At 41.6% G+C, this 121,896-nt stretch overlaps 2 protein-coding genes across 2 annotated transcripts in view; one reads left to right on the plus strand and one right to left on the minus strand.

Annotated features, from left to right (window-relative positions):
- pch2 (pachytene checkpoint 2 protein) overlaps window positions 1–44,870 on the plus strand; it is a 61,820-nt gene extending 16,950 nt beyond the window's left edge. Inside the window, exons 4-9 of the mRNA XM_067101463.1 lie at window positions 13,204–13,309; window positions 33,380–33,501; window positions 36,621–36,814; window positions 40,369–40,522; window positions 43,442–43,554; window positions 44,619–44,870. Coding sequence (XP_066957564.1) covers window positions 13,204–13,309; window positions 33,380–33,501; window positions 36,621–36,814; window positions 40,369–40,522; window positions 43,442–43,554; window positions 44,619–44,778 — 849 coding nt within the window. The 3' untranslated portion in view covers window positions 44,779–44,870. The remainder of the gene's footprint in view (window positions 1–13,203; window positions 13,310–33,379; window positions 33,502–36,620; window positions 36,815–40,368; window positions 40,523–43,441; window positions 43,555–44,618) is intronic.
- Window positions 44,871–48,626: 3,756 nt separating this feature from the next.
- On the minus strand, window positions 48,627–121,192 carry Pex16 (peroxin 16). Its single transcript, XM_067101464.1, has 7 exons — window positions 120,868–121,192; window positions 103,951–104,081; window positions 88,313–88,422; window positions 83,687–83,823; window positions 78,061–78,218; window positions 67,847–67,950; window positions 48,627–49,014 (listed from the first exon to the last, which is right to left on the minus strand). Exons 1-7 carry the CDS (start codon window positions 120,992–120,994, stop codon window positions 48,774–48,776), a joined length of 1,008 nt encoding a protein of 335 aa, XP_066957565.1. The 5' UTR covers window positions 120,995–121,192; the 3' UTR covers window positions 48,627–48,773.
- Between the last annotated feature and the right edge of the window lie 704 nt (window positions 121,193–121,896).

A 121,896-nucleotide genomic window follows, 5' to 3' on the forward strand; every position in this document is an offset into this window, starting at 1 on the left:
CCCGCTACCAGCACAGCCCAGCAAGAGAAAGTGAATAGAGAGCATGCAGGCACTACTCACCCCCCTCCTGCTCTCCGAAGAGAGAAGTGCAGGGGTCCCAGGACGGTGATGCTGACCTACTGGCCCGCTCACTTGGGCAAAGCAATAGGAGGTCTCCCACCCAGTCTTCTTCCCTATTAGAGGCTTTGGCTTCTAAGAAGAGAGGAGCACATTTATGGGACAGCCCCTGTTCACATTTGCGTGATTGGGCCGTTCCTCCCAACCCATGCAGGTATGGTCACCATGGGTTAATGACCACTCACAGTTTTACTCATTTGCCGGGACTTCGGCCTCTGGCCGGCTGAGCAAGGGTACTCAGGATCTCTCACCTGTCCCCTCCACCTCCTCAGTGTTTTCCAGGAGCTGGGAGCCAGACAGGCTTAGGGTTCAGGACTGGGAACGTTCACATTCCCATCCCAGCCCTCCCACAGAAGCATACGTTCCAGGATTGGTCCTTGGTCCGGACCGGTCATATGCTCAAGGGGTTGAGCATACGATCTCAAGGAAGAGACCTTAGCTTTTCCTATGGACCATTCTTCAGCCATTAAGTCTTTTTGGGGGACCCCAGAAAGAACCCAGGGTCTTGATGGGCTTGCCTTGGTCTAGGCTTCCCAAGGGGTTTTGGACCAGGTGAATTCTGACTGGTCGAGCAAGACACTTCCCCAGTCTCTCACTCGCCAGAGGAAATACTATGTTCCCTCGGAGAGGCCTTTGCCTACCAAACATGTTGACCTGGACCCTATTCGTCTGTGGCCTGGTCTGTTGCTGGATCTCCTTTTTGTGAAAGGAATCGCTTTCTCACAGTCAGAGGCAGCAGCGATGGAATTGACTGCCGTGGCAGCGTCAAACAGTCTTCCTGATTGGTCTTTGGTCTCTAGCTGTGGCCAAGATCGTGCCCTCCTCTCTGGGTTATGGTACACCCGAAGAAGGCACTACATTTAGGAAACTGATGTTGTCTGGAAATAAAGCTATCATCTACCTAGCCCACCAGGCAGCTAACCCGTTCCTCAAGAGGTGAGATGTTATACTGTCTCAGGTCTCCAGATTCATCAGTTTGGAGTCAGCATTGGCACATAGGAATGGACCAGTACTGGGTTCCACTTCCCGCTTCCCTAGAGAAGAGGTGGAGGCCCTGGTGGATAGACTTCATGTTGAGAACAATGACATGCTAGTCCACCAGGTAGTGGCAGAGACCTCTGGGTCTTTGCGTGGCACTTCAGCCCTTCCTCTTCAAGCCCAAGGAAGTCCCAGGCTCCCTCGGCCCCTCATATTGTTACCCATTCTTCTTCTGCCCCAGTAGTGAAAGGAGCTCAGTTGCACCCCTTTCAGCCCCCTGCCCATCACAGGAAGGGGGCAAGGGTAAGAAGGGCAGAAGATGCTAGGGGCAGCATTCCTCCTTGCTTGCTGCCAAAGGGGGTGGGAGATTGCCTGGCAGACCATTGGGCAACATGGCAGTAACACTGAGTGGAACCTGGGTAGTGGATGTCCTTTGGGTAGAATATCTAGTACCCTTCGAGTCTCTGCCACCCCTCACCAACGATCCGGTCTGCTTCCAGACTTACTTAGAGGAATTTATTTCTGGTGATAGAAATTCATTCCTCGCTATAATGTGGTTCGGATTCCACAATAAGCTGTAGGTCCCATTGCTAAATAACCAATTGGTTCCTAGCCACGTAAAATAAGTCTAATCCTTCGGGCCAACCCTAGGAGAGCTGTTAATCAGCTCAGTGGTCTGGTAAAACTAAGGTATACTTAACTTTTAGCTTCCAGACTTATGTTCCCAGCTTGCAGAAAGACCTCACCCTTTGGGAAGAGGTGAAGGTGATGCTCAAGAAAGGCACTGTGGAAGTCATGAAAGATGGGTCTCTGGGGTTTTACAGCCATCTGTTTCTCGTAGAGAAGGCAACAGGCGGTTTGAGACCAGTCATCGACCTCTCCCCTGAACTGGTTTGTTCGCCAAACCTGGTTCAAGATGGAAATGATACGGTCAGTACTCGACTCTATCAGAGAGGGGAACTTCATGCTTTCAAAAGACTTGAAGGATGCATATTTTCAAATATCCATCCATCAGTCTTCCCCCCAGTACCTCCACTCTACTGTCTGGGAGACGGTGTTGTGGTTCAGGGGCACTTTGTTTCTGGCTCTCTACCACTCTCCAGGTGTTCATTCAATGTTCACCCTTGTCTCATCTTAGGTCCACTTGCATGGGATACATCTTCTGAGGTATCTGGACGATTGGCTGGTTCTGGCGAGCTTTTTTATGAAGTTGCTCCAGGACAGAGATCAACTTCTCGACTTTTGTCATGACTTGGGAGTAGTGATTGATTTCAAAAAGTTTGATCTCACACCCTAGCAGAGGGTAAAGTATCTGAGCATGCTGATGGATACGGCAGCAGCGAGAGTCTTCCCCCTTGGACTCATGTATCAGCAAGTTCAGAGAGGCAGGTCGGATGTTCCTATCTCTGCAGGAACAACCAGCTCAGCAGTGGCAGGTTGTTCTCAGTCATCTGCCATCTTTGGAGAAGCTGGTTCCTCATGGGCAGCTTCACCTTCTCTCCCTTTAGTGGAGAATAAAGCAGGTATGGTCTCCGGCAAGGGATCCTCCGTTCTTTCCAATTCCTCTCTCGGGAAGTGAGGAAAGACTTAGCTTGGTGGCTAGACGACAGGAACCTCTTAATAGCAGTCCCTCTCCCAAGATGCTTCTGTTCTCAGATACATTGACCGAGGGATGGGGCGCACTCCTGGAGAAGTTGCTGCTTTCACGTGTGTGTGGAACCGGAATGACAGACACCACATCAGTGTCCTGAACTCAAGGCAGCCTTTTTGGTCCTTCAAGCGTTTCGCAACTGAGTGGTGGGCACTCCGTGGTGTTGATGAGCGACAACACCATGGTAGTGGCATACGTCAGCAAGGAGGAAGGGTTAGTTTCCTTCCAGTGTCACGTGTTGGTGGTGCAGGTGCATGAGTGGGTAGTAGCACACTTGGTAGAGTTGTCGGCCAGGTACATTCCAGGGACCAGGAATATAGCTCGGTGATAGGGACAGAGTAGTTCCTACACCAAGACAGCGGAAAGATTGTTCAACCTTTGGGGCCTCCCAGTGTTAGATCTGTTCGCAACCCGGTACAACAGAAAGTTGCCAGTGTTTTGCTCGTTTGTGCCGGAATCCATGGGCAGCAATTGAGGACGCTTCCAACACCCATGGGACAATCTGGAGGCATATGCTTTCCCTCCATTTTGTCTGATTCAACATGCGATCAACAGGGTCACGATCACCTCAAATTTCAGGATGACCCTGGTGGAAAGTAGAGCTAGCAGGTCTGAATACCACTTGGTATGTGGTCACCTGGGAAGGTGGCCACGTGCCGAGTGGTGTCTGGACCTACTAGCTCTACTTTCTGACTTATTGATAGAGATTCCCCATGGCACAACCTGCAGTGCCAGCTGCATATAGAGAGGTTTTACCAGGCAGTGGAAGGGCTGACACTTCACACCTAGAGACCATCACTGCAAGCATCTCTTGCAAGCAAGAGGGTTTTGTCACCACACAGAGACAGAGATGTCTGAATACCTTCAGAAGTTCTCAGTGGCTGACTAAAGGGAAAATGGGCCGTCTTCTGTGGCTGGTGTCGTCGACAGGGTTTCTCTCTGGTCGGAGCTACTCTTCAGCAAGTTGCAGACTTTCCCATCTTTCTTCAGCGGGAGAAGCTTCTCTCAGTTTGTCCACGAAGGGCTGTAGAGCTGCCCTTGGCCAAGTCCTTCAGTTGAAGGGGGTAGATCTCTAGTCCTTGTGAGAGATCTCCATGCTTTTGAGAAACTTCAAACAGTCTTGCCCACTTAGCAAACTCGTGCCCCAGAGTGGGATGTGACTGTCGTCTCTAGGAGCCTGACTCATGCACCGTACAAGCTTTTACAAGAGTCATCCGACGGGGATCTGACCTTTAAGACTGTTTTCTTGCTAACCCTGACATTGGCAGAGACTAGGCAAGCTTCATGGCCTTTCCTTCGATGTTAAGCACTCAAGGGGATGGGGATCTGTTACACTCGAGTTTGTCCCAGAATTTGTAGCGAAGACAGAATCCGTCAGTCCCTGATGCCAGATTCGAGCCCTTTTCGATCCTCTTTCTAGAGGACTTTGTAGGTGGTGATCAAGACAAGATGTTACCTTGTCCAGTTAGGGTGCTGCGGCGCTACCTTAAGAGGACTCGGCATCTCAGGCCCGAGTGTTGACAACTCTTCGTTGGTACCAGCTCAACCAAGAAAGAGGTGTCCAAGAACACGATCTCTTTGTGACTTCGTGAAATGATCCAGGTGTACTCTGTCTGAAGAGGTAGAGAGGAGTATGATCCTGGCAAGAGCTCACAAGGTTAGGGGCATCAGCCTGTCCCTCATATTCCGGAAGAACCTGTTGGTTCTACAGGTATTATGAGCAGGGGTGTGGTCCCGCAAGACCACATTCACATTGTTTTACCTTTGGGATGCTGCCCACAGGTCCTTGGACATGATTTCCTTGGGTCCTGTGGTGGCTGCTCAACAAGTTGTGTAGCTCACCCAGCTCCCCTAGAGGGACAGGTAGAATCTCTCTTAAGGCGAATGGTAAGCAAGAGAGAAAGTGTGTGAGAGACTGGTGTCCTCCCTTTTCTCTTTTACCTTTCTCTCCGTTAAGGCAGAGAGGCAGGTAGCAAGCCATCCCATGCTGGATGGGAGTGTCATGCAGTTGAGTCTAGATAACTGAGTACACTGTCTTCCATTTTTTATAGATTGTTAGATGCAAGCCCCCTCCCCACCTCTTTAGCAAGGGGAGAGAGGGGTTGACTATAAAACAAACCAGTTGGTTTTATTAGCACTTTTATTGTGTCCGACACTCTGCGTTCATCCAAGTCTTTTTTGAAGTAATGGCACAAACTCATATATTCATGCCCAGAAGTCTGGCAGATGCAACATCCCATATGTCCAACATGCTAGAGGTGTGGGATTCCTTCCTCAGCTCTTCCAGACCAGGGAGGTATTCTCGGGTGGGTAGAACCAAACCAGTCGGTTCAGAGATTTACTCAGACTCCACCCTCCAATGAGTAAGCCTCCTATGTAAAGACTGAAGGTTTGTATTTGTGTAGGAACAAGTAGCAAATTTTTAAAGTAATTTGTATTTTTCCTAACATACAATCCTGAAGGTCTTTACATTTACAGCCCACTCAGCAACCCCTCATTCTGATACCTGGGCTGAAAGGCAAAGTGGAGTGCAGACAGACGAGTGGGAGGGGCTTCCCACCTACCATCAGTAGTTAACGACCTTGTCTGAAAGTTAAGTGGCCATTCCAGCTCATGTCTGCAAGCTAAACCCTATGTAAAGACTTTTAAGTTCGTATGTTAGGAAAAATACAAATTACTTTGAAAAAATCTTTATTTTATATAAGTAACTTACCAAATAATTACATAGCTATAGTTTCTGCTTTACATGGCATCTCAAAATTCAAAATTCACGGTAGCGCTCTCTTGTTTTGGTGTAGGTAGACTGCCCCACCCACTTTCGGGGAAGAGTAGGTACAACATAGCTAAAGAGCTCAATTCATTTCTGCCAGCTAATGACTTAACACTGGGTATTAGCAGCTCTTGATTCGTTTTCACCGGATGGTCGGATATCTTCATTTGGTGAAGTACTCTTTGCTTTTGGTAGCACTCAGCTATTATTTAGCTTAGCTAGAATTCAGTTATATTTTTTCAATTGTGACTTTCCCGATTGGACTTTTAGACTAATTATTTCAGACAATAGTTTGTCTGGCATTAGGTATTGCAGCAAAGACTCACTTGAGGAAAATATAACTCTCATACTGTCTGTAGTTCTTGTAGGGAGCAAATTTGCTTACCTGATCTTAATTGTGAAGAATGGAAGGACTGGGATAAGGGGCAGTGGGAGACTTTGCAGACCCACTTAGATAAATTACAGCGTGACCGAATGAGGAAGGCTCCAGCTAGGGCTGAAGTTAGGGCTTCCACTAGTTCAGTTAATTCTCTAGGAGTTGATATTGCTGCTTTGACTATCCCTTCAACATCTTTGACAGCCTTTTCTCCCATTTCCAGTCCTCCGACTTTTCCTGTTACTCTGTTACCTGGCTCTCATTCTTCTGAACCCAATGCCATTGCCAGCTTAGAAGCATTTGTGGATTAGAAATTTAATTTGCTTGTTAATACTGTTTCTCAGACAGGGTATTCTGTGAAAGTCCTGATGGACAAATTTAATAGTATTTGTGCTGTGGCGAGTGCAGTGTCAGTGGAGGGAGCAGCTGTTCATCCCACTGGTGTTCCTAGACCAAGGTCCCTGCTAAACTCCCCTTGCTCACCTGGGAGGAAGCAAACTGGCAGTCCAAGGGAGGTTGGTGGGGTTTGCCCACGAGCAGTCGTTGCCTCATCCGAGCCTGTCGTCCAAAAATCCCAGGCTACGGAGGACCGCCATTGGAAAGGCGTCCATATGGATGTTCATGCCCTGCCGTTTAGTGATTCAGATTCTGTCGGACCCAATAAGCGCATTGGTTGTTTTACGAAGGTTTCAAGGCCAGGCGCTTCGTTGGAAATTGATTCGCCCCAGTCTCGTAAGCAAGCTTTAGAGAGGGAATGTAGCCCTCCTGCTTCGTGTAGTTTTTGGGAGTTGCCTGTTAAAGATTATCGAGCCCATTCAGTGTCTAACGTGCGTTCTGACCCCAAAAGAGTGTATGCCAGTCCCGTCCATCGACGTAAAGTGTCCGAGCATCCAGAATCTATAAGTGTTGTGTATGAGCGCCCACTAGAGGATCGTTCAGTGTCTTAGCTCTCAGCTTTTGAGCGTTCCGTGTCCAAGAGCCCATCATATGAGCACACTGTGTCTGAGCGCCCATTGCATCAGCGTTCAGTGTCCGCACTTCCAGTTCGCGGGTGCCCAGTGTCTGATTGTTCTGAATTGGAAGATACTGTGTATGAACATTCAGCGTCTGGATGTCAAATCTCCGAGCTCCCATCATTTGGGCGCCCAGTGTCTGCTAAGTGTGTGGCGGTTTCGAAATGTGCTGTGTCTGCTCCAACAGCGAGTCGGTGCCCAGCATCCAAGCGTTCAGTACCTGTGAGCACTTCCTTTGATGTTCATCCATCTTCCAGCATGTATGCGGTCCCGCAGGTAAAGCTTCCAGTATCTGATACTTTAGGTGAGTTTCCTTCAGTTGTGCAAGACTCATCATTGGCGCCGCTTCAACTCCAACTTGACAAAGTTCTGAGCCTTCTTCAGAAACTAGCTCCTGTAGCTCAAGAACCCACATACCCGCCAATGTCACCTGTTTCCTCCGGCGAGGAACCAGTAGAAGAGAAACAACCACGTTGAACTGTTCGGCACTGCTCAAGTATTTCCTGGTCTGCTACCCTTCATTCTTCTCTTCAGCTGTCCCTTTGTCTCCGGGATCGGCCTTTTAGATGCGACAACCTGCAGGAACTGCCAGGCTACCTCATGTGGTTCTGTCTTCACCTTCGAGGAGAGCTTTTGCCCGTATTGACAACTGGTTATTGGAAAAGAGGGATGTTGGGAAAGCGGTTTTCTGTACGCCTCCCTCTCACTTGATACGGCAGAAGTATCTGTCATGTGCAGCTGGGGAAGCGCCTTCCTTGGGAGTCTCTGCCTCCTCTCAAGGGGACTTTCCCAGTTTCATAGATGCTTCTTGTTGCTCTGCTTTCTCCTTGGCCAAAATTCTCTTTACTGCATCAGAGCTGGACCATCTTGTTAAAGACATTTTTAAAGTCTTCGAGGTCTTCAGTTTTCTTAATTAGATTGTTGGGGCTCTCGCTAAGAAGATAGAAGACTGTACGACTCTTCAGGAAAACTGCGTCAGACTGGTTGGGAGTCCTGGCTTGCGCTGATAGAGCAGTTAGACGGCGCGCAAGAGTTGGTGACCATCTTCACCACAGGAGTTCTGAAGAAACGAGCCTTGTGGTGCTCATTCACCGTGAAGGGAGTCACCCCATCTCAGCATTCTTCTCTTCTTTTTGCCCCCCTAGACAAGAATAGTTTATTCCCGCAGGACGCTCTAGAATGCGTATCAGCAGAACTCCAGAAGAAATCGACACCGGACCTCCTTGCTCAGTCCACCAAGAGGACTAGGTTCCCTGCACGAGCCACTGCAACTGCCACATCTGCTAGGACATCTTCGCCTTTGCAACAACAGTCCTTTCAAAGTAATAGAGGTCGATTCCAGTCCCGACCTAGATGCAACCTCCGAACTTCCAGACCCGTCAAGAAACCTGTCACCAAGTCAGCACCTCGAAAGTGTTATCTGTGCTCCGTGTTCTAGTGGGAGCAAGACTTCATCATTTTTGGACCGAGTGGAAGAACAGGAATGTAGACCCGTGGGTACTAAAGGTCTTACAAGAGGGCTGTGCAATCCCTTTCAGGGAGAAACCTCCTTTAGTAACCTCTCCCATCAGCTTAACGGGGGGGTTTTCGGCCCTGTCTCGGGAAGTGTCAGCTCTACTCAAGAAGAAAGCTGTGGAAGTAGTCGAGGATGTAGACACGGGTTCTACAACCGCCTCTTCATGGTTCCCAAGTCATTAGGAGGATGGAGACCTGTCCTGGACGTCAGTGCCCTGAACTTCTTCATTCAAACAACGAAGTTCAAAATGGAAACGAGCCAGTCGGTCTTGTCAGCCATCCCCAGGGAGACTGGATGGTCACGATCGACATGCAGGGTGCGTACTTCCACGTTCCAGTTCACCCAGATTCCAGGAAGTATCTGAGGTTCATGTTCCAGGACAGAGTCTTTCAGTTTCGGGCACTGTGCTTCAGCCTCTCCATGGCTCCTCAAGTTTCTACTTGAGTACTCGCCCTCCTAGCAAAATGGTTACATCTTATGGGTATAAACATCTCTCTGTACCTCGATGACTTGGTCTTACGTACCCCCTCGAGATCTCAGTGCATGGAGGACCTTCAGAAGACACTTCGACTTGCTCAAGTAGTAGGACTATTAATAAATTTCAAGAAGTCTCAGCTAGTTCCAGCTCAGTCTATTCTATATTTGGGGATAATGATAGACTCTGGGCTTTCAGGCTTTTCCGTCCCATCAAAGGATTCAGAATTGTCTGAGAAAAGTCCAAGACTTCATATCTCACCCTTCCTGCTCAGCCAACGGATGGATGAGTCTTCTGGGAACCCTCTCTTCCATAGTGAAGTTTGTTCCATTGGGCAGGTTGCACACAAGGGTGCTGCAATTTTACCCTAAGGCCAATTGGCAAAGGAAGTCGCTCCTGGATTCATTCGTCTTCAACATCACCCCTGAAATCAAAGAGGACCTTCGGTGGTGGCTGACGAAGGACAGGTTTGCGACAGGAAAGTCTGTCTCCAATGAGCCCCGGCCTAACGTTATACTCAGACACTTCGGGTCTGGGTTTGGGGGGCTCTTCTCAATGGCATGGAAGTTTCAGGAACGTGGTCTCCAACTGAAAGGAACCTCCACATCAAAGTAAAAGAACTAAAGGCAGTTCATCTAGCACTTCAGTATTTTGCAACACAAACTTTTAACAAGACAGTGGCGGTCCATTTGGACAGCATGACCGCCCTGGCTTACATCAAGAACCAAGGAGGGACTCATTCTTTTTCGCTCTACGAAGCGACCAAGGATTTTCTTCTTCTGTGGGCACTAAGCAACGAGACCCGAGTTGTGACCCGCTTCATCCAGGGGAAAATGAACGTCCTGGCGGACGAATTGAGTCGTGACAAGCAGGTTCTACCGACAGAGTGGACACTCAATCCACAGGTGTGCACCAACCTGTGGAAGCTGTGGGAAAAGCTGTCGATAGACCTGTTTGCGATGTCAAGGAACCACCGTCTTCCTCTGTATTGTTCCCCTGCTCCAGATCCTCAGGCATGGGTGACGGGTGTCCTGCTGCAGGATTGGTCGGATCTCAGTGTACTGTATACACCTTCCCTCCCTTCAGCATGGTAAGGGAGGTATTGAAGAAGTTCAGCACACACAGCAACATGTCAGTGACCCTAGTCGCTCCCTTTTGGCCGCACAAGAAGTGGTTTCCAGACCTCCTAAGCCTACTGACAGATTTCCCAAGACTACTCCCTCAGAAGAGAAATCTTCTCAAACAGCCACATTTTCAGAGTCCATCTAGGGTTATCCACTCTTGCTCAGGAGCTTGTCAGAGCAAAAAGGATTTTCAAGGAAGGCTGCAGAGGCTGCTGCTAAGTGTAGGTGACAATCCTCTGCTGCAGTCTGCCAAGCCAAATGGACAGTCCTTCGGAAGTTGTGCCGAGATCAGAATATCTCCTCTTCTCACATCTGTAGCCCAGATCGCAGATTTTCTGTTATATCTTAGAACCTCAAAGGGACTAGCAACATCCACCATCAAGGGTTACAGAGCGATGTTAAGCTCCGTATTCAAACATGGAGGAGTGGACCTGTCTTTGAATCAAGACATCGGTGACTTAATAAAGTTTTTTAGTACTAGTAAGCAAGAAAAACATTCGGAAGTCGCTTGGAACTTGGACGTTGTCCTTAAATGGCTGTCAGAACCACTGTTTAAACCTTGAGAATCATCCTCGCTTAGGAATCTAACAAAGAAGACCCTTTTCCTGATGGCCTTAGCTATGGCTAGGAGAGCTAGTGAGCTACATACTATTGATAAATAAGTAGGCTTTACTCAAGGTAATGCTGTATAGTCGCTGATTTTGGGTTTCTTGGCCAAGAATGAGGACCCGACTAACCCTTGGCCACGTTCCTTTTTAATCAGGAGCCTGTCTGAAGTACTGGGTCCATCTGATCAAGAGAATGTCTTCTGTCCTGTGAGGGCCTTATGAGTGTACCTAGAAAGAACCAAAAGTCTTAGAGGTTCCTCCTCAAATCTTTGGTGTTCCGTGAAAGACCTCAGCCACCCATTGTCCAAGAATGCATTGACATTCTTTTTAAGGTCTGTGATTTCGGAATCACATTTGCGGGTTCAGGAAGATTTACTGCCCTTATGTAAGGTCAAAGTGCATGAAATAAGAGTGGTGGCTACGTCCCTGGCTTTCAGACGTCATCTGTCTCTCTCTTCAATCTTGCAAAAAACACATTGGAGGCTCAAGTCAGTGTTTGCCATGTTCTTCCTATGGGATATTGAAACGATGTATGAAAAAGGCAGTACTTTAGGTCCGTTGTTTGCAGCTGTCATGGTATTGGGGAATAAAGGATAGGAGGAATGCCCTCCTTTCCTCTATCCACTCTCCTTGGATAAGGATAGTTGCACTTCTTGGGAAGTCTAGTGGGCACTGAGTTGTAAGTGTCACCAATCTGTGTTTTTTTGGTTTTGGTTAAAGCTTTGTGGTAGTGTAGGTTATATTTTATCAGGTCATTGTTTCCATTGTGCTGTGCCAAGGGCAAGGGCATATACTGTACACATATTTATTTATGTCCTTTTGGATTGTAATCTTTGGCAACTTATTTCTGTGTCCTTTTGGATGGTAAGCTTTGGCAACCCGCAATAAACTCCTACTTTGCAAAGCACCCACTCAAGTAGAGGTGACCCTTGGCTCTACCGCCATGCCGCTACAGGTCAAGAGGAGCTTCAACCAGAGGCAGTACCCGTCTGCTGTTGCTCCCTCCCCAGCTAAGATTACAACAAGCATTTAAAGATGCTAGCTATTTTTCTGTTCCAAATTCTTCTCCATATCAGAGTTTTTTTTTGGGTAGTATATGTCCATTCATCCCACCTCCATTCAATGTGGGATTCAGCTATGTAATTATTTGGTAAGTTACTTATATAAAAATAACATTTTTATAATAAAATAAAGTTTTATATATACTTACCAAATGATTACATAATCAGAGCCCTCCCTCCTCCTCCCTCATGGGCATAGAGCATAAACGAATTGAGCTCTTTAGCTATGTTGTACCTAATCTTCCCCGAAAGTGGGCGGGGCAGTCTACCTACACCCAAAACAAAAGAGCGCTACAGCGAATTTTGAATTTTGAGCTGCCACGTAAAGTAGAAACTATAGCTATGTAATTATTTGGTAAGTATATATAAAACTTTTATTATAAGAATGTCATTTTTTTCTCATTATAACAAAACATACATATGTAAGATCTTTGAAGGGCTGTATGTGAGCATTGTGTTTTCTCATATATGTAGAACTTACTCCATTATTTATGGGCCAATATCCAACCCTGGAAAGAGGAACAAAACTGCAGTTTTCCCCCAAGAAGATTTAAAAAAACTTGTTTCCATAATTTTCATCAGTTGGTATACCAAATTTGCATACAAAATCTTTGAGGGCCAATATCTCAGCTTTATGTTTTTCAATACCAAATACAGTTGAAAAAATTAGAAAAATTTAATTTAGAATTTTCAACAATATCAGATGTCTCTAAGAATATTTTTTAATTTGTTGTGGTTTTATACTTTAATAAAATGGAAAAGAAGTTCAAAATTTAAGTAAGAAATAAAATTGGTTTTAGGCATTGACTAGTATGTTTATAAGCATTCAACACAAGTATTTTATGCACAGTAATCAGTGAAATCAATTTTTATTGTTAAGAAAAAGTTGCAGTCCCACTGACTTGAGATTTTTTTTATAAATGTCATACAGTGTACCCATATATACCGCATGTAAACAAATGACAATTTAGTGAAATCTTGAAACTGTAATTATGAATTTTTTATCCAACTGGAAAATGCATTTTCTGATATAGCAATGCACAAACTAGTAAGGGAAGCCAGGAAATAACCTGCTGCTCTGACAGAATTATGATACTCAGTTTTCATGGATAGAATTACTCTTGGTAGATGATAGCTTAACTCTTACAGTAAGCTCTTGTCTCTGCAAAGATAGTTTTACTCTTATAGTAAGCTCTGTCTCTGCAAAGAATGGCAGTGATAGCTGTTAACCAATGTTCATTTCTTAAGGTAAAAAACAAAAATGAGTAATAACAGTATACCATGTGTTGCTGCTATATTGCATCAAAACTTCCATTTAGAAAAGTCTTATCCTTGACTATTATTGTATATTTTAGTTTGATCCAGCTTGAGTGGTGATTGTTAAATAGGTAATTATCTGAACAAATAGCTTTATATTGTCCTCATAGGCTCATTCAGGGTACTACTGTATTATTAGTTTAACAGATTTTGGGTTTTTTTCATTTTCAAGATTTTATCTTAATGTAATTTTTCAGTTGTTAAGATTTGTCCGAACATCACTCCTTTTTTCAAAGAAAGGCTTAAAAAGCAGCGTCATAACATGGAATAAAGTTGTCCTTTTGCATGGTCCCCCTGGAACAGGTAAAGTACTGCTTAACATTTAGTTACACAAATACAAACCTTTGGTCTTTAGATAGGATTTACCGTGTGGACACAAGCTGTAACGACCATTAAGCTTTCAGACAAGGTCACCAGCTACTGACGGTAGAGGGAAAGCCCACCCACTCATTGGTCTGCACTCCACTTTGCTTTCAATGGCTGTTGCATGAAGACGTCTCTGCGCTTCTCTGCCAGACTGCTGTTTGCATGTTTTTTTTTTTAAATACAAACCCCTCAATCACTAGCACTTTTGAAGAGGAAACCGCTGGGTTAGGCACTGTCCATGGAAGGGCAAACTGTGTCCCGGTTTCTCTCTACTTTGAGGTTGGTCCTCATTTATTATCATGTCACACTGTGACATGAGTATAATAAAACAATCTAACCCAACTTCTTTTTTCGGGTATTGTGGAGCCCAAGGGTCTTAGAAAGTTATGTGCCTCTCTAGGCCTCATGGGAGACCCAAGTGTCTTTTGAACTTAATGATTACTCTTAGGCTATGAGGGGCCTGCCGGTATCTACTCTGACCATGCCTGGGAGGACTTACTGGACATGGTGTCTGCTAGCTGTAGGACTGCTCCTAGTTCCTTGGTAACCCCTCATGCAGCACCGAGATCATGTTCCCAGGTACTGCCTTATACATCATCTCTGGGTGATGTTCTCCTCTGTATGCTGTTGTCGAAGGTGTGCTTGACAAAATCAAGAAGAGAGGGAAGTTGTCATTGTCGTCTTAGTCACCGAGTGCTGCTGCCCCCTCCCCTACTTCTTCCAAAGCTAGCAAGCAGAGGAAGGGGAAGGTTGCCTTGTTCTCCCTCAGGAAGTCTCATATAGCTTCCAGTGGCTAGCCCTCTCTTTGCAGATTTTTATGTCAACTTAGTATCTTTTCAGAGAAGCGCAAGCTTAATAACACAGTGCCTGTTCCAAAGAGTGGCATATCTGCAGAATGCAGTAACTACAGGCCAATTTCTATTCTCTCTGTGCTCTCCAAAGTTGCTGAAAACCTTATTTTTAATCCATTATATAAGTATGTGGAATCTAAAGGATTAATAGTTGATAGTCAATATGCATATAGGAAGCAGTTAGGTCCCTGCGATGCTGCTTTCAATTTAGTAAATCACAAGGCACTTATTTATAAACTTCAGAATGGATATGTTTTAGGATTACTTCACAATTTCCTTCCAGGTAGGCAGCAGTGAGTTGCTGTTGAAGGGATCTTTAGTGAACCAAGACCTATTGTGTCAGGAGTTCCACAGGGTAGTGTTCTTGGTCCACTGTTGTTTTTAGTATATACAAGTGATATGTTTGGCCTGGAAAACAGGATTGTTCAGTTTGCCAATGATGCAACACTTGTGGGTGTAATTAAGTCTCCACTTAAGAGAAATGAAGCAGCCCTCAGCTGCAATGGGGACGTGGACCGGATCAGTGAATGGTGTAGTCGGTGGGGTGTGAGGCTGAACTCCTGTAAAACAGTCACTATTGGTTAGCAGATCTCATACAAATTTTCCACCTCATCCTCCCCTTCAGGTGGATGGGATTTTGCTGAATTAGTCCGAAGCTTTAACTATTCTAGGTGTAATTTTTGACTCCTCTTACTTTTGAGAAACATCTAATGAAAGTTTTAGCAAATGCCACACAAAAGTTAGGTATTGTTTGTAAGACCTCATATGAGGGCCTCAGAACCAGAAGGTTGTAAACGCCACCCCCACCGATTTGGAGTTAGGCATACCAGTAGATGTGGCAACGTTTCCTCTGTCTATTCGTGGCATTTCTATGCTATTCAGCCGTTTCAGTAAGGTCGAAATCCCTACTGAAACAGTAGGAATTATCGATTTTAGCTACGTGAATGAACGTGATGTCGCGCGGAGCTTACAGCCTCATAAGAGCTCAGTTACAACCAGAAGGTTGCATGTGCAGCAGCTCAGAGCGAGCTAATGAGAGCTTGCGTCACTAAATGGGTATTCAGTTCTAGGCCAATCAGCATTTTCCCGCATAGGGGGCTCGTAAGTGTCGGCCAATCACCGCGCAGTTTACATCTCTGCTATTGTTTATATTCCCAGTCTAGTGATTTTCACGGCGAAATTGAATGTCCATAGTGTTGTGATTTTTTTTTTTTTTTATTATCCCTTATTTAGCGCCATTATGTCTTCCTCTGATAGTGAAAGTGATCACTGTGATGTCGTGCAACAGCAAGAGGAAGAAAAAGGACAAGGAATGAAACGTCAAGGAAAAAAAATAGTGTTTAGTTACTGCACGATGCAGGCCAAGAATGTGTTTCTCGGTGTACAGACAAACTCGTGCCTGCATGTAATGTAGGCCAGCCGTTTTAATGGTTAAACATTATGATGATGGAAGGTTATCATCGTTAACATCATTATTACCAATATTACTGTATTATTATTATTATTATTTTCCATCACACTATATTAACCCTTAAACGCCTATTGGACGTATCATACATCGACTAAAATTGTCTGTTGGGTGCGAGTTATTATTATTATTACGTCGACTACAAAAAATTTCAACCTTCGGTCAACTTTGACTCGACCGAAATGGTCGAAAAACGCAATTGTAAGCTAAAACTCTTACATTCTAGTAATATTCAATCATGTACCTTCATTTTGCAACAAATTGGAAGTCTCTAGCACAATATTTCGATTTATAGTGAATTTTTGAAAAAAACTTTTTTCTTACGCACGGGCGGTAACTCAGCCGAAAATTTCATAAATTCTTTCGTCATTTTTGTCGTAATTTTTGCACTGTTCTATATTAGCCGTTACATAAAGTTTTATATATGAAAATGTGTGCAATTTCATGTACAATACAGCAAAATACAACCCATGGTTGTAGCTTTTATCAGTTTGGAAATATTTTCATATAAACCACGATAACTGCCAAAATTTCAACCTTCGGTCAACTTTGACTCGACCGAAATGGTTAAAAAACGCAATTTTAAACTAAAACTCTTATGATTTAGTAATATTCAATCATTTACCTTATTTTGCAACCAATTGGAAGTCTCTAGCACAATATTTTGATTTATGGTGAATTTTTGAAAAAAACTTTTCTTACGTCCGCGCCAGAAATTCTTTCGTCACGTTGTCGTAATGTTTGCACTGTTTTATATTAGTCGTTACATAAAGTTTTATATATGGAAATGTGTGCAATTTCATGTAGAATACAACAGAAAATAACTCATGGTTGTAGCTTTTATCAGTTTTGAAATATTTTCATATAAATCACGATAACTGCCAAAATTTCAAGCTTCGGTCAACTTTAACTTGACCGAAATGGTAAAAAAATGCAATTATAAGCTAAAACTCTTACATTCTAGTAATATTCAATCATGTACCTTCATTTTGCAACAAACTGGAAGTCTCTAGCACAATATTTCGATTTATGGTGAATTTCTGAAAGAAAAAAAAAATTTTTTTCCTTACGTCTGCACGCTGTAACTCGGCCGAACATCTCAGAAATTCTTTCATCATGTTGTCGTAATGTTTGCATCGTTTTACATTAGTTGTTACATAAACTTTTATATATGAAAATGTGCACAATTTCATGTAGAATACAACAGAAAATAGCTCATGGTTGTAGCTTTTATCAGTTTTGAAATATTTTCACATAAATCACGGTAACTGCCAAAATTTCAACCAAAGGTCAACTTTAACTCGACCGAAATGGTAAAAAACGCAATTGTAAGCTAAAACTCTTACATTCTAGTAATATTCAATCGTTTAACTTCATTTTGCAATAAATTGGAAGTCTCTAGCACATATTTCGATTTATGGTGAATTTTTTAAAAACATTTTCCTTACGTCTTTTGGTAACTCGGTGAACATATCAGAAATTCTTTTGTCTCGTTGTCGTAATATTTGCACCGTTTTATATTAGTCATTACATAAAGTTTTATATATGAAAATGTGTGCAATTTCATGTACAATACAACAAAAAATAACTCATGGTTGTAGCTTTTATCAGTTGTGAAATATTTCCATATAAATCACGATAAATAGAAAAATTCGACTTTCGGTCAACTTTAACTCGACCGAAATGGTCAAAAACTGCAATTGTAAGCTAAAACACTTACAGTCTAGTAATATTCAATCAATTAGCTTCATTTTTCAACAAACGGGAAGTCTCTAGCACAATATTTTGATTTATGGTGAATTTTTGAAAAAACATTTTTTATGTCCACATGTACACGAATTCATGCATCATTTTGTGATAATATTTTCTCTGTGTTGTTTTGATCGTTTTAAAATTTGTTATATACCAAAATCATTGCAATTTAGTGTACAATACAACTAAAAACAATTAACTCATTAGCTTTAACCGTTTTGCTTACAGCGCGATTTGTATACAATTATATACGAGTTTTTTTTCGCTGTCATATATTCCAATATTTATATATGATAACGATATTTTTTTCATTTCTGATGGTTGCATACTAAACTTCAGGCAATGACAAAAAAATGAGCCAAAAATGAACTCTTAATCTTAAAAACTAAACGTGCTGTGATTTTTTGAAAACTTTTTTTAGCATTAACTCACCGAACGCCGCCGGCATACGGGAGACGTTTTTGTAAATAGGGCTTCGGCGTTAAAGGGTTAATTACTCATCAGTATCATTATTATTATTATTATTGTTATATTATTATTATTATCATTATTACATCCATTGTTTTTATACCACGAATATAATAACACTTTATTATCATTTTACACATTTAATTATGGTTTAAGTGCTGGTTATGACCAGAATATACACAAATGTGAAGGGTCAGGCGGACATTTTGAATGCTAGCGCGCAAGCGCACCCTACAATTTTTTTCAAATTTTCAGAAAAAAGTTCTAAAGAGTAGGGCTTTCATATGAAACTTAGTTTAAATCAATATCTTTCTTAGAAGCAGAGTAATGAATGCTAGACTTTGAGGGCAATTTACTCATTTTTTAAAAAGTGGCATTTACAACCTTCTAGTTGTGAGGCCCTCATATATTAATAACATTGATAAAATCAATCCAGCTTGTTTTAGGTCAATTATGCTTCCTTTACTAGGATACAGTTCTCTGGTGTGGATGTCTGCTTCTGCCAGAGAATTATCTCTTGAATAGAGTGGTTCGTGGTTGTTGGTTTGTGTTTCCTAATACAGTATTAGCAGTTATGACTTAGACCATGGATGGATGGTCTCTTGTTTGTTAGTTTTTCATAAGTTGTATTTTAACAGAGAGCTTTCACTATCACAATTGATCCCTGATCCCCTTTTCCTGCCAAGAACAACCAGACTTGGTGAACAGCAGCACCAATATTCAGTAAATGTGCCTCGCTTTCGAACTTCCCAGTTCCAGAGATCCTTTATTCTTCATAGCGTTTGACTGTGGAACAGCCTCCCAGAGATGTCTGGCAATTGGAACTTCAGAAGTTCGAGTGAAGATGCAATGCATTACTTGTAATATTTTACATCCATTTTTATTTATTTATTTATTTGTTAATTTATCTGTTTTTCTAATAACTGATCTCTGTCTGTATTGCCCATTATCTTCTGTCACTTATTTCAAACAAACACTATGTTCTTTGGAAGCTTGAATTTCAAGTCAGTGGCCCCTGTGGGTTTGTTCCATATGATAGGGTTTATCTTTTCAATAATATTAAGAATATAATATTAATCTCTTGCTAGCATGACTACCGCTGCTCCCGTTGCATAGCAAACAGGTGCAACTACTACTCAGGATCCTTTGGAACATCATTGTACCGGTACCGGCCCAGGTAGCCTGCATACCCAGGCCACAGGTACCAGAACCCGGTAGCCTGCTCACCCAGGCTCCCGGTTCCCGGCCTGGTCTCTCTTAGGTGGTACAATGGTACATCTATTCCCGTTGCTGAGCACATGGGTGCAATTGCCACCCAGGGTTCTCCGGATCCCCAGTGTACTGGTACCAGCCCCAGTAAGCTCCTATCCAGGTTTTCGGCACCAGTCCTGGTCTCTCGCTAGCAGTACCATGCTCCCATTGCCAACTGCGTAGGTGCAACTGCTATCTGGGGTTTTTCAGACCCCCAGTGGCCTGCCTGTCTGGACCACCAATGCCAGCCCCAGTAAGCCATCTACTGGGGTCGGCAAGATTCCCTGCCAGCATAAAAAGGTGAACAGAGAGCATGCAAGTCTCTCTCTCTCTCTCTCTCTCTCTCTCTCTCTCTCTCTCTCTCTCTCTCTCTCTCTCTCTCTCTCTCTCTCTCTCTCTCTCTCTCAGATGGTGGCCTGGCACCCAACCCAGTTGCTCAGGCAAGGCAATAGGAGGTTCCCTGCTCAGTCCTCTTCTCTTGTAGAACCCTTGGCTTCTGAGTAGGTTGAAGCTCTCTCGCGGGACAGCCCCTGCTCACGTTTGTCGTCATCTTGGGTTGATGACTGCCCAAGTCCTCACTTACCTGCCAGGACTTCGATCTTCAGCAGGCGGGGCAATGGTGCTTGCGATCTCTCACTTGCTCCTTCCTCCCTGGAATATTTTGCAGGAAATGGGAGCTGGGAACGTTCTTGCTCTTATCCCGGCCCATTACTATGAGACCTACGTTCCTGACCCAGTCCTCGGACGGAACAGGACATACACCAAATGATTAAGAGATTATTAGGGGCTCTGGTGAGTGTTTCTCTCCTAGCAGAGTTGCAGAGGCCTATTGTGGAGATCATTAGAATGTTATATCATTTCAATGATCTCAGGGAAGAGACATATCTTTTCTTGCTCGATGCTTCCCTGGGTAAGAGAATTCTCCCTGGTCCAGCAGCTCAAGCAAGCGCTTCCTCTGCTTATAGCCGATCAGAGGAAGTATCATGTTCTCTGAGAGGGATCATTTCCTCCACTAGAAGAGGTAGGAAGGTCTTTATATTTACAGCCCACCCCTCATTCTGATACCTGGGCCGAAAGGCAAAGTGAAATGCAGACAGTGAGTGGGTGGGGCTTCCCCCCTACCATCAGTAGTTAACAACCTTGTCTGAAAGTTAAATGGCCATTCCAGCTCACACCTGCAAGCTAAATTCTATGTGAAGACCTACAGGTTTGTATGTTAGGAAAAATACAAATTACTTTAAAAATTTGCTAGTATTTGCTCTGTTCACAGTGTTTAATCATTTGGCTTTCATTATTTTATAGTTGTAATTAAGACTGTTAGAGAAATAAAAAAATGTTTAGGCTTATTTCTTTGGACATGGAATTATGTTACCATGTATCTCCATACAGCAAACCAGCCCTTGTGAATTTATACAAGGAAAAATCTGTTATTTTACCTTAGGACAGTGCTTGCTGTCTAATGGATTAATGGAGAGATAAGTTACTGTTTAAGAGAAAAAGCATTTTATGTTAGTTCACATTTTGCTAAGTGTCATTATTTTTTATTCATTAGCTTAACTCTTACATTTATTTACTCTCTATCATCATTTGTGTGGAAATAAAGCCTTTATAACTTTTCTTGTTTTTCAGGCAGCTCAAGATTTGAAAACCAAATGTTTGTTTATTTTAGCACTAAAAATCCATCACTTCATTTGTGTCTGCTCTTACCTGACATGTTCAAAGAAAAAAAAAAAAAGAAGAATCTTGCTTGCCATGTACATATCCATGCTGTGGAGTTCCCTTATTGGCAGAAAATTGTCATATTAGGTGTGTCAGTCTGAACAAACTTGATGACTGCTCACCAGAATACTATCAGTTGTTAGTTTCATTAATAACATTCTTTGTGTTTCAGGCTAAATCTTTCATTATCTTTTTGATGGTTTTTCCAAATAATTATGATTTGTGTTCCTTGGGCTTCATTAAGTGCATTAAGTGCTGTTTATTTGAAATTTTCTGTGAGAGTCTTTCTGTTACTACTGGTGCTCACTCTTTACTTTGAATGGCTATTCTGTTCTCCTAATATTCAGTAGGTGGGAATTGGTCTTTTGTTTCATGTGGAAATTCAACCCAGAGCCCTTTATATAGAAGTATTCCTCAGCTCAAGCTGGAATCATTTGTTGAAACTTTGTAACAAGGTAGTTAACAGTGGTAAGGGTTAAAGGGGGGAACCCCCACTCACCTGCCAAACAAGGTAGTTAACGGTGGTAGGGGTTAAAGGGGGAACCCCCACTCACCTGCCAAACAAGGTAGTTAACGGTGGTAGGGGTTAAAGGGGGTGAACCCCCACTCACCTGCCATCACCAAGCACTTTTTCTGGGGATGCTGAATGAGGATGTCTTGCGGCAGTCCTGGTGACTGCCACATCGAAACTTGTTTTCTGTTTTTGTTTGGTGATTTTTTTGGTGGGATTGATGTGCCCTAGGAGAGTGGCTGGCAAATGTGTAAAGGACGAGAGAATGTGTAGGTGCTTAATGTCCTCCATGTCTGTGGATCCCCAACAATGCTGTTTCTTCTGTAGGTTAGGAACTGCAGTCCTAATCTTGGCTGTGCAGTGTGTGTGAGTCAGTTCCCTTTGCAGTGGAAAAGATTTGGGAACAAGAGGAGGAAGACCTAAAAGAGTTTGTCATTCTCATCAGGAAGGAATACATTACTCCCTCTTTGACATGGCCACATCTTTGGATTCTTCCTCCTCCCCAGACCTCTCCATGTTCTGTCAACATGTACACCTCTGGCTTGGCCTGAGGGTGATACATGTGGGAAGGTGGGTAATCAGCAAGTGTTGTCATCTAATGGTGAGTCAGGTGTGTATTCTGGGCTCTCCATTTCAATTTTTCATCCCATTTGTCTTCTCTGCTTCTGTATTGACAAAGCATTCTAGATTGCTTGTCAAGAGGTTTACTGTGTCCTACCTTTGTACCTCAAAAATTAAATCATTACTACCTCCATGGCCTAAGATACAAGAATACACAAGTATTCTTACTTGGTTGCTCAAGTTTCCTGACTTTCACCACCACTTAACTGTACAATTAGTGAATGATTTCAGTTTCTTGTTTTACTTGACTTTGTTTGCAAAATTAGATTCATTCCTGACTATTGAGACCCCAGTTAGGTAGGTCTCCTCCTGTAATTGCTGGAAAACAATTTGTGTAATACTTATTTTCCCATTTATAACTGCTTTCTTCCTTCTTGTTAGCTGGAACTTTGTATTACCTTTAGCTTTCATTTCATCCATTCCTGTCTCCCCATTTCTACTGGATTTCTTTCCTCTCCAACACCATCTTATTCGCTTCATCAGGTTTTAATTTTTGATCTTTTGGATTAAATGTTGTATTGTCAGATATTTGCACCACTACCCTCTTCTGAACCTTCACCATTGTCCCTATGGCAACTTAAGTTTTCTTCATTTTTTTATCATATCTACTTTTTCATCTTGTCTTGTTTACAGCTACCATCCTCTGTAATCTACTTTCAAGATTCTGCAGTTTCTTGATTACTGACCATTTCCTTTACTGATTTCTTTAGTATTTCTGTTTTCTTTGCCTGTTCATTGAAAAGGTATGCATTTACACATTCTATTGGAAGCACATTTTAATATATATAAGAGATTGGTGTTTCAAACCCAGTTGATGTGAAATGAGATCGATTGTGGAGGCTTACTCAGTTATTGGTAAATTCTTAACCATGTCCACTGATTTAGGTACCCTAGAGGAAGTATATACATAGGCTTTTTTCAAACTTTGCTGCCTAGCTTGACATAGTTCTTCAAGAATTGATGTTTATATTTCACAACATATGAGGTACACGAATAGTTGGAATTTCATTAACATTCTCAGATATATTGATGAGACCTCTTATTATAATGAGTTGATGAGGATAAATATCAGGTATTAATCATGGCTGAATAAACGTCTGATGACATGTTGCAGTTGATGATCAGTTCCCAAAGTCAACATAAAGTATTTTGATTTAAGGGAAGGATGTGTGGCAGGCAGAGGAGTGCTGCTGTTGGATTAAAAAGATCCAAAGCAGGCATTAAACTTTGATTTAGAGACATTCCTTGCTTTAATAAGTAGTTCATACATGGTGTCGTATATGACTAACCTGTAAGAATAATATAAGGGTTCACAAGCCTTGCTGTGTTTCATATGCGAATAGTTTTTAACATAATTAGGCTTCAGGTTGTCTGATGCCTACCAGAATGGCATTCACCTATTTTAAATTAGCTGGGCTTAACTAACATTCATTTTCATTATAGAGACATCAGACAAGCTGTAGTTAACTGATACAGAAAGATCAATAACCTCAACATGCAAGTTCTTAATTAATTTTATTTATAGTATGTATAAATTGGTGAGAGATTTGACAGGTTTTTGCCCTGTATCAAAAATATATGTTTTCAGTAGACTTTGACACTAGTGTTAATCAAGGCATTTACCTATGCCTTGATTAGCACTACAGGTGCACAAAGGTTTGCATTTATGCTTACTGTAGTTATCTGGAGTGATAAAAAATAGCTGTTGTATTTTGCTTGTTATTTTCTACATTTGACATAATATCAATTTTATATAAGTAACTTACCAAGTAATTACATTGCTATAGTTTCTAACTAGTAGGGCAAATAAAATTTGAAATCCACTGTAGCGATTTTTTTTTTTTTTTTTTTTTTTTTTTTTTTTTTTTTTTTTTTTTTTTTTTTTGGTAGAGGTAGTTAACCCCACCCACTTTCAGGGAAGAGTGGAACAACTCAGCAAAGAGCTTCAGTTTGTTTCTGCTATTTTTGGAATTCGTTTGCTTTGCTGTTTGTTGGTTTGAGACAGATTGGTGACGTATTCCTTTTTTCCTTTTGGTAGCCTTTGGCAATAAACAGTGATAGGTTTTCTTAGAAGACCGTAATTTTTTCATGATTTTGACTTTAGTCACTATTGAGACTCATTTTTCAATATTAAGACTTTTTTAATAGCAGACTTGTTCATTAACCCTTAAACGCCGAGCCTCTATTTACAAAAGCATCTCCCGTATGCCGGCGCGGTTTGAGGGTTAGCGCCAAAGCAGAAAGAAAGTTTTTTCAAAAAACAACACGCTTAGTTTTTAAGATTAAGTGTTCATTTTTGCCTCCTTTTTTTGTTATTGCCTGAAGTTTAGTATGCAACCATCAGAAATGAAAAAAATATCATTATCATATATAAATATTGGAATATATGACAGCGCAAAAAAAATTTCGTTTATACTGTAATTGTATACAAATTGCGCTGTGAGCAAAACGGTTAAATAATGAGTTATTTTTTTTTTTTTTTTTTTTTTTTATTTTATACTAAATTGCAATGATTTTGGTATATAACCAATCGTAAAATGATCAAAGCAACACAGAGAAAATATTATCACAAAATGATGTATGAATTCGTAACGTGCGGACGTAAAAAAGTTTTTTTTCAAAATTCACCATGAATTGAAATATTGCGCTAGAGACTTCCAGTTTGTTGCAAAATGAAGGTAAATGATTGAATATTACCAGAATGTAAGAGTTTTAGCTTACAATTGTGTTTTTCGACCATTTCAGTCGAGTCAAAGTTGATCGAAGGTTGAAATTTTGGCACTTATCGTGATTTATATGAAAATATTTCAAAAGTGATAAAAGCTACAACCATGATTTATTTATTGTTGTATTCTACATGAAATTGCGCACATTTTCATATATAACATTTATGTAACGGCTAATATAAAATGGTGCAAACATTACGACAAAGTGACGAAAGAATTTCTGAGATTTTCGGCCAAGTTAGCTTGCGGACGTAAGGAAAGTTTTTTCAAAAATTCACCATAAATCGAAATATTGTGCTAGAGACTTCCAATTTCTTGCAAAATGAAGGTAAATGATTGAATATTACTAGAATGTAAGAGTTTTAGCTTAAAGTTGCATTTTTCGACCATTTTGGTCGAGTCAAAGTTGACCAGAGGTTGAAATTTTGGCACATCGTGATTTATATGAAAATATTTCAAAACTGATAAAAGCCACAACCATGGTTTGTTTATTGTTGTATTCTACATGAAATTGCGCACATTTTCATATATAAAACTTTATGTAACGGCTAATATAAAATGGTGCAAACATTACGACAAAGTGACAAAAGAATTTCTGAGATTTTCGGCCGAGTTAGTGCGCAGACGTAAGGAAAAAGTTTTTTTCAAAAATTCACCATAAATCGAAATATTGTGCTAGAGACTTCCAATTTCTTGCAAAATGAAGGTAAATGATTGAATATTACTAGAATGTAAGAGTTTTAGCTTACAATTGCGTTTTTCGACCATTTCGGTAGAGTCAAAGTTGACCAAAGGTTGAAATTTTGGCACATCATGATATATATGAAAATATTTCAAAACTGATAAAAGCTACAACCATGGTTTGTTTATTGTTGTATTCTACATGAAATTGCACACATTTTCATATATAAAACTTTATGTAACGGCTAATATAAAACGGTGCAAACATTACGACAGTGACGAAAGAATTTCTGAGATTTTCGGCCGAGTTAGCGCGTGGACGTAAAGAAAAAGTTTTTTCAAAAATTCACCATAAATCGAAATATTGTGCTAGAGACTTCCAATTTGTTGCAAAATGAAGGTAAATGATTGAATTTTACTGAAATGTAAGAGTTTTAGCTTACAATTGCATTTTTCGACCATTTCGGTCGAGTCAAAGTTGACCAAAGGTTGAAATTTTGGCACATCGTGATTTATATGAAAATATTTCAAAACTTATAAAAGCTACAACCATAGCTTTTTTTTTTTTATTCTACCTGAAATTGCGCACTTTTTCATATATAAAACTTTATGTAACGGCTAATATAAAATGGTGCAAAAATTATGACAAAGTGACAAAAGAATTTCTGAGATGCGTCGCTGATGCTTTCTAGTGGGAGAAGAAAGAAATTCGCGCATGCGCAGCTGGATCACACTTGTAAACAAAACAACAGCGTGATCCGTGAATTTCCAGCATCCCTCAAGGCGCATGATTTAAAATTTTTCGCAAACTAGGCCTATAAGTATTTTTCCGTGAATATTTAAAAAAACTTTTTGTAGTCGACGTATTTTACGTCCACTTGGCACCTGACAGACAATTTTCATCGACATAAAATATGTCCAGTCGGCGTTAAAGGGTTAACCATGTCTGACACAAGTATGTCTCTTACCCGTTATTGCAGTAAAGGCTGCAATACGAGATTGACTTCAGTTAAGTATGATTCACATACAATTTGCGCGAATTGCATGGGTCAAGTTTGTTTTATTGAATTAACTTGTACTGAATGTGTTGACTGGGATTCAAAACAATGGAAAGTATTAAATTCTCATCTATCCAAGTTAGAGATGGACAGGAAGAGAAAAGTGACAGTTAGGAATGTTAACAAGACTACAGTTAGTCAGAAATCTGCTAGGTCTTCTAGTAGTGTTGATGTGCCTATTGTCTCTGTTCCTTTAGTGTCCTTTATTCCCAGTTCTCCAGCTGTATCACCTGATCCTGCACCTGGCTCCCTCACCTCTGACCCCAGTGCCATTGCCAACCTTGAGTCTAAATTCGATCAGAAGTTCGAGTTAATTGTGAATTCTGTGGCCCAGTTAGGGACTTCGGTCCAAGCCCTAATGGACCAACTGAGTAAAGTGAGTGCTAACAGTGCTAGTGAAGTGTTGGTGGAGGAGCTGGCTGCCCTTCCTGCCAATTCTCCTAGGCAAAGGTCCCTGGCACACTCCCCTGAACCGGGGAGAAGCCATACCAGAGGCCCAAGGGAGGTCGGTGGGGTCTGCCCACGAATAGTCAACCCCTCAGTCACTCCTGTAGTGAAGTCCCAGGGTGCGACAGACAGCCAGTGGAAAGGCGTCTTTTCGGAAGTGTTCTATCTTTCCTTGAGTTTAGAGGTGTCTAGCCCTGAACAGAGGTGCCAGTGGCGTTTCAGTGATGAGTCAAGGCCATTGAAAAGGCCCGCCTTGGATGTCACCCGCACCCCTCAGGTGCCTTGCAAGAAAGTAAGAGATTCGGAGCCTTCCTGCAGTGTTTGGGATAGCCCGAAAAGTTTCTTGCCAGTGCGTTTGGATGTAGAACGTCAAAGCTTGGCACCCAAGCACTCTTCCTTTTGCTGACGCAAGCGCCCGGTAGCGCCTGATAGTGTAGCAGTGTTTGAGCTCCCATTAGCATCCAAGTTTTCAGAAGCGCCAAAGCTCCCAGTGGCTCCCGTGCGCCCAGTAGTGCCTGCTTCCTTCAGTTAACCCCCTTCTCGACTCACAGAAGATATTCTTCTTATGCCACCGGAGAAGCTCCTTTCTTGGGTGCTGCTGCCTCCTCCTAGGGGACTTCTCCGGTCTCGTTGACTCCTCGCAGAGATCAGCCTTTTCGTCAGCCAAAGTTATGTTTTCCTCAGCCGAAATTGACCATTTGCATAGGAACCTGTTCAAAGTATTTGAAGTGATCAGTTTTTTGGATTGATCGTTGGGCACCCTTGCCTGGAAGATACAGGACTGCCCTTCTTTGCCTGCAGACTTTGCCTCGGATTTTCTTGGTGTCCTCTCATGCACTGATAAAGGTGTCAGAGACCCTACTCTGGAGTTGGCCCCTCTCTTCATGATGGGTGTGTTAAAGAAGAGTGAGTTGTGGTGTTCATATACCACTTCTTCTCTCCCCTCTGGTTCGTGACTACTTGTTCCGGCAGTTGACGGTCAGTGAGATTGCATCAACCCTGCAAAAGAAATCTAGTCAGGATCTTTTTTGTCACAGTCTTCAAGGCACCCAAAGGAGCTGCCCTCTTTCAGCACCAAGTCGGCCTCACCTCTACAGCCTTATCCCTTTCATGGAGGTAGACAAAGGTCTTCATCTAGACCTCGGGCAAACATCCGTTTTTCGTCCCGAGCCATTAAAAAGCCTTCACCTAATGCTTCCTCAAGAAAGTGAAAACCATTGTCCTTCGTGCCCCAATAGGTGCCAGGCTCCTTCTGTTTTGGGAGAGGTGGAGCAAGAAAGGAGCGGAGCAGTGGATTGTCAAAATATTAAGGGAGGGCTATTCTATCTGGTTCAGGGAAAACCTCCATTAGTCAAGAAGCCCATTGTCTTGACCGCCTACTCCTTAGGCTCAGAGAGGTTCTCGGCCCTCTTGGAGGAAGTTTACTCCCTCCTCAAGAAGAGGGCAGTAGAAGTAGTCAGGGATGTGAACTTGGAGGGTTTCTACAATTGTTTCTTTGTAGTCCCCAAGGCTTCAAGAGGGTGGAGACTGGTTCTGGATGTCAGCGCTTAGATTGTTTTCGTTCAGAGGACAAAATTCAGAATGGAGACAAATCACTATTCTATCCTCCATTCATCAAACCTTATACCTTACCTTACAGTTCGTTCGGGTTGCCCCAGGTCCCTCAGTGTGAGGCACCTCTGATGTCTAGCAAGGAGAGTGGATGCTCTCAATAGACATGCAGGATGTGTACTTCTACGTCTCCATGCACCCGGACTCAAGAAAGTACCTGAGATTCGTTTTCCAGGACCGGGTCTTCCAGTTTCGAGCCCTATGTTTTGGACTACCGATGGCCCCTCTAGTATTCACTGGTTTTTTGCCCCTCTTGCAAGATGGCTCCACCTCATGGGCATCAACATCTCACTCTACTTGGACAATTGGCTCCTTCGCTCACGGACGAAGGAGCAGTGCACAGGGGACCTTCAGAAGACCCTTCTAGCCCAGGATCTAGGTCTTTTAATCAATCTTCAAATGTCCCAGCTGGTTCCGTCTCAGAAGACAGTATATTTGGGGATAACTCTGAACTCTCAAGTTTTTGGGCTTTTCCATCTCCCAAGAGGGTGAAGTCTGTCTGTGAATGGCAGATGAGTTCCTCTCCCTTCAGACCTGCTCAGCCAACAAATGGATGAGTCTCCTCGGAACTTTGGCCTCCATAGAGCAGTTCGTTTCCTGCGGGAGGTCCATATGAGAGTACTTCAGTTTTTCCTCAGAGCCAGCTGGGACAGGAAAAGTCATCCAGGCAATATTGTTTTCCCTGTGACCTATGAGATTAAGAAGCACCTGCTTTGGTGGAGGTCAGAAGACAAGTTGCTGGAAGGGAAGTCCCTTCTTATTCAGAACCCCAACCTAAACTTTTATGCAGACATGTCAGACCTAGGCTGGGGATTTCTCCTGGGAAACAAGGAAGTCTCCGGGATATGGTCACTGGAGCAGAAAAAGTGGCACATAAACGTAAAGGAGTTAAAGGCCATTAACTTGGGATTACAAGCCTTTGCATCAGAGGTGTTCGGCGAGACATTGGCAGTCCATTCGGACAACACCACAGCCCTGTCTTATATATGCAAGCAAGGCGGAACTCACTCGTTTTCCCTCTGCAAAGCAGTGAGGGTTCGCCTCCTCTGGACAAACCAGAATCAGACAAAAATAGTGACCAGATTCATCCAAGGCAGACTTGAATGTCTTGGCAGACCAGCTGAGCAGACACAATTGTCATTCCCACGGAATGGACTTTAGATCCACTTGTCTGTCTAGACCACCCTTTCTCAACCTTGGGGTCGCCAAGAATTCACAAGTCTCACATCATCAAAAAATATGAATTCCCTATAGTGAGATGTTTTCAGCATATGCTATACTTCCATGTTGCCATTATTATAGAGCATATTACTGCTGATTATGCATAAAAAATATTTCTTGGGTATTATAATTTTAATGCAAATGTCCTAACCACCAATACTGTCTCAAAACATAAGCAACTCTGCTGGCTTCATAAATCTACTCACGTATATATTTATATATAGGAAATTTTAATAACGTATCTTGTGTCCTTCGAACATGAATCATCCACGTCCAGTCTGAGCCAGGCAGCCACACACAGTCGACTTGTCATTTGAGCTGCATGGGCGTAACGAGAAGCAATCTCTAGAAACTTTCTCATCTTATGTTGGTAAACTGATGTATTTTACCCATATACTGAACTGGAATGTGCAGTATACATTTCAAAGTCTTGCTGTCTTTAAGATTCTGAAATATGTAAAAGTGGTGTACAGGCAACAGAAATTGAACACTTCACTTCCCAATGAATGGTGCCATTAGATCACAGTAATACTGAGGCTTCTAAAACCAAAAGATACCATCACCATATTCTTTCCTTGTCCCTCCTCTGTCCTCCCTTTTCTTATATCTTTACTTCCTACTTTTTACTCCTCCCCCATCTTTTTCTTGGCCCTTTTTCCCTTGTTCCTTTCCTAGCTGTCGTCCTCTACTCCTCCCCTTCCTTTTCCTTTGTCCCGACTCCCTTCCCATCTTTCCAAGCCCCCCTTCTCTTTCTCCTCTATAATTCTTCTTCTTCTTTCTTTGTTCACTTCTCCTTTCCTCTTTTTGCTCCTCCCCCTCCTCTCCTTGCCCCCCCTCCCCTTTTTCCTTTGCCCATTTCCTCTTTCCCCTCCTGGTGGTTACTTAAATTGGCATACTGACAGACATATTTTCAGAGTTGAACTTGCTGAATATATCTATACAAGGAAAAGATGAAACTCATCTCTCTGTGTCAGAAAATCTCAAAGCATACAAGTCAAAGCTGAAGTTGTGGAAGGGAAAGATTGAGAGGGGGAAGAATGTGTCCTTTCCACTCTTGAACCTTTTTCTTGAAGACGAAGAAGACGTCTTGCTTCTGGACGTACAAAGTACCATTGTTGAGCACCTTGAAAAGCTGAGTGAAGAGTTTAAGAAGTATATTCCGGATGAAGAGTTGCATGACAAATACAGATTGGTGCGCAGACCCTTAGATGTCAACATTGAAGACCTTTCAGAAGAAGAATCTTCCATTCAAAATCTGCAAGAGGAGCTCATCGAGGTGCAACATGATGAAACTCTCCGCTTCAACTTTCAGCAACAACCACTAGGCGTGTTCTGGACTGCTGAGAAGAAGGAGAAACCAGTCCTTGGAAGGGAGGCTGAGAAAGTGTTGTTGCCGTTCACTACAATGTATTTGTGTGAATCGGGGTTTGCATCCCTAGCTGCCATCAGAACAAAAAGCAGAAATTGGTTGCAGCCTGAACATGATTTAAGAGTAGCACCTTCTACGACTGAGCCATGAATGGACAAACTTATCAGTGAAATCCAGCCCCAAGGCTCCCATTAAAATCAGTTATCAGTTGATAAGAAACCATTTTATCTATAGTGTGCCTTTGTGGAATATAACACAAATTTTTCTGATAAAAATGTTCATATTAAAGTGAATTAAATTTAATCATGTTCATTTTGTCTCTTCTTTTTTCAGCCTTACAGTACCTCATACAAGAAAATTATACTTGTTCTTTGCTTTTACAGCCTACAGTCAGTAATATAGTACATGCAACACATAAATTATATAGTTAACATACACTGCATAAAACCAGCGGAGCCACGGTTATGGCTGGAGGAGCATGATTGGAGTCACCTACTAAAAAGGTTGGGAACCACCGGTCTAGACCTTTGGAAGCTGTGGGGAGGACCTAGTCTGAATCTCTTTGCAACTTCAAGAAACCATGGTCTCCCTCTGTTTTGTTCACCGGTTCCAGATCCCTTAGCATGGACGACAGATGCCTGCTGCAGGACTGGTCGGACAAAGATCTGTATGCCTTCCTTCCTTTTGGCATGATAAGAGATGTCCTGAAAAAGTTCCAATCGCATCAGAATGTGTCAGTGACATTTATTGCCCCATTTTGGCCCCTAAGAGAGTGGTTCCTGGATTTCCTGGGACTCCTAGTAGACTTCCCAAGGCTCCTATGACAAAAGGACAATCTTCTAAGGCAACCCTACTTCAGAAGGACACATCAAGGGTTGTCCACTCTAGCTCTGACAGGTTATAGACTGTCAAGAAACTCCTCAGAGCTAGAGGATTTTCAAAAGCAGCTGCAGAAGCTATTTCTAAGTGTAGACATCAGTCATCCGGTAACATCTACCAGAACAAGTGATCTATCTTCCGCACTCTGTGCAGAAGAAATGACATTTTGTCTTCTCAGATGACTGTAACAGAAATCGCAGATTTTCTTTTATTTCTGAGGACCCCCAGAGGCTTGTCCTCTTCCAGATTAAAGGTTACAGGGCCATGCTCAGCTCTGTTTTTCGGCATAGGGGTCTGGACCTATCCGTGAATCAGGACCTTTCTGATCTTATTAGATCATTCGATACCTGCAAGCAGAGGAATACTAAGCTAATGTCATGGAATTTCGATGTGGTACTTAAATGGTTCTCAGGGCCTCAGTTCGAACCTCTTAACTCCACATCCTTAAGGAATCTGACTAAGAAGACCCTCTTCCTGGTAGCCTTAGCAACTGCTCAGAAGGTCAGTGAAATACAAGCATTGTATCAATTCTGGCAATTTTTTCAGTTCCCAAATTCATTACATGTACCAATGTTTTGGGGTAGAATATGTCCATATATCCCACTTCCTCTCAGTATGGGAATCAGCTCTGTAATTACTTGGTAAGTTACTTATATAAAAATGACATTTTTATAATAAAATAAAATTTTATATATACTTACCAAGTACAGGCAGTCCTCGGTTTACAATGCGTCTGGCTTACGACATTCTGAGGTTACAAAGCTTTTCACATTTATTCATCAGAAATTATTTCCCGGTTTACGACGCATGTTCCAGGGTTACGACGCGTCGTACGCCTATCCAACGGAAGAAATATGGCTCCAAAATGGCAGAATAATCAAAATTTGGAGGTTTTTTGATGAAAAACTCAATAAAAATGCAGTTTGCATCGTTTCCAACACACCCAGAGCATTAAAAGTAAGGTTTTCTTAGGATTTTTGACGATTTTCGACGATTTTTCAGTCGTAAACCAGGGACTGCCTATTACAGAATGGCCCTCACATGGACATAAGGGTACGAACAAATTGAAGCTCTTTGCTGAGTTGTTCCTCTCTTCCCTGAAAGTGGGCTGGGTTAACTACCTACACCAAAACAAAAGATCGCTACCGCGAATTTCAAATTTTAGCTGCCGAACTAGTTAGAAAATATAGCTATGTAATTAGTAAGTAAGTATATATAAAACTTTATTATAAAAATGTCATTTTGTTGAACCAGTCAGTCACTCATCGCTTTATTTGAAAAACTGTATTTCATACATTTATTTGCTCTGTTTTTTTTACAAAAAAATAGTTTTTTACAAAAGAATTATTTTAAAAGTTATTTTTGAAATTTCAGGAAAGACATCACTTTGCAAGGCATTGGCACAGAAGTTAAGCATCAGATTGAACAAGCAGTATAAGTATGCACAAATACTAGAAATCAATTCACACTCACTCTTTTCCAAGTGGTTCTCAGAGGTATGTAATGAAGTAAATTTATTGTAGGTAGTGTGAATTAAACCTTTGAATTAGTTTTTATATATCTACCAAAGACATTTGACATAAAGCTGTTGCTAAAAATATTACCCAATTACCACTCTAATGATGAACATATATTTATGTAATGGAAGCTAGTATTATAATATATGGACATTCCTATGTTGAAGGGAAACTGTCATCGTGATTTTTCAAAGCACAGTCTAGGTAAGCTGACAAGCTAATACCTTTACCTTACTCAAACTATTGAGAACATGAAAAAAGAGGGGGTTGATCCTAAAGGAAGCAAGTCAACCAACTCTTTAACAAATATATATATTATTCGACCTAGAGGAGATTTCAAATTTTGTCAGCAAAAGGAAAGGAACAGTTATTAAACCTTGCAATTTTAAGAGTGCTTATTTCCACAAAGTAAATATGGGAAGTTGTCATCTGTTAGGGGTAATGAGGCCACTAGAGAGGAGTAGGAAACCTTTCATTAGCACAGCTGAACTGTCTAAAAAGTATACAAATAGGTAAACAGAAAGATTGCCTTGAGATATAGGAGCAAGGTGGATGGCCAGATGAATTGCCCCTAATGATGGTATCAAGAGGTTAAACTTCTCTTATCATTTAACAAAATTGCAGAACTGGATGGGGAGATGGCAGAGAAGTAAGTAGTAACAATGTATTGGAGACATTGAATGAACGTTGCTTGGTCTGTATTCAGATATGCTCTTAAGACTGGAGTAGACAGACAAGGGAAGAGCAATTAGTAACAGAGAGGGCAGAAAGGTAAAAGAAGAAATATGGAGCTGAGTTAGTGGAAATGAATAGAAAGGAAAAGACCTGAGAAGGTCATTAATAAGAAATATACTGTTTGCCCCATGTTCTCACAACCAGCTACAATTTTTCCAAGGTACTGCAGCAACTATCCAAGATAGTATGAAAAATTGAAAATAATCAACAAATGATATGGCCCTGAGGAAGTCAAATAAGGAGCTTGTTTCTACAGGAAGAATGAAACTGTGAATTATTTAAAATGATAGCAATTGTTCCTGCTGTTTAACAGGCTTGATGATATTAACCCATTTATGGTTTGACACTTTATGGGATGAAATACAGACTTTGTGTGTGTGGGTTTTGAACATCACACAATCTGCTTTTATATCTGAATTTCTGTACCTTTTAAATGCCTTGTATGGATGGTGATTATTGTTGTGGAGTATCCAGTAACCTTTGTCAATGTGTGGAGGCAGAAACACTTGGTGTCTCCCCTCATGATATACTTTATCACAGTGTAGGGAGGTACTGATGTTAATCCTCTACACCACATAGTAACACCCATATGTCATCTAAGTGTCATCAAGGTATTCTTGTAAAATAAGTAATGAGAAGCAGTAATAAGTATTAGTTTTAAAAGTGGTTAGTTTAAGCAAAAAAAATCATTGGAAAAAATCATTAGTGAATAATAATAAAATAGTGTACATTGATAAAACAAGTATGTATGAAACTGTTTGCATCCTGATACAACATTATATACATATTTATACACTATAGCCAAGTGTAGGTGTTATGCTCTTGCACTGAAATCGTAACAATAAATAAAATGAAACATCAGCACACACAACTGACAGCCTCCCAGGGAATTAATACCCCATACAGGACCTTTTAAATGCTGATTTCTGCTCTGGGGATAACCAAAAAAACTGATTTTGCTGACGAGCATAAGTAAAATTTGAATATACAGTATTGTGTTAATTAACCAGGAACAGGTTAATAGGCATGAATGAAAGTTATTTAATAACTAGATTTGTCTGTTGCTAACCATAAGAAATAGGTGCTTTGGAGAGTTCAAGAAAATAATTGCTGAGTAAGGTGACATATACCTTATGCTGTACGTTCATTTAGAGAAGACAGCTGAATAAAACCAAATCTTCAGAGATGTTAGTGAAACATCTGAACAGTATTGTTTCTATATTCCAAAATGGGTAGTGTTTGATTCTTCCTGTTACATGATTGAATCATTTATAGTAGAAGTGTAGTTGTCTCAAATTTTGCAGGAGTTTTAATTGTGCCAGTCCCTCACGAAAACTGGAATCCACAAATAACTTGTAATTTCCTTTCCCCTCGCTTTCCAATCTTTTCCAACCTTAAATCCCAATTTTGTAGTGCAGTAAACCCCCCGTATTCACGTTCTAACAATTCGCGGACTCAGCTATTCACAGATTTCTACATGGAACATATATACACATTATTTGGGGAAAATTTGCCCATTCACAGTATTTTTCACTGAGAAATATTCACTAATTACTGTATTTTCATATAATTTTCATGAGTAAATACACTTTTTGTGATAAAACTATTGAAATACTCAGGTATAAGCATTTTTAGAGATTTTTTTTTGTCTTTGAACTATCAAAATAGGCAGTTCTGATTGTTTTTAGAGGGGGTTTTAAGTATTCGAGGATTTTAGCTATTCAAGGGGCGGGTGTAGTACACATCCCCTGCAGATATGGGCGCTTTACTGTAATGTTGGTAATACTCTTCACTGGTATTGAACATAGCATAAGTAGTTCATTATTTACAAATTGTATAAAATATAGTACTATACAGTGCACACTTTTTATTATGCAGTAGGCTACTCTGTTAACAATATAAGGTGAGAGAAAAAATAATATATGTACTGTACCTGCACAATGCTACTACAGTATATATACAATAGTTTATCTATTATACTGCAGTTGTTATAAAACAATATCAATTGAAAAGCATCATTGTAATTTTTAAAACACCACTCCTCATGTACATGTAAGAATATAATAAATGTATCCACGTCCACTTAGTCTTTCTTACGATGAATCAGTGATACTTAACAATGATGATGGAACATAACACACTGGTGCAGTTCTTGCCATACAATCATTACACTTACATGTGAAGTCATGCATGCACACAACAGACAAATGTTTGTTAATTGTATGGTATTACTGTGTTCTGTTAAGATGTTTCAGTGATATTTTCACACTGGAGTCTATAATTTATTTTGTTTGGAATTTTTATTTTATTAGACTATTTATTTCTGCTCTATGCATCAAGTAAGTTACATATATCTGTTACAGAGTGGAAAACTAGTCCAGAAGATGTTCACTAGAATTACAGAATTAGTTGAAGATCCTGAAACACTAGTGCTGCTTCTCATCGATGAAGTAGAGAGTTTAACATTAGCAAGACAGTCAGGACAATCCACTGGGGACCCAGGTGATGCTATTCGGGTAGTTAATGCTGTTTTGACACAACTAGACCAAATTAAAAAGTAAGTCCAGCTGTTCCATGCATGTTAAACTTTCTTAAAATCAAAACTCTTAATTGCTTGGTAACTAACTAATGGAAAATCATGCAAGTTAACCTTGGAAATAATTTGATTTAATATGTGTCAAAATGTAACTTATTCCTGTCTTTCAGTGTGGACATGTGTGCTTGTCAAAATCAGTAAACAGGCAAAATACAGGTGTTGTAAAAGTGAAATGCAGAATAAGAATAAGCGTATAAATAAAAAGGGAGATAGGAATATGCAAAAGAGAAATGAAAAATAAAATGGGGTAATCAGGTCTTTTGCAATTATCCACCAGATATTATGTCTGGAGCTCCACAGGGTAGTGTTCTTGATCCACTCTTATTTTTAGTGTATACAAGTGATATGGCTGTTGGCCATATGGGTGTAGTAGTCTCCACTTTTGAGAAATGAAGCTGCCCTCAGCCTTAATCGGGATGTGGACCAGATCAGTGAATGGTGTGGTCGGAGGGGTATGAGGCTGAACTCCAGTAAAACAAAAATACTATTGATTAGCAGATCACATATAGATTTCTCACCCCATCCTCCCGTTAAGACGGACTAATAGGGGGGCCAGGGTGTCCGTCTTAGCCGATAGCCCGGTTTAACTGGCGATATCTGTATATATACCTATAAATACCTATATATATACTTATTTCATTATTTTTATAGAGTATGAATAATAAACCAATGCAGAGACGTTTGAATTAAAGCTCGTGGTAAAAGATGAAAAATGAAGAATAAAACATGGTAAAAATTATAGAATTCAGCTGCACATGTAGATTCCTAGGGCAAGACATGAAGTGGAGTCTCTAAAATGAAAAGTAAGATTTTTTCCTCTTTCATGTTTTTTTTTCAATTTAGTTATTTATTCATTATAGTTTATTATTATCTATATTAATATACTGTTAAATAAATGTGAGTTGATTAAGATCATCAGTAATAAAATAGTGGGACAATTAAGACCATAAGTTCACTAACACATTTTGTTTTCAACAAAAACATTCCGTAAAATGCAAAAGTGTACATGATCAAAATAACTAATTCAACTTGTGAATTTTAATAATAAGTAAGACTATAAAATACATTTCATCATATCAGTCTTGGAGAGGGTTGTTTTTTATTGTTACTGACATCGTCATCAGTTTGCAGGCGTAAATCTGAACTGTCCAGGAATAGGATTCGCAAGTGATGATGCATCACCACTACAGACTGTTGTGGGATTTTTCATACCACTATATTGAAGTTAAAATTATCGTTGAATTCGTTTTCATGAAGAAATAATTATATAAAGCAAATTATTGAGTAATTTTTGCCATTAGCAGTCAAATAATCTCGATCATGGCAACATTCAAACTTAGTGCTGTCATGACGTATGTCTATAAATAGAACAGAAGTAGAGGGCTGTCATTGGCTAGCAGATCTCCATGGCAACCAGCCAGCCAGTCAGGCTTTAGCTGTATTCTGTCTGAGAAAGAACTTTTGCTCAGAGAAGCTGATGATGATATAAGTGCATGCGTTTTGAATACAATACGTAGTTTTTAATAGTGTATGTATTTTACTGATTACATGAAGAATCGAATGAATTCCTTCTTATTACTTTGATTGTTAAAATTGTTGGTTCAGAGATTCATCAGCAACAAAATATATATATATTTTTTGCTTCAGAAGATATTTACTAACGCTGCGTTGACATACCTTTAAAACAAAATTCTTCTCTTTAATCTCTCGAGGATAGAATTATGCTGCATAGAGAGAACTGGCAATTTTCTGCATAGAGAGAACTGGCAATTTTCTCTCTCTCTCTCTCTCTCTCTCTCTCTCTCTCTCTCTCTCTCTCTCTCTCTCTTTGTCATTTGCCACGTAAACACAGATAGAATTACGCTGCATAGAGGGAACTGGCAATTCTCTCTCTCTCTCTCTCTCTCTCTCTCTCTCTCTCTCTTTGTCATTTGCCACGTAAACACAGATAGAATTACGCTGCATAGAGGGAACTGGCAATTCTCTCTCTCTCTCTCTCTCTCTCTCTCTCATTTGCCTAACACAAGTATTGTTCAGTAACTCAGCTTTTGTCTTTGTAAAGTTTACCTTTGTCATATCTTTTCTTTCCTAAAAAACACACAAAGCATCGTACTGTAGCTACCAGTCGGGCAGCAGATAGGTAAAACTGTTAATGCTCAGTGATTGGCTACGATACTTCCTACTGTTCCAGACAATAGTGTTTCTTAACGACGGTACGTACCATGCGCAAGTTAAATTGGTTACAAGTTAAAAGCATTTTAGTTTAGTACAGTATAAATACAGAACAGTATGTATAAAATAAAAATATAAATTTAAAGTTTTCATTTACCTTTGGTAAATAAAAAAGGAAAACGGTACGCGACGAGTGGAGGAAGAGTAACTATCTTAAATCGTGGTTGAACATTACGTATTTTAAATGGGCTGACCCTCTTCGGTGTCCGTCTTATCCGATATCCGGATTAACGGGGTCTGGCTTAATGAGGGTCAGCTGTATTGTTCATAAAATCAGTGCAACCTGTTTTAGTTCATTTGTGCTTCCTTTACTAGAATGCTGTTCTTTGGTGTTGATGTCTGCTCCTGTTAAAGATTTATCTCTTTTAGATAGTGTGGTTCGCAGTGGTAGGTTTATGTTTCCTAATAGCAGCAGTTATGACTTGGACCATTGACAGATGGTTCATAAGTTGTATTTCAACAGAGATCTTTTACATTTACAATTGATCCCTGATCCCCCTTACCTGCCAAGAGCAACCAGATTCTCTGAACAGCATCACCAATATGCAGTAAATGTGTCTCGCTGTTGAACTTCTCAGTTCCAGAGGTCCTTTATTCCTCTTATATATTCCTAGTGAACACCATATTCTTTGGAAGCTTGAATTTCAAGTCATTGGTCCCTTTGGGGTTGTTTCATATGAACAGGTTTTGTCTTTTGCATAATAATAATATTGATGACTCAGTGTTAGCTAACACTGAACTGTACTGGGTTGTAGACATAAACAGAGTGATACAGTACTTGTTTTTATATAACATGAAATGTTTTGTGTTTCAATATCTTAGTCCTGTCGTTTGACCTCCATCTGTAGCTTTGCTTTTAATGAGCAATCTGTATTTGATTAAGACGTTAACAGACCCTTGGTAAAGTACTCTTGTGAGTACTGCTTACAGTAGGGATTTTTTGCCATACTGTAGGCAGTACTAAATATTCTTCAACATCTTTTAACTTCTTTGCCTCAAGTTTTATGCTTTTGGGCCAACCTTATAAGTCATGAAATTAGAGTAAGGGGTTCCTTTAAACTACTGTTTAAAAGCACCTCTATATTAGTAATGGGTGAGTTACCGTGTCATGAATAGGAAAAAATGGGTGGGTTTGTGTGGTGAGATTTTAAGTCTTAAATGACAGGAAAAAATGTTCAGGTTTGTGTGGTGAAATTTCAAGTCTTAAATGACGGCTTGTGCTTTGAAGATAGATGATATATGATATAAGTGAAATGCCTAAGTTTCATTTTTCCTTGTTTCAGGTTCCCTAATGTCCTTATTTTGACCACTTCTAATTTATCAACATCTGTTGACTTGGCTTTTGTTGATAGAGCTGATATTAAACAGTACATTGGGCCACCATCACATGCTGCCATTTATCAGATTTATCACACATGTATTCAGGAACTTGAAAGGGTAAGTTTTGCAGTCATAATTAGTATTCTACCAAATGTATGCATAAACCTAATTGATTAGCCTAAGGTCTTTATATGGTCTCAGTAAGTAATGGATACTACATGTATATCAGTTCAAACAGGGAAAACCTGTCTAAACAGACCTCTTCCAAATACTTGCAAAGGCAAACAACCTTTCAAGAGAAATGAATTAATTATTAGACCCTGAACTCCTCAGTATTTAGATAACCTCCCATTTTATTGGTTACATCATTATATCAGCTATGATTTGCAATGCTTTTGAATGTATGACCATGTAAGAAAAGGTTTTGTAACCAGATCATATTTTTTGTGCTTTGCTTTGTTGACAATTTCACATTTTTTGTTGTTTTTAATTTATTTTTGGAGATGTGGAAGGATTGGTGTAAACTACTTTGAAAAATTGAAGGTTAGCCTATGCTGAAACATTATAAGATTGTGCTAAATTGTTTTAGCTTTATGTGAAGGCATGGCACTTATATTTGCCAAGCACACCAACTTGGTTACAAAACAACAGAGAAAGCTTTTCATACTTCCCATACACACGCAAAGAACATGACTAAATCAACAGATTGGACGTCAACAAAACCACCATAATAAGCGTTTGCATTTTATTTGAATTTTTTAGTGTTTTGAATTTTTTTTTGTTTATTGCACTCTAGTATTAGCGTATCTTAATGTTTGTATAACAAGGTATTTGATGTACAGCAATGAAAAAAGCTGTAGCCTAAGAGAACTACCCCATGCCCCTCATATTGTGGTAATCTTTCCTGATTATTTGTTATATTTTTCTTTATTTGTAATTCATTTTTGTAACTTGTGGTATTTTCTCCTTAAATGTTAATCATAATTGTACAAATTGCACAAATAATACAGTACATCAACCCTAGGCATTGATTCCTATAAGAAATGCTATTCACAAATATAAATTTCAAACATGTAAGGCATACCCCATTACTTAGGCTGTTGTCTTGAGTACATGAAACTGCTCTGCAGCCACTTTACTAGTAGGCATTCAGTCTCCAGTTGAATGAACCTTCAGGTTCTCTTCAAAGACAATGAGTTTTTTACTGGTTGCTCTGTCCCTGGAAATGGGCCATCTGTCTAGTGCTGGGATAGCAAGAAAGTTGCAAACTACTGCCTGACCATTCAGCCTGGAAAATAGATGGTTTTATGCACTCTGGGACAATGTTAAGGTATACATATTTTCCCCCTTTAGGCTATTAAGGGCTAGAATAAGTAAAGAAAAGATTTACAAGTGCCTCTTCATGACCTTAGTAAACCATGTACGAGTAATGGCCACAGCAGGAGTGGTTTTTGGACCATATCTCTAGTCAACAGCCCAAGAACTCCCATGTATAGCATGCTTTTCCAGCAGTCACAATTCTGGAGATTTCATCAGAATTTAGATATACTTGCAGATTGTCCATTGAAACCTTGTTGTGAGATTTTCAACATAAGCAACCTAGGCCATCAAAAGACCTGGCAGTTCTTTGTCAGCATTTTGAGAATGAAGATCTTTAAAATTTCATAATGTAGACATTGCTTTGGTTTTTAAGAATTAACCAAAGCTCCAGGCCTCCTTGGTGGATTTTATCTTGATGATGGCCATCTTCCTAGCCTTCATCTCTTCTTGTAGAATGAGTGAGCTTCACAACCTATCCAGTTAAAGATTCGTTGCCCTTTCCTTTGTTCATGCCTTCATTGCTATAACGCAAACTGCTTGTTCACAGAACCGCTCCATAGCTTTGTTTGCAGTTCCTTCTCTCTCTTCTGTTGTGAGGCCAGGGTAGATCTTTTATGCTTACACAGAATTAATGATTGCAGAAAGAATAAATCAGCGTCTCTTGTCTACTTGTTGAACAAACAGGTCTCCAAGAACACTTATCTCCAATTTTTGCTCAGGCACAGTATCTCGGGTAGACAAGGATACATCAGAGGAATCAGCTGAATTTAAGGTTAAGGCAGATAAGGTCAGGGCATGGGCCACATTTTGGCTAAGACTTGGAATGTAAATCTTTGTAAAGACAAGTGAGCATTTAGAGTAGCTAGGTGACTTCTGTTGCATTTAAAATAAGAGCACTTGTCCACAGATATTTAAATTAATTTTCTTTGGTCCAGTCATAACTGCAGATTATGCTCTCCCTACCTGATTTGGGGGGCCTAGGATCACAGGAATCTCTGTACCTTGGAGCATTTGAAATGTACATCATTATAGATTTACATACAGTAATTTACTTCACCATTACTCTCAGTCCAATCTTTGGAAATGTGATTTTCGGATTACATTTTGTATATAAAAAATTTATTTTGCTGTGCAATCATCATTTTTACTTTTAATATCTTTCCTCCCAACCCACTGTTCTGGCAGCTGTTCAGACTAAAAGTGAATTGATATGCCATATGGAACTTGAGGAACACTGCTTCTTTTTGACTGGTTATTGTTTACGGATTTTTGCAGTTGCACAATCAGTCTTAAAGTGATGGGTTTACATGTATAGAAAAAATAAATTTATTATAGAAAAATTACAAGTTGCAGAATGGGCTACTGCTGCTAATATGTGTAGTGTCAGAGACTGCACTTATTAGTTTTGCCTTTGACTGATTAGATTAACAGGTGGCATGCACTTGCAAAATGCAGCTTCACAGGTGATCAGGTAACCTAATACTTAAATTTACAATCCGAGGACTGGCAGCTAGTAATGAAGTTCTGTGAGCTGTTAATATTATCTTCATTATTTTGTCTGTGTTTAATGTGAGTAATCTGAAATTTCAACTCTTAACAAAATCTGATATTAGCTAACTAAATCTTGATTTTTATTTGCTTATCCTATGATACTTTTTTAAGTTTTAGGTAATTATTAATTTGAAGTGATTAACTATTTTGACCTAATTATTTCAGACTGGTATTATTGTGGACAATGAAAAGATATTCACACTTCAAGAGCTCCAGGTGTCTAATATGATTGAAAATGATGCAACAAAATTATCAATATTTTTATGGAAGATATCTGAGTAAGTCATATTGCACCATAATTACTTGTAGTTTTAGGGTCACAAAAACCATCTTAACAGATTTGACTTTTCAAGTGCAAATAGATTGCATTTATTCAGACATAGATTGGAAAATGGTGTTCAAGTGTTGAGTAGCACATTGATCCTCCTTGCCGTAAATGAGATCACAAATCAATTACTGAGTAGAATTGAAAATAGTTTATAAAATATAGATGACTTTGTCATATTCTACATGGCATCAAACTTACAACATGCTCGGCATATTCTACATGGCATCAAACTTACAACATGCTCAGCATATTCTCAACATTACCTTCACAGAAGCAGACTCCTGAGCCTTGTTTAGTAGGTCTTCAATTTTTGGCACAAAAAAATCAAAATCAGTCATGTTTTATAAAGATATCAGATGGAAAAGTAAGATTGGTATTAAACTAAAAATTAGAAACAGTCTGTTAGCTATTAACCAAACTTATCTGAAAGTAATTATGGTATTAAACTAAAAATTAGAAACAATCTGTTAGCTATTAACCAAACTTAAGTTTTCAGGCTTAAACTTTGATACCGATTGAGAATAGATAATTACTCATTCCATATATAAAATCTTAAAGCAAAAATGCTTTAACCCAGATAAAAGGGGTTTTGCAGGATCATTCAGATGAAGAGAATTGTATTGTCAATCATGTGTGATTATAAAGATATGCAAAGTTTAATGAGTGAATTTAAATAAATACTGTAATTATACAGTTTCTTAAAAAGCTATACAGTAATATGATTTTGCCAAAACCAAGAATTACAGTCAGCTATAAAATTATTCTAGGTTTTCTTGCAGAGTTAGGGTTTCAGTACTGTACTGAATTATGTTCTCGTATAATAGTTAATAGCAATGCATTCCTTGGTTACAGCTAGATCAACTTCCCCTTTAAAAGACTTCCTCAGTTGCATGGATCTTAATAATGAAAATATCATCTTAGAGAAAGGATAAAAGTTTTTGTTATTTTCATCTCAGAGTACAGTAGTGATGAGTTCACATAACTAGTTCAGCTAAAAATAAATTTTTCTTTCAGGATGAGTCAAGGCTTCAGTGGCAGAGTTTTACGAAAAATTCCGTTTTTGGCTCATGCACTTTTTGCAAGTTTGGACCAAATGTCTCATGAACAGTTCCTAATTGCAATGCAGAAGGCAGTTTTAAAGGAAAAGCAAGATAGAAGAGATCTACAAGAATGAGATAGCTTAACATCCATATTACTTATCATTTTATGTTTTAATGAAAGTGACTATATTTTTCTAGTAAAGATAGAGGGTATTTTTTAAATTTTGTACAGAAGTTTTTTTTTCACATTTTTGTGATTATCTATTAGAATACAACAGAGTACTTTACCTTCCTTAGAAATGCACATTTTATTACTGCAGACATTACTGGGATATACATTATTTATTCATTAATAGCAAAATAAGATGTATGAAAGTTACTAACATATATTTACAACATAAAAAACCACTAAGTTTTCCTTTATTTATTATAATATTTCACATATAGAAAATGTGTACTGTATATTGTAGTTACAGTGTTCTATTCATCAAAATCTACTCATAAGCATCCCATCATCATTATTATTATTATTATTATTACTATTATTATTATTATTATTATTATTATTATTATTATTATTATTATTATTTTAGGAGTAAGGAACACCCTTCTTTTGTAGATTTTTGTAAGTAAATTATCATAAAAATTCAGAATTCTATAGCTTTCACAGGCCACTGCTCCCCATCCGGAGGAAATTGAAGTGAAGATTACCCGAGACTAAATATGCTCTCCTTTCACGTCTTCCAAAAAGGCACTATTTTTTTCATATTCTTGTTTATAATGATGCAATATAGAAAAGTAGGAAAATCTTTTACTCACATACACAAAGAAAAAAGATCATCAATATAAGTTTACCATTTCATCAAAGGTTTCCAGTAATGATAAAGAAACTCAGGATGAGAAATATGAATTCAGTTTCTAGTTCATCAAAACTGTCAAAGGGTAATGTACATACAAATAAGACTTTAGATTAAAATGAATAACAAAGCTCAGGAGAATACAGTAAATCAAAAAATATGAGAACTAAAACCTTGTAGAAACAGGCAAGTTTTGATAAACATCTGCTGACTTGAAAAGTTACAATAGCTCATGACTGGAATAGTGCATTGGCAATTTATGGAGACAATCCACAGAAGATATTTTGGTGACTGAAAATTTTCAAACTTAAAAATATTAAGAAACACACCATAACTGGTAATGTATCCTTTATTAACCTAAGAAACACACCATAGCTAGTAATATATCCTTTATTAACCTTTTGAGGGCTTTTGAATGCCTTTTAGTGTCAAAATATTCCCAACCTCAGAGAGCTTTCACTCCATAATGGTGTCACAAGAATACTTTTTTTTTTTTTTTTTTTAAATATACTTTTCAGAATTTCATAATTTACATTCTCAGGAAGAAATTCACACATGACGTCACAAGATGCTCGTGTGGTGGGTAGAGCTTACAGCTCAGGACATGGCCCACATTTCTCAGAAACAAAGACTGTGTTTTACTGTCCAAGCTTGGTGTTACATTACCCACAAGTGCTTCTGTATCTTTGTGTTGTAGCACTGTTGGTGAATCCATAATGAACAGTTTAAATATGGAAAGCAGCAAGAAAGTCCCAGGTTTTCAGGGAAAAAATCTTCCAACTTAGTGAATGTCCAACTACCTCCACACAGTGTTATTTAGCACAGAGTATGTTCTCTCTTTCAGCTTTTGGGAGCTTAAAAAAAAAAGTGTTCTTTGGCTCAGAAAGATAAAAGATAGAAAAAGTTTTTGTGTGCTTTTACAGTGATTTCAAACTACAAAGTGAATAAAGTTCTAATGATTCAGTTCCAGAAATAAATGAAGGTAAAGACAGTAAACCCCATGTCCCCATTGTATCATCCAAGGTGAGGGAATTTAGGTCATGCTGTACACTATTGGGCTCATTACAGTGAAGACCAGGGTTTTGGTGAGTATGCATCCAAAATAGTTATTCATGTACTGTATTTAATTTTTTTATTTGTTCATACAGGCTGTACTTTGTGGTCAGAATCAGAGTATAATTTTACAATTCTTTCATTGTGCTTTGCCATGGAGTGTCTTGCACAAATTGTACCAAATATTATACGAGTGGAAAGGCAGTTCATGTTTAATGCTTTTTAATTTTAAAAAAGGGAACTTAAAATATTTCATTTCAGCTTAAAATATTTTATTCAGCTGATGTTTACGTGCACTTCATTTTTTTCTTTTATTTTGCTTTGTTGCTGAATAGCTGGCATAATTAGCCATGAACTTTGTATCAATGGTAAAGCAATGTGTTCAGTTGCACAGTTCAAGAGTAAGTTATCTTAATTGTCATATTTTTGGTTATTTTTATAAAACAGTAACTAATAACATCATTAGCCTTACTCATGCAATGGATTTTTTATTTATGTCTCTATGACCTTTATTTCTCTTATTTTGGGACAGATAGTAACTTGTATATAAATGGAATTACAATTTATCTTAGTTTGGCACTACACAAAAATAAGTAAAATATCTCCATTTTTGGTGAACTTTTTTTCTGGTAAAAGTATCATAGTAACTCTTACCTCAAATACCAATATTTTGATTTTGTGTTTCATCTTTGTAGAACATACTGTATACCATATTTCATTATCATAAAACGCAAGGTAACTTTCCACTAAGCAATGAAACATCATTCCTTTGTAAAACAGCACCATACCCAGTATCGTAACAAGCAAGGTACCTTTAAAAATAGCAATCAAAGAAATACATTCAATACTTTGATGGACAGACACTGCTTGTGAGAGGTTGACTTCCCATAGGGTTAACGTGGACAAGATCAATAAAGATTACATTATTGAAAAGTGGCCTACTTGGTTGACAAAGAGTTCAATATGGATATTGTTTCTGTGGTTAACCAACATCATTTACCCGGTAATCCCAACCTAAGGGAATACCTCTGTGGTAGTATAAATGTAATTGAAAATGGGTGCCTGGTGAAATCTGCAAGGGCACCATATATGAGCTGTGTCTGAAGAGTAATCTTCACTTACATTTCCTCTGATGAAAGCTATAATATACTTTAAAAACCTACAAAAGAAAGGTCTTTGGCTCTTGTTTTATCAGAATGTGATTGTTCTTAGGATGTTATTACAGTATTATTATTATTATTATTATATTATTAGGGCTGTGTCCCTTTATAAGGGCAAGGTCTATTGCTGTTGTTATTAATGTCGAAATTTCAACAGAGGAAATGAATAGAAAATTAAGTGCATAGATATTCTGTATATATAGTGGGGAGCAGATTTAAAGTTAGGAGGAGTCAAGGTGCGTCAAATTGTCATTTAGCAGTTGCAATTCTTAGCTGTAAAGTTCACATCCTATGGCATATGGATCTGTGGTTGTGTTGATTAGGGAGTTTAGGAGTGTTTGCTGCTTTGTCACCCACAGGTGTAATGACTCATTCCCCAGCTAGCACGTAACACCAAAAATAGAGGGGAAGAAATGAGATGGATAACCAGAACCAGCCATTACGTCAGTCACTGCAGCGAGAGATACAACAGCAGGAAACCCCAAATCTACCCAGACCGTACAACCAAGGAGGTCCCAGTGTCTTAGGTTGCATGCTTCACAGCAAAAACATTCAGCATTAAAACTGACAATGACAATCATCTTACCTGGATTCCTTTTAACCTTAAACTCACTTCCCCACTATATATACAATACACATACGCTTGCACACTTACAGAACATAAGATGGAGGCTTCCCCAAAGCAAACGTGGTTTAATCAATTGTACAACCACCATTTTGCTTGTTTTTTATTTTGGAATATGAACATTGTCTGCCCTCACTGTACAATAAAAATTTCTTTGTTTTTTTTGTATGAGCTTTGATAAACACCATAAATTTTCATGAATGTTGCTTGATGCCTGTATACTGATTTAATATTTTCTCATTATGACAGAATAATTCACTTTCTTTAAAGGTTTTGTGAATAACTCATTTACTTTTCAAATTTATTCCCATTGTTACAATTATAAAAAGTAATTAACATTATTTTTAAAGCTAAAACTGGCACTGGCACAGAACATGAAAAACTAACAATTATAATACTCTTTTAACAACAACTATTCATAATTAACATACTCCCTAACTCCAAGTATATGCATATATCTTTTGCCATTCAGGAATGTATTCAAGGAGTGGCTTACAAATTGTCCTAGCTAGAGGAATTCTGTTGCCAACAGACAACAAAAAATGTTCAATGCGCTTCTGTGTCACAACGTGGAATGCTGGAGAACGTACAAGATAGTACAGCAGGCCAATTCTTCTATGGATAATTTCAGCCTTCTCTACTTTTGTAAGTTTGCTTTCATCATACAACTTCAAGCTGTGGATAAATGCAAAACAAGTGAGTTACATACACAAATTTTCTCACTTTTTTTTTCTTTCAAATTTTTTATGAATCAAAAGATACACACAGTGAATATTCTAAGGATTACAAGAAAGGTGATTTATGAAATTATAAGCACAGCACTGGAACTAAGCTTGAGTTTTGTATAACTAAATGAAAATTTTTATAATAAAGTTCCTTATGGGGATACTTACCTAATGTTAAAGTTTGCTTATATCTTTGCTCCATAGTTGGGATCAGCATTCAAAGAAAAAAAGGGATGGACTGTCTAGTTCATCTGTTCTCCACCAGGTGGGTGTAGAATGTTTCCATTCCAGTTAGAATTCTTGACATCCCACTAAAACGTGGGGAGGCTGGTCATCGCCCAGGAGGAGCAGAACTGTTGAACAGAACCAGTGAAATGGATGCACCTTGCAGGACAGTGTACATGCCAGAAAGAAGTCTCACTCCCACCACAGTAAGGAGGGTGATCGATGAAACAGCTCTCCAGGATGTTCAAACAGAGATGTAGGTGGTCCCACTGCAGACCAGACCAGGTTCAATTGTAGAGATGAGATGGATATTCCAGAGACCCTTCCAGAAGACCTTTGCCCCATCCCAGTTCCTGCCACCCCGAACATCTCAACTCACCCTTCTGCTCCATCCAGGATTTTCAAGACAGAGATTGGAGGCTGGTCGGGGGGCAGAGACCAGTGCACAAAGACAAGCCTCTTCATCCAGCAGAGTGCAGAAGACAGGCTAGCAGAAAACAAGGGTCAGGACAGATGCTCCAAGGTTCAATTAGTGGCTCACATGAGATGGATGACCGCTAGAAGGCCTCTGTTCTCATGGAGTTCGACGACCTGGTGGGAGAACTCCCTGACTTCAGGCAAGGTTGGAGGAACTGTTGCCACCTTCACTTCCATGCCAGGTCGTGTACTACGTTCCAAAGAAGGCCCTGCCATTCCCAGGACCTTGACCAATCCAACTGCAGGTTAGGGGATGATGTGCCAGTTCAAGCAGCAGGATGGAGGCCACCAACACAGAGCTGATTCTGGTGAGGATCATCAGAGTCATCTCCTGGGTTGGGAGGTGCCAGGGGCATGGCTTTAAGAAATGAAGGATGCTGTTATCCCGGAGAGATGGCCAGCCCTAAGGAGGTAACTGGGCCACCTGTGGGCCAAAATGATCATCAAGTGGCAGGGGGCCCTCCTGTCAGTGATGAGGATGAATTTCTCAGGAGAGTTGGCTGGCATTGAGGAACAGCCCTCTGCAGGATTCACCGTACTGCTACCTGCCAAAGTCTAGAAGGCCACAGAGGAAAGGAGGGACACTCTCTTCTCCTAGGTGTCCTTTGCCAACCCAAGCCCTTGATAAGCAGGTCAGTCCCTCTCAGGAGGCAGAACAACAACACTGGGAAACATGCCTCTCCCTGTTCCAGATACCTCCAGCAGAGACCCATTCACTCAGCCTCCAGGAAATACAGGCAGTCCCCGGTTATTGGTGATCTGGTTTTACAGCACTTGTCTAGCGATGGATTTCTGGCAGCTATTTTTGCCAATTTTCCGTTATCGTCATGCCATTGGGAACAGAACCCCTACCAATAACCAGGGACTGCCTGTACCTGCAGTTCGTCACCAAAGGGATGACATTCCAGTTCAGGGCTCTCTGCTTTGGTCAAGCAACACTTCCCCAGGTCTTCACCAGTGTTCCAGGTTGTCTCTTCCAGGGCACATTCCAAGGGCATCCAACTGAGATGTTACCTTGACAACTGGCTAATACTTGCATCCTCATAAGAGAAAGCAGAGGACCAGGGACATGATCCTGAGTTTGTGCCAGAGACTGGGCATAGTTGTTAACCTGCCTAGGTCCAACTTGACCCAAGACCATCAAATGCTTGAGTATTAAGATAGACGTGGAAGAGGTAAGGACTTTCCCCATCACAGGAGAGGGTAACCAACCTGTTGAACATCTCCCACAACTTCATCATTGAGAGATTCCAGCCAGTGAAGAGATGGCAGATCCTCCAGGGCCACTTGGTCTCCTTCAAGAAGCTGGTTAAGAAGGAAAGAGCACACCTCCAGTCCAGTGGGACTCTGAAGGAGATGAAAAACAACTGGCAGCAACCAAAGAAGGACCTGTTGTATCCCAAATAAGTGACCATGGGAGTCAGGGAAGATCTAACAGGTGGAAAGATCCATCTAACCAGATGTTGGTAGTGCCATTCAGTAGACCTCTCCCAGAGATGCCAGCATTCTCTGATACCTGAAAGGGGTGGGGCACACATGTCAATGGAGAGTGCATTTCAGGGATGTTTGGGTCCCAGGGAGGAGGAGGATCACATCAACCTCCTAGAAATGAAAGCAGCACAGCTCTCACTCCAGCACTTTCAACACCTCCTGGCAGGCCACTCAGTTGTGAAAAGCAACAAAGTGACAGTGGTACCCCACGTGAACAAGCGTATGAAGAACAATCTCCCCAGCCCTGTGTGACCTGGCAGTGAGAATGAAAGAGTGGTCAGCCACCCATGACCTGGAACTGACAGCCAGGTACATTCTGGGGAGGAGGAATGTTGTAGCAGACCAACACAGCAGGAAGGACCAGGACAGTGTGGTCTCTTAGTTAGGAGGTAGAAAACAGTCTACTGTAACTGTGGAAGGGCCCCACAATCGACCAGTCCTATTCTGAATGGCCACCAACACCAAGTTGCCCCTGTACTGCTCCCTGGTACCAGACCAAAGAACAGCAATGCAGGAGATCTCCTAACATCTGTAGGACAACATACTCATACAAGTGTACTCCTTCCCACCATTCTGCCAGTTGAGAAGGATCCTGAACAGGCTTTACCAATCCCAGGGACTTTTGAATGATCCTGGTTGCACCCCAGTTGCCTAAGTTGGAGCAGTAAGCAGACCTACTGCCCCTCCTGATAGACATCCTGAGAGGGTTGCCTCAGACACCTGACCTGATGCAGAAGCATAACGGAAGATGCCATCAAAACAGCCACCCTCCCGCTTCACAATTGGAGTCTATCCAGCAACTCCTCAGCAATGTTTTTTCAAAGGATGGTCTACCAGAGAAAGTGGACTGAGTACTGTGGATGGTGCCGGAGTAGGGGCCACATTCCTCTCAAGGTAGCAGACTTCCCAGTCTTCCTCAGACGTGAAATGGCACTCAGTAACATCCATCAAGAGGTAAAGGGCAGCCTTCACACAAGTTCAGCTGAGGGGCATCAACCTGTCAAGATCGTGGGAACTGTCAGCAATTCATCTGGGGATTCCAGAAGTGTGGCATCCCCTACGAGCCCTATGGAAGTGTTCTTTCTGGTACTTGCCTGTGCCAAAAAAGTTGGGGAGCCACATCATCTCCCAACTTGAGGATTGGTCCTTCTTGTCCTTGGAATTTGTCCTGGAGTTTGTGGCCAAAATTCAAAACCACTTGACCCCAGTCCTGAGACCTGATCTTAACAGTTCTCAATCCCCACCCTGGCTGTCAGAGACTGTCAGTACAGGCAAGGCAAAGAAATAGGTGTGTAAGGATACCATCCTGGCTGAGGGAGGTCATAATGAGGCGAGCAGAGGGGAGACCCCAGGATAAGTGAAGGCCCGCCCACAACATTAGGGAGACAGGATCTTCTATGGGATATAGAAGGAGGGCATGTGGAAGGAGCAATCCACTTTCACCTCTTCCTACCTGAGGGACCTGGTGCACAGGTCCCTGGACACCTTCACTCTGGGGCCCCATAGTGGCAGCCCCTGGAGGAGGAGCTCAACCCAAGAAGGTACAAGAGAGCCTACAGGATGAGTACAAGATGGAGGTTCTATCTTCACACTTTATAGATTAGGACTGTGGCTGTAGCAACCTGAGGGTGGAAATATCCGTAGGTTACCCTGACCACACAGGGTAGTAAGGATGGATCCTCCCTCCTGCCTAGGAGTCAGTCTCCATTTATGAAAGCATAGGTTCACATCCTGTCAGAACAAATAAATTTTTATGTAATTTGTATTTTTCCCAAGATACGAACCTTCACTTTCATAAGGGGATTTTCCCACCTCAACAGCACCTCATTTTGCTGATCTTTCCCAAGCATAGGGCAAAGTAGCAGGCATAAGAGGCTGATTCTCACAGCAGACAAGTTAGGCCTCCTTAGGATTTTGTTTTTATTTTCAGTGACTGCAAAAGTGTGCCTTCCGTGGGAAACTCCATTTTAAAACTGTTGGTATCATAGGAAAAATAAATTTGTTCTTACAAGATATACAAACCCTCAGTCCTTTACAATAGGAATTTACTTCAGTGCAGCTGGAACACAGCTGTTTAACTCAAACAAGGTGATGAAGTACATAGTTAACTACTGACTATGGGTGGGAGTCCCGCCCACCCAGTTGGTATATACTAACTTTGCTTTTGGCCACCGGCGAGGAAGGACGTGTGCTTCTCCTCTCTGCCTGCTGTATGGCATTGTTTACATTTTCTTCATTTTGTTGATATTGATATCATATAACATGTTGTAATATATGCAAATACAACTTTTTTTTCTGTTAAGAGTTTACGCTTTCAATATTCTAATATAGTGATTAGATACTTGTAAACCTTACGACTTTTATTAGCCGATGATGTGTTTTTCTCAAGTTTACGCTTTCAGTATTCTAATACAGTATAGTGATTCATACTGATACTAAACCCTACAACGCCAATGATGTGTCAAACTGGACTAAGGCAATGGGCTTAAACTAGGCAACATGTTTAGCTCTTGATGTACCTTCACTTGGTGAGGATTTTATTTACTCACATTAAGAAGGAGTTTATTCTGCTGAAAATTTCTTTGATATTTGCAAATATTGTAGCGCTCAGTCCTGGGAATAAGGGTTCTTTCGCTGGCAATACTTGCAGTATTGTCTTGTATGTTCCCACCTGCTCTTTTTCTGACGCTACAGGCATGAAGCAGCTGTTGCTTGGTTCTCACTGAACCTGTGGTTTGACTTCGGGGAGAGAGAGAGAGAGAGAGAGAGAGAGAGAGAGAGAGCAGAGATCAGAGTGTGTGTGCTCTCATCCCTCTTTCACTTTCCTGCATGGTGATGATGTAAGGGTCCCAGGACAGTGATGGTTTTGCAGAGTCAAGCAGGAATCGATTTGTCTCGTCATCTTCACCTTCTTTCTTGGTGCTCTCCTACGTCTTAGGACTCAGGAACCGTGTCATGGGTTTCCCCAAGACCCTGCAACACAGGAGCACCAGGTGGCCGGATCTCCTCAGACACAAGTTGAAGAGGTAGCCTGTGTCTCCTATACTAGTTCTGGGAAATTTTTCCCAGACTAGTATAACCTCTACCTGTGTTTCTTCGGACACTCAGGTAGAGGGAGCAACCCATGATCGATTCTTTCATGACTCGGGAGCTCCAGGTGTATGAGTCTCAGGCAAGACTCGTACCACCTCAGGTACTCGGGTTTCTCGAGACATCAAGTTACTTTACCAGATTCTGGGAGTTACCTCCATGCACTGGTATACCCTCCTGTTAGAGTTTCTTCGGACACTCGAGTAGAGGAGCAACTGATGATCGATTCACTTGTGACTCGGGAGCTCCAGGTGTGTGATCGCATTATCAGCCCTGCTCGCCCGAGCCGAGTGTTTGGGTTCATTTGCGCTGATACCAGAGTGCTCGGGTCTTGTATCACTGGGTACTCACTTTTTCTCAAAACCCCAAGTTACCCTTACTAGTATATCCTTCTGCTTGAGTTTCCTCAGACACTCAAGTAGCTGCTGCTGCTGTTCCTGCTGCCCCAGCTGCATCTGCCATCCAGGTTGCTGCAGCTGCTCCTGCTGCTCCCTCCTGGACTGGAGACCTGACCACCATCCTGAAAATGTCAAAGAAGGAATCGCAGAAAAGGAGTTGGAAGATGTCTCTTCTTCATCTTCGGCATCATCACCTGCTGCCTCCTCCCCTTCTTCTTCTGAGGCTTGTCAGCCAAAGAAGAAGAAGGCTGCCTCTCATCCCCCTAAGACTTGGGACTTCTAAGGGGCTGCTTCCCCCCACAGGGGGAGTGGGAACTCTCATTGGCTCTTCCCGGCCCTTGGGCTCAGGATCCTGTTTGCGTACCCTGCAGGGGTCTAGCTTCTCGGGAGACTCAGGTGCGCGTGCCCCCCCGGCCTGCGTTCCTGATACTGGTTCAAAGAAGCTTGCTTCTAAGACTGGTACTGTGCCTGTCTCTTCCCCAGTTTCTTCAGACACTCAAGAGGAGACCACTCCTGTTGATCATTCTGTATGAGATTCGGGAGTATCGGGTGCTTGGCCAAGCCAAATCCATTCCCCAGTCTGGTTTAGGCACAGGACAGGAGAAAGCGCTGAAACATGCAGGTGTTTCAACCCTTCCTGCCAGCACCGCTTCGAGTGCTTGGCCAGGTTCCACACCCAGTGTCTCGGACCCAAGGGTCTGAGTGCTCAGAGATGCAGAGAAGAGGTCCCCTGTTCAGACTTCTTTTTGGGAGGTTTCGGCCTCAAAGAAAACTGGAGCACATCAAGTTCACTTCAGATGGTACTTGGGCACTCGGCTCTGACCAGCCCCAATCGTGTGATTGGCCTCGCTCGCTGGAGGAGATAGCTCGGGTGCATTCGCATCAACCTCTCTATTCTCCTTTGGACAGCACCTCGCCGAGGTGTAGGTGCTCTCCTAGACCCATGCCGCCATCACCACCGCAGGTTGGTGACCACCCGTGGCCTACCTCCCCCGCTGGTTCTTCCAGTAGGACAGGTAGGAGTGCTCGATCCTCCCCACTTGTCCCCTCAACCTCCTGGGGTTTCACTGGGAGGCGCAAGTTAGACAGTAGGAACTCTGATGAAATAGTGTCTTACCAGAGTTCGGCTACAAGGGCCCCAGGTTCAGTTCTCGGGCCGACTCGGTCTTACACTCAAGTAGTTGAGCAGGGATCCCATGGGTCTGCTGAGGTTCTCTCTCCTGCGGGGGAGAGTGGATTGAGAGGAATGTACCCTGGAAGGACTCAAGGGTCCTCTTCCTCAGGATTTGGACAGCCCTGAGATACAGAGGACCTTTGCAGAGGTCATCGCACTGATTCGTCGGCACAATGATCTCGGGGAAGGGACCATAGCCTCTTCTGTGGATCATCCTTCGTGCTTTGAATCCTTTTTGGGTCCGAAAAAGGAACCAAAATCTTTGATGGGGCTGCCATGGTCTGCGCTTGCTGAAGGGGTACTCAATCAGGTGAGTAACCTGGTCTCTGGGAAATTCACTTCAATCGGTGGTCTGTGTTTGCTGAGGGGGTACTTGACCAGGTGAATAACCTTGTCTCTGGGCAGGGGAGAGAGGGACTGACAATAAAACAAACTCATTGGTTCTCCTAGTTTTACTGTCTCCGATGCTCTGGGTTCATCCAAGCCTTTTTCAAAGCAATGTTGCTACACCACTTTAATTCGAAAGGTCCAGAAGTCTGACAATTGAACACAGTCATTCACACTTCTCTGTTCAACTCGTCAGAGGCTGGTATCCTTCCTTTGCTCTCACATGACCAGGAAGGAGTCCCAGGTGAGGCGAACTTCAGTCAGCTCAGAGGCTTACTCAGAATCCTCCCTCCAAGAAGTAAGTCTCCTTACTGTAAAAGACTGAGGGTTTGTATATCATGTAGGAACAAATCACAAATCTTGAAAGTATTTTGTATTTTTCTTATCTATACAAACCTGAGGTTCTTTACAATTTATGCCCACCTCGGCCACCCCTCATTCTGCTTCCTGGGCCAAAAGGCAAAGTGAGTATATACTGATTAGGTGGGCGGGACTCCCATCCGTAGTCGGTAGTTAACTATGTACTACATCACCTTGTTTAAGTTAAACGGCCGTGTTCCAGCTGCACTGAAGTACATTCCTATTGTAAAGGACCTCAGGTTTGTATAGTTAGGAAAAATACAAATTACTTTCAAAATTTGTGATAGGACTTGAAAAAATTTTTTATTCAAATTTTCATTATTTGGAATGACTTTGACCTGTTCAAGTTAGCCAATTCCCACATTGAGAGAAGGACGGTGGGGTATTGTAGTTAAAAGAACATGCATTGTCATTGTCATGCAAACTTTAAGTTTCTTATGAGAAACTTTATACATTCTTACTTGTATAGGGATCCTTCCTGGCAAGTACTGCCCCCAGAAGGTGGATCCACAAGAGGGAGTAAGGCATTCATGAATAGAACAGTCAGAAGCCAAATGGAGAAAAGAAGTACTGTCAAAGGACACCCCTGTGCCTTGGTCCAAGAAGCCCAACAAATGACAGTCTAAAACTAAAATAATACCAACAGATACAAAAGGTGCACTTCCATACATGCAATGTATGTTCATGCTTCCCAAAAACTCAAACCCAGGATTTTAAACAGTAAAGACAAGACAGGTACTCTCATTTGGTTTAGGATAACTGTTCCCACTGCGACTAGAGGACTTGGGCCTTTGCAGTTCTCAAAAGAAATTATTTCTCTCAAGGAAAAAATGGAATTACACCTCCATTGTGCTGTGTAAATTCACAAATTTTTAAAGCAATCTGTATTTTTCCTAACTTGACAAACCTGAGGTCCTGTACATTAAGAATTACTTTCAGCTAAGCTGGAAATGGCCGTTAAACATTCAAACAAGGTGATTAGGTGGTTAACCACCGTCCAGTAAGTGGGGGTCCAGCCCACCCAGATGTAAACATTCCACTTTGCCTTTTGGCCCAGGTATTAGTTTGAGGGGCACCACGAGGTGGACATGAAATGCAATGTAAAGGACCTCAGGTTTGTATAATTAGGAAAAATACAAATTACTTGAAAAATTTGTGATTTGTTCCTACAGGATATACAAACCCTCGGTCCTTTACATTAGAAAGACTCACTTGTTGGAGGGAGGAAGCTTTAGTAAGTCTCTGAAATGACTGGAGTTCACCACACCTGGGTTTCTCTTCCTGGTCGAAAGAGCAAGGAAGAGTACCGTGCCTCTGACATACTGATCAGAGTATAGGAACTGCATGATCAATTATCTGACTTTGGGCCTTTTCGAATGAGTGAGGGGAAACATAACCTCATACGAAACTAGGCTAGGATGAATCCAAAAGTCAGTGACAGTAAGACAAATATGAGTACAGTGGGTCCCCGGTAACTGCAAGGGATAGGGACCACAACCGCCCGCTTTAAGTAAAATTCTGCGTTGTTGGTATCTCCCTCTATTTAGATAGTTCAGACACCAAAGAACCACCTCTAAAAATGCTTATAACTGCCTATTTTAATGGTTCAAACACCAAATATACCCTAAATTATCATCATAGAATAAATTTAATATTTCAAAGTCATCTTACATCGTTAGCCTTAAGAATATATAGGTACATACTATGGCCTACAGCTATGTACTTTCACTTTAAGTCTTAGCAGAGAACTGTGTGAGGGTATGTATTGCCAATTATGCATCATGTACTGCTCAATTGTGCATTTTATTGATTTTTTTTTGCATTTTGTAAGATGATTTTAAAATATTACAGTACATGTAAAGTGTTTAGGATGAGTTTAGAGCATGTCTAAAATACGTGGGTAGTTGGCAGAATGATGTAACTACTGTACTGTTAGTACAATTGTACAATACGTACGTACAAACAAAACAGTAGGCTTGCTTACATCACAGTGATCTGCCTATGTATTTTTGTTAGTATTTTCATGAATGAATACATTTATGATAAAAAAACAATTTACTCTACTGATTGCAGTACCATACTGTAATATTAATGTAAACACAGCAAAATACTATACAGTAATTCAGTTTGTACTGTAAAGTGTATTTTTGTCTTTTGAAAAATATTCGTCCCAAGCATAAACAGTGATAAAATATTCTCTTGTGTATGTATATGTCGCAATGATTTACTAATTTTCAAATATTAATGTAAATACATTAATATGTTAATTTCAGTTACAGAATCCATTTATACTGTATTATTATTTTAATCTGTTATCATCATAATACGTCTAAAAAAAAACCACTCCTGCATTTGTAATGTTTATGTTCTGAGAATCAGCTGATTGAGGCTCACTACTACTGAAAGAATTAGGAAAATAATTTTTTAATTGCTAAAAGAAATGAATTTATTAATGGAATTATTTTTTAGTTTGTACATAAAAGTTTATGATACAATGATTCATATTTCATTAAGAGAAAGAGAGGACTGGTGTTTACTACAAATAAAGTCTCAGCACAGCGGCTGGTGACGAGCCTTACTTGACAAGCTGGGGAGGATAATAACAGTAATCTTGCATTGCTTATATATGAAATTCAGATTTTAAATATTTTTATGTTGATTAGAGATGAAATATCAACACTGATAAAATATTCTCTTGTGTATTGTTATAATATGTGTGATAATCAAAGAGTCAACTACTAAACTTGTATTGAAGCACGGTTCAGTAAATCAGAGAAAGAAACAATATGGCAACACTTACCTACAGTAAAAACAATTACAGATGTCAAGACAATCTGTTGTCTTTTTTATACATATTACGATGATAATGATCAATATTATACTTTATTCTGTAAGTGAAATAAAGTTTTACTGAAATTTTGCTGTTTTTGCACAAAAAGATTTGTATGCTGATTTGTTTACTGAGAAGAGAGAGAGAGAGAGAGAGAGAGAACTGGTAAGCTGTTTTGTGATTTTGTGGGATTTTAATTTAGCATTTTATTGATATTTTGCTGTTTACATTAATATTAACATTTGAAAATTAGTAAATCATTTATCGTAAAAAATGTATTTAGTCATGAAAATAAAATGAAAATACAATAATTAGTGAATATTGCTCTATGAAAAAATTTGTGAATTAGTGAATTTTCTGCGATATATTTGGAGATAAGCGCCACAGAAAACCCAGCGATTAACTGAACCAACAATTGCTGATACTTGATGTAGCAGGGACCCACTGTATTGGGTTTGACTTAATGTCAGTCTCTCCTTCCTCCACTTGCTAGAGGAAGGGGTAGGTTTGCTTCTATAAATCTAATGATATAAAAATAGAATGGATGCTCAAAGCATAGACTTACCTGCATCAGCCACCAGTTCCAGCATGTGTCGGCTCGAATCCCAATCTTTGCCTGAAGAAAGAGAAAGAAGGATAAGAAGGAGGAGGAGAGGCCAGTCACTCATGCAAACACACTTCCAACTGAACACCTTAAGCAAGATGCTACCTGTCCCATTAGAGGAGCTGGGTAAGCTACACAACTTTTTGAGCAGCCACCACAGGTCCCAAGGAAAAAGTGTCCAAGGACTTGTGGGCAATGTCCTGAAGTAGAATGACATGAAGGAGGTCTGTCGAGACCACACCCCCTTTCAGTGCCTGAGGAAAAGACAGATTCTTCCAGAATGTGAGGGTTGGACCAATGCCCCTAACTTCGGGAGCTCTCAGGCAGAAGTTGCCGGTATCGTCTTCGCCAGCTGCAGCGTAAGCCCTCCTGATCATCTCACGAAGCCAAAAATAAATCGTGTTCTTGGACACTTCTTTCTTGGATGAGCCAGTACTAACGAAGAGTCATCGACACTCAGGCCAGAGATGTTGAGTCCTCTTTAGATAGTACCGCAGCACTCTAACAGGACAAAGTAGCATCTCGTCTGGATCATTATCAACAAGTCCTCTAGGGAGGGGATCGTGAAGGACTAGATCCTGGCGTCAGGGAGCGACGGGTTCTGAGTTTTCGCAACGAAATCTGGGACGAAGTCAAGCATAACTGATCCCCATCCCCTCGAGTGTTTAACATCGAAGGAAAGTCCATGAAGTTTGCCTACTCTCTCCACCGATGCCAGGCCAGGCAGAAAGATGGTCTTGAGGGTTAGATCCCTGCCTGAAGACTCTTGTAAGGGCTCTTATGGTGCACAAGTCAGGCTCCTCAAAACACGAGTCACATCCCACGCAGGGGGCCTGAGGTCTCTGGGAGGGCAAGACCTTTCGAAGCTTCTCATCAGTAGCAAAATCTCCAAAGAGATGTCCATACCTTTCAGGCGCAAGACTAGGCAAGTGCAGCCCTATAGCCTTTTACAGTTGAGACGAAGAGAAGCTTCTCTCGGCAAAGGAAGACGAGGAAGTCCGCAACTTGCTGAATGGTAGCTCCGACTGGAGAGAGACCCTGTCTACGACACCAACCACAGAAGACAGCCCATTTTCCTTGGTAAACCACTGCAGAGGACTGTCTGAGATATCCAGCCATCTCTGTTGCTGTGTGGCGAGAAAAGCCACTGGTTTGCAAGAGATGCTGGATAATCTCCACCTGTGAAGACACGGGCTACACTGCCTGATGGTACCGCTCCACGTGTGGTTGACACAGAAGGTTGGGCCAGGGAGGAATCTCTCTCAGTGCCTCTGACAGCAGAGCTAGCAGGTCGGGATACCTAACGGCTTGCGGCTATTTGGGAGCCACCAGATTCATCCTGAGATTCGAGGTGATCAACACCCTGCTGATCACCTGGCGAATCATACAAAACATGGGGAAGACGTAAACATCAAGGTTGTCCCACGCATGTTAGAATGCGTCCTCTGCAGCCGCCCATGGGTCCAGCACAATAGAGTGGAAGACTTGAAGCTTTCTGTTGTGCTGGGTGGCAAACAGATCAATGACAGGAAGCCCCCACAGGTCAAACAACCTCTCCATGATTCTGGCAGCTGAGCTTGTCTGCCACTACATTCCTCTTGCCTGGAATGTACCTGGCTGACAGCTCTATCAAGTGAGCAACTGCCCACTTGTGCACCTGCAATGTCAACTGATGCAGCGGGAGGGATACAAGGCTTGTTGACATATGCCACTTCTGTGGCGTTGTCGCTCATCAACATCACCAAGTATCCCATCATTCGACCCTGAAACTCTTGGAGGGCCAAGAAGGCCGCCTTGAGTTCCAGGACGCTGATGTGAAGGCGCTTGTCGTCTCTGTTCCACACCCCAAAAGTCAGCAACTCCTCCAGGTTTACGCCCCATCCCTCAGTTAATGCATCTGTGAACACAAGCATGTCGGGAGGGGGAGTATGCAAGGATACTCCTATTAAGAGGTTCCTGTCATCTGTCCACCGGTCTAAATCCTGTCTCACTTCTTCTGAAAGTGGAATGGGAAAGGATTGAGGGTCTCGAGACTGGGACCAGTACTCCTTCATTCTCCATTGGAGAGAACAAAGGTGAAGCTGCCCACGAGGGATCAGCTTCTCCAACGATGACAGGTGACTGATGACAACTTGCCATTATCGAGCTGGGTGCCCCCGTTGAGACAGGAACAGCTGCGCTGCCTTCCTGAACCTGCTGATACAAGAGTCTGAGGAGAGACTCTTCTTGCTACTGTATCTATCAGCATGTCCAGGTACTTTATCCTCTGCTTGGGGATGACAGCAGACTTCTCGAGATTTACTACGACCCCTAGGCTGGAGCAGAACTCAAGAAGCTGATCCCTGTCCTGTAGCAACTGCGAGCCGGACAGGTTGAGCCAATTGTCAAGATACTCAAAGGACATATCCCGTGCAAATGGACCCAAGCCGACATAAGGGTGAGAACGCTCATGTGAACACCTGGGGAGCGGTCAAGAGCCTGAAACACAGTACCCTGAACTGGAACACTGCTTCCCCAAGGATAAAGCAAAGGTACTTGCAAGAGAACGGATGGATGGGTATTTGGAAATACTCATCCTTCAAGTCCACCATAAGCATGAAGTCGTTCTCCCCGATGGAGGTGAGGACTGAGCATGCTGTTTCCATTGTGAACCGAGTCTGGCAAATGAATCAGTTCAAGGGAGTGAGGTCTATGAGGCTTTCTCTACAAGAAAGATGCAGCTGTAAAAGCTTGGGACTGACCCGACACAACTTCTACAACACCCTTCTTCAGCATTGCTTGCACCTCTTCCTTGAGTGCAAGATCCTTCGGTGAGCCGGGAATGTAGATGAGGAGACGGACCGGGTTGTTGGTGAGAGGTGGTTGAGACTCGAAGGGGAGTAGATATCCCTCCCGAAGGACATCCACTACCAGGTCTCAGCTCCATGTCGCTGCCATGTTGCCCAATGGCTTGACAGACACCTCCACCAATGGCAGCAGCTGGAGGGAAACACTGCCCCTAGTGTCCTCCCTTCTTCTTACTTTGCCCCTGACTGGAAAGAGGGTTGAAAGGGACACAACTGTGCGCCTTTCTTGGCAGGGGAAGAAGAAGGCTGGGTGTTACCTCGAGTGCCTTTCAAAGCCTGGGTCTTCTTAGGGGTCGAGGAAGTTCTGGCCTGACCCGAAGGTTGGGCTGCAGTGGCACGTGAAGACCCGGAGGTCTTGGCCACTTCCTGGTGAACAAGGCCGCCATCCTTGGCATGTCTCTCATCCACCGCAGCATCTACCAACTCTCTAGGGAAGAGCGAGGCAGAGCCCAGCAACAGTCTGTTCTTAAGGGTCAATGCCAACTCAGGACCTAAAGACCCGAAGATCTGATTCAGGACAGCCTCCCTCCTCTTCAGCACCAGGTTTGCCCACAGGTTTGCCATGTAGTGGACTGGGTAGGGGATAGCCCTACCTCCAGACTGGCATGTTCTCCCGAACACAAAGTCCTCTCCAGGAATGATCACACCCGAGGAGGCGGCAACCTTGGAAACCGTGAACGACCACAGATCCAACCAGGAGACTGCCTGGAAAGCTGCCATAGCGGTGGCCTCCAGGTTCACTGCCTCTTGCTGCAAGAGGGAGACCCCTTCCGCAGCAAGATGCTGCAGCGAGAGACCTGGGCCTATGCAAACCAGGTCCAGCTCAACCTGCTTAGTCGGCAAAAACCCCTCAGAGGGGATGTAGAATCACTTCTGTCAAGGCAGAGGAGGGGGAAGGAGCTTGTCCGAGAGGTTTGACCGAAGTAATTTTCCTGCCCAGAGACAAGGTTATTCACCTGATCGAATACCCCCTTGAAAAGCACAGACCACGGCAGCCCCACCAAAGCCTAGGGTTCCTTCTTGGGACCCCAAAAGTATTCGAAGCGCAAAGGACAATCCACAGAAGAGGCAGTGGTCCCCTCCCCGACATCATTGTGCTAAAGAATCAGCGCAATGACCTCTGCAAAGGTCCTCTCTATTTCGGGGGTGTCCGCATCCTGAAGAAGAGGACCGCACCTTCCAGGGTGCGGTCCTCCTGACCTACTCTTCCCGCAGGAGGGAGAAACTCAGCAGACTCCTGGGATCCCTAATCGACTACTTAAGCGTATGACCGAGCCAGTCTGAGAACAGAACCCGTTGCGTAGGCCCTCGGTCAAACTATGAGAAGAAGCAATCTCGTTGGAGTCCCTCCTGTCCGACTCGCGCCTCACGGTAAAACCCCAGGAGGTTGAGGAAACAGGTGAGGGGGATCAAGTACTCCTACTTGTCCTGCCAGAAGAACCAGCAGGAGAGGTAGGCCGTGGGCGGTCACCAAACCATGGTGGTGACAGTGGCACAGGTATAGGAGAGCGCCTACGCCTTGGCGAAGCGCTGCCGAGGAGAACAGAGAGGTTCACTCGAGCACAGCCAAGCACCCCCTCCAGCGACCGAGGCTGATCAGAGTTGAGTGTTCAGGAGCTGCTTGATGTGAACATGTCCTGTCTTCATGACATGCTCCAGTCTTCTTCAAGAAGAATATTGAACAGGGGACCTCCTCTCTACATCTCCAAGTGCTCGGGTCCGAGACACAGGGTTGGGAACCTGGCCAAGCACTTGAAGCAGTGCTGGCAGGAAGTGTCAAAACACCTGCATATTTCAACACTTTCTCCCGCCCAGACCAGGAAGCAGACTCGCCAGTGCTGGTCTGGGGTGCCCAAAATTCCGCGGAATCCCAAGCACTCAGCATGACTCAACTCGGCCGAGCACCCGATACTCCCAAATCTCGTACAGAATGATCAACAAGAGCAGTCTCCTCTTGAGTGTCCGAAGAAACTTGGGAAGAGACAGGCACAGTACCAGTCTTAGAAGCGGACTCCTTCGAAATGGTATTGGGAGCACAGGCCTAGGAGACCCGCATGCCAAGACTCCCGAGACGTGAGGCCGCAGCGGGGTATGCAAACCGGATCCCGAGCCCGAGGGCCAGGAAGAGCCAACAAGAGATCTCACTGCATCCCCTGCAGAGGGAGGCAGCCCCTTCGAAGTCCCGAGGCTGGACTTCTCCTTCGGCCGACAAGCCTCAGAAGAAGAAGAGGCAGCAGACAACGATGACACCTTACAGGACCTCCTCTTCGATTTCTTCCTCAACATCTTCTTCAGGATGGTGGTCAGGTTGCCTATCCAAGAGGGAGCAGCAGAAAACACAGGACAGCCAGGGCAACAGGAGCATCAGAAACAGCAGGAGCGGCAACAGTAGCAACCAGGGCAGCTGGGACAGGAGGCACAGCAGGAGCAGCCTGGGCAACAGGAACAGCAGGAGCCCCCAAGGCAACAGGAGCAACCATGACAGGAGGCATAGCAGGAGCAGTCGGGACCATGGGTACAATCAGAGGCATAGACACTGCATACTGGGGTGCTGTAGCATGAACGGGGACATGAGAGTTGGAAATGCGTTGACACCGAAGTGGGGACCTTTGCAAATGCCATCATGGTTACCGTGGTCGTCGTTGGTGTGACTGCAGCATGGGTGACCACCAGGAAACGTCTCAGGTGCACCAAGATACCCTGCACGGGTGGAGTGCCCGAGAGCCCAAGGAGATCCATGCTTCCTGGAGCAGCCACCAAATCTAGAGAAGCAAGCAAAGTCGGGTGAGTAGAGGGAGACTCCTCTCGTTCCGAGGGAAAAGTGTCCCCACCCCCCTGGAGCGACCTGACGAAGCGAGTGAAGATGACGAGGGAGAGATCACTCCCTGAAGGAGAGACAGCCAGATGGGGAAGAGGGGTCAGCTAATAATGACGTAGTTGGAGGCGTATATCCTTTCAACAACATCTTGGCAGCCTTCTTCCTATACTGTTTCCTCCCAGTGAACTTCGGCCACTGCACAAGGAGATTAAGGATTACAATCATGCCCCCTCCAAGTAGTGCAGAGGACATGAGGGTCAACATCAATAGGAGAACAGAAGCGGGTACAACCCTTGCCACAACGCCAGGGCACAAATGCTGGGTGATGGCCTTCCAAACAGGATTAGATGATTCGTGGGTTTGCATAATCCAGAAATGATATCAAACACAAAAATACACAAAAGAACAATAAAAAACCAGAAAGATCCCACCAGGAAAACAGCGAAACGGCAATCAGGGCAAAGGGCTAGCACACACGACGGCCGAAAGCAAATTGGAATGTTTACATCCGGGCAGGCGGGACTCCCACTTACCAGACAGTAGTTAACTGCCTAACCACCTTCTCTGAAAGTTCAACGGCTGTTTCCAGCTTCGCTGAAAGTAATTCCTAATGTAAAGGACCGAGGGTTTGTATATCATGTAGGAACAACTATATCTTCTGAACTGATTTATGAAACCAAATTAAAACTGTGTAAAGAAAGATGGGGTGGTTGGACATCAAGATAGAAGAAAGGAAGCAGAAATGCAGATAAAATATAAGGCCAAAAACTGCGTGCAGCTGGGAGCCAAAGGGACGTTGTTTTTTACTAATGCCTACAGTGCGCCACATGCTTTTACTACTTCCAGTAAAATGCCATGAAAGTCAACTAACAACAGCAAAAATATTCCAAGAATGGGCGGATGCACCAGCCTTTAATATGGCGAGGAGAATTCTGACTAGAACAGAAATATTCTACACTCACCTGGTGGAGAACACTTGAACTAGATGCAAAGATGTAAGCTAACTTCAATACAGGTAAGATTCATCACAGATAATATATCTTTGGACAATCTTCCTTGTTTGGTTAATATTTTATCAATGGAACAAAAATTATGATGCCAGAAAATAGACATGAGAGTGCTCTTCCTGTTGCCATGAAAATACCTGTGAGAAACTGTGTTATGATACTGGATTCCTCTAGCTTTAAAAGTCTTATCAAAGCAGAGGTCTTGATCTTCAAAAAGGTTCACAAGAATGGACATGCTTAGTTTAGTGGTCATACATGTGGATGACAAAAAACACGAAACTCCAAGTGACAATTCTATACTGTACAATGCTTCATGCTTGATAAAGTTTAAAAAAGGATGTTTGCTGTATTTAAGTACAGAAAAAATTGGAAAATCATTCAACAGATTATGCACCATTACATCTGAGGAACAAATTCACATTAACTATTCTCTTATTAACTTTTCGTCATGACTTCGTCGATTGATACTGATACTATGCACAAAAAACCACATAGTAGAGTGGTCCAGTGCCCAAAATGTTTTCTCTTGTGCTTCTAGGATGCATACTATTTACATTGCTGATGCCTAATGAAGCAGAACAATTGCATTCTCATTTTTGTTGTTCTGTGTTAATGATAATGCACTGCCAGGAAAGGGTGAATCTAGCAACTTGCTAGATTCATATAAATCACTGTTTTTGAAATCTATGGAAATGTAAGTCAAGATTATGAGTTATTACAGTAGTCCAAATGAAAATGATTCTAATTGCTTTCCCCAAAGAGAGCCACTGATTATGCTATAGGTATATTTAAATAATAAAATAGTTATAATTATTATTAAAAAATACTTTGATCTCGGTGACACCTGTGATTATTTATTCCCATACAAGCATGTGAATGCCAATAAATTTCTTAGCAGTATTTATTCAAGTTCAGACACAAAACTCATTTGGTCACTCTGTAACTAGTGTCTTTTGAATAAAGTATAACTTAAGCTAATTAACCATAATATAACAGTAAATTAAGTTAGAGAGATCATGATGCAAAAGCTCGGATTTCTTGTAAAAAAAAAAAAGTCTTAGGATACTTTACTAACCTTACAAAGTCCATTCCAAGAGATAGTACCCATGGTGTCCAAGATTGCTTTCCAAATATATAAAGACTGCTAAGGTGGCTTAATGGTCGTAGTATGTGTATCACCTGAAATCCAAATAAAAATACTTGTCCTGAAAGCTGTTCCTTACTTGCCCTCAAACTGTTCCTTAAGTAAGTAAACATAAGAAATACTACTAAAACTTGATCAGTTTTTTCTTTATGGATACAAGGTATTATTTCAGAAAAACACTTTTAAACCGAAAAAATAAAAACTTTCATGGATGTAAACTATTTTTTATAAATGGGCAAATCAGTGCAAGACTTCCAACTGCCAGTCAGTATCTCGCTGTTGGGTGACCCCTTTCATCTGTTGGCATCATATGTTGTTAATCAAAAAGGCTTAGAGAAAAAACCATTCCACGTACAAAAACCGATTATTTTTACTTAGCCTTTTTGTGCACCTGCATAACTCGATAGCAGCTAGTGCTCAGTCAAAACTCCTTCAGTTCTTCTACGCAAGGCTCAGTTACTGTCCGCTGACTTAGTCCAAGCTTTCAGTTTTTCCCTTGCTCTTGTATTAAATTTGGTATCACAGTTTTTGAAAGTATATCGTATTATTCCCAACTGTACAAACCTGAGGTCCTTTACATTAGGAATTACTTATGGCAAAGCTGGACACGGCCATTAAACTCTTGAACAAGGTGATTAGGCAGTAACTACCATCAGGTAGGCGGGAATACCTGCCTGCCCGGATGTAAACATTCCAGTTTGCCTTTTGGTCCAGGTTCAGATTGAGGGGTGGCATGAGGCGGGCATAAAATGTAATGTAAAGGACCTCAGGTTTGTATAGTTAGGAAAAATACAATTTACTTTCAAAATCTGTGATTTGTTCCAACAAAATATACAAACCATCGGTCCTTTACATTAGGAAGACTCACTGGTTGGAGGGAGGAATCTGAGTGAGTCTCTTGAACTAACTGGAGTTCTGCACACCTGGGCTACTCCTGGTCGAAAGAGGTAGGAGGAGTACTGTGCCTCTGACATACTGATCGGAGTGTAGGAACTGCAAGATCAAATGTCAGATACTGGACCTTTTCACATGAACGAGGAAACGTAACTCATACGAAACAGACTGGAAGAATCTTAGAGCCGGAGGCAGTAAGGAAAACCCGAGATAGGGTTCCCCTTACTGCCAGTCTCTCCTTCCTCCCCTTGCTAGAGGAAGGAGCAGAATTACTTCTATGATTCTAGAAGAAAAATACAACAGGTGCTCGATGTGTAGTCTTACCACATCAGACACCAGATCCAGCAAGTATTGGTTCGAGTCCTATTCTCATCCCGAAGGAGGAAGAAGAGAGGCCAGTCACTCTCAGTATCCTTCTCACTTCCAGAACCAACACCTTAGGTGAGATGCTACTAGTCCACTTGAAGGAGCAGGGTAAGAAAACACAACTTGTGGAGCAGCCACCACAGGGCCAAGGAAAAGAGGTTGCAAGGGCCTGTAGGCAAGACCACAGGAAGACAAGAGTGTGGTCTATGAGATCACATCTTGCTTCCAGACCGACAGAAACTTCCAGAATGCAAGGGATGGACCAAGCAACTGATTTCGTGAGCTCTCTGGTGGAAAGTGCTGGTATTGTCGTCGCCAGCTGCTGAGTACCTCCTCTGATCGCTTCTCGAAGACAGGCCAAAGATGTGTCCTTAGACACTTCTCCCTTGGGAGAGATAGTAATAGCGAAAACGTCGACGACATCTAGGTTAGGAATGTCGAGCCTTTTCAGAAAGTATCACAGCTCCTTAACCCTTAAACGCCTATTGGACGTATCATAAGTCGACTAAAATTGTCTGTTGGGTGCCGAGTGGACGTACCGTACGTCAACTAGAAAAAATTTCAACCTTCGGTCAACTTTGACTCGACTGAAATGGTCGAAAAACGCAATTGTAAGCTAAAACTCTTACATTCTAGTAATATTCAATCATGTACCTACATTTTGCAACAAATTGGAAGTCTCTGGCACAATATTTCGATTTATGGTGAATTTTTTAAAAAACTTTTTTCTTACGCACGGGCGGTAACTCAGCCGAAAATTTCATAAATTCTTTCGTCATTTTGTCGTAATTTTTGCACTGTTCTATATTAGCCGTTACATAAAGTTTTATATATGAAATGTGTGCAATTTCATGTACAATACAGCAAAATACAACCCATGGTTGTAGCTTTTATCAGTTTGGAAATATTTTCATATAAACCACGATAACTGCCAAAATTTCAACCTTCGGTCAACTTTGACTCGACGGAAATGGTAAAAAAACGCAATTTTAAGCTAAAACTCTTCTGATCTAGTAATATTCAATCATTTACCTTCGTTTTGCAACCAATTGGAAGTCTCTAGCACAATATTTCGATTTATGATGAATTTTTGAAAAAAACTTTTTCCTTACGTCCGCGCCAGAAATTCTTTCGTCATGTTGTCGTAACGTTTGCACTGTTTTATATTAGTCGTTACATGAAGTTTTATAAATGGAAATGTGCGCAATTTCATGTAGAATACAACAGAAAATAACTCATGGTTGTAGCTTTTATCAGTTTTGAAATATTTTCATATAAATCACGATAACTGCCAAAATTTCAAGCTTCGGTCAACTTTAACTCAACCGAAATGATAAAAAAACGCAATTATAAGCTAAAACTCTTACATTCTAGTAATATTCAATCATGTACCTTCATTTTGCAACAAACTGGAAGTCTCTAGCACAATATTTCGATTTATGGTGAATTTCTAAAAAAAAAAACTTTTTTCCTTACGTCTGCGGCGCAGTAACTCGGCGAACATCTCAGAAATTCTTTCGTCATGTTGTCGTAATGTTTGCATCGTTTTACATTAGTTGTTACATAAACTTTTATATATGAAAATGTGCGCAATTTCATGTAGAATACAACAGAACATAGCTCATGGTTGTAGCTTTTATCAGTTTTGAAATATTTTCACATAAATCACAATAACTGCCAAAATTTCAACCTTCGGTCAACTTTAACTCGACCGAAATGGTAAAAAAACGCAATTGTAAGCTAAAACTCTTACATTCTAGTAATATTCAATCGTTTAACTTCATTTTGCAATAAATTGGAAGTCTCTAGCACTATTTCGATGTATGGTGAATTTTAAAAAAAACATTTTCCTTACGTCTGTGCGGTCACTCAGCCGAACATCTCAGAAATTCTTTCGTCTCGTTGTAATATTTGCACCGCTTTAAATTAGTCGTTACATAAAGTTTTATATATGAAAATGTGCGCAATTTCATGTACAATACAACAAAAATAACTCATGGTTGTAGCTTTTATCAGTTTTGAAATATTTCCATATAAATCACAATAAATAGAAAAAATTCGACTTTCGGTCAACTTTAACTCGACCGAAATGGTAGAAAATTGCAATTGTAAGCTAAAACACTTACAGTCTAGTAATATTCAATCAATTAGCTTCATTTTTCAACAAACGGGAAGTCTCTAGCACAATATTTCGATTTATGGTGAATTTTTGAAAAAAAAAAACATTTTTTTACGTCCATGACGTTTTAATTCATGCATCATTTTGTGATAATATTTTCTCTGTGTTGCTTTGATTGTTTTAAAATTTGTTATATACCAAAATCATCGCAATTTAGTGTACAATACAACTAAAAAAATTAACTCATTAGCTTTACCCGTTTTGCTTACAGCGCGATTTGTATACAATTATATACGAGTTTTTTTTTTTTCGCTGTCATATATTCCAATATTTATATATGAATGATATTTTTTCATTTCTGATGGTTGCATACTAAACTTCAGGCAATGACAAAAAAAAAAAAAAATGAACCAAAAATGAACTGTGAATTTTTGAAAAAACTTTTTCCGCTTCGGGCGCTAACTCACCGAACGCCACCAGCATACGGGAGACGTTTTTGTAAATAGGGCTTCGGCGTTAAAGGGTTAATAGGACAAAGTAACGACTGGTCTGGATCATCGATACAAAGTCCAAGGAGGTGTGGAACAAGAAGGACTCGAACCCGACAATAGATGCCGATCAATTCGGAGTCCACTTATGACATCTGAGAAAGAGTCGAGATTTCGATCACCTTCACCTGTTCTTCCATCTTTTACGTCAAGGCCAGAGCGAGATGAGAGATGGTCCTAAGAGGGCACATCTCTATCCGACGACTCTTGTAAGGTCGCGTGCAGAGCACAGGACAGGGACCCTAAACGAGAGTCACATGCTACCCAGGGAACAGTTCCCTGGGACAGCAATACCTAAGAAGCTTCTCATCCGTACCTAAATCTTCAGATAGAAGACTAGGTCACAAGGGCCAATGTTCTTCACAAATGAAAGGGAGAGAAGCAACCCTCGGCGGAGAAAACGAGGAAGCCCAGACTTGAAGAGTGACTCTGAACTGAGAAGTTCTGTCAACGACACCCACCAGTGAAGATGGGTCCAGTCCCTGGGACAGTGTTGCAGAGGAGTTCAAGAGATATCCAGCTATATCCATTGCCACTCGGCGGGAAAGCCTATGCTTGCAAGGAAAGCTGGAAGGTCCAGTCCTGAACACACAAGGTTGTACTGCCTGAAGAACTGCTTCTTGTATAGCTGGTTGGTTAAGCAGAACTTTTCTCGATGCCTCGGAAGCAGAGCTATCAGGTTGGGCGAAAGGCGAAGTCTTTCAGCATTTGTCTGTAACTCGGGGTGAGCAATGCTTGTGAACCCCTAATGAAAAAGACAAATATGGAGGGTAAAAGATAGATATCGATTTTTCCCAAAAAGACAGCATGCCTCACGGTAGCAGTCCCTGGGTCTGGTATGAAGGAGTGAGAAAACTACTGACTTTGTTGTGCACGGAGGCAATAGAAAGACGGTAGGGATCTCTCAGTCGAGCAGTCTCTTCGTGAATCTTCGTGAGGAAAAGAGTGAAAAGCACATTCCGTCCCAATCACTCAAACCCGAGGCCAAGCTCGCCTACCAATACATCTCCACCGGGAATGCATCTGGCTAACTGAGCTATCGAGTGCGCTATAGAACACTCGAGTACCTGCAAATGTCAACAGATGAAACAGGAGAAAAAAACGATTCCCTCTTGTTTGTCAATGAATACCACTACTGTGGTTTTGTTGTTCAACAAAACCACTGAGTGTCGCAAAACTCATCCTGAATTCTCAGAAGGCCAAAAGGCTGCCTTGAGTCCAGGATGTTGATAAGAAGGTACTAATCATCTTGGTCACACACCTTCAAGACAAAGTCTGACAGGTGTGCGCCTTTCCTTGATCGGTGAATCCAGTAGACATAGGAGGTTCCTTCAATCAAGCATTAGCCTCATACTTCGAAGAGGAAAGAAGGACAAAGGAATGGAAACAGACCTCCATTCTCCACCATGGGGAAGCCTCTGCAAAATGACAGGATACCTAGACGATTAGCTCTAGCCGGGCTGGCGTTTCCCAAATCGGGAGCACGGGAGAGGAAGCGGGATGGAAGTTTGATGAAAAGAACTGCCGAGACCCAAGGAAAATAGATACTTCTCCTGAAGAAATCCATTTCCAGGTCTCGGCAATGTTGCTGCCAGCTCCAGAGACTCCACAAGTATCATTTCATCCAGGCATCTGCAGTAGGAGAACTTCTTCCCAGTCAACACTTCTTTCTCTCTTCCCTTCTTCCCTCCTCCCTTATGGAAAAGAGGGTGGAAAGAGACAGTTATGCACTTTCCCAGAAGGGAACCTTGATTACCACTGTATCTGGCAAATCTCTGAAAGAGAAAGGCAGAACCAAGTACAAGTTCGTTCCTAAGGGTCGAGCCAACTTGGGACTTACGAAACCGGAGATCGGAATTAGGACAAAGAATTGCCCACAGATTGCTGTCTGGTACAGGAAGACCCACCCCTGGACAGGACCAGTTCCAGAAGGCAGGGTTCTTTCCAGGGATGGTCATATCCAAGGAGAGAAAGCCTAAAAGTGATAGGATTGAGACACCAGGCTGGGAACCAGCAGATGCCCTCCAAGATCGCCGCCTCTCGTTGCAGAGAGAGAACCCAGTCTGGGTAAGGCAGAGTCAGAACAACCTGCAGTCGGCAAGACCCTCTGAGGCAAGAAGAATTTGTACTCTGTCGAGGCAAGGGAGGAGCTTGGTGTCTCAACCTGAATGAACTCCCTGTCCGAAGAAACGTATTCATCTGGTCAAGAACGCTCTCACAAGTAAGGACCGTGGCGGCCCCCCGACACTCCTGGCCCCTCGGGAACTGCAAGGGTTGCAAGTGATGAAGATTATTCATTGGGGGAGCCACGGTCCTGTCCCGGGAATCCTCGCACTGACGAATTGGCGCGAAGTTCTCCAAAAAACGAGGGTGATCGAAACTTGAAGAGGAAGAGCTTCTGAAGCGTGAAACTCCTATACCTCTCTCCTTGGAGGGAGACCTTGACAGATCCCAAGAAACCCTCCTCGGCTACTTGGTTGTACTATGAGACAATTGGGGGACCGACACCCAAAACACGCCAGACAGCCAAACTCCGAAGACAAATTTTTTGGAACTCTCTCTGTCCATCTCACACACCTCAGAACAACCAAGAGGAAAAGAGAACAGGTGAGGAGAAAGAGTACCCCTACCTGTCCTGCCAGTATAAGACCAGCAGGGGAGGCAGACTGTGAGTGATAATCAGCCAAGGAGATATTTGCTACATGGAGGAAGAAGGGCACTTGTGCCGTGGCAAAGCGCTTTCCTGGGAAGAGCAGAAAGTTCACTTGAACAGTGCCGAGAACCTGATTCAGAAAAAACCGAGCGAGGCTGAGCCGAGCCACACCGAACAGAGCCGATCACGCGAATGCGATCCAGGGGTGGTATGCGGTGGACTGGGAGGCAGGAGGGGCAAGCTGAGCCGAGCCAGTCTCACAAACGCAACCAGGGGCTGGGCAGGGCAGGCAAGCCAAGTGAGCCGAGCCAATCACGCGAACACAATCGGAACTGGACAAGGCAGAACTCATCTGCCGTGAACTAGCGCTAGTTTCCCAAACTCTAAACTCCTTCGAGACCAAGGCCCCTCAAGAAGAAGGTTTAAAGGGGAATTCTGTGTCTGCTATCCTGCATGCTCAAACCCTAAGGTTCAGGACACAAGGATGAAACCTGGCCAAGCAACCAAAGAATCTGGCAGGCAGTGTCGAGAAACCTGGGTGTCTCGGCACTTTCTCGTCTTGTGCCTCTCATCAGGAGAGCGCTCGTGATTCATAAAATTCAAGCAACCTACAAGACTCCCAAAAATTGGGAGCGGCTGCTTTTGGTTTCCTAAGAAATCAAAAAGAGCCAGGCACAAAACCAGTCTTAGACACAGACTTCTAAGACTGGCAACGAGGGCACAGCCTCGAGAGGCCATGCTCTCGTGGCCCCCAAAACGTGAGACCCCAGAGGAGAATGCAAATTGGAAGAGCCCACGAGAGAAACTTGTCTCCCAGAAAAAGTCAGTCCCTTAGAAGTCCTGCAAGACTTCCAAAGGGAATTTCTTCCCTGCTTCTCCTGGTGTTCGAACTGATAGGACTGAGACACCAGGCTGGGAACCCGACCGAGCACTGGTAAGCACTCGGGGAGAGCTTGTAGTGCTGGCAGGAAGAGCTGAGACACCTGGGTGCCTCGGCCCTTTCTCTCGCACTGCTCCCGAACTGGGCTGGGAGAGTACTCTCCAGACCAGATCGGGATACAGTAAACCCAGTATTTGCGGGGGATGCGTACTGTACACACACACACACACACACACACACACACACACACACACACACACACACACCGAATAGCTAAAATCTGTGAATACTTACAGCCCCTCTAAAAACACTTAGAACTGCCTATTTTGATAGTTTAAACACAAGAAAAACCCTCTAAAAATGCTTATACCCAAGTATTTTAATAGTTTTATCACAAAAAGTGCACTTAGTCATGAAAAAAATATGAAAATACAGTAATCAGTGAATATTTCTCAATGAAAAATACTGCAAATGGGCGAATTTTCCGTGAATAATAGGTAGATACATTCCACAGAGAAATCAGCGAATACGTGAGTCCGCAAATCGTGAGAACGTGAATACAGGGGGTTTACTGTACTCGAAATTCCATAGAATCTCAGGCACTCGAAGCGGCTCATGAACAAGTGCCTGAAGCAGCCCCCGTCTTAGAGGCGGAACCTCTAGGACTGGGAACAGGAGTGCAAACCGAGGTCTGCGAGCCTGCAGCTCCTGAACACAAAACCCAGGAGTATGCGAATAAGTTCCCTAACCTGAAGGTTGGGAACAGCCAACGAGAGACCCACTGCCTCCTTGGGAGGAGGCAGTCCCTAGAAGTCCAAGGGCATCAAGGGGAAAGAAGCAGCCTTCCTCTCCTTCGGCCATCGGAGGTCTATCCAGTTCCTGGGACCCCCTTGAACCTCGGGAGAGGAAGGGAAGGGGCAGCAGACGACGAAATCAAGATACGTTGAAGAAGACGGCGGCTACTTCCACTGGGCGACTTCCTTCAACTTCACTCCAACATCTACGGGATGGTGGACACAAAACATCGCAACCTCCAGGGCAACTAGGCAAGATCACAATGGAAGCAGCCCAGGACAAGACCACCAGGAGAAGCAGCAGGCATGATCAGGACAGCCGATGCAGGAGCTATGGAAGCAGTTCAGAAGGCAGGAGCTACAGCAATGGCCAGGAACGTCACGTAAAAGTCACCAGCAGTGACAGGAACAATCAGGGCAGCTGCGGCAGGAGACCAAGAAGAGCTGCCCAGAGACTGTCGTTGAGTCAACAGGAGCATAACACAGGAAACAGCTGGAGCAGATGGACCACAGATACGCCAGAGGCAGTGCCACAGCATACATGAAGGCCAGCAATGAGAGCAATCGATCTACATCAGCGGGAACAGAGTTGGAATGATCCCGATGTGGAAATATGCCATTGCAACCAGGCACTGTGGTTGATCCCAAAGCAACACTGAATGAATGTCGGGACACCTTCATGCAAAGATATCCCAACTGAGATATCCAGCCAACTACTGCTGTGCCTGCGATGCTCACTGTCATCCTGAAAGAAATGCAGATGAGTAGTTGAGGGGAACTGCTCTACGGAGCGAGAGGAGGCCCCTTAGAAGAGGTCGCCTGACTGCCTGCCCCTCCCTCGCGGTCTTCATCCAACAAGCGAGTGAAGAGGGTGAAGGAGAGAGATCTCTACCAAAGGAGAGATAAGGAAGAACCTATAGGGAAAGAGAAGGAAGGAGGGGAGGCCACCAAGGGCACCATGGAAGCAAAACTTACCGACGATGGCCACAACCTCTCCCCCCTGCAACTCTCTATAGCGCAGGTAGCGAAAACAACACTCAGCACAAGTAGAAAGGAAGTAGTCATGCCCTAGTACACAGAGGGCAGGAGCCCATTATGGGGGAGCAATCTCTTATGTCACGATCAATGTAGGGGAACAAAGATATTACGTCCCAATCTAATATTTCCAAATGTACAAGGGAACGCCTTCAGTATCTAAATAAAGGGCTACTGGAAGAGAAGCATTACCACTTGGTTACGCCCCTATAAATACGCCCTTGGCTGTCAAACCCAAGACCCAGATGCAGGGGAACAACGGCTCACACAAGGCTATCAAAAATCATGGGTTTGTATTAATAAATATCAAACATGCAATTCTTCTTCTTCTTTTAACGTGCTTATTTCCCAAACGATGCCTTCTTTTGAAGGACTTTTGATTTGGCTTTGGGGTAGACCTGTAGTCTCGATTGGCTGCCCTGCCTGACATCGCTTAGACCCGTAGCGTATGTTTCATGTATCAACCCGACCCAACGCCTTTCTTCCCAGCAGCGAAGTTGTTGCGCTGGTAGGGCAAGAGTTCGAGACCTGTGAGATGTTTGTTATGTTTTTAGAAGGTGTTGTAGTGGCTTTTGTTTTGTGTGTGTATTTAGTCTGTAACACCCATTTGCTTTTCAAGCAAACCTATCCGTTGATTACATATATAATCCCGGGATGTCTACATATACATAAATACAGAAAGATCCCACTGGGATAATAAAGGCTTAACGACAGTCAGGCAAAGACATCCGAAAACACATCTGGAATACTTACAGCAAACGGCTGCCAATATAAACAGTATTCAAGTTGCTACTCTTATGACAGCTTTATCAAATTATAAACTAAATTAAATTAGAGTACAGTATAACCATTTTACCTCGGCAGTTAGATGCTTGTGAGAAACTACTAGGGCTGATGAAGGTTCATTGTCATTATTGTTAGGTGGTTTTGGAGGTGTAAATGTTCGTTGGTGACTAGGTGGAGCTCCAGCTAAGGTCCTCATAATGCGTCCAGACTGAGGTAATCTAATTACTCCTGTGATGAAAAATATAAAAAAAAATTTTTAATTTGGTGGCAGAATACCTTAGTTTTTCTCTTCTAAAAAATATGTAACTAAAAAATAGTCAGTCTTATTATTTCTTTTCTCTAAAGTTCATGTAAAATGCGGCATCACAGAACAGGCATTCTAACAAGGTCAGGTCTAGCAACTCAGTGAATTGAGACAATGTTCTGATTATTGTTTACTCCCAGTGTAATTTTACCTTTTCATTTTCTATAATGGCTTATTTGATAAAAAGTCATGAGAAATAACACTGGTTTTCAAAAGAAACTGCTCAAACCCTCTAGGCTTCCAGGCATTTCCTCCGAACACCAACCATAGAGTTAAATAATGTCAAAGACTCTTATAGTTTCACACCATTATGAAGAATCAGTTCTTTGCATTCCTGACTTCCTCTTCACCAAACTAAGGAAATGTTCGTGCCAGAGATGGATGACTCCATCTTGCTGTCCTAGCAGTTCAAAACAGGCAGCCATCAACTCCTCCAGGTGCTGGCAGACAGCATCAAGAAGTCTCACTAGATTTAAAAATAATGCACAGAGTCATTACATATTGTCTTTTCAATAGTCCCTATGGCTGTTCTAGTTGGGCAATAAGAGACAGAGATTTCAGGTCCTCAAAGATATACACACTTGTAGTAACAAGGGGAACATGCATCTTTGCACCCCTATTGGCATAAAAATATATAGGTCAATCAGCACTTTCTGGCTAATTATTGTGCAAAGGTAAAAACCAGGCCATCTCCAAACTATCAACAAATGCATTAATACAATCAACGAGTCCATGCTCGTTGCTTCAAAACGTCACTGAAAGTAACTGCCATGGAAACTGCAGTTCACTTACATCACAAAATTTAGAGGAAAGACCTTTTCCAAACAGATTCCTAGTAAGAAAAACAAATGCCAAATCATGTGGATTGCCCTAAGACATTCCTCTATAAAACAATGACCAGTTGTGGAAAAAGAGAGCAATACTGTACTCTTGAAGGTGGGAAATAAAGCTAATACTAATAAGGTCACTGTCAATTTTTTATGAGGTATGAAAATGGAACAATGTTGCCCAGGTAGCAGAACTACAGCAAATTCAAGTTGTAAGAGGGGAGGGAAGGCAAGTATAGGATTAACGAAGCAAAAAAAAAAATTTTTTTAGTAAAATTTAAGTTTTATTAAAAGACAAATTTGTAAGTACTGAGAAGGGAAAGCATGGTGAAAACCCAGTTTAATCAATTTTGTTGTGTAGATGTGAAATATTAACCAATAAAAAATTCTGGAAAAGACTGAGAATAGCAGGAATGTGGATGTAATGTATAGTTTTGCATGTGTCTTAGAGAAGCAAATTAGAGAATTTTATTAAGGATGAACATAAGGAAAAATTTTGAAAACCATCACATGTATAAGAAAACTTAAATTTTGGGGGTATGTGGTAAGGAGGGATTGTTTAGGATAGTTTATGCCTGGTAAGAAAAACTGTGGAAAGGAGGAAGAAATTAATGAATGGAATAGGGAGAAAAGACTGGAAGTCCATGACAGCCAACATCTTGGGAGACACAGTACTCTTGAGGAAAAGTTCTTACTCAGAACGATTAACTATTACTAAAGCTCTATGTATGGAACCATTACGACTGTTGTCAGACCTCAGTTGGTTGTCAGACCACATTAATTTTTATCATACATGGTAATATGGGCCAAAACACTCAAAGTAACTAATAATGTCATTACAATTCTACTTACAAATGTCCATTCCAGCTGTATTTGCTACTCATGGAAAAAATGCATGTAGGCTACAATACCAAAATATTAAATTTTCACCTACAAATTATTTCATACAGATACAATTAAATAAGCATACTATACTGTACTACACATAATAAAGTAAGCTAGTCTACCAGTATTGCTGATGTGAGCAAGATGACTGACCTACATAGCATAAGATACAGTACGTGAAAGTAACAACACAATTCAGAAGGAATGCCTACAGCAATATTGTACTTTACTAAATATACAAAATTTTCAATAATTTTCATGATTCAAAGATACCCACCTCTGACTTTTCCTTATACTAACAGAAAGGCATAAGTTATAATGCTTAAAGTCCATCCCAAGAAGCTCAAAGGGACCATGCAAGTCTCAATCAGCCAATCTGGGATTTTTAATAACTCAACCTTGCCCATCTATACTGTAATTCAGGGTGATCATGTGTGATGGGTTCACTGAGAAAAGAATGTAGTCTTTTGCAACAGTTTTAGATTTCTTACAAAACACCATTCCTTCAAATTAACCCTTAAACGCCTACTGGACGTACCATACGTTGACTAAAATTGTCTGTTGGGTGTCAAGTGGACGTACCATACGTCGACTAAAAATGCTTTTTTTAAATATTTGCGGAAAAATAATTATAGGCCTAGTTTGCGAAAGGTTTTAAATCACGCGCCTTGAGGGATGCTGGGAGTTCACGGATCAAGCTGTTGTTTTGTTTACAAGCGTCACCCAGACGCACATGCGCGAATTTCCTCCTTCCCATGCCAGAAAGCATCAGCGCCGCATCGTCCGAGAGCGATTTTTTGACGCATCCGTGTTTTGCAGAACTTTGGCGAGTGTTTGTGTATTTGTGAGGCAACAGGACGTTTGCAGAGATGTCCCAACGTCGTCAGGACCGTGAAAGGCGCATAATGCCTGTCAGTAGTGAGCGTGTGAGACGAGTTTTAGACTGGGATGCTGGAGAGGGACCAAGCATCCAAGATGACCCAGCTTCTCAACGCCGTGTTGTGCGGCCACATGTGACCGAAGGGGACCAAGGACCACATCCCGTGCCTTTTACAAGCCCTAGGAAGCATCGGGGTGTCCTGAGGGGCATCCGTAAATTTTTTAGAAAAACTTTTTCCTTCTCTGAAAATCCTGGCATTTCTTGAGTCACCTTGTCGTAATTTTTTTGCTGTTTTATATTATTCATTACATAAAGTGTTATACATCAAAATGTGCACAATTTCATGTAGAATACAACAAAAAATAAATCATTCTTTTAGCTTTTAACAGTTTTGAAATATTTTCATTTAAATCACAATAACTGACAAAATTTTAACATTCGGTCAATTTTGACTCGACCGAAATGCTCGAAAAACGCAATCGTAAGCCAAAATTCTTACATTCTAGTAACAATCAATCATTCACCTTTATTCTGCAACAAACGGAAAGTCTCCAGCACAATATTTCGATTTATGGTGAATTTTTTAAAAAAACTTTTTCCTTCGCTCCGCTGAAAATCCTAGCATTTCTTGAGTCACATTGTCGTAATTTTTTCGCCATTTTATATTATTCGTTACATAAAGTGTTATACCTCAAAACGTGCGCAATTTCATGTAGAATACAACAAAAAATAAATCATGCTTTTAGCTTTTACCATTTTTGAAATATTTTCATATAAATAACGATAAATAGAAAAAAATCAACCTTCGGTCAACTTTAACTCAATCGAAATGCTCGAAAAACGCAATCGTAAGCCAAAATTCTTACATTCTAGTAACAATCAATCCTTTAACTTCATTTTGCAACAAGCGGAAAGTCTCTGGCACAATATTTCGATTTATGGTGAATTTTTGAAAAACTTTTCCTTCCATCCGCTCGCGAACTCCGCTAAAAATCCTAGCATTTCTTGAGTCATCTTGTCGTAATTTTTCGCCGTTTTATATTATTCGTTACATAAAGTGTTATACATCAAAATGTGCGCAATTTCATGTAGAATACAACAAAAATAAATCATGCTTTTAGCTTGTACCATTTTTTGAAATATTTTCATATAAATAACGATAAATAGAAAAAATCAACCTTCAGTCAACTTTAACTTGATCTAAATGGTCAAAAAATGCAATTGTAAGCTAAAAAACCTTACAGTCTAGTAATATTCAATCAATTTCCTTCATTTTGAAACAAACGGAAAGTCTCTAGCACAATATTTCGATTTATGGTGAATTTTTGAAAAAACTTTTTTACATCCGCTAGCATTTAATTCATGCATCATTTTGTGATAATATTTTCTCTGTGTTGCTTTAATCGTTTTACAATCTGTTATATACCAAAATCATCGCAATTTAGTGTACAATACAACTAAAAAAAATTAACTCATTAGCTTTAACAGTTTTGCTTACAGCGCGATTTGTATACAATTATATACGAGTTTTTTTTTTCGCTGTCATATATTCCAATATTTATATATGATAATGATATTTTTTTCATTTCTGATGGTTGCATACTAAACTTCAGGCAATGAGAAAAAAGGAGCCAAAAATGAACTCTTAATCTTAAAAACTAAAGCGTGCTGTGATTTTTTGAAAAACTTTTTTCCCTCTTGGCGCTTAACTCCCGAACGCCGCCGGCATACGGGAGACATTTTTGTAAATAGGGCTTCAGCGTTTAAGGGTTAAAATTCTTGCTATTTGTCAGAACTCACATATCAAAAGGCACTAATATTGACTCTCATGACTGCTTGGGATCTGGAAATCTATTCACACACACATACTGTCAATTTTATTTATGAGGGACTGGGTGTTTGGGACAATTTCAAGTCCACAATATGGGTATATCGTAAGTACAGCCATGAGTTTGCACTTATGAGGTGTTTTTAAAAATGGCTTGTTTTTTATTCATGTGGACTGTTTTCTTTATTGTATAACTTAACCACCATGATTACACGACATGTTACATAAGTATTACAACTATCCAACCATACGGTGGTGTATGAAGTTTTTACAATATAAGTACAGGCAGGCCCCAATTACGGCTGGGGTTCCATTCCAGCGACACGTTATAAGCTATTTCCACTGTAGTCGGTGCTTATTAATTAATAGGCACTGTAAGTGCCAATAACGGCACTGTACCTTGATTTTTCACCTAACTAGATACCTATTCATGTTGTAAATGCCGTTAATCGCACCATAAGCACAGTTATTGGCACTTTTGAAAAAGCACTGAAGATTGGAACACTATGCGTCGGTGCTACCGTAACTTGGGGATGCCCTGTACACATAAAAGAATGAGAAAAAAAGAAATAACTATCACACAAGATCAGAACAACTGCAGAAGATACTGAAATCACTTGAAACCCATTACAATGATAAAGAGAGTACTGTAATGGAAAAGTTTTATAAAGATGCAGTCCCATATAATGTATTCCATAAAGAGAATGGATAAGAATAATTTGCTAAAAGTACACGTACATGCTCTCTAGTAGATCATCTACACTCAGTAACCACTAATATCTAAGCAGTTTACATCAATTTTGAATTGAATACCGTACAGTATTGCTTTCATCTTCAAAAGAAACAAGCACAAACTACTTTCATGTTTTGGTTTATTAGCTTACTTCATCCTTGACTGCAAACAAAAGAAGGAATGTTGTTTTTATGGTCTATATACAAATCAGTTTGTTACAAAAATATACATACTATTACCTGGATTGTTATTTGAAAGACCGTACTGCATTTCTTGTTTATTTTTAATAACTGCTTTTCTATCAATTGGTTTGATAGGTGGAGATGACACTACACCCGATTTGTACTTTAGAACCATTAGAAAACGTCCAATACACCTGAAAATCATCAGACCATAAATGAGGGCATAATTTTAAAATTAAGAAGTACACCTCTGAAAAAGCCTAATTTCTAGGCTTCATCACTGTAGTGCACACAACAAAATGTTTTAGTTATGACTCCTAATATCAACCTTACATGCCTTGGCTTCAGGAGTACTATAGTAAAAGCCAGGGCTCTTTGCAGCTGCAACTCCGCCCCCTGCCTACATCATGATCACGCCTTGATGCCGATTGGTTGGCTATGGTTTCACAAAGTTGGTTAATCTGTGGTTCTTTTCTTCTTCATTAATTTAGCAATGTTTGTTTTACCAAGTTAAAATAATTTTGCTAATTATCAAAAGGAAACGTTACATTATCCCCTGAAATAAAATCATAATACACATCTCTTTAAAAATGGTAAAATAAAAAAAAATAGTTAAACATAAATGGTGTAAGGAGTGTTCCACGATGCTGCCGTTTTTTTTTTTTTTTTTTTTTTTTTTTTTTTTTTTTTTTTGTAAATTAGCTTCACCTGATCACGGAGGTAACTCACGGAATGTCTGCATTCGAATCTGTGCACCTGAATTACAGGGCAATGATAATTACCGTATGTCATGGGCAGATGCAATAATGCTGAAGAAATATATCAAATAAGAAATATCTTTTTTCCAAGAGTGACTGCAGTGAGAGGAAATCCAGCTAGTGTTTGCTCGAAGATGTCATCACCTGTCAGTTACTGTTGTCAACATTTAGTGGCCAATTAGCAATTCAATGAAAGCCCCTTCTTGTGGAAATGACACCATGTGGTCTCTCATGCCATGCTTTTTGAAATGGTGTAGTTATTTGATGAAGACTGCATAAGAAAATTTGTTCTAAAAGCTTCTATGGCGTGATCGAAATGGGGCGGTTTTGGAGGAGCCAATCAGTAAGCAGAATATAAAAAAAATCACCTTATATGAGAACAGCGATTGCCTGTCATCATTAGCTCTGCCCATACAGTGGTGTATAAGCTTCCAGAAGAGACTGCCCAGGGCAGACAAAGACAGACAGAGGCAGAGGGCCGTTAATCAGAGGTCAGACAAAGCAAGGTTCCGATGGGAGTCTCCTCTTCAGATGACAAACATCTATCTACACAAAATCTTGTCCTGCCTGAGACTAAGAGAAGCAGCCAGCCCTCCCTGCTTGTTATGAGTCTCTAAGCCCTTCATGCCCGTGACGAGGTAAAGTAGTGAGCCCTACATACCAGTGACGAAGAGAAGCATCATTTGCTGCCCCATCCTGAAGCCACCCCTTCTGTGACATCTTCAAGCCTGAAGCCATCGTGCCAGCATCATCTCTTCAGCTGAAACTCCAGCCGCCCTCTGTGACATCTTCAAGCTCAAAGCCACTGTGCCAGCATCATCTTTTCAGCTGAAACCCCCAGCCATGAAGGATAATTCACCAACTCTCCATTTAAGTATTATAATTGCTCTACCTTCCAGGTTGTTCCCCTATCTATAACTGTTTTGATTTACTTTGATTTGTGTCATGTTGAATGAAAACGAAAGGGAAGCAACATGTCATTTTCTTTGTAAATAAGGTTGTGAATGAACTTGTTGTAGTGTTGTGAGAGTTTCTTTTTATATTCACTTCTCATATTTCAATTGCTGGTGTTGAATTCTTATTGTTTCGAGTTTGAAAGAACCTGAACCAATTCATGGGATCGTGACCATCTAATATTGTCAAGCGTGTTCACCATTCTAAATTTAAATACAAAGACTATCTCAGAGCTATGCAGACTGGTATTTCATACTGATTTCATGAAATTTTACTATATTTTAATACTGTAGTCATAAAGTCGATTTCATTGCAATCGTTTACATATTCAGTGGGATGACAAGCAGTGACTGCAATCTTCAAAACCAAAATAGGCCTACGTTTAGCGTAAAATTACAGTAAGATAGGCCATACAAGTCATACAGGATATAACTTGCTGAGACTTTTCTAAAGGACATTACCTCCTTTTGAAATACACCTGTAATAGGATCATAAAAAATGACATAGACCTGTAACACCCAATGTCTTTTTATCGTCTATGCAGCTTATGATGTTTGGATTATAGACCTACCTTATATTCAGCATTTTATTGTGGTTCTTGTTGTTGTTGTGGTTATCCTTGTTTTTGCTTTTGCTATTATGGTTCTTGTTGTATCTTTGAAAAAACTACAAAATGAACATAAACATATTCATAAAATACTACTGTAGTGCAAAGTATTATCTGCTTACTATTGTTGATTGAAATTTCCTTTGTTTTACTAAAAAGTAACTGAGATCTTTATGAATACAGTTTGCACTACAGAATATATTCTCCTAATAACAATGAGAGAGAGAGAGAGAGAGAGAGAGAGAGAGAGAGAGAGAGAGAGAGAGAGAGAGAGAGAGAGAGAGAGAGAGAGAGAGAGAGAGAGAGATTTACTGACACTTATCTACCCTTTTGTCTAACAGGGTAATCTACAAGAATGCCCTCAAAATCAAATGAATCATGGGCTACTTGCAGACTGGTTTGGGTCATCTCATAATGTCTTTTTTAGCTTTTATTTATTTCATAATCTCTTTTTTAGCTTTTACTTATTTATTTTATTTTTTTGTTATGTATCTTATGATGCCTTCCTACCATAGCCTTCATTTTCATAGAAATGCTACAGCAGCCTTATATCTAATCATCACAGTATGTAATATAATCTGTTATCCCTTTTGTAAATACATTTGCATACAATTTATTGAAAGCAGTTCGATAGTTGTGTGTTAGGAAGGCTATGAGACAGCCCTATTATAGGTCTGTGTGTGCCACTGGCTACATGTTCACAAGTTTTACTTTTATTCTCTGTGGTATAAGTGACGTTACAATTACTATAGCCATCAATTCATGTACACGTGCATATGCACGTGCTCATCTGTGCACATTCAAATGTATGCAAATACATTGTGTATCTTGGGGTCAAAGCTACTATGTTAACTAAAAACTACTTTATTTCCAACAGATATGGGAAAGAAAACTATTTGCAATAAGAAATTGATGTGTAAGACTTTGACCTGTCATTGCTTGAAAATATAAGAATTTGATGCGCATGTCTAATCTCACAATAACCATGTTTGACATGCAGGATTTGGTGAATTAATTCCCTAATATCAGATCTTGCTGCATAAGTCTATGCTTCATTTCAATTACTGTAATGTGGTCTATGTGGAACCACTTATGTAGGCCAACACCAATTTTAAAAAAAGCAAGATGCATGTATTTAGGGTTGTGCATGATCAAATGAAAGAAAAAAAGATGCATAAACAGAATGATCCAAGACCTTCCTAATGATAATATTATATAATTTGATACATCTTTTATCGGAAACAATTGCATACTTCACAGCTCTGGGAACTCAAATCTGTGGTGTTATCATGTATGGAGCTGAACATTACCGAACGGAGTCAAATCCATACTGGTAATCATATGGACTGTTAAACAGCATGCCATCATTCCCCATTCAAGAGCTAGCCAATAACTGGCATGCAGTGGGTGGGACTTAGCTGCAAGGAGCCCTGGATTTTGCTATCATACTGTATATCCATCCCAAATGACCTTTCTCAACCAAAGTCCAAGTAACTCCTTTTTCTTTGAGCTCTTCCCTCTTGGGTTTCCAACTGCTTTAGCTTTATCTTGTTCAGATTTTCAATTCTTATGTCTGACAAAAGCCAACAGGTAAGCCCTGTACAAGTTGCAAGGTATAACTCAGTAGCATTATTAAATTACTCTTTGAAAAAATCAATGAAAATGCTTTAACCTTGTCACTAGGACATCAAACAATTCACACCATTAAATCTGCTTAAAATCCATTACAAAATCTTATTTTGATGTTGCAATTAATTTTCTTTATACAAATACTTTGACTTTTTACTGATATTACTTGATCCTGTTTGCACTATTCTAATACATGAGGTTTTTTATTTTGTTTCCTTTCTTGACATAACCATATATAATATATATACTGTAGTTCTAATAAGCAACTTGTCCTCACCTCCACTACAGTATACATCAACACACAAAAAGTTAGTTTAGTCATCTAAGAAAATTGCTTAAACCTTTTTAACTGACTGGTTATGATGCAAGTGATAAGTGAATTAAAGAGGACTGTCCACTATACTAATATGAAGGTCTGATGGACAGAGCTGGAAAAACTTGAGACAAATGAATCTGCACAAAATCTTGATTCCTTGACTTTAATCTACAAAACATTTCTAATAACACCAAGGATTATATGGAAAAAAATTAAGACTTTCAACAGTGTTACTGTATGGCCAATCTTTAGATATATGTGGTGGTCAATAAATTTCCCACAAAACTTTTAAAGTTTAAAACAAAAGATTCGAGTGCATCAATCCTTGGGAAAGTATTTACCTGCACAAAATAAAACTCAGCCCTTTATACTAGTATTATGTCAATTCAGTCAAATGAATATTGTAGAAACGATCTTACTTGATTAACTGAATGACAGTAACCACTGCCCAACGGCCTACTTCACCCCAGAACTGGACTGCTGATATTTCTATCAAAACTTCCAAGTATTCTAAGACTGTTAACAGTACCTGAAAATGCAATTACATTATAAAAACAAATACTGTATACAACAATACCAAAAGGATTCAAGAATCAAAAGAAAGGTAAATTTTCTAAACTGAGCCATACATGGAACAGTAGTGAAAAGGCAATTGTAATCTGAGTAAAAATGTAAAAACAAAATTGATTCACGACAAAACCATCAATCATAGTTAGCCTTAACTCCTATTATCAAATTCCAAAGACATGTAACTTCTGATGTACAGCATATGGAAGAAGAATAGCCAGAAGGCCACTTACTGTTTGAGCCTGACCCATCCGTAGTAACTGCTGGCTTCATTCTTTTGCATGTATCCATAAAGACACCATATGCTTTTGTATTCTCCCCAGCTTTGTTTTGCTTTGTTTTGAAAAGAAATTTGCCATCATAGGTCATTATTTTTCATCCAACCCAGCTCTCACCCCGACTCTTTGGTTTGTAAATCCCACATCATTATTAACTCACTGAAATTGCTTACTATTTCCTGGACAGGTAAATAAAAATTCTCATAATAAAATTTATTTTTTGGATACTTACCTACTGTTAAAAATAACAGGCTACATACTGTACAGACGCTCCTCTACTTACGAACTTTTAAGTTACAAACTTTCAGAGATACAAACAACTGTGATCGTAAATTAAAATTTATTCAAAGGTAAGAAAAACTGTACTTTACTGTATTATTATTATTATAATTTGCTAACTGTATTTAGGTTTTAAATATCATTCGTATTAATAAAATACTCGATAAACTACAGTACAGTAATACTGTAGTATTGAGTTTTAGTATGAAAAAACACAAATAATACAGTAAACCCGCCGTACTAGAGTTCTCTAGCGACGAAAATCAGCAATTTTCGGCGCCGAAAATTGCCGATTTTCGTCGCTAGACGAGTGCCATAAAACCGGATCGCCATTAACCGACCCCGCCGTTAACCAGGGACTGCCTGTACTGCACTGGGCACCTGTAATAATAATAAATAATAAAGTTAAATCATACGGGTAGTAACTGATGATGAATGTTGATTACAGTATGCTGTAGATGATGATGAAGATGAATTAGCTGTGCAGTACGATGAATGACGGGAGGCACTGTCATATTAAGGTACTTGACCATGGCAACGAAGGTGGTACAGTTGGGCTGCATGAGTATTTTACCTTGTTCATGCTCAATGCCGGCGACCACAATTAATGTCACGCCGTAATGGACTGCTACTTCTCCGTGACTTTTGCCCTCTCTTAACATAACAATCATGTCTACTTTCTTCTCATCAGTCATTAATTGTAGGCTATTTGCCAGAGGCCTTAGAAGAAGCAGAGCATTCAGGACATCTTAATGCACAATTTCAAAAATATTCTTAGTCCATAGTACTGTACACGCAAAACACACAAATGAGAGATAGCAATGAAACGAGTTATATTGGGTCATTTGCCGATAATTTGCCACTATGGTACTAATGTATTGCGCGTACATATACTAACACTGATATTCTGCGCATACAGTACTGTAAATTTTATTACAGTGAACCCCCCGTATTTTGCGGGGATCGTCCCACAACCCCGCGAATAGGTCAAATCCATGAATGCTTAAAACCCTCTAAAAACACTTAGAACTACCCATTTTGATAGCTTAAACCAAGAAAAACCCTGTAAAAATGCTTATACCTGAGTATTTTAATAGTTTTATCACAAAAAGTGCATTTATTCATGAAAATTATATGAAAATGCAGTAATTAGTGAATATTTTTCAGTGAAAAATACCACGAATATGGCTAGGTATGTTCCACAGAGAAACCCGCGAATGCGTGAGTCCGCGAACCATGAGAACGCGAATACGGGGGGTTTACTGTAAATGTTTGGTTGTAGGATGATTTTTAAATATTACATACAAAAAGTGTTTTATTATGATGCGTAGTACAGTACTACAGGTAGTACGTAGAGCATATCTAAAATATGTAAGACAGCAGGAATAGCAGGGTACATATGTTTACATCTGCGGTACGTGGCATTTTCATGTACGTACTAAGTATATACAGTATTCATTAATACTGTAAGTACATTTTGTACGATGAAAAATGATTTACTAATTTTCAAATGTTACAGTACTGTACTGTAATATATTAATGTAAACAGCAAAATTTCAATAACATATATTTGTTTTTCTTAAAAGTGCTTCACCCAAGCCACCTCTCTGCAAATATAAAGAACTCAAGATGCTGGACACTGTGTACCCAGGACCAATGATACTCGACACACTATTAGCTCAACCTTTTGCTGGGAAGTCAGGAAGCTAGATCCTTGGAAGAAGAATGCCTCTTCAAGGGACGTGACTCGTCGGGAAAACACCACTGGCGCCTACAGTACGGCAAAGAATCTCCCGAACTAGATGAGGGCTGATGCACATCCGAGACACCTTTCCATCGGCTGTCTCTTGAAGCAACCTGGGATGCAACAGGTTGGTCTGAGAGGACGACTGCTCGTGGGCAGACCCCACTGACCTCCCTTGGGCTAATGGTATGCCTCCTCCCTGGTTCAGGGGAGTATGGCAGTGACCAATGCCTAAGCAAATCAGCAGGACAAACAGCCACCTCCTCCACTAACACTTCACCTTTACTTTTCTTAACATATTAATTCTCTGTTCAAATTTATTTTCCATGCTGGCAAAGACATCAGGCTTGGAAGTGTGAAAACCAGAAGCATGAGTAGGTGGTCTCGGAGTATTTACTGATACAGGGGAAACAGGAACAACAGAAGGAGATACAGCAGGAATAACTACATCATTAGATTTAGGAGTCATCTGACTAGCTAATTTCTCACTGACTTTAGTGACTGCCTTCCTCTTGTGATCTCTCTCTAATTATTCAAATGAGAAGTCAAGGTCTTCCATTTGCGTTCGTCCCAATCCGTGCATTCGTCTCATGTCAAATCAATAGTATAAACTTGCCCTCTACGATTTGTGCACATGGTATGAGAGTCATAAGTAATTTTCGTCAACTGGGTATTGCAGCCTTTGCTGCAATACCAGAAACTGGAAGAACTAGCATCTGACATACTAACTAGCTAAAAAGTCACAATCAGTAACAAAAATCCAATCAAGAAAAAACAATGCCAAAAGGCTACCATACAAAGAGTACTTCACCGGATGGGAAGAAAAAACAGTCAAAACCAAGCTGCTTAGTCAACACGATATGTGGATGATACAAGCGGCAGAAGGAATTGATCTATTAGCTTAGTTGTTCTCTCTTACCCCAAAAGTGGGCAGGGTCTTGTCACCTACACAAAACAAAAGAATCGCTACCGCGAATTTCAAAATTTAACCTGCCGTTCAAGTAGAAACTCTTAGCTACGTATTTAATGGGTATAAGTTACTTATATAAAAAAAGTATTTTAATACAATACAAACAATTTCCTTGGCCTCAGAGTGAAGATGCTGGCAGTTGGGAGATGTGTTCCGCTCAGGCTATCCCTTTGGCTATCCATACTGTCCAGTGACACTGGCTGCTTGAGGTGACCACCGTTGTTGTTTTTGATCGAGCTGGCCTTTTAAATGCCCTCGCTGACCACATCAGTAAAACTGAGGTTTGACAGCGGCAGCCAAAATGATTCCATAACTCTTTTGTTTTGATGAAAATAAATTAGGTTTGTATGAAAAATATGTGAAGTCAAATATGTTTTCGATATTAACTTTAAATTAATAAAAATTTATTATTTCGCTTGAGCAGGCTCTAACAAAGCAAAACTTTTAATCATAACAAAGAGACGTTTGACGCTGCACAAATTCCTTACTTGCTCACCCTAGCGATCTTAGAGTGCTTGAAAGACTATAGTTCACCTGTTCTCCACCAGGTGTGTTTTGAATGTTTTATATCTATAATAAGAATTCTTTGTGACTGCCCACTAGGTTGGGCAAGGTCTACTTTAACAGTAGGTATCTCAAAAATAAATTTTATTATGAAAATTTATATTATTTGGGATGCATCTTACCTACTTTTAAAGATAGCTGATTCCCACATTAAGAGCTGGATGGTGGGTAGTGCAGCTAGACAAATTCCACTCAGCCAAGAGAGCTAAAGGTTTCCTACACGAAACCCAAAACATTCCTACCTGATCTGGAATCCTTCCTGGATACTACCATAGCCAGAAGATGGACTCCATTTAGGGAGTAAGGTTTTCATATGTGCTTGGCAAAGAGTAGCCTTGCAAAGAAAACTGCTTCAACTTCAGCCAGAATGAAAAGAAGTGGCATGAAGGGACCCATGTGCCTGGGTCTGAGAGCCCCAAAAATGAAAGTAAACTAAAAATAAATACCTTAATGATATAAAGGTACACTCCTACACAACATACAGTATATACTTTCATGCACCGCATAAAATTAAAGCCAGGGATTTAAAACAAAGAGTCTGACATACTGCTCTTTCTTTGGTTTGGAAAAAGACTTTATCTACTACTACTAGTGGACTAAGGGCTTTCCAGCTTTTGGATATACTTCAGGTAGTAAGCAGAAAAACTGAACTGTAATTTCTACTGTGCTGTCTTAATCACCACTTGAGGCAAATTTGTCATAAAATTAAATAAAGTAGCAACTGCTCTTACACTATGAATGTTTACCTTCAAAAAAGTTAAAAGATCTGCAACTAGTTTCTCATGCACTAGCTTGATCAAATATTCAATAACAGCGGACATTGTGGTCTTCATCAAGGGCATTTTAGGTGTTCTAATACCATAAAACAAAAGGTTAACTTTGCCCCTTACAGGCTTTAACCTACCTAAATAAAATTACTTAATTACCTTAACAGGTCACAGAAGTGCTTCTCCCTTCATTTCCATTCAAGATTGTAAAATTTGCAATTCTTACAGTTCTCAGTAAAAACTTTGCATTAACTTCCCCTTTATTACACCCTCCCCTCAAGAGAAAGCTTGCAATTATTTTACTCTTTTAACTCTGGTAGTGCTACCAAAAAGTGTTTTCACAGCAAAATCTTCAATGGAACTGATTCCAAAGACTTATAAGGATCTGTAAATAAAAATTTTTCAAATTATGTCTAAATTCCAGAATGAGTGATACATCACTTCTTGGGGCATCAATCTCAACACCTCAAGGAAAGAATGGATCTACAGCCTCAAACATTAGACACCGAGAGACTCTTACTGTATCTAAGAAAACAAAAAGCTTTCTGATGTCTATAGTGGTACAGGTGCTGGAAATTCCTCTGAATGGCACATGGAGCAACACACAAACTGCTGCTCCTGATACAAGGCCAACCACTTGATTAAGGATAAATTCTAAAATACCTTAGAAAAACCTCATGCTGGGAGGAGACTGTTGAGTCTCCAGCAATTAAGTGTGGCATGCACGGGGTTTTAGTGGTTCTGCATGAAATTCAGTATTGAGTAGATCTTTTCTTAGCAAAAGAATATGAGAAATCTACCACAAGAGCTAGAAAGTAAAAAAACCATTCTCCTTGGGGCCACTAAGATGCTACGAAAGTCACTGAGCAGTTTTTGTACTCAAAGAAAGCTTATTCTGTGTTTTCCTACTAACTGCTAAAGGGGGAAAGGCATATGCATCTTAAATGGACCAATCTTGAAGAAATGTGTCCACTGCTCAAGCCTGAGGGCCCTGGAAGGGGAAGCAGCATACTGGTCATTTCTGATCATCTACTTTGATCATAAGTCCACTTTTGGAGTTTTCTGGAGTGCCCCACCAATTCCACAGCAACTGATGGACTTGACGATGTAATGGCCACTTTGTAAGCAGAACTTATCTTCTCTGATCAATTGATTCACCAAAACATCGTCCTTTTCTGGAATGAAATGGGGAACCAATACTATGTTCCTCACTTCCACCCAAATAAGCAATCTTTCTGCTATTAAGAACATTGCCCATGACTTCAAGCTACCTTGGTTCCTGAAATATGCCATGGAGGTCATATTGTCTTATAATACCTCTATAGTTTCAGTCCACTTGCTTACATTACAAAAGACTCTTCCAACCACTACAACTTAGTTTCAGACCAGTTGTTTACATTACAAAAGACTCCTTAATATAGCCATGAGTTTGAGGTTGTTTAAATGCAACTCTTGTCCCTCTGACCACCACATCCTTGACTTCTTTAGATTGACTGAAAACAAGGGTGAGGTTTGGTTCACTATTCCTAGAGATAAACCTGACAAGAATCTTCAGTGCTCTCTTCACCACACTAACATCTCTCAAAAGTTTAACAGGACCAAGACTAAATTGAATCTGTAAGAGACTTCCTCTCCAAAGTCTCTTTCATATAACTAAATTGGCTGTACCTCCTGACCTTGCTATTCTGAAAATTCTCTTGTGATGCCCTGTGTCCCAACCAAAAAGTCTTTACCTCATAGGAAGCTTCCTTCATAGCTAAAATTCTACCAGAAGAAACAAGAAGTGCCTATTTGTCTCTCCAATGGAAAAGCCTAAAAATTGCAAGAGTCTATCCTCATCCCCAGATAGACAATGTAGAGGGGTCAGGGAAGACTACTGATAATCACAATGCCAAGCGACTGAGCCAGATAAGGCAACAGTTCCTTGGCTCTCAGAAACCCACTGAAAGAGTTAGCCAACATGAACCAAGACAAAGCAACAGTTCCTTGACCTCAGAAACCCACTGAAAGAGTTAGCCAACATGAACCAATTGTCTAAATAGAGAAGAATTCTTGCCCCTAAAATACAACACCATCCTCCTACAGGCAAGAAAATCCTTGTGAGTACTTAAGGCGCTGTACACAGGCCAAAAAAAAGTACCATGAACTGGTATACCTTCCTTGAAAAAACAAATCAAAGGAACCTGCACAATTGAGGATCTATGGTATGTGGCAAATGCATCCCGTACATCCACCAAATCGTCTAGTCACTCGTTAGGAAAGGTGCTGAAATTGCGCTGGATAATTCCATCAGGAAAGGGGACAGAAAAATAAAATTTTCAGTCTCAATACATCCAATAGTGGGAGCCTATCTCTGGACACTTGTAGCACTATAAAAATTCAATTGTAAAATCACAGGGATTTACAAGTATATGCTATATTACATTCTTCTCTAACCAAGATGCAACCTTATTCTGAAGAACAAGATGCTTCTCCTGCTGGTGAAGATATGAAGGAAAGGCCAGAGGAAGGGAAACAGAAAGGAATTACATAATCCTCTTTTAGTACCTCCACCACCCAAGGTTCTGCTCCTAAGACCCTCCAAACATGCCAGAAGGCCTGCAGTTAGCCTCCTACTAGAACCTGAGGGATGCAAGGATCCATGAAAGGTTTTAGCAATTGAAAAAGAGTCCTGTGAGAAAGAGGTACGGCTTTAAACTGGAGGCCCAAAGGAAGAGACTGTCTAAGAAATTCTGTTATTCTGTACCAAAATATCCGCCCTCCTTACCCTTAAAAAAAAAATAGGAAAAAAAAAAAAAAAAAAAAAAATATTTCGATTTATGGTTAATTTTTTAAAAAAACATTTTCCTTACGTCTCTTGCAAATTTAACTTGGCCGAACATCTCAGAAATTCTTTTGTCTCGTTGTCGTAATATTTGCACCGTTTTATGTTAGTCGTTACATAAAGTTTTATATATGAAAATGTGTGCAATTTCATGTACAATACAACAGAAAATAACTCATGGTTGTAGCTTTTATCAGTTTTGAAATATTTTCATATAAATCACGATAAATAGAAAAATTCGACTTTCAGTCAACTTTAACTCGGGTGAAATGGTCGAAAACTGCAATTGTAAGCTAAAACACTTACAGTCTAGTAATATTCAATCAATTAGCTTCATTTTTCAACAAACAGGAAGTCTTGTAGCACAATATTTCGATTTATGGTGAATTTTTGAAAAATGATATTTTTATGATAAAATAAAGTTTTGTACATACTTACCCGGCAGATATATACTTAGCTATAGTCTCCGACGTTCCCGACAGAATTTCAAAACTCGCGGCACACGCACAGGTAGGTCAGGTGATCTACCATACCCGCGCTGGGTGGCGGGAATAGGAACCATTCCGTTTTCTAATCAGATTTTCTCTTCCACCTGTCTCCTGAGGGGAGGCTGGGCGGGGCCATTAATCGTATATGTCTGCTGGGTAAGTATGTACAAAACTTTATTTTATCATAAAAATATCATTTTTGTACATGCAACTTACCCGTCAGATATATACTTAGCTGAATGGCACCCTTGGAGGAGGGCAAGAGACAGCAAATAACTAAAAAACGGGAAACAACATATGTTGTAGGATAAACAATAAACCATGGTTCTTACCTGATTGGGCAGAAGACTTCATGGATACTGTCTATGAGTCTGCTTGCCTCAGGAGCTTCAGCGAGGATGTGACCTGTGACTGACAGCCCTTCTGGATCGTGCCAATGGGGGATGACCCACTAACATGGCAGAGCCTATAGCGGATCGTGTCAAGGGGGCTGACCCACTTACATGACCGAGCCTACACCTGAATCGTATCAATGGGGCTATCCTCTTATATGACAGAGCTAGGTGTCCATAAAAAATACAAGGAACATGACAACCAATCCCGACCACCTGACCAATCCTAACCTTGTTAGTGATAAGAATTGAAAGGGGAAGCATAACTCCACCACCCTCTTTCAACCAACCATAAAAACACACATCACCAAACCTTAAAAAAACAACTAAATTAACTAAATAGGATTGGATTCAGCTCCCTGTCCCAGCACCGAATCCGCGAGATACGTATGCTCCTAGAGAGAAGCACTTATCATACGTTACTGTAATATCTCGTAAGTAATGAGATGCAAACGTTGAATTACACCTCCAATAAGTTGCCTCTATAATAGACTGGAGAGACAACGTCTTGTGAAAAGCCAAGGATGTAGCAATGGCTCTCACTTCGTGTGCTTTCACTCTTAGGAGCTTAAAGTGCTCATCCTCACAAGAGATATGAGCGCTTCCCTGATGACGATCCTTAATAAAAAGGAAAGCGCATTCTTTGAGATCGCTCGTGAAGGATCCCTGACAGAGCACCAAAGACTTTCGACCGATCCTCCCAGTAATTTCTTCCTTTCTATGTAGAATTTAAGGCTCCTGACAGGGCATAGAGTCCTCTCCAATTCATGTCCCGTCACTGAAGAAAGACCTTTTAATTCAAAGGTTCTTGGCCACGGTTTAGAAGGATTTTCATTCTTCGCTAGGAAGAATGGTTTAAAGGAGCATATAGCCGAACCTTCCTTAAAACCAACTTTACCGTCTAAGGCTTGTATTTCACTTATTCTCTTAGCTGAGGCGAGGGCAAAGAGGAAAAGTGACTTCCTGGTGAGATCCCTGAAGGAAGCTTGATGAGGAGGTTGAATTTCTTAGACATTAAAATTTCAAGACTATGTCTAGATTCCAACTGGGAGGTTTTGAAGTCATGAATTTTTGACGTTTCAAAAGACCTTATAAGATCATGAAGGTCTTTATTTTCAGAGATATTCAGATCTCTGTGTCTGAAAACTGATGATAACATACTCCTGTATCCTTTAATTGTGGATACAGCGAGGTTGCATTGTTCCCTCAGGAAGATAAGGAAATCAGCAATGTTTGTCACAGAGGTACTGGAAGAGGATATCTTATTGGTCCTGCACCATCTTCTAAAGACCTCCCACTTCGACTGGTAGACGCGAAGGGTTGAGGATCTCCTGGCTCTTGCAATAGCCTTCGCAGCTTTGTGCGAAAACCCTTTCGCTCTGACCAGACCTTCGATAGTCTGAAGGCAGTTAGACTGAGAGCGGGGAGATTCTTGTGGAATCTGTTGAAGTGGGGCTGTTTGAGAAGATCGTTCCTGTGTGGAAGCGATCTGGGAAAATCTACTATCCATTCCAGTACCTCTGTGAACCAATCTTGAGCTGGCCAAAACGGAGCTACCAGGGTCAGTCTCGCGCCTTCCGACGACGCAAACTTCCTTACCACTTCTCCCAGGATCTTGAATGGGGAAAAGCATACCCGTCTAATCCTGTCCATTCTAGGAGAAGACTGTCTATTGCAACTGCTCTCGGGTCCGATATCGGAGAGCAGTAGTTTTCCAGTCTTGCATTCCAGTGGGTTGCAAAATATCTCGATATTCGGCCTTCCCCACAGGTTCCACAGCTTTCGCAGACTTCTGAATGGAGAGTCCACTCTGTGGGAAGGACCTGATCTTTCCTGCTGAGAAGGTCGCCCTCACATTCCTTTCTCCCTGTACAAATCTGGTGAGGAGTCTGATCTTCCTCTCCTGAGCCCATAACAGCAACGTTTTTGCCGTTTCGTAAAGGGAGAAGGAGTGTGTTCCTCCCTGTTTTCTTATATAAGCCAGGGCAGTAGTGTTGTCTGAGTTCACTTGGACTACTTGTCCTGAGACTAGGAACTCGAACTTGATGAGAGCCAAATGTACCGCTGTCAGCTCTTTCTTGTTGATGTGCCAGTTCACCTGGTCTCCTTCCCAGGTGCCTGACACTTCTCTCGACCCTAGTGTTGCCCCCCTTCCCGACTCCGAGGCGTCTGAGAACAACACTAGGGTAGGGCTCGGTAACTGAAGAGACAGTCCTTGGTTTAATTTTCGAGGGTCTAACCACCAGTTGAGATCCTCTTTTACCTTGTCCGAAATTAGGAACAAAGTTGCTAAGTCCTGAGACTTCTGGTCCCATCTCTCCTTTAGGTAGAACTGAAGCGGTCTCAGATGAAGTTTTCCCAAGGAGACGAACTGTTCCAGCGAGGAAATGGTCCCCAGCAGACTCATCCACTCCCTCGCCGAACAATGTTCTCTCCTTAGAAAGACTGTCACCTTTTCTATGCAGCGATCTATTCTCTCCTGGGATGGAAAGGCTAGAAAATCCCGAGAATCCATCAGAATCCCCAGGTAAACAATGCTCTGCTGCGGAACAACCTGGGATTTCTGTAGATTTACTAATAGTCCAAGGGACTGTGTCAGATTTAGGGTGATCGACAAAGTACTCCAGACAACTTTCCTTTGATTGAGCTCGGATCAGCCAATCGTCGAGATACATCGATATCCTCACTCCCTCTAAGTGAAGCCAGCGTGCCACATTCCTTAAAATGCCCGTGAACACTTGTGGGGCCGTCGAAAGTCCAAAGCACAGGGACCTGAACTGAAAAACTTTTCCCTGAATCACGAACCTCAGGAATTTTCTTGACGAGGGATGAATGGGAATGTGGAAGTAAGCGTCCTGCAGGTCCAGGAGACCATCCAATCCCCTGGACGAAGAGCTGAAAGAACTGAAGAGGTAGTTTCCATCTTGAACTTCGTCTTGATCACGAAGAAATTCAGGCGCTTACATCCAGAACCGGTCTCCAACCCCGAGGATTTTGGAACCAGAAAAAGACGATTGTAAAACCCCGGGAATGGAGGTCTTGAACCGGTTCTATTGCTTCCTTTTCTAGCATCTGCTCCACTGCTAGAAGAAGAGCCTGGTTCTTGACGGGATCCCTGTAGCTGGCGGATAACTCCCTGGGAGTTGATGTTAAGGGAGGACTTTCCCTGAAGGGGATAAGGTAGCCTCTTCTTAGAATGGAGAGGGACCAGTCGTCCGCCCCTCTCTGTGCCCAGACTTTGGCGAATTGTAACAGTCTGGCACCCACTGTCGTCTGGAGTACTCGTTCCTCACTTAGTCCTTTTGATCGGACGAGAGGAAGACCTTCCTCTTCTCTCGGGTCTTTTGCTTCTGAAGGAGGATCTAGACGAAGGACCACCTCGAAAGGGCTCCTGAAAGGGAGCCTTCTCCTTCTTGGCGAAAGGGACAGCAGGTCTGATCCTCTTCGATGACTGGGCCAAAAGATCCTGTGTCGCCTTTTCTGATAAAGAGCGAGAAATCTCCTTCACCAAATTTTGAGGAAAAAGGTGGGGAGAAAGAGGAGCAAACAGAAGAGAGGATCTCTGAAGAGGAGACACGGACTTCGTGAGGAAAGAGCTGAATACTGACCTCTTCTTGAGTATACCAGCTCCGAATAAGGCAGCGACTTCCGCGGAACCGTCCCTCACAGCTTTGTCCAAACAAGACAAAACACTCACAAAGTCATCCATACACAGGAATTCGGGGTCCCGAGTCCTGTTGGCCAAAGCTCCAAGAGACCAATCCATAAAGTTGAATACCTCCACAACTCTAAAAAGACCCTTGAGGAGATGGTCCATTTCGCTCATTCCCCAAGTCACCTTTGCTGAAGAAAGAGAAAGTCTCCTGGAGGAGTCTACCAGATTAGAAAAATCTGCGTCAGCTGATGTGGGGAGCCCCAACCCCATAGGCTCCTTGGTCTCATACCACATTCCTGACTTTCCCAAAAGTTTCAAAGGGGGGAAAGAGAAAACCGTCTTGCTTGCATCCTTCTTAGATTGCATCCATTCTCCAACTCCTTTAAAGGCTTTCCTCATCGAAATCGTAGGGCGCATCTTGACGAACGAAGAGGGTCTTGCTGACTTGGTGCTGTCCCACAAAGATCCCGGAGAAGGAGGGGAATCTCCAAACTCCTGAATCAGAACCAACCTCTTGTAAGCCAACCGTTTGTAATCTGAAACTCCAGCGTCCTTAGGAGATTCCTCCTCTGATACTTCCTCCAATGCAGCAGGCGGAGAGGAAGGCTTAAAAGAAGAAGAGCGCCTATCAGGAGAAGCGAGCCTGGATGGAGAAGCACTCCTGTCCAACAAAGAGCGCCTACCAGAGATGGAATGGCGGGCGCCTGACACCGACGGGCGCCTGACAGGAGAGGGGTCCTGTCCACTGATGAGAGCCTTCCAGGAGAGGAGGCCCTAAAGCGAGGGCGCTTGGCAGGAGAGCGGTGTCTGCCGGAAGGAGGGAGCTTGGAAGACGACGCAGCGCCTGTCCAAAGGAGAAGTACTGCGAGGCGAAGTGCGCCTGGAAGAGAGGCGCTTCCCTCCGATGACGAGCGCCTGGAAGAAGTGCGCCTGCTGGGAGACTGGCGCCTGCTCGGCGAAGAGCGTCTACGAGAGAAGAAAACTTGCTAGTAGAAGGAAGCTTGGCAGGAGAAGAGCTGGACAGGAGTTGAAGAAGAGAGCTTCCTGGAACTCTTAATAGGAAGAAAGTCATCCTTCCTACGAGACGAGGTATCCTTTGCAAGAGATCCAACAAGTGCCGATAACTGCTCCTGGAGGCCGATCAAAATCTTCTTCGTCGAATCCTTAACTCCTGTTGGAGAGGAGGAGGGGGATCTATGAGCTCTCTTCCTGACTATAGGAGAATCCTCGGGAAGCGCTCAGGGCTCGAGTCCAAAAGCTCTACTCTAGGAGCCTTCCAGGATCTCTTCAGAGGGCGCGACTCCTCAGCCGAACTCCAACCGCGCCTCGGAGAAGACGCGTCAGGCGACGAGAAACACTTCTTCAGGATGCCTTTCTATGGCGATCCAAGGCAGCCTGGGACGCAACTACAGGATCTGCCGAAGGGACGCCTGATCGTTGGGGATGCTCTACATCCTCCCTGCGGCTTTCGACATTCCTCCTCCACTGGTCCTGGGAGTTTGGAAGAGGTCTAGGCCTAGGAGCAATGCGGAGCCGATCAGACGCCCCCTCCACTGCACTGGGGACACTGCACATATCACTGTCACTCTTACCTTCCTTCATCGCCACGCGCAGTTGCGATTTCATCCGAAGAAGTTCCGCTTTCATCGCCGCCATTTCAGAGGACGAATCCACAGGTTCGATGAAGGGAGAAGGGGCTGAAACCAAAGGATTAGGAGAGTCTACTGTGTTAATCTCTACTTTGTGCTCAGCAGAGCGAGACCTACTCGAGCTTCTGGAGGAAGCCTTCCTAACTCTATCCTTTTCAAGCTTCTTCAAATAAGAAGTCAAAACCTTCCATTCTTGATCAGACAATTTCTCACACTCCTTGCACCTATTGTCCGAAGAACAATCATTCCCCCTACACCTCATACATACAGTGTGAGGGTCTACCGAAGCTTTCGGCAACCTCACCTTACACTCTTGCCTAGCACACACACGGAACACAGGCGAAACATTAACATCAGACATCTTAATGAACAATCCAAAAAGCAAATCCAAAAAACAGTCCACAATAGCGTATGCCAAACCAAAGATCCAATACGTCACCAAAATCAGGCCAAAACAGATCCTCAGCAAGCGAGAAAACGAAAATCAAAGCAGGAGGAACCAACAACAGATGTTGCCGGAACCAGCGACAGAGAAAATCTGATTAGAAAACGGGAATGGTTCCTATTCCCGCCACCCAGCGGCGGGTATGGTAGATCACCTGACCTACCTGTGCGTGTGCCGCGAGTTTTGAAATTCTGTCGGGAACGTCGGAGACTATAGCTAAGTATATATCTGACGGGTAAGTTGCATGTACAAAAAAACATTTTTTTACGTCAGCACGTTACGAATTCATGCATCATTTTGTGATAATATTTTCTCTGTGTTGCTTTGATCGTTTTACAATTTGTTATATATCAAAATCATCACAATTTAGTGTACAATACAACTAAAAAAATTTAACTCATTAGCTTTAACCGTTGTGCTTACAGTGTGATTTGTATACAATTATATGTTTTTTTTTTCGCTGTCATATATTCCAATATTTATATAGGATAATGATATTTTTTTCATTTCTGATGGTTGCATACTAAACTTCAGGCAATGACAAAAAAAGGAGCCAAAAATGAACTCTTAATCTTAAAAACTAAGTGTGCTGTGATTTTTTGAAAAAAAAATTTTTTTCCGCTTCGGCGCTAACTCACCAAACGCCGCCGGCATACGGGAGACGTTTTTGTAAATAGAGGCTCGGCGTTTAAGGTTAATAGATGCAACTCCTACCCTCTCTCTAGCATGGGGAGAGAGGGACTGACAATGAACAGCCCCATTGTCCCTGACAATATGGGTTCATCCAACCCTATCTTCGAATCAATGATGTTACCGTCCATTTGTTTGCAGGCCCAGAAATCTGGCAGTTACCTTCCATTTGTTTGAAGGTCCAGAAGTCTGGCAATTGAACATCACACATGTTCAAAAGATCAGAGGCACAACACAGTAATCATTCCCACAGAACCTGACATTCTTAGCCTTGATTCCAGTGGATGGCATCCTGGGAAAAATAAATGTACAGTACCGTGAAAGCAGCAAATAGCCAAAACCATGAAATACCAACAAGCACCTAAACGTAATGGTGGCAAGGAGAATTCTAACAAGAGCTAAAACATTCAAAACACACCCAGTGGAGAACAGGTGTACTAGACAGTCATCTGGGCAGCCATTCGATCTTTTGTTTGAACACCAACTCACCTATTGGCACGGAGATATACGCTATCTTTAACAGCAGGCGACCTTTTGTTTAAACACTGACTCGCTTATTGGTGCAGAGATATAAGCTATCTTTAACAGTAAGTAAGATTCGTCCCATATAAATAATAATAATAATAATAATAATAATAATAATAATAATAATAATAATAATAATAATAATAATAATAATAATAATAATAATAATAACTGTTATGTCTTGGAAATGGTGAAAAAATCAAAGAATAAAAATAATTACCTTTAATTTTTCTCCCTGCTTAGAAGATAGCTCTGGTAGTATTCCTTTTACTAAGAAATCATTGAACATTTCAAAGAGCCGTGATCCTGAATATACAACTTCACACAAAAGTGAGGAGTTTTTCAAACGACCTGATTTGGAAAGAAAAAATAAGAAAATAATTTTTAAAAAATGCTAAAGGCATTGAACATGTTAATACAAATTACAGTCAGTGCAAGATATACAAATAAAACTCTTTTAAAGTGTTAAAGCAAAAGGTAAATTTTAAGTAAATGCAAATACACTTCCATAAGACACACACATTGGATAAGATTTGATATATTTAATAAAAATAACACTGTATAAGTTTTGTGCAAATGTTCTTGCCTACAAGTTATGAGAAAGAAATCTCTCCCCTTTAAGCGTTTAACAAGGAAGAAGCACTGGAGAAAATAAAGTGTTTCTTCAACAAAGTCATCAAACTGTAAACCTTAAGACAAACAGGGTAAGCTCAAATAATCAAAAGCAGCCAAATCTCAAAAATCTCCAACTCCTCCTGGCTCCTTATAGCTATTGAGAAACATGTTAGCATTTCATCAGTGAGAAAGGATGAAATCCCTTGCAGAGCAACAGTTTGTGTCTATGAGAGGGTAAACTGTTATTAAAAGCACAGACTTAGGCTTTCAGATAAGGTAAAAATCATTATACTGTATAGTAGTACTTTTGCAGATAACCAGTACTACTGTCATTATTTAAATGAGCAGCAGTTGGAGACTGCCAAGCTTTGTCTCTACTATTCTTAGAGGTTACAGATTCAATGAGTTGGCTTTGTACCCCTAAAATCTGAGTTAATTCTTTCTCTTATATCTTCATTTTATGCATGCTGTACAGTGTGTTCACCTTTTGACACAAATATAGTATCTTAATTTAGATATCTGAATTTGCACTCCATTCAAGCCCTAGAAATTCAAATTTATATTTTAAATCTGAACAACGCAAGCTAACCACCATGTGGGCTCAATAGTGCCTACTACAGACTGCTGTCTGGCATTATGATAGACCAATGAATGTTGAATGAACAAGATGAGGTGAGGATTAGTTCCATGAAACTGCTTTCCTAATTGCCACAAGAAGACACATTCAAAGTATAACTGACACATCATCATCTTTAATACCTTCTACATCACATATTTCCATTTACAGGGATTCTCGTCATTTTCTTGTATATCTTCCACATGAAATGGTAATTTTATAATAAAATTAAGTTTCATATATACTTATCAAGTAATTACATAGCTATAGTTTTCCACTCACGCAGCAGCTTAAAATGTGAAAAATCGCGGTAGCACTACTATCATTTTCGTATAGGTGACTACCCCGCCCTCTATCAGGGAACAATAGGAACAACAAAACAGAGAAGCCCACATCTTTTGTGCTTTTATGTCCATGGGAGGGGAGGAGGGAGGGCTCCAATCTGTAATGTCCATGAAAGGGAGGAAGAGAGAGGGCTCCGATTTGTAATTACTTGGTAAGTATTTATGAAACTTAATTTTATTATGAAAATACCATTTTCATTTAAGTAACTTACCAAGTAATTACATAGCTGAATCCCACATTGATAGGAGATGGGATATATGGACAATTTCTGTTCCAAAAAACAGTCAGGTATGAAGATGAATTTGAAACATGAAATCTGTTAGCATTGGTAAAATACTTGTTATTTCCTTACCTGGTAAGAGAGCTACAGCAGGTGATTACTGCCTCTGGTTGGTTGGTGCTCATCTTGACCTGTAGTGACTTAGCGAAATAGCCGCGAGTAGTCTCTACTTTTAAGAGGGGGGGGGGTTTGGAGTAAAGGAGTATTCCAAATACCCGCAAAGCATAAGATTAGCCCTTGCCCTGGGCAATGTACTAAAAGACAAAAAGACCAGACAACACTGTCACCTACACTATAAAATAATTAAAAACCATCACCCTACCAAAAAAGACTGGCAGGTACTCGGGAACAACGTAGCCCACATGCTCCCCAAAAAACAAACTCGACACCCTAATTTCAAGGCAAAGAGGTTGAGGAAGGAATGCTTCCTATGCTTCTTCCCCAAATACCATGCCCGCTACCGATAATGGACCCAAGATATTGCAATTCTCGAAAACTGTCTCTATTTCTTTCAAACAGTGAGTCGCAAATGTGGAATTACACTTTCAGTAAGTCGATTGAATGGTCGCTGAAAGTGACATATGCCTGAATGCATATGAGGTGCAACCACTCTGATCTTGTGTGCCCTCACCTTAAAGGTAGGCAGTACATCTTCCTGGATCTGTCAGTGTGCCTCTGAAATATGGTTTCTCAGGAAAACTGACAATGCATATTTTGAGAGAGGCCAAGAGTGATTCTTGACAGAGCACCAGAGATTGGTGGAGGGACCTCTGATTCTCTTGGTTCTGTCCATATACTGTAATACCTAAGGGCCCTAACAGGGCAAAAGACCCTTTCCTCCTCTTCTGGACCGAGGATGTACATAAGATTTTTAATGGTAAACGAGCACAGCCATGGGTTGGATGGTGTCTCATTTTTGGCCAAGAAACCTAACATAGAGGTACATACTGCATCTCCTTGTGCGAAACCAATTCGCTTGTCTATGGCCTGTAGTTCACCCACTCACTTGGCAATGGCCAAGGCTATGAGGAAGAGAGTTTTCTTCAAGTTTTTAAGGGACGTGGAACGGAGGTCAAAAGTGGAGCCCATTAACCACTTTAGAACTACGTCCAAGTTCCAAGACACGGAGTCAGCTCTTGCTTGCTTGGAAGTCCCGAAGGACTTAATGAGGTCACTAATATCTTGGTTAGAAGCCAAATCTAGGCCCCTATGCTTAACCACAGATCCCAGCACTGCTCTATAGCCTTTGATGGCAGATGAAGAGAGCCCCTTGGCAGCCCTCAGGAATAGGAGGAAGTCCATTATCTGGGCTACAGAGGTTTTAGCAGACCAGATGTTATGACCTTCACACCACTGATGGAAGACAGCCCACTTTGCTTGGCAGACTTGGCAAGAAGACTTACATCTACATCTTGCAGTAGCTTCCGCAGCTTGCCTTGAAAATCCCTTCGCTCTGACAAGTCTCCTGACAGTCTGAAGCCTGTCAGAGCTAGAGCAGATAGTCCTTGATGGAATTTCCAAAGGTGGGGCTGCTTGAGTAGACGTGGATTTTGTGGGAGCAGTCTGGGAAAATCTACTAGAAGTTTCAGAAGGTCCGGGAACCATTCCTTGAGTGGCCAAAAAGGAGTTATCAGGGTCATCATCATATTGTGATGGGACCAAAATTTGTTGAGGACCTCCCTTTTCATCCTGAATGGAGGGAAGGTATAACAATTCAAGTTTGACCAATTTATTAGCACTGTGTCGGTCACCCATGCTTGAGGGTCTGGAACCAGCGAACAAAACAGAGGAAGACAGTGGTTCTTTGATGTGGCGAACAGGTCCACAGTCAGCCTGCCCCACAACTTACATAGACTGTTGCAGACCATGGAGTTCAGGGTCCACTCTGTTAGAAGGATTTGCCCCGACGCCTTAGTTCATCTGCTAAGATGTTCATTTTTCCTTGAATGAAGCAGGTGATTGTCTTCACTCGATTTTTGTCTGCCCAGATAAGAAGCTCCTTCGTGGCTTCCCAAAGAGAGGAGTGGGTTCCGCCTTGCTTCTTTATGTAGGAAAGGGCCATGATGTTGTCCAGGTGCACCATCATAGTCTTGTCTGAGACTGCCTCTGCAAAGGACATTAGGCCCAGATAAATGGCAGTCAGTTCTTTCATGTTTGTATGTAGACTTCGTTTTCCCGGAGACTAAATTCCAGAAGCTTTCAAGTTCCCTAGAAGGGCTCCCCAGCCTAGGTATGAGGCATCTGCAAAGAAGTCTAGGTTGGGGTTCACAAGACGCAGTGACTTTCCTTCCAGAAGTCTGTCTTCAGATGTCCACCATTGCAGGTCTGATTTCATTTCCGTCATTATGGGGAACATCACCAAGTCCAGTTATTTCTTCCTGTCCCAATTTGCCTTTAGGAAGAACAGTAGAGGTCTCATATGCAGCCTCCCTAACTTCACGAACTGCTTGATAGATGCGAGAAAGGCTCATCCAATGATTCGCTGAACAAGACAGGAGCAAAAGAAAGTTGTGTACTGTCCGTAGGCAGGGTCCTATTCTCTTGTGAAGCTGAGAACTGGAGTCCACTTGATTCCTCATTAGGAAAGTTGAGGCTGGCAAAACTGGGGCAGCTGGCTGAAAATGCGAGAGAAAAGTCACTAAAAAATATCTTAAAAGATAGGCGTACTCCGAAGGAGCTGATTCTTGAACTACCTCTTCCTCCTCAACAGAAGAGAACAGCGACACGGATAAGACACTGGAAAGCTTAATCTCAGTAGGAGCCTTAAGTAATCCTAATACGTCTGCCAACTGTTATTTAATATGAATGAAAGGCAGGTCTTCCACTGCAGGTGCAGGTAAACGCAGCTGGATGGGTGCTCGGCTGGCGCTAGGCGCTTGGCAGTTGGCCCCAAACTCTTGGCAACTGGCACTGAGCATGCATAGCCAGTCCGCAGGTGCTCAGGAGTCGGCGCTGGAGACTACGACTGACATATGTCGCTCGGGCGAATACACTGGGCGCTTTTGTGGGTGCTTAGACAACAATGAGGAGCATTTCTTGTTTGATGGGTGCCTCGGCACCAAATACAGTACTGGCACTCTGGTGAAAGGAAATCCAGGCTGCACCAGGTACTGCAACCTGGTTGCAGACTGAGAGAGAGATCTCTCGTCCATTTCGACACAACAGGAGACAGCTCATTGCCACTACATTTTTTCAGGAGATGGGGCATCCCAAGAAGACACCTACAACGCCTCATGTCCAGGCTCTCCAAGTCCGAAGACAACTGGTGGACACTAACAAGAAACGCCCTTCCAGTGGCAGTCTGAGGTTCTTCCACTACGCAATTCGCTAGCAGTAGGTTCTACTGAGGGAGCAACTGCCTGTGGGGAAGCCCCCTTGACCTCCTTTGGACCTCCAGTATGTCTTCTCCCCAGGTTCAGGGGAGTGTGGCAGGGAACTGTCTGGGAGAGTCGTCGGAACGGACAGCCACCCCCTCCACTGGCACTGGCACAACACTGTTCACTTTGTCCATCAGGACCTTTAGGTACACCCCAAATTCTGTCACAGTGTTCATTACAAGGTTAAATCTACATTCAAACTTACTCTCGAGGCTGGCAATGGCATCAGGTTCACAAGCATGGGAGCTAAGCACAGGATTAAATGGTGCAACATTAACAATACTAGGAGGACTAAGGATGGGGGACAAGGCTAAAGCAAGGGAAGAAGGAATGGCTTGATCATCTACACTCAGGTTAGGAGCCGGTTCTAGAGTACGAGCCCTAATTTTGGCTCTAGAGGCCGCATTCCTTTTCCTATCTCTATCTAGCATTTCTAAATGAGACTTTAATACCTTCCACTGCCTTACATTCCACACACGTCAAGTTCTCTGAATGCACTTGTCCTCTACAGTTAGAGCAAATAGTATTTGGGTCATAAGTTGCTTAGTCAAGTGGGTTTTACAACCATCCCTACAATATCTAATGCTGGAGGAGCTAGAGTCCGACATTGTTATCATCACAAATCGAAATAAACCATCTAAACTGAGCTATATGCTACCTGAGAAGTCGATACATCACCGAATCCAGGAAGGATATTCCCAAAAAAGTCATGAATAATTCAACCAAGCTGCTGCAAAACTCCGATGTTACACTGACGGCCAACAGAAAAGAAGTGAGCTCCTCTGTGGTGGTAGTGTGAAAAAATGGGTTTGTGTGATTAAATGTTTGTTTTTGTTTTTATAAATATTTGTATGTGTTGGTGTTTGGATTGTTTGATTAATTAAGTTTCATTTTTGTTTTTCTTTTTTACTTGCAGTTTGCATGGGCAGGTTAGCCTAGAGTGAGGAGCGCCTCATGGGCAGGTTAGCCTAGAGTGAGGAGCTCCCCTTCACCTTACCTGATAAAAAGAAAGAAATCAAAGAAATGAAAGAGAACATTAGAAGACCAGTTGAAGATAGAGGAAGGGATAAGGCAGAGAAGTGATAAGGAATATAGGGAGAGAACGCGAAGCTGCCAAATTGCAGAAACAAAAACATTTGGTCAGGCCGCCCTTCTTCCCATTCCTCCATATACGACATTAAATCCTAAAAGGTGCCGATCTCAACACACTTGCAGCAAATAAAGTTCAACAGCAGTTGGAAAGGAACAAAACTAGGTGTTGATCCCTCCAGTAGGAAGAAGGATAGCGACAAAATCCCAAACTGGCTGATATTGAGCACACTAAGTCCCAATCTGAAGAAGTCTCAGAGACCATAGTTGGGGGAACATTATAGTATTAAGATTTATTTACAGCAAGGTTCAATTACGTTAAGGTTCTTCTGATAGTGGGGGGGGAGAACTATACGATTAAGACTGCGTAGAGCAAATTTTGATGAATTATAGTGTTAAGGTTAGGTTAAGTTTCTGTTCTGTAGGTTACGGTAATAAATAGGTTAAAGACAGTCGGAGTTTCATTTAATAACCTCCAAATCTGTTCCCATCATACTTCACCAATTGTGTACTAAAAGAAAAAGCCCATACACAATACAGTATTTTGGCGCCCAACGCGGGGCCTTTGATAGTACTGTAAAGTAGGAGTGAGGTGCATAACTGGAAATGGCAGAGGGAGCAGGTTTGGAAGGTTGGTCAGGTGACGGGGAGCAAGGTTGGACGCAGAGGTTGGATAGGCTGATGTGCATGATGGTCAGCATGCAGGATAAAATAGGGGAAGCCCAGCTAAGGGAAAAGTAAATTGGTTGCAAGAATGGAGGCGATGGATGAGAAAGCCCAGGTAAGGGAAAGTAAATTGGTTGCAAAAATGGAGGCAATGGAGAAGAAGATGGCTGAAATGGCTAAGAGTGGGCCCCAAATTGGGAAGGGCAGTGAGTACGGCGAGGTAAAGGGTGCAGAGGAGAAAATCCCTAAGAAATGAAGGGAAGTACCTGCCACAAATGAATGAGGGCTGTATGAGTGAGGTGAGTGAAAGTGATGAGGAAGAGAAAAGTATAAAAAGAAAGGGAAAGAAGAAGAGAACAGGAAAGGGGAAAGGTGTGAGGAAAGAGAGTCGAGTTCCCAGATTTGGAGGGGCAGCTCGGACTCAGAAGTTTAGAATGATTGGAAGAGTGGAAGTGGTATTAGTAGTAGTAGTGAATGTTTGAGTGAGGCAGAATAGAAAGAGGTCAAAACAGTGTTCCTGAGGGAGGTTCCCTGGATTGGGAAATTTTGCTTAGGGGAAGGGAAGAGACATGTATGAGTTTTTGAGGAGTATGAGAAGTATATACTATAGACAAAAGTATGGACAGAATGATAATGTGTTGATGAAACAGCCGGGAGAGTTCTTGGATGGGCGGTTAAAGATGTGCTATAGAAGTATGTGTGAGGGTGAGCCAGGGTATGAGTCTGAAGGCTAGATTTATTAGGCAGGTGAAGAGAATGAAGGGAAGTGTTGTATACAAGAAGGATGATAGGTTCGAGGAGGCAAAGATGAAAGTCAGAGAGGAAGTGGGCTTGTATGCCCATAGGTTAGAAGCTTTAGCCAGAAGGAAGTATGGAAAGGAAGGAATTGAGGAAAACAAACACCTCATGGAGTTTTTGGCCACCATTCCAGAGAAGATTAGAGTAATTTTGAATGAGAAGAAAAAAGATTGGAAGCAATGGTTGGGAAAGAGCTTAAACTGGGAGGATGTTTTAGAGATCCTAGAAGACCTGAGAGTAGAGGATGATGAACCAAAGGAGATGTACATTGAGTCTGAGGTGGTAAATGGAAGGACATATAAGGGCGCTTTGGTGAGTGAGGAGATAGGTGTGCTGCAAGCCTTGTCCGACAAGTGTAGGAGAGACCGGGTGGAAAGAGGATGAAAGAATGTGCAAGTGAATGTGGGGAATAATGGGAAAAGGAGCTGGAGAGGTTTGGGGGTGGAAGTGTTAGTGGAGAGAATGGGAATATGAGGGGTAGTTAGATGGGAATGAGTAGTAGTGATAAGGAGTGTTACAAGTGTAGAAGGACTGGGCATGTGAAAGTAGACTGCAGATGGGTCAATGGCGAGTGTTTTGGCTGTGGAAAGAGAGGACAAATGTTGGTGAATTGTCCACAAGCGAAAGAGTTGAAGTGTTTTGGCTGCGGAAAGGTGGAACATCGAGTGAGAGACTGCCAGCGTGGAAGGAGAGTAGGAGGAAGTGGAAGTCATTGTGGAAACTGGAATGAGTGGACATTCTGCAAGGACATGTAAGAACCCTCTCAGTAAGTGTGAAGGATGTGGAATGGAGGGTCACATGAAGGAAGTCTGCCATACCAAACCCCAATCCCAGGGAAACTAAGTGTGAAGGGGGTTTACCATGGTGAGTCCTCCAGTATGGAAAGGACAGATGTGCTGCATGTGAGAGAAGGGTTTGTAAGTGGAACAAGCAGGTCATTGTCTGTATGTTAGAGTAGAATGTGGTGGAGTGTTATTGAAAGCATTGATTGATACTGGTTGTGAGAAAATAAAAGAAAATGTAGCAAGGAGGGAGGAATGTGCTGGATATGTAACAGGGACTGGAGGATTGGAAGTAAATGTGCGCAAGGTTTGTTCAGTCGGTTACGGTTGCAGGAATAAGGCTGGAGGAGGAGGATTTTTATGTTGTGGATAGAGTGAATGTAAGGTATGATATGTGAAAGGTGTGATGTGTTATTGGGTAAGCATTTTTGAAGAAAAACAGGGTAAAAGTGTACCCAGAACAAAAAATGGTAGAGATATGAATGGGGAGTGAAACGAGTGTGAAGTTGTATGTGGAGGAGGATGGACAAGTAAGTTTGAAGATTGTTTCTGGAGCAGAGGTGTATGCGATGGAGGACATACAATTGCCAAGAGATTTGAGAGGAGTGTGAAAGTAGGGTGGAAAATGATATTTTCATAATAAAATGAATTTTTGAACATACTTACCTGGTAGTTATATATATAGCTTAAGTCCCTGACGCGGCAGAATTTCAAAACTCGCGGCAATCGCCGATGGGTAGTCAGGTGTACCACTAGTGCGCCCTCTACCCAGGTACCTTGAACCATTCAACTGTTCCTCAGATCTTCCATGCCCCTAGTCTCTAGAGGGGAGGAGGGTGGGAATTTAATCATATATAACTACCAGGTAAGTATGTTCAAAAATTCATTTTATTATGAAAATATCATTTTTAAACATCTGACTTACCTGGTAGTTATATATATAGCTGATTGACACCTTTGGTGGAGGGTCAGAGACAGCCAACATCTTTGGAATTTTGCTTAAGGGTTAATAAACCAACTTAAGGTTCTTACCTGGTTTAAGGAAGCTGACTTCAATGAACTCCCCCTCATTATGTCTGCTTTCCTTAAGAGGTCCAGCGATCCACTCAGGGGGCTGAAGACCTCTAGGAGCTGCCAACCGGTATACCAACCTCTATGTGACAGACAACCTATAATACCCTTGTTCCGGGCGCTGCCAAGGAACAAACTGATTACCTGACTAAAATCAATGATTGCGGAAGATTGCGTCCAATCTCCACAAACAACCATAAGATTACAACTATTCCAAGGCAAGAATCAAGGGCATCGAATTATGGAATTGCAGGGGTAGTCCCCTCTCCCACTACTGAGTTAGCTGCTATAAACGGTCCCAGTGTATAGCAGTCGTCATAAAGCGTTTGTACTTGCTTCAAGTAGTGTGAGGCAAACACTGACTTGCTTCTCCAGAAGGTAGAGTCCATGATACTTTGTAGGGACCTATTCTGTCTAAAGGCTACAGAGGTTGCAACCGCTCTGACCTCATGGGTTTTAACCTTTAGAAGTTTAAGGTCCGCTTCATTACATTCTGAATGCGCTTCCCTTATCAACTGTCTAATGAAAAAGGATATTGCATTCTTTGACATTGGTAGAGAGGGCTTCTTAACTGAACACCAAAGCGCCTCTGACCTGCCTCGTAAATTCTTCGTCCTTTGCAGGTGCGCTCTCAGAGCTCTTACCGGACAGAGGACTCTCTCTAACTCCTCACCTGCGATCTCTGCCAGATTCATAATCTCGAAGGACTTGGGCCATGGTTGTGAAGGCCGTTCATTCTTAGCTAAAAACCCCAATTGTAGAGAGCAGATAGCTTTGCCGTTCCTAAAACCGACGGTTTTATTGAAGGCATGTACTTCACTGACTCTTTTAGCTGTCGCCAAGCAAACCAAAAATAGAGTCTTCATAGTGAGATCTTTCAATGAAATCTCTTGCAAAGGTTCGAACCTATCGGACATGAGGAACTTTAGGACCACGTCTAGGTTCCACGCTGGTGAGATCTGACTTTTCTCTTTGGTAGTCTCGAATGATCTGATAAGGTCTTGGAGATCCTTATTGGCAGACAAGTCCAAGTTTCTATGTCTGAAGACCGCTGCCAACATGCTCCTGTATCCCTTAATAGTAGAGACTGAAAAGTTACGTCTCCTCTTAAGGTAAAGAAGAAAATCCGCTATCTGGGTCACAGAGGTACTGGACGAGGACACGGAGTTGTTTTTACACCAACCTCTAAAAATATCCCACTTGGATTGGTATACCCTGATGGTAGATGACCTCCTAGCTCTTGCGATCGCTCTAGCTGCCTCCTTCGAAAATCCTCTAGCTCTTGCGAGTTTTTCGATAGTCTGAAGGCAGTTAGCTGTAGACCTTGGAGGTTTTGGTGATACCTTTCCAAGTGGGGTTGTTTGAGTAGATCTGGCCTTAGGGGCAGACTCCTCGGCGTGTCCACCATCCATTCCCGCACCTCTGTGAACCATTCTCTTGTTGGCCAAAAGGGGACCACTAGAGTCATCCTGGTGCTCTCGTGGGACACGAACTTCTGAATGACTCTGTTTATGATCTTGAAGGGGGGAAAGGCGTAAACGTCCAGGTTGGACCAATTTAAAAGGAACGCATCTATGTGCATTGCCTCGGGGTCTGGCACAGGAGAGCAGTACGTCTCCATCCTCTTCGTTTGAGCTGTGGCGAAGAGGTCTATGCATGGACGACCCCAAATCCGCCACAAATCTCTGCAGACATCTTGGTGAAGAGTCCATTCTGTTGCCAGGACTTGACCTTTCCTGCTCAGACTGTCTGCCCTCACATTTCTTTCCCCCTGAATGAAACGTGTCAACAATGTCACATTTTTCTCCTTGGCCCAGATAAGGAGTTGCCTGTTGTTTCGTACAGTGACCTGGAGTGGGTTCCTCCTTGTTTGTTGATGTAGGCCAACGCTGTCGTGTTGTCGGAGTTGACCTGTACGACCTTGTCTTGGACTAAGTGTTGTAACTCTTTGAGGGCTAAAAATATTGCAGTCAGCTCCTTTTGATTTATGTGGAGCTTCTCTTGCTCTCTGGTCCAGAATCCTGATACTTCCAACTTTCCCAATGTTGCTCCCCACCCCGAGTCCGGCCAGCGCCGGAGAACAACACTAGGTCTGGGTTCTTCTGTTTTAATGAAAGGCCCTCCTGAAGCTTGACTGGGTCGTTCCACCACTGAAGGCACTGTTTCATCGCCTCTGAAATGGGGATACACTCTTTCTCTAGCCCGTCTTCTCTGCTCCAATACCGATTGAGGTGGAATTGGAGTGGGCGAAGGTTTAGTCTTCCTAAGGAAACGAACTGTTCTAGCGAGGAAAGGGTCCCTAGCAGGCTCATCCATTCCTCGCCGAGCACATCCGTTTCCCAGAAAGTCCTTTAATTTTACTAAGGTCGGTTCCATCCTTGATGGTGACGGAAAAAACCGAAAATCCCGAGACTGAATCCTCATCCCTAGATACAGGATCTCTTGAGATGGGGTCAGATGTGACTTCTGCCTGTTTACCAGAAGACCTAGTTCCTCTGATAAACAGACTGTCGTTTTGAAGATCCTCCAGACAGCGATTGAAGGAAGGAGCTCTGAGAAGCCAGTCGTCCAGATACAGAGGCCCTGATGCCTCTCGTGTGCAGCATTCCGGTTACATTCGACATCAGTCTGGTGAATATTTGGGCGCCGTGTTTAGGCCGAAGCAAAGAGCCCGAAACTGGAATACCTGTTCCTGAAGACGAATCTCAGGTATTTCTTGAAGCCCGGGTGGATAGGAATGTGGAGATATGCGTCCTGAAGGTCCAAGGAAACCATCCAGTCGTGTTGTCTGACTGCCGCTAACACTGATTTTGTTGTTTCCATGGAAAACTTCGTCTTTTGTACAAAGGCGTTGAGGGCACTCACATCCAGTACTGGTCTCCAACCCCGAGCTCTTGGGAACCAGGAAAGGCGGTTGTAGAATCCTGGCGAATTCAGATTTTGTATTTTCTCTATTGCGTTTTTCTGCAATAATAACGAAACTTGCTGTCGAATCGCCTGTGCCTTGGACTCGTCTCTGTATCTGGGAGACAGATCTATTGGTTTGTCTGCCAACGGGGGCTTTCTTAGGAAAGGGATTTTGTATCCATCCTTGAGTAGTTGAATGGACCAAGGATCCGCTCCTCTTTTCTCCCATACCTGCCAGAAGTTTAACAGCCTGGCACCTACCGCTGCCTGAAGGGGGGGAACGTCAAGTCCTGTTTCTTCCCTGTCTAGAGGCACTCCTTGCTGCATATCTTCTACCCGCCCTCGAGGAACCTCTACCTGAGGGCCGACCACGAAAGGGCTGAGATCCCTGAAGCACAGAAGCCTCAGCCTTACTCTTTTTAGTCATGAAAGTCGTTGGTAAGACTTTCTTTGCTGTCTTCGATATAAGATCTTGTGTGGTTTTCTGAGCTAAGGAGGTCGAAATCTCTTTAACCAAGTCTTGAGGGAAGAGGTGAGAGGAAAAAGGGGCGTAAATTAATTCCGCTTTTTGACTGGATGTGACCCCATTAGCTAGGAAAGAGCAAAGATGGGTCCTTTTCTTCAAGATTCCTGCTGAGAAAAGTGCCGCTAATTACTGGCACCGTCTCTGATTCCTTTATCCATACACGACATAAGATGTACAAATTCTTCTTTGTCGGTCGTGCTGAATAATCCCATCTTTCTTCCTAACGCTCCCAGGGTCCAGTCCAGAAAGTTAAAGACCTCGAAGGCCTAAAAATTCCTTTGAGGAGGTGGTCCAACTCTGATGTTGACCAACAAAACTTCGTTCTCCCCATGGCCACTCGGCGAGATGAATCAACAAGATTGAGAAATCTCCTCGGGAAGAGGCAGGTATTCCAAGGCGAACGATTCTCCCGTTTGATTTTCGATCTTGAAGCTAGTTTGGCTGGAGGAAAAGCAAAGGCTGTCTTTCCTTGTTCTTTCTTTGAAAGCATCCACTCATTCATCATTTTGAGAGCTCTCTTGGACGAAAGCGGGACAAAACCATCTTCATAAAAGCTGACTCTTAGGCGCCTTCCCAAGAGTAAATTCTGAAGGTGGGGAACGAGGAGCCCGGAATAAAGTTTTCAGGAAAACCTCCGCATAAAAAGTTTCATAAGTTTTTGAAATCTGATGAAAGTTGAAAGCCTTTACTATCTTCTTCTTCCGAAACTTGTTCGATCAGATCCACAGGAGACTGAGGGATATCATCAATCTCTTCTTCTGATTGGCCAAAACCAAAGAAGCGACTTCTTTCAAAGTATCACCTTGACGCTTCGGCGTCCTGGTGTCCAGTCTCGTGACGTCTGGTGTCTTCGTGGCGCCTGGCGCCCTGGCGTCCAGATTCTTGGCGTCTGGCGTCCTGGCGACCAAGATCTTGACGCCTGGCGTCCTGGCGTCCATCCTCTTGAGCTACTCGGGCGCCCTGGCGTCCAGACTTCTGACAATCATTGCTCCGTCCAACCTTAAGGTCGCTTGAGAACTGGCGCCTGTGCGACATCTGTCAAAAGCTTCCTCAGGCTGACGTAAAATGATTGAGGCTTCTTGAATAGGCGAAACATTTTCACGTTATAGCTGTCCCGCCGCACCCTGAAGTCACTTGAGAGCTGGGCGCCTGTGCGACATCGGTCAAAAGTTTCCTCAGGGCGGCGTGACAGCCATCGGTGGACAAACGTCTGCATCCGTCTTATCTGCAGGCTGAAAGACTTGCATCAGGGAAGAGAGTTTCCGTTGCATGTCCTGAATTAGACTGATCTGCGGAGCTACCTGTTGCTGGGGATCGACATGGGGAGCCGCAATCTCAACTACTAATTCATTTTCATCAATGCGACGTTGGAAATGAAGTTTCGGCGACGCCTCCGGTCTTATTTCGTCATCAGCGGAAGCAGACGGCCGCCCGTGCGACAACATACGTCTGCTTTTCACTGGAGAGCAATTGTCCGAACTAAGAGGGGAACGCTCTGGGCTGCTCCAGTGACTACATCCCGGAGTAGGAAGTGTCAAATCCCGACGCCGCTCCACCGAAGGAAGTTTCCTTTTGAGGGGTCTCGATAAAGTCGTATGACGCCAGTCCCTTCTAGAAACAGCGTCCTCCGACGAGGATGAAAACACTTTAACCTCGCCTTTCCTATGGCGAGGGTGAGCGTCCTGGGAAGCGTCAACAGGTACGCTCGAGGGGACGACTGCTCGGTAGCTAAAGCCTCTCGCCTCCCTTCGTCTGTCGACATTCCTTCTCACAGGGGTTGGTGAGCTTGGAAGAGGTCTAGGACTAGGAGCACGACAGGACCGAGCAACCGCACCCTCCACAACACTTGCACTCTTATTTTTCTCATTAGCACTTGAATGTTTCAGATCTCTGACATTCGACCATAAATCCTCTCTGTCTCTTGCGAGGGATTCTACCTTTTGTCCAAGGGTTTGAATGGCCGTCATCATGTCCTTGAGGGTTGGTTCCTTATCAGTATCAGTGGGGGGTTCTGGGACTACCACTACTGGGGAATGAATAATAGGATTGATATGAGGAGAATCCTGACTATCTCTAGAAGAGCGAGATTTACTACTCCCGGCTCTTCTGATCCTATCCCTTTCAAGCTTAGAAACATATCGGTAGTAATCCATCCACTCTCTTTCTGATAAACCAAAACATTCATCACATCTATCCTTTAACTCGCAATTTTTCCTCTGCATTTTACACAAATAGAGTGGGGATCCAACGCTGACTTTAGCAAGCCGGGTTTTACACCCTCACACACATTCTCACACTCGAAGCAGAGTCAGACATCTTGGAAAGTGAAAAAATCGTAAGAAAAATCCAAAGCGAGCAAAGGTCAAAATCAACAATATCTAACAAATCCAGAAAATCCAAATCAAATCCAAAAAACGAGCGAAAAGCCAAAGCCAAAGTGTACTTCACCAAAACTCTGTGAAAATCACGGGCCAAACGAGCAAAATTCTTAACGATGCAACCGGTATGGCGGCAGGGAAGATCTGAGGAACAGTTGGAATGGTTCAAGGTACCTGGGTAGAGGGCGCACTAGTGGTACACCTGACTACCCATCGGCGATTGCCGCGAGTTTTGAAATTCTGCCGCGCGTCAGGGACTTAAGCTATATATATAACTACCAGGTAAGTCAGATGTTTAAAACTAGTGACTTAATAATCAACATAGATGAAATCCAAAACAAAATTGATAATGCTGATAAAGATGTAAAGACCATGACAAACATGGACAAAACTTATGCTGAATCACTACAGGCAAAAAAGTGCTTCTGATCAAATCTACAAATGAAGAGAGCACAGCAGCTAATAAAAAGCGACAAATTATGAGTAAAACAACGGCGCCAGTTGAACAGGTTAAAACAACAAGAGATGGACACTTATTTGTAAGATTTCCAGACAGGAAAAACCTAGAAGAGACAAAAATTGAGATTCAGAATATCAACAATATATCAGTAAATGAGAAGGGTAAACTTAAACCAAAAATAAAAGTAGTCTATATCCCAAAAGATGAAGATGGCATTTTCGATAACATTGTAAAGAAAAATCCAAGGATAGGTAGCCTCATTTCTGAAAATGACAATCTGAAAATTGTAAAGGAAATGATAGCCAAGATGACAAATATAAACACTGTACAGTATCATCAAATGCACACCACAAATACGAAAGGCTATCTATGACAGAGGTGACAAATTGTGTACACTGTATAGCTGTTGCAAAGTATTCCACTGTCACATGCTCTATCAATGCTATAAATATCAGGAATTTGGTCACAGCACAGCAAATTGTAGAAATGACCAAGCTTGCCCTAATCAAATGAATGTACTGGCAATATCTTCAAGTATAAAAATTGTGTAAAGAAGTGTCATAGTTATACTTAACATAAAATATATGATGGCAATAAGTGCATAGTATATAAAGAATATGTGTCAAAGGTGAAAAATAATATGGATCATGGTTTTCTATGTAATTTAATAAAAAGAAGAAAATTTAAAAAATGGACTAAAGACTCTCCTATCCTGCAGGAGCTAAGATACTGATGAGAAAACACTGAAAGACAATTATAAAACACATAAGAAGCACCTTATTTTGAAAATGTACAAGAGCCCACCAAAGAGGGATTTATCCCTATGGAGGGCTGTACATAAAACCAAACAAAGTGAAGTAATAGTCCGTGTGGAGTTACCCTGTAGTTTTACCAAGAATAGAATATAGAGTTTAGGCCAAAGTTGTAACTGGGGGAAAACCTTGCAATTGCACTATTAAAAAATTGTTAGTTGACGGTGGTAAGTAAGATGGAAGAAAGAGAATATGAACATAGGCTAAGTACAGTACAAGGAATGAATGGGGTTGCAGCCAGGGGGCGACGGGACACTGCAAAGAACCTTAAGTAATGCCTACAGTGCACCGCATGAGGTGCACTGATGGCATTTACCCCCACGGGAGTCATGGCATTCTAGGAAAGGTTAGGTTTGCTTTCGTCTGCGGAAGCTGTTCCCGTCGTTCTACACTCGCCCCTTAGGCGTTAACGTACCTGCTAATATATACGAACCCCACTTCACAACCGCCTCCATTTCCGATACACCTTGTGGGTTGCTAACAACCCATGTTTTGTAGCGAAGAAATAAATCTTCCAGTTTTTTCAGCGACATGTATTCCATTTTTAGTGGGTTCAGTTATGCAAGAAATTAAGATAAAGACCGTATCAGCAGAGCAGCTGGATTGGGTGTGCGGTGTTTGTTTACAAGATGCTGACAGGAATAGTTACATTCTATTGGGTGACAAATTTAGCTTAAACAGGTGTGTTTGACACAGCACAAACGAGTTCAGACTTCTTAGCCTATTCTTGAACGTTGACTGAGAACTCAGTTTTCAAATAAAATACAGTATAATTGAGGCTGCATGGCTGAAGAGACGTGTCTTCACTATAGTAAAGAAGAAATAGAGAAGTGAATCTCAATATACGTCAGAAAATAGAATGAAGGCAAAATAAAAAAATGATAAATTTTCAATAGGAACTGAGTAGAATACGCCTGAGTAACCCAAGATTCAGCTATCACCAGAAAACATTGTTAAAAAATGGTTTTAACCAGGCATCGGATTTACGAAACATATTACCACACAGATTAAAGAAAAACATCGAGAAATCATCAAAATTTTCTGAGATGCTACAAAGCCAAATTGATTTCATAGGACCACGAGGCTGTTCCTTTCTAGTATTACTGCAAAAAGACGAAACAAGCCTTGGTCACCTGTATGTTTTTTCTTATGAAATACGCATAGCGTCCATGCTTTAGAATCTGCACAATCCTTGTCTGTATAATATTTGAGTATTCAATTTTTCATCAGCTCTGACCCAATGTTCAGTGAAGCGCATGTATGTCTCTACACTTATCGGTCCCCGTAAATATATCGCTAAAAAAACCTTTGCCAGATCTTAAAATCACAAAACTGCAATTGGTGTTTACATGACCTAAGGAGACTGTGCAATGTCATATTCATCAGTGTGAGTAAATCGAAGACCAACTCGAGCCAAAAGCTACAGTAGAAGTTATTTGTAATG

Source organism: Macrobrachium rosenbergii, chromosome 57 (assembly GCF_040412425.1).
Source record: "Macrobrachium rosenbergii isolate ZJJX-2024 chromosome 57, ASM4041242v1, whole genome shotgun sequence".
Classification (NCBI taxonomy): domain Eukaryota; kingdom Metazoa; phylum Arthropoda; class Malacostraca; order Decapoda; family Palaemonidae; genus Macrobrachium; species Macrobrachium rosenbergii.

Excerpts from the sequence above, each read along its gene's own strand:
- Pex16 (XM_067101464.1), bottom strand. The coding sequence starts at position 120,994 with ATGGAATACATGTCGCTGAAAAAACTGGAAGATTTATTTCTTCGCTAC. Across the intron at positions 67,951-78,060 it reads ACAAGCATCTAACTGCCGAG|GTGATACACATACTACGACC; the intron begins GTAAAATGGTTA and ends TTTGGATTTCAG. Across the intron at positions 49,015-67,846 it reads CTTGGAATGGACTTTGTAAG|CTTGAAGTTGTATGATGAAA; the intron begins GTTAGTAAAGTA and ends ATTTATCCACAG.